The sequence below is a fragment of the Hevea brasiliensis genome, chromosome 15, assembly GCF_030052815.1.
Source record: "Hevea brasiliensis isolate MT/VB/25A 57/8 chromosome 15, ASM3005281v1, whole genome shotgun sequence".
NCBI classification, from domain to species: Eukaryota; Viridiplantae; Streptophyta; class Magnoliopsida; order Malpighiales; family Euphorbiaceae; genus Hevea; species Hevea brasiliensis.
In genome coordinates, this window is record NC_079507.1 from 4,733,356 (window position 1) to 4,877,534 (window position 144,179).

The 144,179-nt window shown below is 34.9% G+C and overlaps 2 long non-coding RNA genes and 1 pseudogene across 2 annotated transcripts; 2 read left to right on the plus strand and 1 right to left on the minus strand.

The window, feature by feature from the left end:
• Window positions 1-4,043: 4,043 nt before the first annotated feature.
• LOC110662404 (THO complex subunit 2-like) lies at window positions 4,044-83,597 on the minus strand (annotated as a pseudogene).
• Window positions 50,721-51,774, plus strand: LOC131173930 (uncharacterized). The gene is made up of 3 exons (XR_009144249.1): window positions 50,721-51,083; window positions 51,315-51,429; window positions 51,630-51,774. It is a non-coding gene; the product is annotated as an uncharacterized LOC131173930 (long non-coding RNA).
• On the plus strand, window positions 73,127-75,169 carry LOC131173929 (uncharacterized). The gene is made up of 3 exons (XR_009144248.1): window positions 73,127-73,634; window positions 74,377-74,433; window positions 75,013-75,169. It is a non-coding gene; the product is annotated as an uncharacterized LOC131173929 (long non-coding RNA).
• Window positions 83,598-144,179: the final 60,582 nt, after the last annotated feature.

Here is a 144,179-nt window from a genome sequence, read left to right on the forward strand (position 1 = left end):
TTGTTGCAATGATTTATGGGTAGATATGTGGAATTCTTATCTCTACTTTTAGATTTAATTATCAAGATTCAATTATGTGATTACGGCTTAAATTGGTTACTACATGAGATAAAGCGATGATTGGCTTAAACACTTTAATCCCGATTTATTTGATTTCTAGTATTCTAAAATCGGTTTCAAGAAGGATGGGAAGGAGATAATATAGCGAGGAGTTAGTGATATGGTGTCTCAATCCAAGCTCTTGAATTGTTTGAGTTATCGTAGCTATTACGAAGCAAGGGAAGGATTTTCAAACTCCTTTATTATGTGTGCAAGTGTCGTAATCACCTTCAACTACATTTTCAATTCTGCAGTAGGTGATGTTGTTTCAAGTACTCTAGACACTAATTCGGTTGAATTGCAGAATCTATTAAATAAGTATCAGTGTATTTTTAAGATCCAAAGACCTTGCCACCATTTAGAAGTCACAATAATTCTATTCCCTTGGTACCAATAGCAGAACTTGTGAATATTAGGCCTTATAGGTACCCTCATTTTTAGAAAGCGAGAAATAGAGAAATTGATGGATGAAATGTTACAAAATGAGGTCATACAACCCAACATCAGTCCTTATTTTTCTCCAGTACATCTTGTCAAGAAAAGAATGGTTCTTGGATGTTTATTATTATTATATTTTATTTTTACCAGCTTTGGGTTTTGTCTAGCTCAATTTGTATCTATGTGAGTGTGACATTTTGTGTTTGTGACCTCTTCAATCAATATATCTCGATTCTGTATGGTTACTTGATTAGGTGCTCGGCGAGAATTAGAAATCATGTCACTTCTCCATGATACAAATGGATTAGAAGTTCGAATAAGTGATGCTACATTCTCCTCATTGTGCGAGCGATGCTTGTTTTATTGTCGTTGAATCACTATATAGGTTCTTGACTTAGTTTAAGATCAATAGTAGTGTGAGCATCTTTTCAATTAGAGTGACTCTACTCGAAGTTGACACTTTTCATAAGTTGAATTGTAGCAGTTTTATTTTGCACTTGGGAATTGGCGTTTACATTATCACGCTCCTTTGGGTCTCCTCCTTGTGGTTTTGGATTTCTGCTACTATTCAAGATGATTACTCCGTATTGTTAAATTGTTTGTCTTTGAGGAAACCAACTACGGTCGTCTGAATTTTATCCAAAAATTGTTTATTCTGCGATTTGAGATCAAAACTTCATTCATTAATAGGGTGATATCATTAACCGTCATATCCTTAGCCAGTGAGCTTTTAATTTTGTGTTTTATTACTATAAATGATACATCTTTGATTGCTTAGAACCATCCAACTTGTTCTTGTCTTTGAAATGGCTTAACCTTATTGTAATTCTTTTACGATGGGATGATTTTTGTTTTAGCTTATATGAGGAAATTTCCTCTGTTGCATCCTTCAGTGCTTCTTTTTTATTTGTGTAGTATTTTAGCTTATATGAGGAAATTTCCTCTGTTGCATCCTTCAATGCTTCTTTTTTATTTGTGTAGTATTTTTGTTTGGCTTTTGTTGGAATTTGATAATGGTTGTGCTAGGAGAGAAGCATGAGAGCATGAAGAGGAAACAAGAAGATAACTGACAAAGTCAGATTCAATTAATGTTTGTTGATAAAGTAAGACTAGATTATTGTTTGTTTCCTTCTTGCCTTCCCCTTTGTTAGGTTTTGAATCCCTAACAAGGCAGTTATAGGTAATTGGGAAAGAAAAGAATTAGGAAGAAAAGAAATAGAGAATTTAGAGAGAGATAATAGCAGAGATAGAGAGAAGAAAGAATTAGAGAGATGAGAACTTCAGTTATCATTTCAAGTATTCTTTCTACTTATTTATACAGCTTCAGCTAGCTTCAGTTATTCTAACTGAAGTAGTCACAGCTGTTCTTGTCTAAGTGAGTCCTCTTAACTACCTCCATAGCATTTCATCCTCTTAACTATTCTCTAGACTTCTTCCTTCTGTACTTTTGCCTCTCATATGTAACAATCTTTAGCACCTTCTTGCCCCAAGAAGGGTGCAAAATCTGGAAATTGGGACATGATGAAAGAGGCATCCTCCCATGCTGCTGAATAGTGAAGCCATTTGATGAGAACTTGTGAGACTGGTAGACTGTTCCTGGTGATAACGCTTGACTGCAATACTTCTTTAGGGGCTACCTGCTATAGTTCTTCTTGCAACACTAGAAGCTTGTTAGGGTTTATGAAACCCTAAGAGAAAGAAATATGGAAATAGAGGTAAGAATAGAAAGAAGAGAGAATAGAAGAGAGATATTGTGTTCTTGCTAATTCTTGGAATGAATTACAGCAAGGTTACAGTTGAAGTATTTGTACACAATAACTACCTTGTAACTACTTCAGCTGACTATTCTAGCTAACACAACAGAATTAGTTACGCTTCCTGCCAATTACTAACTCCTCAACTCTTCTAGAATTCCTAATCACATCTTATTCTTATATTTCCTCCTATAATATGTGATAATACCCCCTCCTCTATTATTTTCTTGTCCCAAGAAAGTGGAACTTGAGGAACGGCCTTGATAAAGCACTATCCTCCCGGTGGCATCTTTTACCTCTGATTAAGCCATTTTATAAGCCCTTGTTCCACATGCTGGTCCCCTCGATGACAACTCTAGTCTACAATACCTCAGAGCCACTTGATTGTGATCATCTTCCATAATAGGCCAATCATTAACAACAACGCCAACTCCAACCTTGTTCTCAAGCATAGGCGCATGAAAAAGCAGGATGAATAGCGGATGTTGGAGGCAAATCCAGTGATGAGTCACCTTCCCAACTCTTGCCAAAATTACGTATGGCCCATAAAACTTGGCGAGCGGCTCAAGGTCTTGTCTTACATCAATTGAGGTTTGCTCAGTATAGCGACCTTGCAAGCGGAGCGACTCTGCGAATTCTATGGCTGGTGCAAGGCAAAGGGGTTGTGTGGCTCTTACAAGTACCCTTTCATAGAAAAATTCTGAGATCTGATTCGAGCTCTCGAGACTTTCCTCAATGGGATGTGGCGATTAACGAGTCTTCTTCGTGCACTCGTCTCCATCTTCTTGGGTGGAGTCTAATAAATCAAGTTCGACTGAAGATGATGAAGCAGACAATAATAAGAAAATGGTTATTGCAGCTAGCTCTAGGTGGGTGAAATCTGAAGAAAATAATGGTTTATTTGGAAGAAAGATAGAGGAAATGAGGAAGAGATGGGTCCATTGATTCAATTACAAGATGGTGGAAATGATAACTGGGAGGTCATACTTGATGCTTCACTTAATCTTCCAAGTATTCCTATCAACAACTACTCGATAAACCCTACTGGATTTAGCAATGGCTATGGATGTGAGGTTCTTGGGAAAGACTCAAACGCAGAAAAGAATAATCAATGGCAGATGCAAGTATATAATCCTAATAATGCATTCAATCCATCTTGTCAACCTTATTATTACGCGCCAAATTGCACCGAATGGAGTAGTGCGAGTAATCCTGCATATCCATGGCGATTGTAGAAGAAGACATTAATCCATAGCTTTTGAAGAATGTGATTCAGTAAAACATGTCATTGTAACCAGGAATTGGCTGGAGATTAGTTTACTATGGTTGTTTTTTTTTTATTAATTTAGATCTGTCGTATAGGAGATTAGAAGTTTATTTATAAATTATAAATGATTCCTAGTGGACAATGCCATTTTTACATAACCTTTGATTTGATGAAACATTGATATGATCAATCCGTAAGCAGCAAAACAAAAGCCCTCATACCATTGACAGTGATATCGTAATTCATTTAAAATGTTTCTCAAATTTTTTTTTTTACACTTGGTATAGAATTTAGAAGAGAAACATTTAGTAAGATAAAACTACCATATAGTCTACAGTGCTCAGAATATAATGTATCGCACAGAAATGGCATTGATCAATCTCAGTTAATAAACTTCTATACAAGAACCACCAAAATCATGTGCCATAATAGCTAGTCTGGTACAATTTAACAGGAAATGTAAGTGCTAAAAGGAACTCAAGCAATCACATAAACCCATTTTGATGCACCCAAACAGTTAGTCTTGATCTGTTTCCAACACCCTTCTTCCTGTGCCTCCACTTTTGTTCTGCTCTTTGCCTCTTGCCATCATCCCATTCTCGGTCATACATCCTATAACCGGATTAAGGACTAGAATTTCAGGTAATTAATACGCTTCAAAAATATAATCAAGCCTAACATAAATTTCATGATATATATATATATATATATATATATATATATATATATATATATATATACACACACACACATACTGTCCATTAAAGACCATAATCGGATTTGAGGCCACATGTTCAAGCCAAGTACAGCCATGCCCCAGTTTTAAGGGCAATTGTCTAAATGGGTCCAGTTCAAGACCAAGTACTACTTGGATCTCTTTGAAGAAAACAAAAACTAGATTTTCATAGGAAGATAGCCATCATAAGCACAGCTTGAGCATAGTTTAACAGAATATGCATTTGTATTCTTAAATATGGTGCATACGCATAAATCATGAATGCATTCTTAAGAATGAGATTTAAGGATACGGATCTGCATCATGACGAGTCATCTTGTTGGCTGCTTCTTTACCATGATTCCTCATTGGAGGTTCATAGAAGTAACCTGCACGCTAGATCATGGCTCCTTTTCTATCTCCCCTATCTCTCCCATCATAAGATTGTGACATACCAATAGGAAGAGGTGGAGGTGGTGGAGCAACTGGAGAATACTCACCAGCTTCCCCCAATGATAACTACTCTCTTTTAAGTTTACGTCTCTTAGAGGCGGCACTAATATCCATTTCCTCCTTCAAAAGGTTCACTTTCTCTCTCTCCCTCTCCCTTTCTCTTTCCCTCTCCTCCATCTCTATCATTGCTAAGATAAGCAAAACCTTGATCTTCTAAGTGCGTAAAAAGTGAAAAAAAAGTTAGCATCTTAGGACACTTTGTCATCTAGGCTCAAGCTCTGCTTATTTATTAAACAAGCCAAGCTATACATTGTTCAAATTCCATGCATCGTTGTCTACTTTTAGGATACTTGTGAACCAAAAACAAGAACAAAGGAGCCACAAACATCAACACACATTAATTCATTATGGGCTTAACACCAACCCAATTCAAGCCAATGCAATCCAACCAAGCAACCAAACTACGATTACCCCACCCACAAGAAGAGGGAGGAATGGAACGTTAAACTGGGTCAAATGCAGTCCATTTCTGCATGTCACCAAATCCCATCAAATAATCCTAAATGAAAATAGAATAAATAGTCAACACCTAATACATACCTTCATTAATAGTCCCTCTCGCTCTTCTCGCTTTCTCTCTCAAAAATCATCTTCTCTCCTATGATTTGTATCATGTTGTGAAACCAAAGAATTTCTTCTGAGTGTCGCCTTTCTTTCTTCTCATGCCTAGGAGAAAGCCTCTGAGTATGCTGGTAGTTCCAAAACTTCTATCAGCGTCTTCATCTCGTCTACGAATTAGCAGTTGGGAACCACATGAGGAGGCAAGGGTGGTGGAGGTGGCAAGTTTTGCCCATAAAATCGATCGTCATCATGAGATTTTACCATGGATGTATCACCATAGCGCAGCTTGCTTCGGTCATCCTTATTTCGTTCATGCTTAGCTTTGTCAGAGGGCCAGTCAAAATTCCTATCAGCACCTCTCTCCTGCCCTCTCTCTACTGAATGCTCTCTTCCATATCTTTCCATTGACCTGTCTGTTGATCTTTCCAATAAAATATCATCTCCACGAGACTTATCAGGATGCTATGATCTTTCACTATATTCCCTGTCATATCTCTCATTGCCTTTATCTTTTAATCTATCCATAACTTTATATATGCTTCTATGCATACTTTGTTCATCAGTTCCTGTCTTGTCAAGATCCACTAATCGAGCATCCATGGGCCTCTCCCTGTTAGAGAAGCGAACTTCACCCTCTAAATCTCTCAATTTGCTATCACCTTTTCAGCGTTTGCTTAATCTGTCAGGATCTTCTGCAGGACTTGTTCTCCTTTGCAGCTTATCACCAGACTTTGTTGTCACAAGAGAACTATCATGCTTGGGAGCATGAACAAGTCTAGGAGGCTGCTTTTGAATATCACCACCTTTAGTAACATCATCTTTTACCATAGATTTGGCAGCTCCATTATCTACCTTTAATTCACCACCATGACAATCAAAGGTTCTTGCAGATGATGTCAAGCCTCTTGCTGTTGTGGAAACTGCATTACCATTAGATGTGATTGTAGAAGAAACATTAATAACATTTCCTTACCTTCCTTCTAACAAATGAGAAGGGATATCTTTGTCACCGGACGAAGTGCTAGGAGTTCTGCCCACTGCTTTTCCAGATTTGGAGTCTTCTTTTGCAAGATCTTGTTTAGGTGTTTTAATTGATCCAGCAGGTATTGACTATTTTGCTGAAGCTTTCACCTGCCCAACAAATAAAGAATATAATTATAATAACAATATTAAAAAAAAATAGAACATAATAAATCCTTCCACATTTTAAACAAATAGAGTTATATTGTAGATCAAGCGTAAGTCTAACCCTTCAATAAAAGAATTTACAAAAATAAACAGATAAATGATTCATGCAGCTAAAGCCACCTAATAACTATATGATAATTGATCAAATTTTGTTTTTCTAGCCAATAACGGCATCCTTACCTCCTCCTATCTACAATGATTAATGTATGCAAAACTTCATAAGTTGAGAAATTAGGACTAAGGTCTGATATTGATTACACCCCTTAAATATTCTTTCTACTAACTGAAAGGCTGGACATAGTATGCATTATACCATTAATGCTACTTCACCAAGAAAAGATCCAACAAAATTTAAACCATGGACCCATCTTTGATAACACAGACTAATAATTTTAAGTGATCCAACGACACCAGCATAAAAATTGGTGGTGAGTCCCATTTCCTTTTTATTTTAGTCCCCAATTTATTTTCTTTGGATGTTTATTGAGTTGGCAACTCAATGATGTGCGAGATCCCGCATAAAGTGGTGACACAATGGGCAGAGACAAAATATTAGTGTGTATTTATAAGCATGTCTACTAGTTAAGAATGTAAACATGATAGTCTTTTTTTTTTTTTTATGACAATGTAAACATGATAGTTAAGACACAGAAAATTAACAAATTGATAAACAACAGAAATAAACAGGCAATTTAAGTAGGCACCTTTCACCACATGTTTAACCATGATGATTCCTCTGTTGCAGTAATCAACGGTGAATAACTTAAAATCAGATGGCTCTTATTTTCTATACATGCCAATCTAAAGGCAAGTGATTTCACCCAAAGTTATTAAGGCGAAAGGCAACACTAAGGCGATAAGGTATCCCATGGCCTTAGGCGAGAGGCGAGGCGAGGGTCTTTTTGAAGCAAGGCGTTGTAACCTAAATTGCCTAATATATATATATGCTTCTAACATAAAAATTCATTCATTTAACTGGTTTAATAAGTAAAAAAGCACATTAAATTACCATTTGCAAATGCACAATACCTTATTATCCTAAACCAAGAGGAGCATATCAAACTTCCCATTAATGGAACCTAAACCATTTTAAAATTAAATTAATTGACCATTCTAAATGAGATTTGCATTATCCATTTAATAAAAATCATATAAAAATTGACAATAACAAAATGCATATCACTGTGCCCATATAATAAACAATATGAAACAACAATTTAACAAAAAAAAGTGCTACTGCTTGATAAAAATGGCGTAACTGTTTGTAAGAGAAGAAAGCATAGAAAAGATAAAAAAAAAATAAAAAGAAAAAAAAGGGAAAATAAGTAGGAGAGAAGAGAAAAAATGGCATTCTCCAAGTTTGTTGCTAAGAAGAAAACAACAGGTGAGAGGGGAGAAGAATACAAAAGAAGAATAGAGGAGAAGGAGAGGAAAGAAGGTGAAGAAGGCAGAGAGAGAGAGAGAGAGAAAGGAAAAATACTTGGTCTGGTGCAGTTCTGCAAGTTTATTGGGGGCGTGAGTTTAGGGTTCTTTTTTTTTTTTTGTATTTTTATGCTGTTTAAAAAAAATAGAAAAAGGGAAAATAGACTTTCTTCAATCAGGCGACGCCTTGGTTGCCCAGCGCCCCTCTCCTCAGCAATCTCAGGGGCGCACCTCCTTCAAGTTGCCTCGCCTCAGCCAGGCGAGGCGCCATGGCCTCGCCTTGCCTCGCCTAGCGCCTCGCCTGGTGCCTTTTATCGCCTTTAATAACACTGATTTCACCTAAACACAGAGAAACCAATAACAATTATGAAGCACATCCATACATAACAAATAACACATTTCATAAAATAAAATACCTCAGATTCTGTAGAGTTCTGAGGCAGCTCTGCCTGTGCTTTCATCTGGTATTCTATTTGCTGATTCTTCCATTTGCTTTTGATTCTCCACTGATCTTGATGTTCTAGCTGCAGTAGCTGAGGAAGCAGCTGACTGAACATCTGACCATTCACGACAAAGATTTTAATGAATATAAGAAAATATGTACCTTCTGCAGCAATATTATATCACGGTAAAGATAAGGTCCAATAGTCGCAAGCATTTGAAAAAGCTCTTTGGTAAGATCAACGAATGACCTATGGCCAAGAGAACTAATTGTGTCCTTAGAATCAATGCCAGCCCCTGAATAAGACCCAAAATTTTGGAGATGCATTTGACGAATGATATCATATGCTGCTGAGACTAACTTTTCAACAAGCCCGAACATAAGCATGACAGAGTTATCAAAAAAGCTAATGCACACATCTAGTGGTGCTAATAATGGGTTAAAAAGAATTCTAGTCCAAAAAATCCTTTCTCAAGTCAACACGCCAATCTTGGTGTGCATTCAATTTACCTAGACAATGCATTGCATATTTGAACATGTGCCACTAGATTTGGTGAAGAGAGATGATCAAACAGTATGTGAGCATGATACCTGAGACAAGAGATGTCATATAGAGCACAATAACACATAAATAAACTATCAATCTCAATTAAATAGGGCTATAAAGTTCTGCATGAGGAAAAATATTTAAATGTAAATTTTTTTTTTTTAAAAAGCAAGCAATGATAGAATATTCAATCATTCCTTTGGGGTAAAGCGTACAACTATGCATGATAAACATAACATTCATAAAACATATATGTATAGGCTATAGACCTATATCTATAAATAAATTATAAGTAACAAAGGAAACTATTAGAGATCTAGGGAGTCTATCAGAAGAGTGTCTTCCTGCTCCATTGGGCCTACCAGGAATCACTTGACTCTTTCATCCACGTGTCAGAGCATTATGAGAATCACTGACCACCATTTTCATACCCATCCCCTGCCAAACCAAGGCTCCACTTGTTAGAGATCTAAGAAGCCCAAAGCACCTGAGGAGAATCCTTCTTGATAGGTCTTATGAAAGAATACACTCATGGGCTTGACACCACATCCAACCCAAAACCTTAAGACAATGAGTCTATGGGTCCTTCCCACTTATATGTCTCTCATTCATCCCATCTTTTTCCGATGCGGGAATTCCACACTTGTATATTCCCAACAGAAACCATTGCACAAGGCATAATGAAAAAGAACAAAACACAATGAATTATTCCAACATTCCTTAGGTGAAAAAGGGCAGAATTCCCAAGGACTATTAATGAAAAATAGAACATTTATCATGTATTTATTTATAAATCAATCACTGTCAGTCAATATCGCAAGGGTTTTGCGGTTGCCGGACGATTCTTACCAAAGTGGAGAAAGTGAGGAGTCGTCACTTTAATTTTGAGGGAAATTAAAAAAAACCTCTTACAAAAATAAATTTAAACTACTTCAAAAATAGAGATTCTAGGTTCGGGGTCCATATACAGGTGAGGAATCTGTTAGGCACTCCACCTCGTCCCTCAACGAGGGCAGGCAGACTTAATGATGTGCTCTTCATAAATTAAAATTGATAGTTTGGGGCTAGAGTTGTAATGTTAACCCTTTGTATTGACAAAAGAGATATTTAATATTTCACTATTACAGGTTGCCCAAGTACACGAGTATATAGGATGACCCCTCAGTGAACAAGTGTTGCATAATGGGTATTTTGAGGATGGGTAGTGAAGTTGTTATTTTTAGGGGGAATTTTACCTTATAAATATGAGTGCCTTGAGGAGGACTCTCCATCGGGCCTCAGCGTAATATTCGAGATACTTTGGAAGAACTCTCCCGCAGACCCGTTATTTAAAAGCATATAAAGAGTTTCATAATAAAAGCATTTGGGGTTAGAAAGGGAAGAATTTTCTCCCGATCAGAGACATTATATTAGAATTTTAGTGGAGAATTTAAAGGAGGACTCTCTCCCGATCTTTTAGTATATTTTGTTAAATCTTATGCTGAGAACTCGGGTAAGAACTCTCTCTCGATCTCTTAATATATTTTGCTAAAAATTTGAGCTGAGAACTCGGATAAGAATTCTCTCCCGATCTCTTGACATATTTTGATGAAAATTTAAGCTGAGAACTCGAGTAAGAACTCTCTCCTGATCTCTTGATATATTTTATTAAAAATTTGAGCTGAAAAATTGGGGAAGAACTCTCTCCCGATCTCTTAACATATTTTGATGAAAATTTAAGCTGAGAACTCGGGTAAGAACTCTCTCCTGATCTCTTGACATCCTTTTATGAAAATTTAAGCTGAGAACTCAGGTAAAAACTCTCTCCTGATCTCTTGACATATTTTATTAAAAATTTGAGCTGAGAGCTCGGGTAAGAGCTCTCTCCCGATCTCTAAATATTGGAAAAATTACCAGACGCAAGAAACCCTTGAGAAAGGTTTTTCCTGGTCTATGGGATTTTCATAAATGAACGGACGTTGGGCCGAATTTCTTGCCGATCTTTCGCACGATTGTTGTATCCAGACTCTCTGGCTTCAGAGTTCGTCCTCTTTGTCACTCGCCCAAGGCTCGAACTTGTTTTGGTTTCCAATCTACTGTCTTGTCGTCTGATGTTATAACTCATTTTCTCATATCGATCCTATCAGCCTATTCTAACCTTTCTATGGCTATTTCGAGTTGCGCTCATTTTTCTACTTTTTCATTTATTTGGGCTAAAAGTTATAATATCAGCACTTTTACCTGTACTCTTTGGAGTAATTATGAAACGTTGATGACCCGAACACTTGTTTTCAAGGGAAATAAAAAAATGATGCGATGATGAAAATAAAATTTGCGAAAGATAAAAAAAAAACTGGTGTGAGCTAAGGAAATCTCTTTTAAGACTCGATGTGATAGATATCTAAAGAAAGAAGACACTCATGAAAACAAACCAAAGGTATTTAATAAGCGACAGGTCAAACGCATACCTGTAGAAAGCTGGGATGACGGGTGAGCCAACACCGACCTCAGCAAATCTTAGGAGGCTTGAGACTGGAGCAGAGGAGAGACTTGAGCCGACCTAAAGTGATGAGAATCGCAATCTCAGTGATGGGAATGAGGTCAAGTATGCTAGGGAATGTGCGAGTACTAAAAGTGTGAATCAATAGGTTTATAGCCCTTTCCTTGAGATACTTTAGAAAACTGGTTTCTAAAGTTTCTGAAGAATTTAAGATAATGAGGCTATATTGAAATTCAGAGTTTTCTTCCATGATAATCACCACCCCCTCCTACAGTATCGCATGCAAGTTTTATAGGGAATGGGCGCTCAGAATAGAGGGTCAGGATTTCAAGAGGAGGAGACGAAAGGCCTAGATTCAATAGGACACAATTCGACGTTCTAGAATTAAAGAGAATCAAAATTGATTGTTGGGATTCCATTCAGAATTTCTGTCCTTTCACCCCTTAATCCAACGGTCAAGGGTCTTGCCTTACAAGATGGATCCAAAGGCTAGGAACAAAAGGCGCTGATTCTGTTATTTGCTTTTGATCTAAGAGCTTCAAATTTATCCTTACAATTGTGATCAATGATGTAAATTGGGCTATACTGGACTGCTTTAACTGCTTAGAATCCGACGACAAGGGTTAAACTTGTGAATCAAAGGTCGTGATTGGAAGCGGTTGGGCTTCTCTATCACTTCTGTTCTCTATATGTTATTCCTTGTTTTACCCGATTTCTCTCATTTTTCGAACTTTCCTCTAGATCGACCCATATTGGTCAAAGCAATAAATTCCTCAGTTTCCGATGAATCCACTTTGGGTTCTGCATACAATAAATGCCGGGGCCCTATATATACGGGAGAGGAACCCGTAATTTTCACGCTCTCCTTTGGTGAATTTCCAATGTACCGCTTTCCAATTCTTAATTTTTCCCGTGAAGTTTACTGTCATGACAACCGCTCCAATCTTTTTTCGATTATGTTTTTTGCTCGTTGCTTAAAAATGGATAATTTCGGTGATCACATAATTATTAGAGCATCGCCTGATGACAACGAGAGGACCGGACTAATTTACCGATCAGGTTCCAAAATGACTACCGTGCCAATCTCCAATCTGCTTACTGATATGATCTGCGGACTGATCTCAAACAAGTGGACTGCTAATTTCAATCTTGATGTTGGTGATCGCCTCTTGAAGTTCATTTGGCTCCCAACCATATCGGGGGCCCTGACTACAGTTTGGTTCTAGTTGATGACACCGACAATGACATCGCCCAGTGTCATGAGAGTCATAGTCACCCCATCTGAGCTGGACATCTATCCAGTACTTGTTACTGGCTTTCTGATCAAACACATCTTTTGATTCAGCCACAAGACTAGGCTTTGACATAGGCCTATTATGCGACATTTTGGGTTCTAGGAGTAGTCCGAGTTAGATAGAATGTAGTGTAGGGACATTTGTAATTGTTGATCTTGAGAGATCACCCAAATGATGTAATCTGACCTTGAGAGATCGCCCAAATGATGTAGTCTGACCTTGAGAGATCACCCAAATGATGCAGTCTGACCTTGAGAGATCGCCCAAATGATGTAATATGACCCTTTTGAAATGAAATCTATTATTTAAAATTGAGTCTGCTTATTCTGTTTTTTATTATTATTCTGATCTCTAATAACTGTTGGATCTGATCCCTAGACGGATCCCCATTCTGCCTATCTTATCTGATGATCTATCGATAACCGATCTTTTTTGTCCCATCTCTTTATTATGTTTCTGGAATTTTCTTTTGGTGTATTATTGGAATGGCTCAGTGCCATTAACCAATGTGTCACTTGGGGTTGTGTGAGCATTTAATGCCCAAGTGGGTATAAATAAGGAGGGGGGTAGCCACTTGCCCCCTTATGTCATTCTTAGACTCCTGTTGGCGATTTCAACACTCTCCCTTTTTCTAGAGTTTTTTGGCGCTGTTTTATACTCTGGTAAGGGCTTTAATCTTCTTCCGACCAATTTTATTTTTATTTTGTGAAGATGATTGGTACTGAGGGTCAGAGAGTTGCGAGTCCACCTTCCGTTCAGATTTTGTGGACGTATGAAGAAAGCGATGTGGTTGGGCCGAGCGGGCGGTCTAGCATAACCATTATTCTGGTTACTGGTCAAGCTACTAGACCGAAGCGAGCATCATCTTCGAGGAAAGAGAACCTGCCTGTTGATGAACTTCTGTTAATCCTTAAAGAGACCGATCTCCAATCTATCAGTCAAGAATACAATCTCTCGATCAATTCTTACGAACTCATCAGATGCCATAGCGATCATCGGGCCGATCATTTCTTTGAGGAAGGAGATCTCATCATGGTGTATGAGGAGCAGCTAAAAGCTGGACTCCGTTTTCCCTTGGATGGATTTTATAAAACTGTTCTAGAATTCTACCATGTGAGTGTAACTCAGGTGCATTCAAACTCCTGGCAAACTCTAGTAGCATTCAGAGGTCTTTGTCGAGCTAAGAAGCTAGAGCCTACGGTCAAAGTTTTTACCGAACTGCATAGGCTTGCCCAGAGAAGGGATGATGAATTTTGGTTTTTCTAGGCCAAGCCGAACTGCGGGCTCTTTACCGATTTCCCTTCTTCATTGAAGAACTAGAAAGATCGGTTTTTCATACTTAGAAGCAATGATAGGAATGGCTTTAAGGGGATCCCGCGTAATTGGAATTACTTGGTCCCCCAAGTGCCCAAGAAGATCGCCCTAAATAAAGATAAAGACGCCATGGTGAAGGAGTTGAAAAATCAGGCTACCGTTCACAAATATTCATGTTTGGATGCGGTCATGGCTGAACTGAAGTGGTGGATGATGTGGCTGATCGCCATGAGGATTACAAGCTACAACTCTCTGACCTCGGTCCCGTGACTGGTATAATCTAGACCCTTGGTCTCTTAGCCTTAGTGATCTCACTAACTTATTCTTTGTGCAGGTATGGTGGGAAACGAGTCTGTAAAAGAGAGCCGCAAGCGAAAAAGAGCTCAGAAAGTACAGGAGATAAAGAAAGCTGCTGCCTCTGCTACCCTGACACCAAGACGGGACCAGGTAGAAGCATCGAGCTCTCCATTCCGACCTCCAGAGCTGTAACACCCCTCACTCGTCTACAGTGTAGTCGAGTGAGGCATGCTACACAGCATGCCGGAGCACCTAATCTTATCTGATTTCATTACAGTTCTTAATTTATTTATTCAAAAACTTTATTTAAGGTTTAGGCTATTTTTACTTTTATCAAAATCTAACTAATTTAGAAATTTCAAAAATTTTAACGATAATCCGACAAAGTGTCGGCTGTAATTTGGACTAACAGTTCTTCTGAACCTACCAAAGACAATTCACAACATATTCAAATTCATAGCTCAATTTATCTCAATAATATCTCATCAGTTTTTCAAATTCAGATTCAGTCTCAAAAATTTTCAAACATAATGTATCTCAATACAGTATCCAGATTTCTCAGAAATCTCATCAGATTTTCAATATCTCAATATTCAGAAGTACAATCTCATTATAACTCAAATTCAATTCACATATTAAAAAAAAAACTTACTTTGAGTAGCTTCCATAATTCACAGGTTAATTACATGAGTTTATTTTGTACAAGATATACAAATAATTTACAATGTGTTAGGAATGAATAATATACATAACATGTATAAATGAGCCCTATCTACATGCATTGCTGAGGAGGTGACAATCTTCAACTCTTTTGACACTTCTGCAGATCTGGACTCCAAAAATCTCAGTCGACAGTCTACTGATTTTACTTTCAATACCTGCGCGAGGAAGCAATTCCATCGCGCTAAGCATTTCTGCTTAGTGGTGCAATAGTATAACAAGAAATAATATATACAAATAAAGAAAGAAATAAATCATAATTCAGATACTCAGGAATCAATTTAATTTGGTATGGTATTTCTAGCATTAACGATCTCATATACTAGTTTGTTCCTCCTTGGAAGTGCTTAGTTTATAACTTTTCAGTAATACTACCCAATATATAAATTATTCTAACTGTATTGTATTTCAAGTCTCTACGATTCTGCAAATTGTATTTTTGTGATGTTTCTTTTGCTAATCTCTTTTATTCATTCATTCAATACTTAATTTAATTATACTGAAATTTCATTATACTTAACTTAACTTAGCTGTCTGAATTGAATAATGTTTTAATTGACTGCCCATGTAGCCTATACACTGACCAGACTGGATAAACGGATATACTAGCACTGGGTACCTAGTACCTCGGGCCGTCACACCATCGGTCACAAAGTATCTCTCGGTGTGCAAACAGTGTGGCTAAAAAGCCATATAATCAATCAGGCATTAAGCCGAGTATAATAACACAAACTGTATAGCCATAGGCTATTAAAATCATAGTATGGCATAATAAGCCATACAACACAGTATGACGTAAAGTCATTTCTGTAACATTGTCGAGAATCCTATTGGCATGCCAACCTATCCAAACTAGTCAACTAGGCAAATTAGGGCATATTACAATATTACATATTTAATTCTTTATTCATAGGGTTTATACATCTTTATACTTTTTACTGGTCAATAAAATTATTGACCTTTTTATGCATCATGGATAGGTTGATTCTAGCATCAACATGTCACAATTTACAATTCAATATGTTGTTAATATAATGCAATTTACCCTTTTCACAAGTTGGCATTCATTGCCAAATCACTTCAAGCATCATTTTATGTAATTACTAATTTTTAATTTTAGTGACCTAGATTGATCTAGCATAAAGTCCTATTTCCCTTGGTTTTAAGCTTCTGGTCAAATAAGCAAAATTGTAGCTCTATGTCTTATTGCACGCGGGGCAAAATTTCAGGTCATTCCAAGTTGTATAGACCAAGATATGGTCAATTTACTAAAGCTGGACAGATTGCACCTTTAGTGCAAAATTTGGTCAATTTCTCAATTTTTGTGTGCTAGATTTGTCTAGCTTAAAGTCCTATTTCTCTTGGTACTATTCCCTTCAGTTCATTTCATTAGTCAACCTATAATGTTGACCCTTGATGCACTCTACGTGAGTCAATTCTAATGTCACCAATATGTCACATTTTATAGTCCTTTAGTGTTGGTATATGTTACCAATTTCATTTCCAAGTGTATTGCATTTTATTGCAATTTACCGGATTTCGGTGTACTATTTTGACCTAGCCGGACGACCTAGTTTCCTCGGTTTTCGGGTTTCGGTCCAAACTAAAAACTTGTAGGTCTATGTCTTATGGAACGCGGGGCAAAATTTCAGGTCATTCTGAGTTATGTAGACCAAGTTATGGTCATTTTATTATTGCTGGTCAAAATGTATCAAAATTGGTCACTTTAGGTCATTTTAGGTCATTTTAGGTTCGGCCAGTTTTTGGACCCGAACTTGTGCAAGCCATTTGACTTGGTTATGGTCATTTCTGGGCTTTAGTGTCTTCAGAAGACTTGTAGATATAGGTCTTAACTATTCATGGTCAAAATTTCAGGTCAATTGGACCTGTTTTGAGTGAGTTATGGCCTAAACACTAACTGCTACCCAAATGGTCAGTTTTCAGGCCTTAAATGCACTAATCTGGATTTGGTCACTTTTTAAGGTCAGTTTTTAGGCAGAATTTTGGCAACCTTTCTACATGAAAGTTGGCCTATTTGGTGTCTAGTTTCACCCCATATTAGCCTCATACCAATTGGGTTCATAGTTTGGCACTTATGGCCTCATTTAGGTGCTGCCTTCAATACACAACCTGCACAAAGCTCATACACTCCTAATTTAATGTTCCTTCTCCTCCTCATTACTACAATATTCAATCAACAACACTTCTATACATATATTGTACACAATTTCAGCAAAAATTCTGGGCAGAATGTTCAAGTGCTCAATGCACACAATCCATCATTAAATTCAACATTCACTTCCACCAAAATTCAATATACTTCAATGTTAATATTACACATATACTTCAACATATTCATACTTCAACATCACTTACACTTGCTGCCCACAATTTAACATTAACATATATCATTAATAACCACATGTTCACACACAAATTCATGCTATTAGGGGCTGCCAAACATGGCAGTTTGCTCAAGGCTTCAAGGTTCCATTTCACACCTTTAATCTAAACACTACATGTACATACTTATGCACAAACTTACTATAACTTTCATTTGAATTAATCAACCTTCATTTTCATTCATTAGAAGTAAAAATAACTCAAGCTCAACAAAGGTTCATGGCTGCCCAAAAATGAAGCAACAACACAAATCTCCAATAATTGTTTCAAACCATAAAGTCCTATCACTTCCCATACATATACCCATATCAAACATCATCCTTAAACTCATCTACATCATTTAAACACATCAAAATTCCATGAATTTCTTGGCTGTTGAAATGAAGGGCTCACAAAATATACATTAATTTATTCAATTTCTTCACAAATCAACTCACCCAAAGCTCAAAACAAGATCTAATGAAAGAAAATGGGGAGATTAAGCACTAACCTTAATTCAAGAACTTTCCAAGCTTGTGAAACTTCAAAAGTTTCCTTTCTTTTTGCTACCTATAGCTTTCCCATGATGTGAGGACCATTTTTCATGGAGGAAGCTTGAAGAAATAATGGCTTAAAGGTAGGGGAATGGAGCTTGAACATGGAGCGGCCATGGAGGAAGTTTAAAGCTCCAATTCGGCCATGGGAAGGGTGAGTAGAGAAGATGATGAAAAATGGGCTGATTAGTGTCCTTATGTGCCTCAAATAGTGCCACCTAACCGCACTAACTTAGATTAACATTTTAATAATCCAAAATTTCATAATTCAATTTAATCCCCCCATATTTTCCCTAATTTTCATTACACCTCTAATTTCCTTTTTCATGGGGTTCCCAAAATTTAATACTACTTAGTTTTAATGGACATTTAGGTCAAAAGGCACCTCTAGATGTCAAATGACCAAAATTCCCCTCTTTGAGTCAAATTTGAACTTTTCGGTAACACCGATTTACTCCTTGTACCGCCGATTTCTTTAATTTTCGTTTTTCTTTTATACTAATTTATTAACTTTTTCTTTGACATTTTCAATGTCAATTACACCTCATTAGACCTTTAATTATGTCCCGAAAATATTTCTCGGGGTTCCCCGCATCCAGGGTTAGTCAACGATCCTCGCCATAACTTCCCGGTGTGGTCACCCATCGCTACGGGTTTGGCTCGTTTAACTTAGTCACATTTTCTCTCTTTCATTTTTGTTTGATTTTTTTTTGTATTTTCTTTTTATTTATTTCATCATTATATGTCTGTTCACTATCACCGAAGTGTAGTTCTAGACATCCTGACTTGCCTAGACTGTTATTTGGCCACTGGAGTAATAGAACATACAGAACACGTATAGGGAGGATGTTACAAGAGCAGCCGACCCCAGAGGTAGAGGTTATTCCCTCTCTGCCTCGGCGGGTCAAAACTCCGCCTCCTCTGGTGTCTACAACTGTAGAAGGGAGGCCTTACCATCCAGCTGTTATGACGCTCTCCCGAGGTGCTTAAATCCTCATTCATTCTTTGGAAAGGAATCGCTCAGTTCTAGGCAATCCTAATCTGGCTAAGGTCCCAGGCTCTACTATCTATTTTTAGGAAGATAGAAATAGGATGGCCGAGGACAGCATTGACGATCTCTTAACTCAGACGATGAGCCTAGGTTTGGAGACTATCGCGAATCAACATGTAATCAGAGAAAAGGCTCACCTTTTGAGACAGGAGATCATGAAAGCTGTTCAAGACGCAGCGACCGCCAGAGCCCAACTCTCCACTGCTAATGATTACATCACCAAGGTGGAAGATCAGGCGAAGTCTTATGAAGAAAGGATTACCGAACTAGAGCGAGAGCTTGAAGACGGTCGGGCTAGGCGTTCTACTGACCTCGCTCAATTCACTAAAGCGCTTAAAGTGATGGATGAGGAAGTTGTGGCGAGAGAAGCTGGAGCTTATGTAAATGCTCATAGCGACCTCCTAGCCGAACTGAGGAAGCACTATCCTGAGGAGGACTTCACTTGGATAGAGAAGCTCGTCCCGATGGTCGAAGACGACAACGAGGAAGAGCATGAGGGCGAGGGGGAAGAGAGGAATGTAACTGAAGAACAAGGTGAGGAAGACCCTCTTGCCAATTGACTTGTACAATTTCCCTTGAATTTCAATAAATTTAAGTTTTTATGATCAGATTCCAATGAGATCGAAAAATGTCAAACTAAATATGAATGAATAACGACCATCAAACTTAATTGTTAAAAGAGATCGGATAGATTGAAAAAAAATGACTTAGATTTATTGGGTCCCTGAATTACTTAGAGATCGAGTAAAACACTAATCACCCCCAGTTTGGAACATCGAACATAGTGAGATTAGAAAATAAACATACCAGATCAGACGATTGAATGGCCCGAGGGTTAATCCAAACTGATCCCAGAGATCGAAAAATATTTGACTTATTGATGAGATCGGAAGAATATCGTGAAGGAGAGATCGAAAAATATTTGTCTCATTAATGAGATCGAAAAAAAATAACATGAAGGAGAGATCGGAAAATATTTGTCTTATTGATGAAATCGGAAAAATAACGTGAAGGAGAGATCGGCTGAAACGCTAACAAGAGAGATCGACTGAATCGCAATTTCTCAAGTTATGACTTTGAAGGTCGGCCGAAATATGGTGTCTACATAAATTAACTTCTTAGCATTTTCAAACTTACAAAAAGGTCCTCTAATGATGTATGAATAGCAATTGAATTGAGTGAAAGCATATATAGCTTTACAGAACCACAAGAAACTTCAACAAAAATTAAACAAAGACTCAATATTACAATCAATGAGCAACCTGAAAAGAACAAGTTAAATAAGTAACATGTGATATAAATTCCTTTCTACCATCCTTGTTGTATTTATGTATCAAAGTGATTGTACAAATCTTTTAAAAATTGAAGCCAAATAGTGACAAGAGAAATAAGACAAGTGGTTATTAATATTTAATTAGAACCTTCATAGCTAATGACTCAAATTGATCCAATTCAAATGCGCAAAGCTGATAAAGTATAACTGTGGAGAAGCAAAAAGAAATTATGTGCATACTGCATAATTATCATAAACCACAAGCAAAAGCAAAAGAGATTTTCTTAGCCATTCCAAAAAATACGAGTTTTAGCACTAAACCTACCAGTCATCTACTTAAAGAAAGCCCGCGGGCAAGCCCAAAGTTTGACTGTTTTCAAGCTCTGAGGACCTTTCAGCAACAACCTTAGTTTCCATGTCAAAAGCAGCAAAAAGCTTGATTGTCATGTTTCCTTGTTTATCATCATCCATGAGGTCCTTTCCAGTAGCAGCTAGATGTATTTTTCCAATCTTGTTGGACTGTAGAAATTAGTGTTATCAAAGGCGAGCGAGGCACCCAGGCGAGGTGCCAGGCGAGACGAGGCGCCCCTCTGTCGCCTCGACTGGAACGCTTGGCTGGACTTAGGGGAGGCGATGCCTCAAGCTGAAGAGGTGAGAGGCGACGCAGGCGAGAGGCGACGCCTCTTTACAGCAACGGTAATTTTTTTTTTTATAAATTAAAAAAATCAATAGACCTACCACTTACTTACCTGATGCAGCCACACCACTTCCTCACGAAGACAACAGAGCCGCTTTTTTCCTCAACCTCACGAAGACAGCAAAGCCGCTCTCTTCCTCGATTTCATGACGACAGGGACGGATTATCGCAGGGTCCTCTTCCTTTCAAGACAGAACAGTTACGCCCTCTCTCTCTCTCTCTCTTATCTTCTTCTTCTTCTTCTTCTTCTTCTTCCTCGCTTCGATCTCTCTCTCTCACGACTTCTTCTTCTTCTTCTTTCCTCTGTTCGATCTCTCTCTCACGTCTTTTTCTTTTTTGCTTTCTCCCTCCACTTTTCTTCTTTGCTACTGCGTACAGGCACTATTTTTTATTTTTTATTTTTTTCCCCTCTCCTCTCCTTCTTCTTTCAACAGTGCCTTTTTATTTTTTATTTTTTTTCCTTCTCCTCCTTATTATTAATTAGTTATTATTAATTAATTATTTATTTGTTAATTTAATTATTTTATTTTTGATTCTTGTTAATTAATTATTTAAATTTTATGGGTATTGGTAAATTGATTATTTAACTTTGTATTCTTGTTTAATTAGTTGATTAATTAATATGGGTATTGTTGATTTGTTGGTAATTAGTTTATTTTTTATTTGTTATTCTTGTTAATTTGATTAGTTTTACTTTTTACCTTATTAATTAGACATTATTTGTTAATTAATTAATTATTTTATATAAGTATTATTAATTTATTGTTAATTTGATTTTTTATCTTCTTATTATTGTTGATTAATTGTTTAATTTATATGGGAATTGTTAATTTGTTATTAATTAGTTTATCTTTTACTTGTTATTCTTGTTAATTAGTTTTAGTTTGATTAATTTTGCTTTTTTCTTGTTAATTAGATATTAGATGTTTATTTTATATGGGTATTATTAATTTATTGTTAATTAGATTATTTTCTTTTTGTTCTTGGTAAGTAATTGTGTAATTTATGTGGACATTATTACTTTGTTGTTAATTAGTTTACTTTTTACTTATTATTGTTAATTAGTTGTTAGATTAATTAGTTTTACTTTTGTCTTGTTAATTACACATTAGTTGTTAATTAGTTGTTTATTTTATATGGTATTATTAATTTATTATTAATTTGATGATTTTACTTTTTGTTCTTATTAATTGTATGGGCATTGTTAATTTGTTGTTCATTAGTTTACTATTTACTTTTTACTTATCATTCTTGTTAATTACTTATTTAATTTATATTGGCTATTGTTAATTTGTTATTAATTTATTTATTTTTTATTCTTGTTAATTTTTTTGTTAGATTATAAATGGGCGATAAGAATAATACATCTGGATCTTCTGCTAGTAGTCAAAGAACGGACCCAGGATGGGCACATGTAATTCAAGTTAATGAAAATAATACCAATGATCTTCAATGCATATACTGTATGAAAGTTTATAAAGGAGGAATTAATAGAATCAAGCAACATCTTGCTGGAAGTTACAAAAATGTAGTTCGGTGTCCAAAATGTCCAGAAGATGTAAGGAATCAAATGTAGGAATTCATTGCTAAAAAAAGAGAGCAAAAATCAATTATGAATATGGAAAGACCACCTGAATTTGATGATGTTGAAGTACTGGGATTAGATGAAAATGAGGAAGAGGAAGAGTTGATGCTAGAAATTGGCAGTGAAAGAAGAAGGCAAGTACTGGAGGTTACAAGTACTAGAACTTCAAAAAAACTAAAAGTTTTACCACCACAAAGTAGTAGAGGGCCTATTGACTATTATTTTTTCCCTAAACCTACTGTTATGGGAAAAAATATGAGGCAAACTACCATTGATGAAAATAGTCCAGCTAAAAAGGAGTTAAGGGAGCGTGCTTGTGTTGCCATAACACGATGGATGTATGATGTGGGAATAGCTTTTAATGCTGTGAATTATGATAGCTGTAACGCCCTCACCATAGGTAGTCCGTACAATTTACTGTTCCGACGACTCATGTCTGTTCGGACAGTCAAAATGTCTGGAACTACACCTAAACTATAGTGAGGAGGCATAAATTAATGAAATAAATATTAAAAAAATATATATATAGGAAAAATTTTGAGAAATAAAATAAAATTTAGAGAATTTATTAATTGGTATAAAAAAATAAAAAAATAACCCGATGAGCACCATGAAAGGCATTTTGGTCATTTTACCCCTAGAGGTGAAATTTGACTTAAATGTCAAATTAAAATTAGGAAATAAAATAATTAACATAAATTAAATTTATGAATTTGAATTTGGAAAATGAGAAGAGAAAGAAGAAGAAAAGAAAAGAAAAGAAAAGGAAAGGAAAGAAAAGAAAAGAAAGGAAATAGACTTATGGCATTTAAAAAAAAATAAAGCACAATAATTATAGAATATCTATATATAAGACACAAGAGATAAAAATTCACCAACCACAAGTCTTCTTCACTTCCTCTTCTCTCTCTCCTTGCCGTCTCCATGTTCTCCCCCCTCCACCATTTTTGCTCAAGCTTTGAGCTTGAGTTTCTCTTCATTTATCCACCAAAACCCATGGTCCCCTTCATTAAAAATTTAGCCCACATCATAAGGAAGTCCTAGGTGTTAGTAGTATGCCCTAGAGCATATCATTTAGTATGTATCTTGTACATAATTTTATTAATAAAAGGCATTTCCACTTTTCCGTTTACATAATATATTTATGTGTAATAGAAAAGGTCCATTGATATTTTGTTACAAATATTATTCTTAAGTTGTTAAGAATATGAGTGACAATATTTCTAGCACAGTATCATAAATAGGTTCACAATCGAGGATACTTCATAATAAGGACATGACTTATCCAGAAAGATTGTATTCATGTTTGTTCCCAAGTTATTTATATGAGATATAAATAAGATGGAATGGTGAGTCTCATGCCATATAACAAACATGATAGGCACTTATAAATGATAAGTAGGCCGAACCAGTGACACTTATGACAAGCACATGGAGTTTACTCTTGTCAATGTTTTGTCATAAATCATATCAGTGCATATAATCTTTAGACACGAGATAGCACGCTTATCTTGTATATAGGTAGTTTGAGTTTGATACTGCTTTCATACTTGTACTATGTATGGGTATATGGGCATGTGTTGGCTCCTGCTAGTTATATATGGAGGTAGGTGTTGATCAAGATGGAATCTGTTCCTCTAAGTAAATAGAGATAAAATCCTATGTTCATTTAATTGTTCTTGATGTTTCAAGTTCCTGGCCAGGACAGATAGATTTATTCAGAAAAGAGTTTCTGATGAGAAAATCTTTTTAATCAAGAACTGGAATTAAAAGAGAACATAATATTCATAGCAAATGGAGTTTGACATAAACAATGACTCCAGCTTGAGTTGGGATTTTGTAACAGAGAGATTCTAGTGCATGGTAACATATGATTATAGGTTCATTTAAGGTAAACCTTATTACTAATTGGGTGGCCATGGCATGCTATGCTAGGTGTTAACCATGGTCTATGAGGTTCATAAAATGATTTAGAGAAATCATTTATGGTAAGAAAGAGTTCTGATGATATTAAGAGTTGATATCATGTCTCATTGCCAATTAGTGATGAGCCTAGTAAGTCACACACATACACAAGTTATCACCTATTTAAATATGATTTAATTAATTAATTAAAGAGTTTAATTGATTAATTAAATATGTTTGGTTTGCAATTAAATTGCAAAGTCCCTAGCATGACTTGAAACCAAATCTAGATTATTGGATGTGTAGTATAAATTAAATTTATATTTAAAGTGTTTAAATATGAATTTAATTGATGAGAAATTAATTAATAGAGATTAATTAATTAATTTATATTTGATATAAATTAATTAGAAGAAGAAAATAATTATTTTGGGTTAAGAACTCAAAATTAAGACACAGGGGCATTTTGGTCATTTCACAGTGTGACATGTGGCACCGTGAGATGGTGACACATGGGATTACACATAAGCTTGCCAAATGTTTTTTAATCATGTAAGATGATTAAAATCAAGATTAAATATAGGTTTGACACTTGGCACAATTTGATTGGGTCACTTAAACCTAGAGCTAATCAAAGGGTGACATGTGGCAAGGGTTTAATGTGTTAACCTAGCTATTTAAGTGTGGTTATGAAAAGAAAAATAACCAGCAGCCTCTCCTCTCATTTGTCACGCCACTTTGAGCCTCTCCAGCTATTTCTCTTCATCTCTCATCAATTCAAAGAGATTAGCCATCAATCTCTTGAATTAAGAACACTAGAAATTGTTTCTAGTGTCCTGTTTACATCTCTAATCTCTTAAAAGGCAGAACTTGAATTTCTAATTAATAGAAAAAGCTTTAGAGGCTGTTCAAGGGCTGCCATAGGTGTTCTTGGTGTGGACAAGCTAGATGGACAATATTTGGTGTCCTGAAGACGAATCTCAAAGGCAGTATGCAAAGCACATCAAGAGGTTAGTGTAATCGTTCTTGATTTAATCTAGGGTTCTAAAATTAATCTGATTAATTTTAAAATCTTAAATGGCAAATACAGATCCAAAAAACATATTAAAAGAGTTTTAATATGTTGTTTATCATTGAAATCAAATAGATAAAAATAAATCTTGCATGATGCATGTGACCCTAGGTGAAAATTTTTGAATTCAATGGTATAAACTTGTGTTTTTCACGCTTCTGTTCCTTCAATTGGTATCAGAGCCACTATATTTTCCATTTAGATTGTTGATTATATGATTTAATTGTGTGATTTGATCATGAGATGATTGATTCATTGCTGGTTGGATAAAGAGGTGTGGCGGCACACATGGTGAAGCCACCATTGGTGGCGGCAACAATGGTTCCATGGGTGGTTCAAGGTTTGGCTTTTAATTCTGCAATTGTTGTATGATCTAAGGCATATTCTTTGACTAATTAAAGTGTTTAATTAGTATTTTTAATCACACAATTAAATTATGATTCAAATCAGAATTTTAAAAATTGTTTGAATGTGATTCAAATCTGAATTTTAAAAGTTGTTTGAATGTGATTCAAATCTGAATTTTTAAAGTTGTTTGAATCATATTTAAATCTGATTTTTAAAATTGATTCAATAAAATTAGATCTGATTTTTTAAAAATATTTGAATGTGATTCAAATCTGATTTTTTAAAAAATGTTTGAATGTGATTCAAATCTGAATTTTTGAAGTTGTTTGAATGTGATTCAAATCTGAATTTTTAAATTTGTTTGAATGAGATTCAAATCTGAATTTTTAAATTTATTTGAATCATATTCAAATCTGGATTTTTAAGTTGAATATGAGATATTCAATTTAATTTAAGTATGTATGTTTTATTTAATTGTTAAATAGTGATATGCATGATGGATGATCATGGACTATAAAAGACCAATGTGATTGGATTTATTTCTTTTATGTTTCTTTGGGATTGTAAATTAATTAATTTATTTTAATTTATTTTGGGCATGTATTATTAAGTTGGTAATATTTTTGGGTTGTAATTTCATTTATTTAAGTTCTTGTAAATTCGCCTTGGTATGCCAAAGATTACTATGTAATATTGGATTGCAAGAAGTTCAAGGAGGTCAAGAGCATTGGTGGGACCAGTGGGAGGAATTCAATATTAAGTGTTGATTATGTACTCCTTCAGCAACTCTTGTAAAATGAATGAATGAAATGCACCTAGGAATGCCTTGATTCAATTCTTGGTGGCTCAGAATTGAATCCCTTAGAAAGTCCATGATCATACCATATTTACTGCTTATCCATGAATGCATGAGATGTATGGGAATGTATGCAATTATATGATATATGCATGCTAAATGGATAATGTGCAAAGTGAGACCTTAATAGTAATAAGGATGGCTATAAAATCTTCCAAACAAATGATTAAGTTGGAAATGCTATAATTAAAGTAATTATAACATAAGCCCTCCATTGGGGCAATTATTTTAAGAAATTTTAAATAGTTGCATGAGATGCAATTAATTTAAGAGATTTTCTTAAGAATAATTGTTAAGCATGAGATGTTGTAAATATGTAAATGGTTTGGTGGCCAATATTGGATGTACTGGAGGAAATTAAAATTATTTGCATAATTATCGACTCAATGGGATCATCTTAACTAATGCAAGATAAGTCAATAATGGATGTACCTGAGATTTTGAGCATTAGGGGCTAGGTAAAGGATTGAACCTCACATGAGATGTGATGGGCAAGGAGTTGCTCACTTATAGTTTATTGTAATTCCAATAATGGATGTACCTGAGGATGATCAATAGAATTATAAGAATTCAATCACCCACTAGAAATCTATCCAACTAGGATTTCCGTTTTCTACTCTGGAAGTGTAGGATTCGTTAAGTTAGTGCGAGGACCAATTTGATTAAAAGACCATAATCATTTTGGTTAATTACATGATACATTTACTAATTAATCTGGTTATTTTCTCAGCTTAATTTTACGATAAAAATGAGCACAAAACAACCACCACCATCCAATATCCTTGCAAGCATACTTGATCACAACAGTTGTGGGACCTAATCATGCGATTGGCAAAGAAATTTGAAACTTGTCCTGAACCTTGAACATATAGGATATGTTCTAGATTCAAATGTTCCTGGTCCCTTACCTCCAGAGGCCACACAAGAGGAACATAAAACTTTGGACAAGTGGAAGGAGCATGATATGAGAGCTAAGTGTTACATGCTTGCTTCCATGAGTAATGAGTAACAAAAGCAACATGAGAACATGCAGAGTGCGAGTGAGATCCTCCTTCACCTACAAGAGTTGTATGGTGAGCACAGCAGGAATGCTAGGTATGAGATATCTAGACAGCTATTCCGTATGAGGATGTCTGAGGGACAGAATGTTGGGGATCATGTCCACAAGATGATTCGACTGATTGAGCAGTTGGAACATCTTGACTTCAACATGGATTTCCAACTACAAACGGATTTGATCCTTCAGTCCCTTCCTGAGTCTTTTGGGAATTTTGTGACAAATTTCCATATGACTAAACAGGAATGCACCTTAGCTGGTTTACTCAACATGCTGGTTATTGCCCAAAAGAATATGCCAGGCAATAAAGGAAAAGAGGTAGCTTTGGTTGCATCTTCTTCTGCTGGAAAGTCCAACAAGAAGAAGGGCAATAAGAAAAAGAAACCTCAGATTCCTGGTCCTTCCAAGAAAATAGCTAAACAGAAAGGGAAGACCAAAGCTGACAAAGGCAAAGGAAAGTGTTTCCACTGCCAACAGGAAAGTGTTTCCATTGGCAACAGGAAAGTGTTTCCATTGCCAGTAAGAAAGTGTTTCCACTGGCCAGAGTATAGCAATCTAAATAAATGCAATGCCATGGTGAAAACCAACTCAAGTTCAAAATATATTTGGCACTTAAGGTTATGTCATGTTGCAGAAGATAGGATTGCAAAATTGGAGAAAATGGGGATTCTATCCTCATTGGGCTCTGAGCCTACTCCAACTTGTGAATCTTGCCTTCAAGGAAAAATGACTAGATCATCCTTTGTTGGACAAGGGCTAAGAGCTGAAAATATTTTGGAATTAATACATAGTGATGTATGTGGTCCGTTTAAAGAAATGGCTAGAGGGGGCTTTCATTATTTTATTACCTTTACTGATGATAAATCAAGGTTTGGGTATTTGTATTTGATGAAATACAAACATGAATCCTTTGAAAAGTTTAAGGAATTTAAATCTGAAGTAGAAAATCAAACAGGAAAAAGTATTAAAGCTCTTCGATCAGATCGTGGAGGTGAATATTTGAGTACTGAATTTGATGAATACTTGAGAGAGCATGGCATTGTTTCTCAGCTGACTCCTCCAGGAACGCCACAACTGAATGGTGTATTTGAAAGGAGAAATCGTACCCTATTGGATATGGTACGTTGTATGATGAGCTATACTGATATGCCAATCTTCCTTTGGGGATTTGCATTAGAATCAGCTTTGTATATTCTGAATAGGATTCCATCAAAATCAGTTTCTTCTACACCTTATGAGATATGGCATGGAAGAAAACCAAGTCTTAAGCATGTTAAGATTTGGGGCTGTCCAAATTTTATATCAAAAGTCAACACTGATAAATTGGAGACCAGATCAGAAAAAGGTCGATTTGTTGGATATCCAAAAGATAGTTTTGGATATTATTTTTATTTGCCTACTTCACAAAAGGTTGTGATAAGTAGAGATGCCACATTTCTTGAACAACAGTTTGTTCAAGAAGGAGGCAAAAGAAGGCAAATAGAGTTAGAATTGGAGAATTCGACCAACCAATGCATCGATGGATATAGATCCATCTAGTCAACCAATACCCGTTGATGAAACATCTATAGCTGTTCCTCGTAGAACAACCAGGGTATCTCACCCACCAGTGAGATATGGTTTTCTTCATGAAGAAGAACAAGAGTTGTCTACTCATGAAGAAGTAGATCATGGAGATGATCCACTTACCTATGAAGAAGCTATATCAGATATAGACTCTTCAAAATGGATTGATGCTATGAAATCCGAGATTGATTCCATGTATAAGAATCAAGTTTGGGATCTTGTTGACCCTCCTGAAGGTATTGTACCTATAGGGAACAAATAGGTTTTCAAGAAGAAAATTGGTTCTGATGGAAAGGTAGAGACCTATAAGGCAAGGCTAGTAGCGAAAAGGTTTCACCAAAGGCAAGGAATAGACTATGAGGAGACTTTCTCGCCTGTTGCCATGCTTAAATCAATTAGGATTTTATTAGCAATAGCTGCATACTATGATTATGAGATTTGGCAGATGGATGTCAAAACAACTTTTCTCAATGGATACATTGAAGAAAACATTTTCATGGAACAACCTAGGGGATTTGAATCCCAAGATGGTTCCAAGGTATGCAAGCTAAAGCGATCCATTTATGGGTTGAAACAAGCTTCGAGGAGTTGGAACATCCGTTTTGATGAAGCCATTAAATCCTTTGGTTTTATCAAAAATGAGGATGAGCCATGTGTATATAAGAAGGTTAGTGACAGTGCTATCACTTTCCTTGTCTTATATGTGAATGACATACTGTTGATAGGTAATGACACAGGTATGTTGACAACTATAAAGGTATGGTTGTCAAATACATTCTCCATGAAAGACTTAGGGGAGGCAACCTATATTCTTGGGATTCGCATCTATAGAGATAGAGCGAAAAGAATAATAGGTTTATCCCAAAGTCTATACTTGGAAAAGGTGTTAAAGAGGTTTAACATGCTTGATTCCAAGAGAGGATTGTTACCAATGAGACATGGTATCCATCTTTCTAAAGAGATGTCTCCAAAGACACCCGAAGAAAGAGATAAGATGGCCAGGATTCCATATGCTTCGGCTATTGGAAGTTTAATGTATGCAATGTTGTGTACTAGGCCAGATATCGCATATCTCGTTAGTTTGACTAGCGGTATCAATCCAATCGGTTTAGAACATCTGGATAGCGATCAAGAATATCCTTAAGTACTTGAGAAGAACTAAGGATTTATTCTTGATTTATGGAGGTGGAGACTTGCAATTAGATGGTTATATCGATTCGATTTCCAATCGTAAATCGATGATAGAAAGTCTACGTGCGATATGTGTTCATTTGTAATGGAGGTGCGATCGGTTGGAAGAGTTCCAAGCAGAGCACGCATCGCAGATTCCACTACGTGTCGAGTATATTCTCGCATCGATGTCGCAAAAGAAGTCGCTTGGATAAAGAAGTTCGTGAGAACTTACATGAGTTCCTTCCATTGAGTCAGCTTCCACTACACCGTGACAATAATGGAGCGATCATACTGAGCTAAGGAACCAAGGTCTCACCAGAAATCCAAACACATAGAAAGGCGCTACCACATTATCAGAGAAATAGTTGGGCGAGGCAATGTAGCCATGTAGAAAATAGCATCAGCTGAAAATCCAGCTGATCCATTCACTAAGCCTATGTCACAGACTCAGTTAGACCGACATCTTGAGAAGATAGGTCTAAGATATTGTAATGAATGGCTCTAGTGCTAGTGGGAGATTGTTAGTAGTATGCCCTAGAGCATATCATTTAGTATGTATCTTGTACATAATTTTATTAATAAAAGGCATTTCCACTTTTCCGTTTACATAATATATTTATGTGTAATAGAAAAGGTCCATTGATATTTTGTTAGAAATATTATTCTTAAGTTGTTAAGAATATGAGTGACAATATTTCTAGCACAAAGTATCATAAATAGGTTCACAATCGAGGATACTTCATAATAAGGACATGACTTATCCAGAAAGATTGTATTCATGTTTGTTCCCAAGTTATTTATATGAGATATAAATAAGATGGAATGGTGAGTCTCATGCCATATAACAAACATGATAGGCACTTATAAATGATAAGTAGGCCGAACCAGTAACACTTATGACAAGCACATGGAGTTTACTCTTGTCAATGTTTTGTCATAAATCATATCAGTGCATATAGTCTTTAGACCTGAGATAGCACAGTTATCTTGTATATAGGTAGTTTGAGTTTGATACTGCTTTCATACTTGTACTATGTATGGGTATATGGGCATGTGTTGGCTCCTGCTAGTTATATATGAAGGTAGGTGTTGATCAAGATGGAATCCGTTCCTCTAAGTACATAGAGATAAAATCCTATGTTCATTTAATTGTTCTTGATGTTTCAAGTTCCTGGCCAAGACAGATAGATTTATTCATAAAAGAGTTTTCTGATGAGAAAAATCTTTTTAATCAAGAACTGGAATTAAAAGAGAACATAATATTCATAGCAAATGGAGTTTGACATAAACCATGACTCCAGCTTGAGTTGGGATTTTGTAACAGAGAGATTCTAGTGCATGGTAACATATGATTATAGGTTCATTTAAGGTAAACCTTATTACTAATTGGGTGGCCATGGCATGCTATGCTAGGTGTTAACCATGGTCTATGAGGTTCATAAAATGATTTAGAAAAATCATTTATGGTAAGAAAGAGTTCTGATGATATTAAGAGTTGATATCATGTCTCATTGCCAATTAGTGATGAGCCTAGTAAGTCACACACATACACAAGTTATCACCTATTTAAATATGATTTAATTAATTAATTAAAGAGTTTAATTGATTAATTAAATAGGTTTGGTTTGTAATTAAATTGCAAAGTCCCTAGCATGACTTGAAACCAAATTTAGATTATTGAATGTGTAGTATAAATTAAATTTATATTTAAAGTGTTTAAATATGAATTTAATTGATGAGAAATTAATTAATAGAGATTAATTAATTAATTTATATTTGATATAAATTAATTAGAAGAAGAAAATAATTATTTTGGGTTAAGAACTCAAAATTAAGACACAGGGGCATTTTGGTCATTTCACAGTGTGACATGTGGCACCGTGAGATGGTGACACATGGGATTACACATAAGCTTGCCAAATGTTTTTTAATCATGTAAGATGATTAAAATCAAGATTAAATATAGGTTTGACACTTGGCATAATTTGATTGGGTCACTTAAACCTAGAGCTAATCAAAGGGTGACATGTGGCAAGGGTTTAATGTGTTAACCTAGCTATTTAAGTGTGGTTATGAAAAGAAAAAATAACCAGCAGCCTCTCCTCTCATTTGTCACGCCACTTTGAGCCTCTCCAGCTATTTCTCTTCATCTCTCATCAATTCAAAGAGATTAGCCATCAATCTCTTGAATTAAGAACACTAGAAATTATTTCTAGTGTCTGTTTATCTCTAATCTCTTAAAAGGCAGAACTTGAATTTCTAATTAATAGAAAAAGCTTTAGAGGCTGTTCAAGGGCTGCCATAGGTGTTCTTGGTGTGGACAAGCTAGAGGGACAACATTTGGTGTCCTGAAGACGAATCTCAAAGGCGTAGACACGCTGCAGCACATCAAGAGGTTAGTGTAATCGTTCTTGATTTAATCTAGGGTTCTAAAATTAATCTGATTAATTTTAAAATCTTAAATGGCAAATACAGATCCAAAAAACATATTAAAAGAGTTTTAATATGTTGTTTATCATTGAAATCAAATAGATAAAAATAAATCTTGCATGATGCATGTGACCCTAGGTGAAAATTTTTGAATTCAATGGTATAAACTTGTGTTTTTCACGCTTCCGTTCCTTCACTAGGTACCCATAGGGAGAAGGAAAGTTGAAGTTTGGGGAAAATTTTCAAGTTGGGTCACAAGAGGTTAGTGCTTTTCTCCCTTCCTTCTTCTTTTAATACTTGAAAGTGACTTGAGATAAGTGGAAATTTCAAGAAATTAACAAGAAATTCATGAACCCATGATGTCCCCAAATTTTGGCAGCCATGAAATGTGTTGGGCTTTATTGTGTTCAAATAATGTAAATGAGTTTAGAGATGATGATTGATATGATTATTTGTATGAGAAGTGAAAAGGGATTGAATTGATTGAGTTTGAAACTTGGAAATTAGGGTTTGTGTACATGACTTGGAGATTTTGTGTAAATGCTTGAAATTTGACCTAATTGGGATGATATTGTTGCTTATAGAAGAGTATTGCATGCAAATTGAAGTAAGGAAGTTGGAGGAGATTAAGTTTTGGAAGTGTCAATTTTCTGCAGGTTGTGTTTGTTGAGGGCAGTGTACATTTTAGGCCATAAATAAAATTGTGTGACCCCAATTGGTATGAGGCCAATTGGAGGTGAAACTAGACCCAAAATAGCCCATTTTCCATGAAGAAACTATGCCCAAATTCTGTCCAAAACTTGAGCTAAATACTGCCCAAATTCGGATTTCCCTGCACCCAACCCAGAAAATGACCAAATGAACAGTACGTGTTCATTTGGTCATAACTCTCTCTATACTAGTCCAAATGACCTAAAAGTTTACCCACGGAAAGTTTAGACATAGGGCTACACTTTTCATGAAGACCACTTAACCCAGTTTTGCCTTTAACAAATTCAAATTGTTAGCACAATTTGGGTCAGTGAAACTGCCAACCCAGAAAATGACTAAATGAACAGTAGGTGTTCATTTAGTCATAACTCTCTCTATACTGGTCCAAATGGCCTAAAATTTTACCCATGGAAAGTTTAGACATAGGGATACACTTTTCATGAAGACCACTTAACCCAGTTTTGCCTTTAACCAATTCAAATTGTTAGCAAAAGTTGGGTCATTGAAACTGCCAACCCAGAAAATGTCCCAAAATACTGTTCCTTTGGTATGCTTTACCAGTTTTGACAAAAATGCCATAACTTGGCCTCCAAAGCTGCAAATTGAGTGAAACTAGTGCCAAAGGTTTTATAAGACATAGCACAACAATTTTTATGTTTTGACCAAGCTCTAGAAACCATTGCATCCCAGGGAAAATATTAGCCAAAGTTAGGAATTGAAATCTAGAAAATGCTAAGTTGAACCCAGAATGCCATTTGATACCTGTGTGTTCATTTGGCCATAACTCCCACTAGGAAATTCCATTTGAGATGTGCCAATATGATCTAGAAACATGATACTTAGGGCTACAATATTGATTTAGACACCTTTGCCAAATTCTAAGTGTAAGGACCCTAAAAAGAGGGTCAAACATACTGCCCTGAAGTTGGTTATTGCCCTTATAGGACTGAGAGTCCAGGTTAATACACTGACTATAACTCACTATACCAAGCTTGAAAAATTATGAAATTGTACCTGGGAGTCGCTAAGACATAGAGGAACATATCTTGTGAAGGAACCTAAGTCTAAAAATGACAATAAAATGATCAAATGACCGGTCAAAGTTTATTGACCAGGAATTGTAAATTCTGGACAGCTTAGATGCAAAGGGACCAGTTATGGTATTTTGACCATAACTTGAGTTCTATAACTCCAAATTCAGTGATTCCAAAAACTGAAATTCAAGTTTAAACGTAGAGGAGCAATTGTTATGAAGGAAGTGTGACTAAATAGACATCCTAACCTAGTCAAATTCCTAGATAAAAATAACACATCAACATGAACCTAAAGAAAGGTTCATGGGAAAAATGCTATATATGATAATTAAAATATTCATAAGGAAAATTAAATATTAAAAATGATATGAATATGTAAATTGGGACTAATGTCTTATTAATATGAAATTAATGTTACTAATGAACAGTACTAGAAAATAGTAATAGTGAATAGTGCTAAATTAATTAAAAATGTTTAATTGCCCATAGTATACCTAAACTTATTTATTTAGTTGGATAAATTGGTATACCAATTAGGGACTATAGATAGCGATCGCCTCCGAGAAAATCATTAGCGACAATATATATGCGGTATGATTGTTCTACGAGCTATATGCCTACTTCTCGCCATCGTGCCTACTTTATTTACGGCTTTACAAGCGGCGGTAGTCTCGTGCGACGGTGGCCTCGTGCACGGCGGATGTATACTGGGTAGACATATGGCTGTCTAACCCGTATACTCACGTGTATCCAGCTTTTATAATTTGTTATAGGTTTCTTGGGCATTGATAATAATTAATTAATACTGAATATACAATAAGTAAACAGGAAAGATCCCAATAATTTTAATTGTTTCCAAAGTGTAATAAAAAAATGTAAAAGACCCAGAATTTATGATTTGTAAATATTAATTCAATTGTTTAATTATTGTTATTATAAATTATGCACCACTAAGCGTTATGCTTAGCGCGTTGGTTTTCCATCGCGTAGGTACTGAAGATCAGCAGGCGCCACAGTAGTATTTGGATAGAGTTCCAACCAGATCTGCCACCGATCAGAGTCACCTCACTAGTCTTTTGTAATTTGATAGGGCCCATGTGTAGACTAGTATTTTGGTTCATTATGTCTAGTCATGATGTAATTACTAGTTTATGATGTATTTCATTTTGGACTTGAAATGAAAACTTATAATTTATTATCTATGAATTTCCATATGAATGCAATAGATGACACTTCATTTTGAGATCTCATAAATAGTTGTGAATGATATGATAAAAGAGAATATGATATGGAAATATGTGAGATGACTATGAATATGTTAACACGTGATAGTGGAACTTGCCAGATGCTAATAAAACAGAGGAGGATCTGTCCGGGTCTCCACAGAAATAAGATATAAAAAAAAAATTCTACACATAAATTACCTGATTTAAATGACATTAAAATTTATAATAGACATGACAAGATTAGATAGGGTGCTCCGGCACCGAATGTGGCACTTCTTGCTCGGTTATGCAATAGACGGGTAAGGGGCGTCACATTTAGTGGTATCAGAGCAGAGGTTTAGGTAGTCCTAGACCTAGATAGATAGAAAGAAATAGTTGCATCACATGCATGGGCCTTTAGATAGAGTCGAGGTGACACTAATGCAGATTTATTCTTTGTCTGTTTTGTAGGATCGATGACATCTAATCCTTCAGAGCACGGACCTCCAAGACCGATATAGGAGGAAGTAGAGAGTCACGCACCTTCACCTGCATCTGCGTTTAATCAGGGGCACAGTAGCAGTAGAGCAGAACCATCGTTGGGTACTTTAGTAAGGACACAACAGGCCTTCCTAGAGCAAATGACTCAATTGCTCCGTTAGGTCACTGGAGCTATGCCACCACCTCCCTAGCTAGTATATAGGACCCCAGTAGAGAGAGTTAGAAATGATGAGCAGTTTAGGAGAGACAGGCAATGCAAGAGAGGGTCTAGACAGTCGGTCAGCGTAGGCCTCTAGAGAGCAAGAGACCCGGGGTCTCGGTGTTAGATTCAGTAGAGAAACGAGGCGAGAGGTTAGGTTGCCACGAGGAGAAGAGGTCAGATGAGTGTATCAATTGACAATTCTGTGGGTCCTAAAGCACGGAGATCAATCCCGATGCCAGTTTGTACACATTATAGGAAGAACCACAGAGGAAAGTGTAGATTACTAACGGGTGGATATTTCAGATGTGGGTCCCTAGAGCATTTTTTTTTTTTTGAGAGATTGCCCATGGAGGAGTGCTCCCACAGCCCCACCACAAAATCAGAAGTCTGCCTCGACAGTACAGAGGGGTAGAAGACCGATGAGACCAGAGATAGCTGGTACATCACAGAGAGCTTCTAAGACTATAGAACACCCTAAGGCTAAAGTAGCATCTCGCGTGTACGCTATGGCTCGAGAGGAGCCAAATCTGGTAGACGTTATCAGAGGTATATTTCCTAATTTTAATACCTTTAAGTATGTATTGATAGACCCTAACTATGTTCACCCCTATATATGCATTGTACCTCCTGTTGAAAGAGGATACCGATAGATGGGTCAAAAGATGACATACTTGTCACCAACCCTTTAGGTCACCTGGTGATTGTAGATTATCAACCGAAAAGGATCGTGTTAAAGATAATAGATGGAAATGAGAAGGAGGCTATATATGAGATGAAAGAAGATGAGTACAGAATTGGTTGGAAAAAAAAAAAAGAGTTAGTCTATTGGGATATACCGTGGTAACTATGCAATGCTCTTGATGTTTATGCTGTAAGCTACAGATTACAATACCGACATGGGACTATTGTGTAGAGCTACGTATTTTCAATATTAAATCGAGATAAGGATAAGATTGTAGAATAAGGATTAATAAGACATACTAAAAAAAAAAGTAAAGTATTATAACACAAAAAGGTGAAAAAGACAAGGAGATAGCGGTCCCTCGATTAATTACACTGTGTAAATTTCGAGGACGAAATTTCTATTAGAGGGGAAGAATTGTAACGCCCTCACCATAGGTAGTCCGTACAATTTACTGTTCCGACGACTCATGTCTGTTCGGACAGTCAAAATGTTTGGAACTACACCTAAACTATAGTGAGGAGGCATAAATTAATGAAATAAATATTAAAAATATATATATATAGGAAAAATTTTGAGAAATAAAATAAAATTTAGAGAATTTATTAATTGGTATAAAAAAATAAAAAAATAACCCGATGAGCACCATGAAAGGCATTTTGGTCATTTGACCCCTAGAGGTGAATTTTGACTTAAATGTCAAATTAAAATTAGAAAATAAAATAATTAACAAAAATTAAATTTATGAATTTGAATTTGGAAAATGAGAAGAGAAAGAAGAAGAAAAGAAAAGCAAAGAGAAGGAAAGAAAAGAAAAGAAAGGAAATAGACTTATGGCATTTAAAAAAAAAATAAAGTACAATAATTATAGAATATATATATATATAAAACACAAGAGACAAAAATTCACTAACCACAAGTCTTCTTCATTTCCTCTTCTCTCTCTCCTTGCCGTCTCCATGTTCTCCCCCTTCCACCATTTTTGCTCAAGCTTTGAGCTTGAGTTTCTCTTCATTTATCCACCAAAACCCATGGTCCCCTTCATTAAAAATTTAGCCCACATCATAAGGAAGCTCTAAGTACCCATAGGGAGAAGGAAAGTTGAAGTTTTGGGAAAATTTTCAAGTTGGGTCACAAAAGGTTAGTGCTTTTCTCCCTTCCTTCTTCTTTTAATACTTGAAAGTGACTTGAGATAAGTGGAAATTTCAAGAAATTAATAAGAAATTCATGAACCCATGATGTCCCCAAATTTTGGCAGCCATGAAATGTATTGGGCTTTATTGTGTTCAAATAATGTAAATGAGTTTAGAGATGATGATTGATATGATTATATGTATGAGAAGTGAAAAGGGATTGAATTGATTGAGTTTGAAACTTGGAAATTAGGGTTTGTGTACATGACTTGGAGATTTTGTGTAAATGCTTGAAATTTGACCTAATTGGGATGAGATTGTTGCTTATAGAAGTGTATTGCATGCAAATTGAAGTAAGGAAGTTGGAGGAGATTAAGTTTTGGAAGTGTCAATTTTCTGCAGGTTGTGTTTGTTGAGGGCAGTGTACATTTTAGGCCATAAATAAAATTGTGTGACCCCAATTGGTATGAGGCTTATTGGAGGTGAAACTAGACCCAAAATAGCCCATTTTCCATGAAGAAACTATGCCCAAATTCTGTCCAAAACTTGAGCTAAATACTGCCCAAATTCGGATTTCCCTGCACCCAACCCAGAAAATGACCAAATGAACAGTACGTGTTCATTTGGTCATAACTCTCTCTATACTGGTCCAAATGACCTAAAATTTTACCCATGTAAAGTTTAGACATAGGGCTACACTTTTCATGAGGACCAATTAACCCAGTTTTGCCTTTAACAAATTCAAATTGTTAGCACAAGTTGGGTCAGTGAAACTGCCAACACAGAAAATGACCAAATGAACAGTACGTGTTCATTTGGTCATAACTCTCTCTATACTGGTCCAAATGGCCTAAAATTTTACCCATGGAAAGTTTAGACATAGGGATACACTTTTCATGAAGACCACTTAACCCAGTTTTGCCTTTAACCAATTCAAATTGTTAGCAAAAGTTGGGTCATTGAAACTGCCAACCCAGAAAATGTCCCAAAATACTGTTCCTTTGGTATGCTTGACCAGTTTTGGCAAAAATGCCATAACTTAGTCTCCAAAGCTGAAAATTGAGTGAAACTAGTGCCAAAAGTTTTATAAGACATAGCACAACAATTTTTATGTTTCGACCAAGCTCTAGAAACCATTGCATCCTAGAGAAATTATTAGCCAAATTTAGGAATTGAAATCTCGAAAATGTTAAGTTGAACCCAGAATGCCATTTGATACATGTGTGTTCATTTGGCCATAACTCCCACTAGGAAATTCCATTTGAGATGTGCCAATATGATCTAGAAACATGATACTTAGGGCTACAATATTGATTTAGACACCTTTGCCAAATTCTAAGTGTAAGGACCCTAAAAAGAGGGTCAAACATACTGCCCTGAAGTTGGTTATTGCTCTTATAGGACTGAGAGTCCAGGTTAATTCACTGACTATAACTCACTATACCAAGCTTGAAAAATTATGAAATTGTATCTGGGAGTCGCTAAGACATAGAGGAACATATCTTGTGAAGGAACCTAAGTCTAAAAATGACAATAAAATGATCAAATGACCGGTCAAAGTTTATTGACCAGGAATTGTAAATTCTGGACAGCTTAGATGCAAAGGGACCAGTTATGGTATTTTGACCATAACTTGAGTTCTATAACTCCAAATTCACTGATTCCAGAAACTGAAATTCAAGTTTAAACGTAGAGGAGCAATTGTTATGAAGGAAGTGTGACTAAATAGACATCCTAACCTAGTCAAATTCCTAGATAAAGATAACACATCAACATGAACCTAAAGAAAGGTTCATGGGAAAAATGCTATATATGATAATTAAAATATTCATAAGGAAAATTAAATATTAAAAATGATATGAATATGTAAATTGGGACTAATGTCCTATTAATATGAAATTAATGGTACTAATGAACAGTACTGGAAAATAGTTACAGTGAATAGTGCTAAATTAATTAAAAATGTTTGATTGCCCATAGTATACCTAGACTTATTTATTTAGTTGGATAAATTGGTATACCAATTAGGGACTATAGATAGCAGTACTGCCTATCGAGAAAATCATTAACTGACAATATATGTCTGGTATGATTGTTCTACAGGCTATATGCCTACTTACTGGCCATCGTGCCTACTTTATTTCTGGCTTTACAAGCCTGACAGCGGGTCTCGTGCCCGACAGCTGGCCTCGTGCCTGACAGATGTATACTGGGTAGACATATGGCTGTCTAACCCGTATACTCCCGTGTATCCAGCTTTTATAATTTGTTATAGGTTTCTTGGGCATTGATAATAATTAATTAATACTGAATATACAATAAGTAAACAGGAAAGATCCCAATAATTTTATTTGTTTCCAAAGTGTAATAAAAAAATGTAAAAGACCCAGAATTTATGATTTGTAAATATTAATTCAATTGTTTAATTATTGTTATTATAAATTATGCACCACTAAGCATTATGCTTAGCGCGTTGGTTTTCCATCGCGTAGGTACTGAAGATCAGCAGGCGCCACAGTAGTATTTGCACAGAGTTCCAACCAGATCTGCCACCGATCATAGTCACCTCACCAGTCTTTTGTATTTTGATAGGGCCCATGTGTAGACTAGTATTTTGGTTCATTATGTCTAGTCATGATGTAATTACTAGTTTATGATGTATTTCATTTTGGACTTGAAATGAAAACTTATAATTTATTATCTATGAATTTCCATATGAATGCAATAGATGACACTTCATTTTGAGATCTCATAAATAGTTGTGAATGATATGATAAAAGAGAATATGATATGGAAATATGTGAGATGACTATGAATATGTTAACACGTGATAGTGGAACTTGCCAGATGCTAATAAAACAGAGGAGGATCTGTCCGGGTCTCCACAGAAATAAGATATAAAAAAAAAATTCTACACATAAATTACCTGATTTAAATGACATTAAAATTTATAATAGACATGACAAGATTAGATAGGGTGCTCCGGCACCGAATGTAGCACTTCTTGCTCGGCTATACAATAGACGGGTAAGGGGCATTACAATAGCTTTGGGGAAATGATTCGAGCAATTGGAAATTGTGGGAGAGAAATGAAACCTCCAAGTTTTCATGAGGTTAGAGTTCAGTTACTTAACAAAGAAGTGCAAATCATAAATGATCTTCTCAAGTCTCATAAAGAAGAATGGGAAAATTATGGATGTACATTGATGTGTGATGGATGGACAGATAGAAAAGGGAGAACCTTGATTAATTTCTTGGCTAATAGTCCAAAGGGAAGTGTATTTATTAAATTAGTTGATGCAAGTGATGAATCAAAGACAGCGGCATTGTTGGCTAGTTTGATTGAGAAAGAATTGATGGAAATTGGTCCCGAAAAAGTAGTTCAAGTTATTACAGATAATGCATCAAATAATGCTGCAGCAGGTAAAATTTTTATTTAATTTTTTCAATTACTAAAAAAAAAATCATTTTATTTTTATTGTTAATGGAATGAATTTTTCTACTTGTTTATGACAGGGAGAATATTGGAAGCAAATTTTCCTCATCTATACTGGACTCCATGTGCAACGCATTATATAGATTTGATGTTGGAGGATATCATTAAGATCCGTGTTTTCAAATAAACATTCCGCAAAACTGTTGAGCTTACTGGTTTAATATATGGCTCTTTAGGAGTTCTAAATATGTTGCGGAAGTTTACTAATGGAGTAGAATTGTTAAGGCCAGGGAAAACTAGATTTGCTACTGCTTTTATTGCACTGGGAAGGATTCATCTTCAGAAAGCCAACATTAGAAAAATGTTTACTACGGAAAGTTGGACAACTGATGAATGGGCTAAAGAGGTGAAAGGAAAAAAGTGTGAAAGGACGGTTTTGAGTCCTGCCTTCTAGAATCATGTTGTTTATGCTCATAAGGTTTTCGGTCCTCTTGTTCGTGTGCTTCGACTTGTTGATAATGAAAAAAAAAACCAGCCATAGGATATATTTATGAAGCCATGGATAAGGCTAAAGAAGCCATTGCCAACTCAATGGCAATGAAGAGAAATACAAGAGCATTTTTGAGATTATTGATGCGAGATGGTCACTTCAATTGCATCGTCCTTTGCATGCTGCCGGATACTTTTTGAATCCTGAATTTTTTTATCCAAATGAGATGAGAATTGAATCTGATGAAGACGTCAATACAGGATTACTTTCGTGCATTCATAAAATAGAAAAAAAATTTAGCAAAAGTTGACATGATTCTTGATGAAATTGAGAGATACAAGGCAGCTGCAGGGACCTTTGGTTTTCCTTCTGCTATTAGAGGAAGAACAACCAAATCTCCAGGTTATTAATTTAATTCTTATTAATTTTTCATTTTGCTAATTTATTAATGTATATCATGAATTTAACAATCATAGGTTCTATATTTTAATAGCTGCTTGGTGGAAAACATATGGTTCTTTAACTCCAAACCTATAAAAGTTTGTTGTAAAGGTTCTGAGTCTCCCATATAGTGCAAGTGGTTGTGAAAGAAATTAGAGTGTATTTGAGCATGTAAGTAACATATATGTATATATATATATATAAATTTCTTAATTTGTTATTTTATCTTGAGCCTTTTGAGTTTGAAGTTTAACTTATTTGTTACTGTAAAATAAATGACAACTTCATAGAAAGAAAAGAAATCGGCTATTTCAAGAACGCTTAAACAATTTGGTATATGTGAAGTATAATAAAGCATTGCTACGCCGACACACTTTTGTGGATATCACAACACCTATTGATTTGGCAAATATTAATAAAAGTAATGAGTGGTTGCTTGGTGAATTAGAAAAAGGCAATGGGGATGATGATGATGATGATGATTCTCTTGTTTTCATGAATGACGTGCTGACCTGGGGTGATTTTGGTAGAGCAGCTAGAGTTTCTGAATCTCATTATGAATTGAGATTGTAACACCCCTATTTGTATAGCTTGGTACATTTCACTATTTCAGTGACCGGAGTTGGTCAGGATAATTAAGGGGATTAGAACCACACTTAAGACAACTAGATAAGCCCTGAACACAAATAATTAGTAATTGCCAATTAGTTAAATATAAATAAGAAAAACAGAACATAAGAAGTCAAATGAGCCGAGAGTCACAGCGATGGGTGACCTTCTCGGGAAGGATTGCAAAGTCGATTTAAACTCAAATTTCGAACCGTAAAATATAATGCCGCTGTCCTTAAGACTATTACAAACACAGTGGAAAAGAGAAAATCACGAAAAAGAACTGTTAAGCCAGTCAAATAATAAGCCAGTCCAATTGACCTGAAATTTTTACCATGAATAGTTGAGACATATATCTACAAGTCTTATGAAGACACCAAAGCCCAGAAATGACCATAAGCAAGTCAAATAGCTTGCACAAATTTGGGTCAAAAAACTGGCCGAACCAAAAGTGACCTAAAAATGACCTAAAGTGACCATTTTGGTACATTCTGACCAGCAATAGTAAAATGACCATAACTTGGTCTAGTAAACTCAGGATGACCTAAAATTTTTCCCCGCGTGCAATAAGACATAGATCTACAAGTTTGTAGTTTTGACTGAAACCCGAAAACCAAGGGAACTAGGTCATCCTGCTAGGTCAAATTAGTATACCGGAATTCGACAAATTGCAATAAAACGCAATATGCATGGAAATGAATTGGGTAAAATGTACCAACACTAAAAGGCTAAAAATGTGATATATTGGTAACATTAAAACCTAATTCACCTAGAATGCATCGAGGGTCGACATCTTAGGTTGACTAAGGAAATAATAGAATTCAATAAATTAATTATTGAACCTTATTGTTAGAGACAGTTTAAATGAGTACTGATAACATATACCAACACTAAAAGGCTATAAATGTGACATATTGGTAACATTAAAACCTAATTCACCTAGAATGCATCGAGGGTCGACATCTTAGATTGACTAAGGAAATAATAGAATTCAATAAATTAATTATTGAACCTTATTGTTAGGGACAGTTTAAATGAGTATTGAAACACTTCAAATTGTGTGTTTCAGTTAGCAACGACTCAGGGAAAGGGAAGGAAACACTGAGTTAGAGCCAAGAGGCATATATCAGAGGTTTGTGCACAATAGTTATTTCTTTTGAATTTTTCAATTAAAATAAATTATGATTATTTGTATGTTATTGTTTTAAATTGTGTTTGTGCACAATAATTTTGATTTCTTATTTTCTACTTAAAAATTTATTTGAACGTTCTAGTTTTAAATTGTGTCTGTGTACAATACTTTTTATATTCACTGCTTTTACCAAAAAATTTATTTGGAGAAATGAGTTATGAATAATTTTTTATTGTTTTGGCTTTGAAAATCTTATTTGGAAATTATTGTGTTGCCTACTTTGCAAATGGAAATTTTGAGATAAAATGTGATTTGGGAATTACATGAAATATTGTGATTTGGAATTGTTTTGATTCACACTTGGCATGACACTGTTATTATATTCCTCTCTCTTTGACTTATCAGTCTGGGGTGAGTGTGATTATGTTCCTCCCTCTTTGACTTGTCAGTCTGAGGTGAGTGTGGATGAGTACTCATTATCTAGCTAGCTTCCTCCCTCATTGATTTCGATTATTAGGGTGAGTGTGTCTTGTCGTGGAGTACAACACGGCATGTGCCGGAAAATTGTGTCATCGTCTAAATTGTGTTATCAATTGGCAACACTGTGTTATTCAGTTATTTGATCAAATTGTGTTATTGATTGGCAATACTGTATTATTCAGTTATTTGATCAAATGGTGTTATTGATTGGCAAAACTGTATTATTCAGTTATTTGATCAAATGGTATTATTGATTGGCAAAACTGTGTTATTCAATTGTTTGATCAAATTTGTGTTATATGAACTTTGTAAATTGCGAAATGGAACTGTGAACTATTTGATTTGTGAATTGTCAATAAAAGAATTATATATCGCATTTCAAATTGTTATTGTGCACCACTGAGTAAATTTTACTCAGCGATAGCTTTTCATTGCTGTCGCAGGTAGACAGACTGACAGGGCAGCAGACTAGGCTGCTAATGCTATATTGAGAGTTCATCGGGTATATTGAGTATATCATATTTTGCATTTTGTATTGTAATGTATGTTCACTGTATGTATATAGTGTTCTTGGTTTTGAGCAGTTATAAATTAAAATTGTACATTGAAGTTGTAAAATAAGTTGTAAATTATTTTGGCTTGTAAAATTTGTGATATATTTCTTTTATCCCAGCCTTTGAAATTACTGAAAAATTAATGTGGATTTGAGTTGAAAAACATATTGAGTTGATTAAATTTTGGAGTTTGAGATTGAGAAATATATTTGAAGTGCTTTTTACAGGTTTTTGAAGAACTGTTTTATTCCAAAATACAGATGGCACTTCGCCAAAATTTTTACAGAAATTACTAATAATTTAAATGTGTTAGCTGTTTCACTTCTGTTCAAAAGAAAAAATTTTTAACACCTATAAATAGTGCTCACCACTGTAAAAAGAAGTAAGAAAAGTTTTAAAATAATGGGTTATCAGTAGACGAAGTTGGTAATTCATTAGGTATACTACGGGATTATGTTATGCCTTACAGAGGAGTAGGGTGTGACAATAGACACCCAAGTGGGGAGTCCAGCACTGAAGGACATCCCTACTGTATGTGAGTTTCCAGATGTGTTTCCTGATGAATTACCAGGATTACCTCCAGAAAGAGAGGTGCAGTTTGAGATTGATGTTATGCCTGGTGTGGACCCAATCTCCATAACGTCATATAGAATGGCACCTGCAGAATTGAAGGAGTTGAAAGTGCAGTTGCAAGAACTACTTGACAAAGGCCTTATCCGCCCCAGTGTGTCACCTTGGGGAGCGTCAGTGTTGTTTGTTAAGAAGAAAGATGGCACTCTCCGCTTATGTATTGATTATAGGCAGTTGAATAAGGTGACAATAAAGAATAGATATCCATTGCCCCACATTGATGACTTGTTTGATCAGTTGAGGGGTACAGCTGTGTTCTCCAAAATTGACCTGAGATCAGGTTATTATCAGCTGAAAGTACAAGAGCAGAGTATTCCTAAAACTGCCTTCAGAACCCTCTATGGCCATTATGAGTTCTTGGTTATGCCATTCGGGTTAACTAATGCTCCAGCTGCTTTTATGGATCTGATGAATACTATCTTCAAACCATACCTAGATCAGTTTGTTGTGGTATTCATTGATGATATATTGGTCTATTCGAGGAGTGCAGAAGAGCATGATAGACATCTGTGGATTGTACTACAGACTTTGAGGGAGAAACAACTATATGCCAAATTATCGAAATGTGAATTTTGGCTGAAGGAGATATCCTTTTTGGGGCACATAGTATTAGCAGAGGGTATCAAGGTAGATCCAAGTAAGATTAAAGCTGTCCTTAATTGGAGGCCACCCAGAAATATCACGGAGATTCGCAGTTTTCTGGGTTTAGCTGGATACTACCGTAGATTTGTGAAGGGATTTTCTATGTTGGCATCTCCATTGACCAAGCTGCTGAGGAAAGATGTGAAATTTCAGTGGACGAATAAATGCCAGCAGAGTTTTGATGAATTGAAAAAATGTTTGACTGAAGCTCCAGTCCTGACTTTACCTACTCCGGGTAAAGAATACACAGTTTATAGTGATGCTTCTCACAATGGGTTAGGCTGTGTATTGATGCAAGATCGAAATGTCATTGCCTATGCATCACGCCAGCTAAAACCGCATGAGAGGAATTATCCGACACATGATTTGGAGCTTACAGCTATTGTGTTTGCTCTTAAGATCTGGAGGCACTATTTGTATGGGGAGAAATGCTACATCTACACAGATCATAAGAGTTTGAAGTATTTGGGCACCCAGAAAGAGTTGAATTTGAGACAGAGGAGATGGTTAGAGTTAATAAAAGACTATGATTGTCTGATAGACTATCAGCCAGGGAAAGCTAATGTTGTGGCTGACGCCTTAAGTCGTAAGACTATGGCAAGTCTACGGGTTACTTCTTTGTCTATAGTACATGAGTTGAGATCATTACATGCCAGCTTAGAGATTAATGATGAGGGGCAGACAGCAGTTGCATGGCATATACAACCAGTGTTGATTGATCAAATCAGAATGGCTGTTCAGAATGATGAAAGGTATCAGAAGCTGTTGGAAGAAGTCCGGCAGGGCAAGAAACCAGAATTCTCAATAAGAGATGACGGTCTACTGCTACACCAGGGCAGAATGTGTGTTCCTAATGATGTCGATTTGAGGTAAATCATTTTGAAGGAAGCACATGAGTCTCCTTTTGCCATGCACCCTGGTGGTACAAAAATGTATAGAGGGCTAAAGGAGCATTACTGGTGGATGGGTATGAAAAGAGATGTGGCAGAGTTTGTTTCTAAAGGCCTAACTTGTCAGCAAGTGAAGGCAGAGCATCAAGTACCCGTTGGGTTATTACATCCACTACCAGTACCAGAATGGAAATGGGAGAGAATAACGATGGATTTTGTGATGGGACTTCCGAGGACATAGAAGAGTCATGATGCAGTATGGGTCATTGTTGACAGACTGACCAAGTCTGCTCATTTTCTGCCAGTTCAGATGGACTACAATTTAGAAAGATTGGCCAAGTTGTACGTTGATGAGATAGTGAGACTGCATGGAGTGCCAGTATCCATCGTATCAGACAGAGATCCTAGGTTCACTTCTAGATTGTGGGGTAGTCTTCAAAGAGCCCTAGGAACTAGATTGAACTTTAGTACTGCATTCCACCCACAGACAGATGGCCAATCTGAGAGGGTAATTCAGATCTTGGAGGACATGCTACAGGCTTGTGTGATTGAATTTGAGGGCAGTTGGGACACACACTTGCCTTTGATTGAGTTTGCTTACAACAACAGCTACCAATCAAACATTGGGATGCCTCCATATGAAGCTTTGTATGGCAAAAAAAGTAGAGCCCCGTTATGTTGGGATGACGTGGGTGAAAGAAATATGATTGGACCCGAAATTGTTCAGCAAACTGAAGAGAAAATCAGGGTGATCAGAGATCAACTTAAGACTGCATCAGATCGTCAGAAGTCCTATATTGATTTAAAGAGAAGAGATATTGAGTATGCAGTGGGTGAGAAAGTATTCCTCAAGGTTTCTCCTTGGAAGAGAATTATGAGATTCGGCAAAAAGGGGAAACTGAGTCCTCGTTTCATTGGGCCATATGAGGTTCTGGAAAGAGTGGGTCCTTTGGCATATCGGTTGGCATTACCTCCAGAACTAGAGAAGATACATAACGTCTTTCATGTGTCTATGTTGAGGAGGTATCTATTAGACCCATCTCATATACTACCAGTAGAAGAAATTGAAGTGAATCCAGACATCACATACGAGGAAGAACCCATGGAGATTCTGGCTTATGAGGTGAAGCAGCTACGGAACAAGCAGATACCGTTAGTAAAAGTGCTGTGGAACCATCATTCGGGCTAAGAAACTACTTGGGAACGAGAGGAAGACATGAAAAGATAGCACCCACAGCTGTTCAGAAATTGATACTAGGTAAAAATTTCGAGACGAATTTTATTTTAAAGGGGGGAGATTTATAACACCCCTATTTGTATAGCCTGGTATATTTCACTATTCCGGTAATCGGAGTCGGTCCGGATAATTAAGGGAATTAGAACCACACTTAAGACAACTAGATAAGCCCTGAACACAAATAATTAGTAATTGCCAATTAGTTAAATATAAATAAGAAAAACAGAACATAAGAAGTTAAATAAGCCGAGAGTCACAGCGATGGGTGACCTTCTTGGGAAGGATTGCGAAGTCGATTTAAACTCAAATTTCGAACCATAAAATGTGACGCCGCGGTCCTTAAGACTATTACAAACACAGTGGAAAAGAGAAAATCAAGAAAAAGAACTGTTAAGCTAGTCAAATAATTAGGTCAGGGAGCCAGAAGAAATATTGAATTATTTGCAAATCGGGTTGAACCGGCGAGGGGCAATTTGGTCAATTAACCCTGAGAGCTGACTCCTGACCTAACTGTCAAATAAAATCAGAGAAAAGAAAATTTTGGGATCAAAAATTAAATTAAAGAGCTAATGGAAAAATATAAAAAAAAAGGAAAAGAAAAAGGTTATTACATCATGGGTGACATCAATGATGATGTCATAATTAAAATTATTTTTCCTACCAAATTTGACTAAGTTAAAAATCTATTAAGTAAGACAAAAATAACATAAAAAAAAGAAGTCACTCTCATCTTCTCTCCCAACCAAGTCGGCCACTCTTCCCTCTCCCTCAAACCACCATTGTTACACCATAAAGCTTGAATCCAAGCTTTCTTTCAACCATTTGAACCTATTTTGACCCCAACTTAACTTATTAGAACTTGATTTAGTCACTTGAGAAGAAGATTGATCACCAAAGAAAGAAGAAAAGAAGAAGGAAATTGAAGAATTAGCATCCAAGTTGAGGTTAGTGATTTAAGTTGCAAAATTTAGTTTATTAGTTGTGTTTATAGCTTAACTAACTTAGAAATAAACTTAAAATGAAATAAAAACAATTGTGAAGGACCAAGTTGAATTTCGGTCAACTAGGGTTTTGATATATGTATGCATGAATTTGGTGGATTTAAAAGTGTATGTGAGCTTGATTGTGTTGAATGATTATGATTAAATGCCTTGAATTAGTTAACTGTAATGAATTGGTAAACTAGGGTTTTGGACACTTAGGGTTGAGAAGACAAAATTTAGAGAAATGGTGAAATGATGTGTTTGACCTAGTTTGAAGTGAGAAATGGTCATTTGTGACCAAATGAAGTGTGTTGGAAGTATTTGAATTGAGGTTAAATTCGGATTGAATGTGGTCATGCTACTGGCAGTAGGACCAAGGTCCCTTTGAGGGACCCAAAAAGAAAATTTACAAGTCCAATTGGTATGAGACCAATTGGGAATGAAAACAGACACAAAATGACACAATTTTCATTTAGGAATCATGCCCAAAAAGTGACCAAAACTTAGTGAACAAATTGACCAAATCCGGATTTTCTCAGTCTGACCTGTACAAAAATGACTAAATGAACAGTGTTTGTTCATTTAGCCATAACTTGAGCTAGGCAGGTCTAAATGACCTGAAATTTTACCAGTGGACAGTTGAGATATAGACCTAAAACTTTGATGAAGAACATAAACCCAAATTATGCCATTAACCAAGTCATTTGGCCACCCAAAGTTGGTAACTGTTATGGAAAGTCAATCATTATATTATTTCTGTGTATATTCTGTATTCTGTATTCCTATTTAGAATTTCTTATTTAGGATTTCTTCCTAATTAGTATAACACAATTATAGGAATCAATTGTATATAAATACCCATGTACAGATTAATTGAAATCAATGAGAATCATCTCTTTCTACATCTCTTTCTACATGGTATCAGAGCAGGCCATCTAGGGTGACTATTTGTTCTCACCACCCACCAGAGAGACCTTGGCCGCCGACCGGCCGTTTCGATTCCGATCAACATTGCCAGCGTCGCCTCAATCCCCTCATTCCACCACTGTGTGCTGTTGCCTGATCCAGTACACCATTAAAGGACTTCTGAGGTTTGGCTCTCAGATCCTATTTCGGTATTTACTTGATTTGTGATTTTGGATTATTTTGTTGCTGTCAGCACTTTGGATTAGCGTTTCGGTTAGTTTCTTTGTCTCAACAAATGGCAGACAATAAGAATGTTATTTCTGATGTGATTCCGATGATGACTAAGATCACGGAACACAAACTTAATGATTCAAATTACCTGGAGTGGAGTAAGATCATAGGGTCTATTTGCGTAGCATTGATAAGGATGATCACCTTACTAAAGATCCACCTACTGATGATACACAACAAACTTGGCTAAGGGAGGACGCTCGGTTGTTTTTGCAGCTTCGGAACTCGATTCACAGTGAGGTAATTAGTTTAATTAATCACTGTGAATTTGTTAAAGAATTGATGGATTACTTAGATTTTCTCAGATTCGTAAAGGGAATATCTCCGTATTTATGATGTTTGTAAGGCATTCTACCGTCGAGAAGAGAATAAGCCTCTCACGGCTTATTTTATGGATTTTAAGCGGTATTTGAGGAACTTAATGTATTGTTTCCTTTTAGTTCTGATGTGAAAGTTCAGCAGGCCCAACGGGAGCAACTGGCTGTTATGAGTTTTCTTGCAGGCCTTCCTTCAGAGTATGAGACTGCTAAATCTCAGATTCTTTCCAGTTCTGAGATTTCCTCTTTGCATGAAACATTCACACGGGTCCTTACGTGCAGAGTACCCAATCTTCACGACTGCCAAGAGTGCTCTTATTAGCGTAATCCAAATGGACAACAGGGTAATAGAAGAGGAAGTAGAGGAGGAATTACAGAAATGTATAATCAGCGTAATGGAGAGGCTAGTTCTAATCAGACTCAAGAGGAGTCATTTGTTATTATTGTCATGAGCCCGCCATACAAAATATAATTGTCCGCAGACTTCAGAGGAAAAATCGATCACAGATGGCAAATATGGCAGCAGAGGATTCTACGGTATCTTCCTCCGAGAAAACTGCTTTTGGTATCTGCAGAAGATTTTGCACGATTTTCCCAAGATCGAGCATCTCTAAAGCCTACGGTTCCCCTATCATCGCGATCATTGAGTCGAGTAAATCCACTACATGCCTTGTGTCTTCCTCATCCAAATGGGTTATTGATTAGTGCAGCATCACATGAGTAATTCTAGTCTTCTATCCGCTTTTGATCTAATCCCACTTCCTCTCACATTACTTTAGTGATGGTTCTACTTCTTGTGTCATGGGTTCGAATCGCGAATCCGACTTCACAATTTCTTTGTCATCTGCTTTGTGTCTACCAAATTTCTCTTTTAATCTACTTTCTGTTAGTAAACTTACTCGTACCTTAAAGTGTTCTAATTCTATTTTTTTTTTCTGATCAGTGTTTGTTGCAGGATCTTACGACGCGCATTATTGGTAGAGGACGTGAGTCGTGGTCTCTACATTCGGAAAATCATGTACCGCGTCGCTTGTTTGCTCGATCTGTAACACCTCTTGAAGCTCATTGTAGATTGGGTCATCCTTCTTTGTCTACCATGAAGAAGTTGTGTCCTCAGTTTCAGTCTTTATCAGTACTAGAATGTGAGTCGTGTCAGTTTGCAAAACATCATCGTTTGCCTTCTGTGTCTAGAGTCAATAAACGGGCTTCATCCCCTTTTGAGTTAGTTCATTCTGATGTTTGGGGTCCTTGTTCTGTTACTTCTAAAACTGGATTTCGTTATTTTGTTACTTTTGTTGATGATTACTCGAGTTACCTGGTTATATTTAATGAAGAATCGTTCTGATTTGTTTTCTATCTTTTGTGCCTTTTGTAATGAAATCAAAACTCAATTTAATATTTAAGGCGCATATTAAGAAGTGATAATGCTAAAGAATATTTTTCAAAGACAATTTCAGTCTTACATGACACAAAATGGCATTCTTCATCGATCTTCCCGTGGATACCCCATCCCAAAATGGCGTGGCCGAAAGAAAAAATCGGCATCTTCTTGAGGTAACTCGTGCTCTTCTTTTTCAGATGAAAGTTCCTAAACACTTTTGGGCGGATGCAGTTTCTACGGCATGTTTTTTGATCAATCGTATGCCGTCTTCTGTCCTTAATGGGGATATTCCTTATACTGCTTTGTTCCCTACAAAATCTTTGTTTCCTGTTGAACCCCGTATTTTTGGTTGTACTTGTTTTGTACGTGATGTTCGTCCGCAGGTTACTAAATTGGATCCAAAGTCTCTCAAATGTGTCTTCCTTGGGTAATAAATGATTCAAAAAGGGTACCTCTGTTTCTCTCATACTCTTAATCGTTATCTTGTTTCTGCAGATGTCACATTTTTTGAGTCCACTCCATTTTTTTCTCAATCATCTGTGTATGAGAGTCAGGGGGAGGAGGATGATATCTTAATATATACTGCCCAACCAATGTCTAGTCCTCTCTCACACTGCTTTCTTACGTCTCTAGACCTACTCGGCCTCCCGTTGTTCATGTTTATTCCAGGAGATTGGAGATTACTGACTCAGATCCTCCACTAGCTACTTCGTTGGGAGATCCTGTACCTCATACTGATCATGATTCTGATCTAGATTTACCCATTGCTCTTCGTAAAGGTAAACGTTCATGTACTTACCCTATCTCTTCTTTTGTTTCTTATAATCAATTGTCTTCTTGTTCTCGGTGTTTTGTTACTTCTTTAGACTCTTCCTATCCCTAATATTGGTGAGGCAATTGTCTCATCACAGGCCGGTGTCTTTGCTATGAAAGAAGAAATGGAGGCTTTAGATGCTAATGGTACATGGGAACTGTTGCCTTTGCCCACTGGTAAGAAAGCTATTGGTTGCAAATGGGTATTTACAGTAAAGGTAAATCCTGATGGTTCTGTGGCTAGGTTAAAAGCACGCCTTGTAGCAAAAGGATATGCTCAGACATATGGGGTTGATTACTCTGACACTTTTTCTCCTGTAGCTAAACTTACTACATCGCTTGTTTATCTCTTTAGACTACATATGATTGGCCCTGCACCAATTGGATATCAAGAATGCTTTCCTTCATGGTGATCTTCGGAGGAGGTGTATATGGAGCAACCACCGGGTTTGTTGCTCGGGGAGTTGGGTAAAGTTTGTAGGCTTAAGTCTCTTTATGGCTTGAAACAAAGTCCTAGGGCCTGGTTTGGGAGATTCATGAAACAAGACAGAATTTGGTATGCAAAAGAGTAAGTGTGATCACTCAAGATTTTATAAGCAACTGAGGTGGTCTAATTCTCACGGTAGTCTATGTGGATGACATTATCATCACCGGGAGTGACTCTGCAGTATTTCATCTCTTAAAACCTTCCTCCAAACCCAGTTGGACCAAAGACTTGGGATTATTAAAGTATTTTTGTGTAATGAAGTTATGAGTAGTAAGAAGGGTAGTTTCGTGTCTCAAAGAACAGATGTCATCGTTCTATTGACAGATACAGGAAAATTAGGTGCTAAGCATTGTAGTGCACCCATTTCTCCAAATTTTCACCTGTTAGCAGGGGATAGTGAGTTGTTTGAAGATCCGAGAGATACAGAGATTGGTAGGAAAATTGAACTACCTTACTGTCACTCGTCGACATTGCTTATGCCGTTAGTGTGGTAAGTCGGTTTATGTCTTCCCCAAGCTGTTGCTCATTGGGAAGCCTTGGGACAAATCTTGTGCTATCTGAAGGAGCTCCGGGAAGAGGTTTGTTATATGGTAATCATGGGCATTTGAATGTTGAATGTTTTTCAGATGCCGACTGGGCTGGATCTAAGGTTGATAGGAGGTCAACTACTGGATATTGCGTTTTTGTTGGAGGAAATTTGGTGTCTTGGAAAAGCAAGAAGAGTGTAGTTTCTCGATCTAGTCTTTGAATCCGAATCTGAGCCATGGCACAATCAGTATGTGAGGTAATGTGGATATTTCAATTACTAGATGAGACAGGTTTTAAGACCCCCCTGCCTGCGAAATTGTGGTGTGATAATCAAGCTGCTCTCCATATTGCTTCTAATCCGGTATTTCATGAGCGGACCAAACATATTGAGATTGATTGTCACTTTGTTCGTGAAAAGATTCAACAACAGATCATCTCAACAGGACATATCAAAACTGGAGAGCAGTTAGGAGATATTTTCACAAAAGCTCTGAATGGAGCTAGGATTGACTACATTTGTAACAAGTTGGGCATGATTAACATCTATGCTCCAACTTGAGGGGGAGTGTTATGGAAAGTCAATCATTATATTATTTCTGTGTATATTCTGTATTCTGTATTCCTATTTAGAATTTCTTATTTAGGATTTCTTCTTAATTAGTATAACACAATTATAGGAATCAATTGTATATAAATACCCATGTACAGATTAATTGAAATCAATGAGAATCATCTCTTTCTACATCTCTTTCTACAGTAACCTAAAGTTGCCAAAACCAGAATTTGCCCAGAAATCTGGGTTAAGTCCAATCCGGCAGCCATGATTCAAATGGCTATAACTTGAGCTACAAAACTCCAATTGGAGTCATCCAAAAAGGAGAATAAAGTTAAGACAGTAGGGAACATTTTCTATGAAGGAAGTTCTATCAAATTCTAACAGAAAAATAACCAATGGAACAGTGCAACTTAAGACACCAAAACTGAAAATTTGCAAATTTGCCTAAAAGACTTAGAATTTGAGTAAACAACCAAAACCAACAAATTTAGTGACCAAAATGTGGTATGTGGGTGAAGTTGGAATTCCCATACCTATTAAGCCTTAGAAAGTCAACAAATTGACTTAAATAGTGTAGTGAATAGTAACCCCGAAACACAAAATTTAAAGAACATCAAGTTTAGCACATTAGAGCTAGGTAAAAGTGAATTTAAATTTATTTTTGGATTTATGCTAAGTTATGATACTGAAACACTGTGAAAATGTGTGTTTCAGTGGAAAAAAACACCGGGAAAGAACCCGAGGAATCGAGTCAAGGCCAAGAGACGACTTGCTTAAGGTTTGTGCACAACATAGAATTTCTGTAATTTTTTCTACATATTGTTTTGAATAATTTGAAATATTGAATTTTGACATCATTGTGGTGAAATATTTATTATGCTTTTGATTTAAATTGTTAAAAGTTATTTGTGTATATTTGAGATGGCATAAATGTTTAGTAAATTATTAAGATAAGTTTTGAAACCACAGTGTCATGGCCATATATTTGAACACCTCACTAGCATGACTAGTAGGGATAATCAGTTTTGAATTTTGATTCCTTCTTTGGCTAAAGTGTTGAGGTGTGTGCCAGTAGAAGAAGAAATTGAATGGATATCCATATATTTGAGCTAGCTAGCCTTGTGATGTGACTTCTCCTTAGCCTCTGGCTATTGAGATTATATTTGTTCCGAATGGCATGATATAACTATGGGTTTTATGAAATGTGTTTTGATACTTCGAAATGCAATTGTTTGGATTAAAATCTCATAATTCATGTTTTGTATTTAATTCGCATGTTCAGTCTAATTTTTGGATAAATATGATTTAAACTCAGCATAAAAATTATTTTAGTATGTTGTGCACCACTGAGTCCTAGTACTCAGCGATGGCTGTTATTGCTGTCGCAGATTTAGAGACTAAAGGAGCAGCAGAGTGAGCTGCTGAGGATTGTGGAGCGACTTACCTTGAAGTTATATCGGGTATACGTTAGACCCTGACTGTAAATATTTATTTTGATGTATATAATGCACGCAAATGTATGGACATGTAAAATTGGTCTTGAGCAGCTTGTACAAAATTTGTATAAAGTTTGTAATAAATTTTAGTTTGGATTTTCCTAATGTAGATTTTTAGTATGATGTGTGTATAAATTATTTTGTCTTCAATGAAATATGAATAGAAATATTTTATTTTAATTTGAATGAAATTGATTGATAGTATTTTGATGATTACTGAATTTTGGAAATTTGAGAAATGATGATTGTTGAATTTTGAAACTTGAGAAATTGGTTGGGATTGTTGTGGAGTTGTGGAAATTGTTGAGATAAATTATTAGAAGTGCTTTTTACAGGTATTTGAAGAACTGTTTTCTCAAAATATAGACGGCACTCTGCCGAAATTTTTATAAAATTTACGGAAAAACAACATGGGCCAAAAATTTTAACTAGTTTTCAACTTTGAATAAATGATTTTAATACCTATTAGAAAATGCTCACCACTTATAAAAGTAAAAAAATTGTTGTAAAATCCCTTGTAGGGTACTTAATGAGTTATCGGTAGGTGAAGTTCGGTAGTTCATTAGGTATTCTACGGGATCATGTTATGCCTTACAGAGGGGTAAGGTGTGACAGAGATCGGCTGCAAGATCAACACCAGTTGAAACTCCATCATCCTCGTGCAATGAGAGGTGCATCCTCTTCGCAAGTTGATGATGATGAAGAGGAGGAAGAATTTGTGATGGCCGTTGTTGAAAATAAAGATGATTTTGGAAATCTTGATGATGAGTAGTTTTAGTTATAAGTTTTTTATGTACTTCTTACATTTTGTTTATTATGACTTACAACTTATTTTTATGTATTAAAGTCTGAACTTCTATAATTTATCTATTATGTGACTTATGACTTGTTTCTAATTTTTTATTTATTATGTATAATTTTATAGCATCACTTTTATCATATACATCTGCTGAAAATTCAGGTATGAACTATTTCTTTTTTTAACATCTCTTATTATTATGTGTGTTTTTACTTATGCTATGTATTTTAATTTTACAGTCTCATACTTTCACTTGTATCTTATACTTAAGCTGGAAATACAGGTATGCACTATTTTTAATTTCTCTTATTTTAGATATAAACATAGTGTAAATAATATTTTTTTTCTTTTTAATATGTTTTTTTACTTATCAACTATTTAAAAGTATATATATATATATAATTTAAACAATTAAGGTTATGGCGCCTTGCTTCAAAAAGGCCCTCGCCTCGCCTCTCGCTTAAGGCCATAGAGTACTCTATTGTCTTAGTGTCGCCTTTCGCCTTGATAACACTGGCAGAAATGGAATAGGAAAACCCATAGAAGCAAAATCTATAAGCATAATACAGAAAGTAGACAGTAAAATCACTTCTGATAACCAGGAAAAATAAAGAAAAATTTACCTTATATATATGCACAAACTGAACTCTATCAAGGGCAACAAATAATTATAGAATTATAACATTATAAGAATATACCTCGTCCAGTTGCTTGGATGAAAACACCTTATAATGCTCAAAAGCCTCATCATCCCTAGCAAGTAGATGAGCATATCTACCACAAATATGAATTTTTGATCAGGATAAATAAAAGCGGGGAGAAAATTTTGGGGTGGGGGGGATCAACTGATCAAGTGAATAACTATGCATATATAATTCTTAAGGGTGAAGCTATTACTACAGCCACTTGGCAGTCCACACAGACCATAATAAGCATAACTTTATTGACAAAAAATGCCCTTAAATTTCTACTCTGTACTTTAAATCCTAAACTATAATTCTCAGCCAGCTCCTCTTATGTTATTCCAGTATTAGCAATCACCATTGGTAGCAATTAGGTCAATGCACAGAGTGGAGTTCTGCTTTAAGAGTTTTCAGTAAGTTATTCCTTGGTACCTAACTAGATTTGTAGAGCTTTATGATGTTGACCTTTTCTTTTCATCTATTTATCAATATTTTATTCAGAAAAGGATATTTCGTTCCCGTAACTGTACCTAGCACTTCTTAGTCTTCCATCAACAAATTATTCTTTTATCAATATAACTTGTTAAAAAAAGGCAGGAGCAGCTTTTAGTAAAGACTCTCTCTACACTCACGGATGCAGTTTCAGCCTTTAAGATTTTGAATTATTGGTTATCACTTTTTTCATATTCAAACTGTCCTTGACTTCTTTGATACTTTCACCATTTTAAATGCAAGAACAAGGTAATAGGGTCACAATAACACCATTGCCAACACCTATTGGCAAGTAATAGGCATATAAATATTTCAAATTAATATTAGATGGTAGCATTCATGAACACATATGGCACATTTTGTCTGGAACAGATAGTATTAGTAACTACAGAAGTCCCTTTAATTAAAACAATAAGATAGCATCAATATTAATACAAGCCAATATAATACCATGTCAATCAAGTTAACATTGCAAATCTTCATATTACAATGCAATAATAGAATATTTTGTCACCATATGAAACTGAATTCTAATTTCAAAGTCTGATGCAGTCCGTTAAAACAGATAACTTACATATGAGTTCTTAATTCACAACCACGACAAATTAAGAATTTCACAACTTCAATCCGGCCTAAACTGCATGTTCACATCATGAAGCTATCAGCTCAGTTAAAGCATTGCTAACAAATAAAAGTTCCTGAAACCTCAAATGAAAAAAATATAAAAGAAATTGAAGCATGTAAATCGAAGCAATAAAAATAATCACTATGCAACAAGACAAAATAGCTTGAGAAGACCACTCACATGTTATCAAGATCAATGAATTCCTCCTTCACCAACAAAGCAGTAAGCTTATAGAGGCCAAATGGTATAGGACTATTTACTTCAATTCTCTAATTTTGTGATGCATGAAACTGAAAATAAAATACAAGTGTCAGCAAACGAATGGTTTGTTATAATTTGAATATAAACCAAATATAGATGCCAATGTCCTTAACTATAATTTAGCACACCTTAGGAAAGATAGGAATCAACCCCAAAAAGATAGTGTTGTCAGGCTAAAGTTCAAAAAACTCTAAAACCTGATTGTTAGAACAATGGGAACCGGGAATTAACCATGGATAATCAAAGCTCTGAAACTGTAAATAATAATAATAATAATAATAATAATAATAATAATAATAATAATAATAATAATAATAATAATAATAATAATAATAATAATAATAATAATAATAATATAATTATTATTATTATTATTATTATTATTATTATTATTATTATTATTATTATTATAAAAGAATAAAAAGACAACTTACGATATCAAAAACACGGTTGGGGTCGAGATCAAAATGCCCAATTAATGACTGCAGAGGTTGCATTAATCAGAAGAGAGAGTGAAAGGAATAAGATAGAAGACATGCTGGGCAAAAAATGAAGCTCAACTCAAAACCTCAAAGATGCCTATTGTTGCTGCTGATGCATTTTCAGTTGTATCTTCATAACCTCAACATAAAAGGGTAACCTGCAGAAAAACTAAATTCTGTTGGTTACATGCAATTTTATGTTTTATTTATGGCTAATGAAAACATCTATTACAATTTTCTGTCATGTCAATGTGCTGTTCAAAATAAAATTACATAAGAATCTTAATAAAGAAAGTTTCAGAACTATAAATGCCTTGTAAACTATATAACATTTTTGGAAAAATGCAATAATAGAGTTCACAATTGCAGCACAATATTAAAAATGAAAAGCAGTGATATTTAGCATGTTGCAACATGTTACTTCCAAGATAGGGAAAATAATAATAATAATAATAATAATAATAATAATAATAATAATAATAATAATAATAATAATAATAATAATAATAATAATAAATTAACTAAAAAACCTTGCACCATAACAGTAATAGTCAGCAATCTAATAACTAATTCAGTTAGAGAAAAAAAAAATCTAATAACTAATTCAGACACCAAAAAGATACATTTAAAGCAAGTATATGTCTTGAAAAGATACAAAAGAGATGAGAGAAAGAGGGAAGGGAGAGAGAGATTTCTGATCAGAGATCTCCATAATAATTAGAGACCATAATATAGGAATCCTTTCAGATATAATTCTAAGTCAGGTAGAATGGAAGAAAATGATCCATACAGCCTAGCTAGGCTAGGATTAAGGTTTACTCAGGTTTTTGGAAACTAAAGGAATTAAAAAACTTGGCCAAATTTCTCAAAACTTTTGTGTTCTTATTTTCTAGATTTATAGTCATATATAGGCTGCTACAAGTCAGAAACAAAGCCTTTAGTTAACAATGCTTTTATTTTACATTATAATATTATGTATAAAGCCAGCCCCAACTAGTTTGGAATTAAGGCTTAATTGTTGTTGCTTTATAATATTAGATCTATGGCTAAAAATGTGAAGAAAAGTAAGCTTCTGCCTCAAGCACCCAATTTTTATATGGGAAAAGAGAAAATTAAATAATCTCCAGCAAGAAAACAAATTCTGATGTTAAAAAGATAAGCACACAGCCACACACATATTAAAATAAATCTATTATAAGTAACTAGGAAAATTTTCAAATAGAAAAAATTATCATACCAGTTTGGCATAACCCTCACTTTCTTCTCGGAGAAGGTTAAATTTTGTTTACTGATAAAGAAGACGAGTGTTTACACGAACATGAAACCAACATCGAAGTATGTCAATTGCATGAAGGGATTGGATTTTAATCCAATTTGATAGTAAGCCATATGCATCGCTGTGTGTATCATCAAACTCAAAAAAAAAAAAAAAAAAGAGGTGATCTTGTTACATCAGCTCCTCCTTAATATAATGAACAACTCCAGCACTCACTTGTAGAACCAGGCTTTCTTTTTAAAGATTGTGCACTCAATTTATATTGAGCTACAAGAATCACCATAAATATTAACTTCATCAAATTACAATTGTAACAGTATAACATTCACTAGAAGAGACAGCTTTAGCACCACAAGATGAATATGAAACAATATCAAGGTACCAACCATAACAAAGTTCAATCACTCAGGAACATGATACAAGATTCCATCATCCATATCTCAAAACTCATATTTCCTCAGTGACACACTATCACCACTTGCTATTAACTAGCTTTGGAGTGCTTTACAAAGACTTCAAATAAAAACCTAAAGCCCATAATCATAGTTAGCTAGAGACGCTGGCAAAAGACTCAAAACCTTCAAGAATGTGGGGCTCAATCTACAGAGGTAGTGTTAGTTCATCTAGTGATTTATTCTAAAATTCATGCATTTCTCATTCTATCAACAGACCAATATGCCATACTTAGGAGGGATTTAATTCACAAATTCCAACTTACTTTTTGGTATCCTAGCAATGTGAAGCATAGCTATAAGATTCCTACGAATGATTTATTAACAATTTTTGGTTGAAAATAAAATATTATTAGGGATGCATCATTTGAATCACAAAGGTATTAAAGAAAGATTACTATTATAACCTTAAGTACAAAGTGGTCAAATGTTTTTTAAAGTAATATTTGCATTGCTTTTGATTATTATGGAAAATAAAAATACACATTCTTCTAATATCATGAACTTTTCTATATTCACTTTCTTTTTGTCAAAGCCAAACAAGTATTCTTCAATAGGTCACACAGGAATCTAGTTAGATTTTGACAGTACAAATTTTGGGAGATATTACACTTCAATAGGGGAAAAACTTGCATTACACATGAACATTAGTGATTATTCTTCTTGAAATGATATTTTTTTCCAGAGAATATAATATAAAGGAGTGTTTGTCCTACCACAATATTCAATTGCTAAGCATCCAGATATTTGAGATTACACTCATTAAACTCCATGCTCATTCCTTTTGGGGAGAATGGAGGCTTCATGGAAGTTGGACTGTGATGTAATATTCTGGGTAATTTTATATTACTATGTAAACCAAACATGGTAATATCATATTATAATCCATATCACCCCCACACTGTGAATCTTAGTTGGACATCAGAGATAAATAGGGGTATCAAATAAATAAAGACCACAAGAGGGAGTTTTCAAACTTTTGAAATCAGCACAAGAATTCGGTAAGAATGACACTCAAAAGTTAACATTAGTTATAAATCTAAAATCAAAATACCTCCTTGCCTTTTAAATCATGAGCCTTTTATCTTTATCATTTCAGCCTCCCAAAGAAATTCCTCCTACAAAGTGAGAAAGGTTCATTGTAAACATTCTTTCTTTTCCCTTTCATTCAGCATAATGGCAAAGCATCAAGCATATAAAGATCAAGAGGTCAAGCAAGCATGACCAGAACCCCAATAGCAAAATTCTCTCAAACAACTGAGTACTCACCTCACAACGCTCTTGGAAAAGCCTCATGGGACCAACATAGATTCCACCAGCCACTTTGCCTCCAAAGAATGAAAAGGGGCTCAATTTTAAACAATAATCACACATCAATATTCAAAAGGAAAAAATTATCTGCGAATCAAAAATAAAATAAAGGAGTAGCTACATAAAATCTTATTCCAATCATTTAGCATTAAACAAGCTATCCACACTTCATACATATTTTCTACAAAGATGCATGTCTGATATACGGATATAGAAAGACTACAAGAACAAAAATGTCATGTTGACACTGACATAATAAAAAGACTATAAAAACAAAAAGTACCACCATCCAAGCCACCAAGCTTCACACTTCTTAAAGACATAGGATAGGAAAAAGTGAGGAGTAAAGAGGTTTTCTCCTTAAAGAACATCATTTAATAATATGAATATCCAATTAAGAAGAAATATATGTAAACAACAGACATCCTTAGATACTAAGATCAATATCAACTACATGGTGTCATATAACGGCCATTACTTTTATAGGTTTTGGAAGAGCCTGTCATGCGGTACAGCATTATTTATAGGCAAATCTAGAGTTGCAGGTATAACAACCTTTACGACCATTACGTAATGGTAACGGCCGTTATTTATCGTTACGTAATCATAATAGCCATTACTTTAATTATTCCTCTGCTACATTTCTTTTTTTTTTTTTTTTGTCTGCATATTCTCTCTTCCAAAGTTGTCATATCACTCATATTCTGTAACACCCCTATTTACATAGCCTGGTATATTTCACTGTTCCGGTGAGCGGTGTCGGTCTGGATAATTGAGGGGATTAGAAACACACTTAAGACAACTAGATAAGCCATAAACACAAATAATTAGTAATTGCCAATTAGTTAAGTATAAATAAGAAAAACAGAATATAAGAAGTTAAACGAGCCGAGAGTCACAGTGATGGGTGACCTTATCGGGAAGGATTGCAAAGTCGATTTAAACTCGAATTTCGAATCGTAAAATGTAACGTCGCAGTCCTTAGGACTATTACGAACACATTGAAAAATAGAAAATCATGAAAAAGAATTGTTAAGCCAGTCAAATAATTAGGTCAGGGATCCGGAAGAAATATTGAATTATTTGCAAACCGGGTTGAACCGGCGAGGGGCAATTTGGTCAATTGACCCCGAGACTAACTTCTGACCTAACTGTCAAATAAAATCAGAGAAAAGAAAATTTCAGAATCGAGAATTAAATTACAGAACTAATGGAAAAAAAAAAAAAGAAAAACGAAAGGTAAAAAGTGATGACATCATGCATGACCTCATGCATGATGCAATAAATATATAATTAATAAATTTAATTAATTTAATTTTATGGTCTTCCATAAGACTAAAAACAAAGAAAAGAAAAAAAAATAAAATCATTTCATTTCTTCTTCTTCTTTGGACGTCACATATCTCTCTCTCCCTCTCCAATACAAAACCACCATGGAAGCTTACCCAAGCTTTCAAAAACCCTAAAAGTAACCATCAATTGTAGACTTTCCTTAACAAAAAATTATCCTTGAGTCTTGATTTGAAGATTGGAAGGGAAAAGGAAAGGGGAAAATTTAAGAATTGGAGAAGATAGAAAAGCTTCATTGAGGTAAACTTTCTTTTAAGTTAAATTAGTTATGTATGCATGGAAGTGGACTTGAAGATGAGGATTTAAATTTAGAAATCTCAAAAATTATGCATGTCTTGTTAAACATGAATTTTGGTCAACTAGGGTTTAGGTTTTGAATGAGTAAATTTGATGTATTTAAATGGTTGTTTAGGTTGAATATTGAATATAAAACTATGGATTGGTGTTTGGAATGTTTATAAGTTGAATTGTATGAAAGTTAGGGTTTGGCACCTAGGGTTTGGGAGGCAAAAATGTGAGAATTGGTCAAATGGTGTGTTTGACCTTGTTTGAGATGAAAAATGGTCATTTGTGACCAATTGAGATGTGTTGGAAGTGTTAGAAGTGAGTTTAAATTTGGATTGAAAATGGCCATGCTGCAGGCAGCAGGACCAAGGTCCCTTTCAGGGACCAAAACTGAAAATTTACAAGTCCAATTAGTATGAGACAAATTGGGAATGAAAATAGACACAAAATGACACAATTTTCATTTAGGAATCATGCCCAAAAAGTGACCAAAACCTAGTGAACAAATTGACCAAATCCGGATTTATGCAGTCTGACCTGTACAAAAATGACCAAATGAACAGTATTTGTTCATTTAGCCATAACTTGGGCTAGGTAGGTCTAAATGACCTGAAATTTTATCAGTTGACAGCTGAGATATAGACCTAAAACTTTCATGAAGAACACAAACCCAAATTATGCCCTTAACCAAGTCATTTAGCCACCCAAAGTTGGTGACTTAAAACTGCCAGAACCAGAATTTGCCCAGAAAATCTGGGTTAAGTCCAATCCGGCAACAATGATTCAAATGGCTATAACTTGAGCTAAAAAACTCCAAATGGAGTGATTCAAAAAGGAGAATAAAGTTAAGACAATAAGGAACATTTTCTATGAAGAAAGTTTTGCCAAATTTGTAACATCCAGGAAAAAAAAAAAATTTGAATAATGGGATTTGGCGTGTGACAGTGGGTTTCCCACTGTCACAGCAGCCTTTTAAAAAAAAAAAAAAAATATATATATATATATATATATATATATATATATATATATATATATATATATATATATATATATATATTCAAAAACTGGAGGAGGAAACCCCCCCCCCCCATTTCTCTTCTTTCCCTCTCCTTCCCTCTCTTCTTCTTCTTCTTCCTTTCTCCGGCAACCGGCCGGTGACGTCCCAAGCAGCCCCCACTTGGCCGGCGACCCTCCGGCGACGGCCAGACCACCAGAAACGGCGGCAAGAGAGGGAGAAGAGAGAGAAAACGCGCGCACAGTGGGCAACGGCTTTCTGGCGCGATTTCGGCTTCGTCCGACGTCCGATCGAGGCGATTCCAGTGGCGTTGGAAAGCTTGTTCCGAGAGCTTTCTTTTGACACCAATTTTGAAGCAAATGGAGGTCGGATGAGTGAGATATGGAAGAGAGAAGTTTCGGGTTTTTCAAGCTTTTTCGTCAGATCTACGACGATCCGACCGTTGGATCGACGATCCGAGACCACATATGGACTGAGGAAGAGGAGAGGAACATGGTGGTATGATCAGATCCGGCAAATGTCGCCATGACGGCGTGCCGGCCACCGTCTTGCGGTGGTTCCAAGAAGGGTCCGGTGGGCTATGGAGATAATTCAACTTCCAGAGGCTTCCTCATAAATTTTTGGAATTTTTGAGACACAGATAAACTTTGGGTAAGACTATTTACATTATTTCGCTGTCTGTGGAGCATAAATACAGTGTTTCTTAAACAGGAAAAACTGGAGAAAAATTCTAAGAAAAATATATGATGAAAGTAAAATTATTTGGAGATATTCTATGGTGTTAGTTGAATTTTTGAGTGATTGTAGAATATTTTTGAGAAATATGGATAGATTTTAGTTAGATTTTTAGCATATGGGCATATAAGATTATTTGAAATTAAGATGTTTAAATTTTATATGATTGGTTGAAGCTTGAGGATGGAGGTTTAAATATGTGAATATTAAATTGGGTTGAATTAAGGATATGTTAGTTATTGAAAACTTAGGAAATTGAATAAAATTCTTGAATAAAATATTCATAGGTCATTAGAAAATTACAAATCATTTTGCAATAGCCTTATAATATTATTAAGGACCGCGGGGCAAAATTTTAGAATTTTTAGAGCTTGTTTGAGTGGATTTTTGAAAAATATCAATTATAGGGACTAAAACGTAATTTTTAAGATTTTGAGTATTGTCTGATTTGGAGGGCCCAGGAGGGGCCATGTGATATTTATGAGATGTGATTGTGGAAATTGAGAATTTAGAAGTGTTATTTGAGCTTTTTGCAGGTTGGGTAGGTCCCAGGTATAGGGGAAATTCTGCCGGATTTTCGGCATGAATTAGGCTGTCTATTGCCTCTTTAGAGTTTTGTCTTAACTTAGTACTAATAAATTTATAATTTAATTATTAGGTGATCGAGGTCAGCTATTTTCCTGCATTCAGCAGCCACAATAGTCATCGGTGTACTGTGAGTAAAATATTAATTTTAATTGTAATTTCACTATTATTATTATATGTTCAAGCATGCCCATGCATCACTTATATGCATATATCTATGTAGATAAACTTTAGGCATGATTTATGTTGCATTCATAACTGTGAAAGTGCCATGTATGTTGCTGTGGTAATTTGGAGCAGTGTGCGTGCGTTGGCGTGCGTGTGATGTGGTGTGGACTATGGATAGGACGGGTAGTCACGGCTTGAGATCTTCGCTAGGACCCGATCCTTCGGGGGGTAGTCACGGCTTGAGTTCTTCGCTGGGACCCCCGATTTGGTTTATTAAGCGAAAGTCCGGCTTGAGTTCTTCGTTGGCACCAGGTTGGATTTAAGAGAGCTGTATAGGGGATCAGCTCCCATATATTATGATTGATATCACTGGGGGTGTGAGTGCTCCAAATTACCTTTTTGATGTTATGATGTGAAATGATTGCTGGTGTTGCATTTCACTCCATAGGATGCATTAGTTTTAGATAGTTATAGAGATTATGGTTAAAATTGATATTTTACTCTCTGAGTCGAACGCTCACTCCTGTTCAATATTTTTCCAGGCCACAGGAGGAGTTATTTTATAGAGTAACCTGTTTTCTTCCTCGCAGGTTTAACGTCGATTATTTAATTGTTTTATTATCTTTTCTAAATTTAAAATCTAGAACTCTGCATGTGTTAGTAATAGTGTGGACCTTGATAGAAATTGTGTTAATTTAAATTTTTGAAATTAATAAATAAAGATTTGTATGGCATTTAAACAGTTTGTAAATGAGGTAACAGGGTTGAGCTGGGCTCCCCTAATTTTAGTTTTTCTAAAAATTTCTGGGCTAAGTCGGCTTGAAATGAAATTATGACAGTTTGATTTAAATTATTTTATATGCATATTGGGTCTAAATTATAGGCCTGGTTATGGATTTGAGGAATAGTTAGGCTTACTACGGGCCTCGGGGGCTTTAGGCTGGCCCAGGTCCTAGTACCGGTCCGGCCCATAGGTTGGGTCGTGACAAAGTTGGTATCAGAGCTTAGGCTCTAGATTCATGGGAAATAAAGTACTTGGGAGTGTAAAAGGAGTCTTGTTAGGATGTTACATGCGGAGTATAGGATTCTGTTTCGTCTTTTTCTGTAATTCCTTGTTTCTAGATTCTGCGATATACCTCGGGAACTATAAAAGTGCCTCAGTTAGTGTCTTGATTTTCGTGGAGTACATAGAAAGGTGAAATAGAGTTAGCAGACATGTTGAGGTCTATCATGAGGATATGTACTCCAATAAATACTATATTTTTGTCAGTATGGGTTTAAATGGTGTGCCCATTTCGTGCAAGGCACGAGTACATAAAAGTGAGTCTTGAAAGTATAGTTGGCCTAGATAAGGATGAGGATACCACTGCTGGCAATCATCAGTAGATGACCCAATCAGAATAAGTTTTTGATAATAGAAGATTCAAGAGAGATAAGAAATTGGGAGACCTAGTCTGTCGGGACGTATCGTAGTAACTATACAATGTTCTCAATGTCTGCTCTGTAAGCTGCAGATTATAGTACCAACATGAGATTATTGTGTAGAGCTGCGTGCATCCCCGTGGTGCTCCATAATGAAGGTGTTTGCGGATGGCTTCTGTTTTGGTACAGTTATGCTAGAACAGAGTTTTATATCTGTAGAGGAGTTGGGAACTCCTGGTTAGGAGTCTAGAGTTAGAATATTGAAAGGTCACAGTTGGGTGGTAACTAGAGTCAGTGACTCAGTTATCCTAGCATGAGCTAGAGTTACAGTAAGAGTTGCCATCAGACCAGAGGTTTTGGACTAGTTGCAAAGTAAAGGTGATACCTATAGAGTGAGACCATCTAGTCTTAGGTATGGAATTTTGGATGGCTTTTGCAGAACGATAGACGTTTTGCTTAGAACTTAGTGAGAATAGAATACCTTGTGTGTATCAGTATGGAATAAAGTACAACTCTACTACCTAGAGAAGGTCAAAACTATGAATTAATGATTTATAGAGCTATGATATGATAAAAGAGACATTAATTTGACATGGTTTTGGGCAAGGTGGTAAATGTAGTACCTTTGTTGCAGCAAGTTAGGGTATAGTCCTATCTTTTCAGAAGGGATCGAAAGTTATTACTAATAATGGTGATCAACAAAATAGTGCCCCAGATGGGACTGTAGAGTGTGGTAGAGAGTAGTTAGCTCGAGTATTCTGGAGAGGATACAAGTTCCATTATAGAAATCATATATAATCAAATCACGATGGATGTAAATCCTTTGAATTGGATGACGGGTTTGGGTACCCGGAATCTTAAGTTTTGGCTAATTGAGTAAACATGAAAAATAATAATAATAATAATAATAATAATAATAATAATAATAATAATAATAATAATAATAATAATAATAACAAATAAATAAAATTACTGCAGAATCAGTTCTCGAGGTAGTAAGGGGTATTATGTAAGCTAAAGGATAAGAATAGAAATCATACAATAAAAGTATGACTATAATTTCCTAAATTCCTTTTTAACTTAATATTGTTCAAAACAATAGTATAATTTAATTATAACAGTATTAAGAGTAATAAATTAGCAAAGATAAATCATAGAAGGCCAATGGATAAAGAAAGTGCAGAATGAAAGTCTGGACAATTGATTGCAGATGCAATATAATCTAAATGCCAGTGGGAGTACTAGCTAGAGTGGTCAAAGGACCAAATCTAAGTGGCACAGACATATGATAACGCGATAGAGACCTTGAAAGATACAGTTAGCAAGTACAGCTGTCATGTTAGGAAGAAGAATGGAACCGGGAATAGAATAGTCAAGTTCTATTTTGGGTAAGACAAAGGAAATAAATGAAATGACAACCTGAAGGGCGCATAATAAAAGGAACAAAGTTAAGATATAAGGTAGGCTAAGTGCTATTTTTGTCAAGGTAAATGACAAGGATGGAGAACCCGAAATGGGACCATATTAGTGAGAATAGTGATGGAGGTATGGAATCTAGAAATGTGATACTCATAGCATAATGTAGCTGAGATTGTGACAGGGGTTAAAACATAGAGCTTGGAGTTACATGATTGGATCATACTTTGTTTATTCCCTATTTTCTAAAGTGAAGTGGATAGCAATGGAGCAAGATTCTTTTAATTTGTTAACAGTATCAAGAAGATTAGGCGAGGAATACAATAATAATGAGCAAAAGCTAGAATGTGTGCAGTGGTATTGCGGATTATCTAATTAGGCAGAGAAAAAGAAGTTAGTAAGTAGTAAGTTGAATAAAAGTTAATCTAAGGGATCGAATAGGTATGATGAGTGGAAAGAATTATAGATAATGGCACATAGGCTTTAGGTTAGACTTTTGAGATAGTGAGAAGGTAGTTAGAGGTTCGTTATGAATGTCAGGCAAACGTCTTTAGTGTGATCAACAGAATCACTTTGTAGTGAAGTAATAACGACAGAACAACAGTAGGGGTAGAACAAAAAGTGACAAGTCTGGGTGGTTATAAATCACTAGAAAGTTCAAGGATCAAATTAATGACCATAGATAAGGGTGGAATTAGTGTTGGAAGAATCTATTAGTAAGAGAAATCTTTCAGGATTCAACAAAAGTTAAGGGCACAATATAAACGATGATAGATATGAATTACAGGTTGAGTATAAGTAAAGTTAATAAATTATAAAATATTATGTCAGGAAGGACGATGGTATGGTAAAGGGTTTATGCAGATGATACCTTATAGGTAGAGCACAATTGTGCTAAGAGATGATGAAATTTTAAGAGAAATACCAAAAAACATAGGTTAAACGTTATTATATGGACAATCGGCGTAGTTGAATATAAGAGGATATTTTTCTTTCTTTTCAAGTTTAGCTTGTGCTTTTGGTTCTAGAAGGTTATATAAGGAACAGAGACTGAGTCAAGGAGACCTAGTTATTTGAGAGTTTGGTAGGCACCAATTCATACATAATTTCCTGATATGAGAATGACAGTAAGTACGTACCTAGTGTTAAGTATGAAAGGACGATCATAATAGTGACAGGAGTTAAATAGAGTTAGCTACCAAGGTTTGCAACCGTTTTAAATTATGAGCTAGAGGAAGTACTATTTATGGATGAGTTTCAATAGATGAAATTATTTCTAATGAGAAAAGTTGAGGTTGAAGTTTAGAAAGCTATGGGCAGTATATGTGATTATATTAAGGAGAATGAACACGTGAAGTATCTTGTTTGGAATTAAGGCATGACACATATTTCCCACAGCCGTGTTAGTTCAGATGGAACTTATAGTTTATGGGGCTCCTATTCATCCAGGATAAGCAATTTCCTACTAAGGCTGGTAGGGAATAATAATGTTCTGATAGTTAAGTTGGAAAAAGGGGATACAAGAAAAATTTTCTATGGTTAACTACAAGTGTTACATAAGGTGAAGAATGTGCTGGTAGGAGTAAATCGTAAGGTTAGAATTCTCGGAGTAATAGAACTAGTAATCAAGATAAGACTCAGAAATAAGATGAAAGTTAAAGTTGATGATGGGATGGACATCCTTGAAGGATAAAGTATAAGAATGAGAGAAAACAAAGGTTAAAGAATAAGTACAGTAGGTTGAAAAGATATCAACAATAGTAGAAACAGGAAAAGGAAGTAGATAAGATCCAAAGGACAGGAAGAAAGCTCGGTGAAGCTAGTTATAATAATGAGGATAAGAAGGAATAGGTATGCTAGGAACACACCAAGAGATGTTTAAAACAAGTTATTATGAAGTGATAGATTAAAAGAGTAGTAGAGCCTCGATCTAGGTGCCAATGTGTCAGAAGTAGGCCACATACTAAGAAGTTTTAGGAAGAAGTCCAGATATTCTCATTCCAGAGGAGGAGTGAGAATTGATAAAGTCGCATGGATTGAGTTGTTAGGGAATATGAACACTTTTGTTACCTAGAAGGAGAGACCCAGTTTACTTTCCAATGTTGATAAATGATACACTTGGCCCTTGGAGGAGACTCTACCTGACTAGTTACATAAGATGGATAGAGGTTGGTCTAAGTACCTTAGTAATGACACAAAAGAGATTAGAAATTTGAAGTATCATGGGAGTGAGAAGATTTATAGGTATTGACCACTGAGGTCATAAGAAGAGTAAAGATCTCAAACAAGATGCCTAGATTAGGTGCTACAGGAAAGCTACTCATAGGATGCCTTAAGATAAGGAACATAAGTCATGTTTTGGGGAAACAGAGATTATTGAAACAAAGGGATCAGGACTGAAGTCACTAAGAGACACGATAGAGCGTAATAAAAGTGAGTTAAGCGCCAAAGTTAATTAAAGTTATCAGAGATTAAGTCGAGAGTAATAGAGTTATAATGAATACCTGAGATGTTAGAAGAGTGAACAGTGAATAGCCAAGAGATAAGAGCATCTCTAGAAAGAGATGATGACAAATAGAACGCTATAGTAGAATCAGAGAGCGGTAGAATGTCATATGTAATATACGAAGAGTTTGAAGAATAAATATTTTACCAATCTCTGCATAGCTGGAGGAGTAATGATTGCACTTGTTCTAATAATCTTCTTTTCCTTATTTCTTTGTTTATTCGAAAATTCGAGGACGAATTTTTCTTAAGGGGGGAAGAATGTAACATCCAGGAAAATAAAAAAAAAAAAAAAATTTGAATGATGGGATTTGGCATGTGACAGTGGGTTTCCCACTGTCACAGCAGCCTTTTAAAAAAAAAAAAATATATATATATATATATATATATATATATTCAAAAACTGGAGGAGGAAACCCCCCCCCCCATTTCTCTTCTTTCCCTCTCCTTCCCTCTCTTCTTCTTCTTCTTTCTTTCTCTAGCGACCGGCTGGCGACGTCCCAAGCAGCCCCCACCTGGCCGGCGACCCTCCGGCGACGGCCAGACCACCAGAAACGGCGGCAAGAGAGGGAGAAGAGAGAGAAAACCTGCGCACAGTGGGCAGCGCCTTTCCGGCGCGATTCCGGCTTCGTCCGACGTCCGATCGAGGCGATTCTAGTGGCGTTGGAAAGCTTGTTCCGAGAGCTTTCTTTTGACACCAATTTTGAAGCAAATGGAGGTCGGATGAGTGAGATATGGAGGAAAGAAGTTTCGGGTTTTTCAAGCTTTTTCGTCAGATCTACGACGATCCGACCATTGGATCGACGATCCGAGACCACATATGGACTGAGGAAGAGGAGAGGAACATGGTGGTATGATCAGATCCGGCAAATGTCGCCAGCGGCCGGCGACCGGCCACCGTACGCGGTGGTTCCGGCAGTGGCTCCGGTGGACTATGGAGATAATTCAACTTCCAGAGGCTTCCTCGTAAATTTTTGGAATTTTTGAGACACAGATAAACTTCGGGTAAGACTATTTACATTATTTTGCTGTCTGTGGAGCATAAATACAGTATTTCTTAAACATGAAAAATTGGAGAAAAATTCTAAGAAAAATATATGATGAAAGTAAAATTATTTGGAGATATTCTATGGTGTTAGTTGAATTTTTGAGTGATTGTAGAATATTTTTGAGAAATATGGATAGATTTTAGTTAGATTTTTAGTATATGGGCATATAAGATTATTTGAAATTAAGATGTTTAAATTTTATATGATTGGTTGAAGCTTGAGGATGGAGGTTTAAATATGTGAATATTAAATTCGGTTGAATTAAGGATATGTTAGTTATTGAAAACTTAGGAAATTGAGTAAAATTCTTGAATAAAATATTCATGGGTGATTAGAAAATTACAATTCATTTTGCAATAGCCTTATAATATTATTAAGGACCGCGGGGCAAAATTTTAGAATTTTTAGAGCTTGTTTGAGTGGATTTTTGAAAAATATCAATTATAGGGACTAAAACGTAATTTTTAAGATTTTGAGTATTGTCTGATTTGGAGGGCCCAGGAGGGGCCATGTGATATTTATGAGATGTGATTGTGGAAATTGAGAATTTAGAAGTGTTATTTGAGCTTTTTGCAGGTTGGGTAGGTCCCAGGTATAGGGGAAATTTTGCCGGATTTTCGGCATGAATTAGGCTTTCTATTGCCTCTTTAGAGTTTTGTCTTAACTTAGTACTAATAAATTTATAATTTAATTATTAGGTGATCGAGGTCAGCTATTTTCCTGCATCCAGCAGCCACAATAGTCATCGGTGTACTGTGAGTAAAATATTAATTTTAATTGTAATTTCACTATTATTATTATATGTTCAAGCATGCCCATGCATCACTTATATGCATATATTTATGTAGATAAACTTTAGGCACGATTTATGTTGCATTCATAACTGTGAAAGTGCCATGTATGTTGTTGTGGTAATTTGGAGCAGTGTGCGTGCGTTGGCGTGCGTGTGATGTGGTGTGGACTATGGATAGGACGGGTAGTCACGGCTTGAGATCTTCGCTGGGACCCGATCCTTCGGGGGGTAGTCACGGCTTGAGTTCTTCGCTGGGACCCCGATTTGGTTTATTAAGCGAAAGTCCGGCTTGAGTTCTTCGCTGGCACCAGGTTGGATTTAAGAGAGCTGTATAGGGGATCAGCTCCCATATATTATGATTGATATCACTGGGGGTGTGAGTGCTCCGAATTACCTTTTTGATGTTATGATGTGAAATTATTGCTGGTGTTGCATTTCACTCCATAGGGTGTATTAGTTTTAGATAGTTATAGAGATTATGGTTAAAATTGATATTTTACTCTCTGAGTCGAACGCTCACTCCTGTTCAATATTTTTCCAGGCCACAGGAGGAGTTATTTTACAGAGCAACCTGTTTTCTTCCTCGCAGGTTTAACGTCGATTATTTAATTATTTTATTATCTTTTCTAAATTTAAAATCTAGAACTCCGCATGTGTTAGTAATAGTGTGGACCTTGATAGAAATTGTGTTAATTTAAATTTTTGAAATTAATAAATAAAGATTTGTTTGGCATTTAAACAGTTTGTAAATGAGGTAACAGGGTTGAGCTGGGCTCCCCTAATTTTAGTTTTTCTGAAAATTTCTGGGCTAAGTCGGCCTAAAATGAAATTATGACAGTTTGATTTAAATTATTTTATATGCATATTGGGTCTAAATTATGGGCCTGGTTATGGATTTGAGGAATAGTTAGGCTTACTACGGGCCTTGGGGGCTTTAGGCTGGCCCAGGTCCTAGTGCCGGTCCGTCCCATAGGTTGGGTCGTGACAAAATTCTAACAGAAAAATAACCAATGGAACAGTGCAACTTAAGACACCAAAACTGAAAATTTGCAAATTTGCCTAAAAGACTTAGAATTTGAGTAAACAACCAAAACCAACAAATTTAGTAATCAAAATATGGTATGCGGGTGAAGTTGGAATTCCCATACCTATTAAGCCTTATAAAGTCAACAAATTGACTTTAATAGTATCGTGAATAGTAACTCGAAACACAAATTTTAAAGAATGTCAAGTTTAGCACATTAGAGTTAGGTAAAAGTGAATTTAAATTTATTTTTGGATTTATGCTAAGTTATGGTACTGAAACACTGTGAAACTATGTGTTTCAGTGGAAAGGAACACCGGAAAAGAACCCGAGGAATCGAGTCAAGGCCAAGAGGCGACTCGCTTAAGGTTTGTGCACAAAGTAGAATTTCTATAAATTTTCTTCCGCATATTGTTTTGAATAATTTGAAATATTGAATTATGACATCATTGTGATGAAATATTTATTATGCTTTTGATTTAAATTGTTGAAAGTTATTGCGTATATTTGAGATGGCATAAATGTTTAGTAAATTGTTAACATAAGTTTTGAAACCACAGTGTCATGACCATATATTTGAACACCTCACTAGCATGACGAGTGGGGGTAATCAGTTTCGAATTTTGATTCCTTCTCTGGCTGAAGTGTTGAGGTGTGTGCTAGTAGAAGAAGAAATTGAATGGATATCCATATATTTGAGCTAGCTAGCCTTGTGATGTGACTTCTCCTTAGCCTCTGGCTATTGAGATTATATTTGTTTCGAATGGCATGATATAACTGTGGGTTTTATGAAATGTGTTTTGATACTTCAAAATGAAATTGTTTGGATTAAAATCTCATAATTCATGTTTTGTATTTAATTCTCATGTTCAGTCCAATTTTTGAATAAATATGATTTAAATTCTGCATAAAGATTATTTTAGTATGTTGTGCACCACTGAGTCCTAGTACTCAGCGATGGCTATTATTGCTGTCGTAGATAAAGAGACTAGAGGAGCAGCAGATTGAGCTGCTGAGGATTGAGGAGCTACTTGCCTTGAAGCTATCGGGTATAATTTATACCCTGATTGTAAAAATTTATTTTGATGTATGTAATGTACGTAAATGTATGGATATCTAAAATTGGTCTTGAGCAGCTTGTATAAAGTTTGTAATAAATTTTAGTTGGATTTTTCTTAATGTAAATTTTTAGTATGATGTACATAAGTTGTTTTACATTTAATTACATATGAATGGAAGTATTTTATTTTTAATTTGAATGAAAGTAATTAGTAATATTTTGGATGGTATTTGAATTGGAAATTGTGGATTTGAATTTTTGGAGATTGATAAATGATGTTGAAATTGATTGTGAATTTGAAGAAGTGGTTGAAATAAATAATTGGAAGTGCTTTTTACAGGAATTTGAAGAACTGTTTTCTCAAAATACAGACGGCACTCTGCCGAAATTTTTATAAAATTTGCGGAAAAATAAAATGGGCCAAAAATTTTAACTAGTTTTCAACTTTAATTAAATGTTTTAATACCTATTAGAAAATGCTCACCACTTATAAAAAGTAAGAAAATTATTTTAAAATCCCTTGTAGGGTACTTAATGAGTTATCGGTAGGTGAAGTTCGGTAGTTCATTAGGTATTCTACGGGATCATGTTATGCCTTACAGAGGGGTAAGGTGTGACATGTTTTAGTGGTATCAGAGTTGCGTAGTGGAAGCGTGGTGGGCCCATAACCCACAGGTCCCAAGATCGAAACCTGGCTCTGATACCACTAAAACATGTCACACCTTACCCCTCTGTAAGGCATAACATGATCCCGTAGAATACCTAATGAACTACCGCACTTCACCTACCGATAACTCATTAAGTACCCTACAAGGGATTTTAAAACAATTTTCTTATTTTTGATAAGTGGTGAGCATTTTCTAATAAGTATTTAAAACATTTAGTTAAAATTAAAACTAGTTAATATTTTTGTTCCATTTTAGTTTTCCGCAAATTTTATAAAAATTTTGACAGAGTTTCCTCTGTATTTTGAGAAAACCGTTCTTCGAATACCTGTAAAAAGCACTTCTAAAATTTTTTCTCAACAATTGCTTCAATTTAATACTCAATCTCAATCAATTTCTCAACACATTTATCAACTTTCAAATTTCAAATCCACTATCCAATGATTATCAAAATACTCGCAATCCATTTCATTCATATTTCATTAGAAACAAAACAATTTAGATACATCATTACAACATTTACATTAAGAGAATTTCAAACTATAATATATATTACAACTTTATACAAATTTTATACAAACTGCTCAAGACCCATTTTTACATGTCCATACATTTATGTGCAATATATACATCAAAAGAAATATTTACAGTTAGGGTATAAATTATACTCGAAGACTTTAAGCTGAATGATCCTCAATGTTTAGCAGCTCAGTCTGCTGCTCCTCTAGTCTCCAAATCTGCGATAGCAATAAAAGCTATCGCTGAGTACTAGGACTCTGTGGTGCACAACATACTAAAATAATCTTTATGCAAAACTTAAATCACATTTATTCAAAAATTTGGCTGAACATGAGAATTAAGTACAAATCATGCATTATGAGATTTTAAATGCAAACCAAGTTCATTTCAAAGTATCAAAACACATTTCATAAAACCCACAGTTAAATCATGCCATTCGAAAAAAATAGAATCTCAATAGCCATAGGCTAAAGAGAAATCACATCACAAGGCTAGCTCAAATATATGGATATCCATTCACATCCTCTTCTACTGGCACACCTCAACACTTCTCCAGAGAAGGAATTAAAATTCGAAACTAATTACCCCCACTAGTCGTGCTAGTGAGGTGTTCAAATATATGGTCATGATACTGTGGTTTCAAAATTTATCTTAACAATTTGCTAAACATTGTCATTTCAAATATACATAATAAATTTCAACAATTTAGATCAAACATCATAAGAATGCCATAATCCAATATTTCACATTATTCAAAACAGTATGCAAAAGATGATTATAAAAAGTATACGTTGTGCACAAACCTCAAACGAGTCGCCTGTTGGCCTTGACTCGACTCCTCGGGTTCCTTCCCGGTATTCTTTTCAACTGAAACACACAATTTCACAGTGTTTCAGTACCATAACTTAGCATAAATCCAATAATAAATTTAACTTCACTTTTACCTAGCTCTAACGTGCTAAATTCGATGTTCTTGAAATTTTGTGTTTAGAGTTACTATTCACTATACTATTCAAGTCAAATTGTTGACTTTTTAAGGCTTAATAGGTATGGGAACTCTAACTTCACCCACATACCACATTTTGGTCATTAAATTTGTTGGTTTTGGTCATTTTCTCAAAGCTTAGGTCTTTTAGGCAAAATTGTCAATTTTCGGTTTTGGAGTTCTAAGTTGCACTGTTTCATTGGTCCTTTTACTGTTGGAATTTGGAAAACCTTCCTTCATAGAAAATGTTCCTTATTGTCTTAAGTGTATTTTCATTTTGGATCACCCCAATTGGAGTTTTGTAGCTCAAGTTATAGCCAAAATACAGCTACTGTTCACGTGTACTGTTTATGCTGCAATTTTGGTTCTGGCAGATTTTTGATCCAACTTCGTTCAGTAATTTGATCAAGTTAAGTCCATAATTTGGTCTAATTTCCTTCATACGAAATGTTCTACTATGTCTTAGGTTTCCATTGGTTCAAGAATCGCCTAAATCAGAGTTTTCTAGAGAGAGTTATAGCCATTGGAACTTTACTGTTCAAATGGAAATCTGCAGTTTTGCAAGTTCAGTAATTCAACTTTGCTCAATAATTTGATTAGGTTAATGGCATAATTTGGGTTGGTGTTCTTCATGAAAGTTTTAGATCTATATCTTATCTAATTACTGGTAAAATTTCAGGTCATTTTGACCTTCCTAGCTCGAGTTATGAAAATGAACAAATACTATTCATTTGGTCAGTTTGTGCAGTGGCAGCCTGCACTTATCCAACTTTGGTCAGTTTGTTCACTAGGTTTTGGTCACTTTTTGAGCATGGTTCCTAAATGAAAATTGTGTCATTTTATGTCTATTTTCATTCCCAATTGGTTCCATATCAATTGGACTTGTAAAATTTCAGTTTTGATCCTTCAAAGTTGACTTGGTCATGCTGCATATACCCTCCGAATTTGACTTCCATTCCAATAATTCAAACACAACTCATTTGGTCACAATTGACCATTTTTCAATTCACAATAGGTCAAACACACAATTTACTAACTTCTTCAAATTTTTGTTTCAAAACCCTAAGTCCCAAAACCCTAACTCACCTAATTTATTGCATTTTACTAATTCCAACCATGCAAACACAATTCCTCAACTTATTTAAGCTTTCTAACATATTTCATTCAATCAAACTCATGCAATACTCACCCCTACATAGGCTGGACGAAAATTCAGTTTGGTCCTTCCCCATATTTTTATTCATTTTAAGCATATTACAAGCTAATTCAAGCTAAAAACATAACAAGTAAACTAATCTTGCACCTTAAATCACTCACCTTTGTGTAGCAACTTCTAACTCCCCTTTTCTCCAATTTTCTTTCTTTTTCTTGCTCCTTTATACTCTTCAAGATGCAAGGATGAGGTTTAGTGAAGAATTTTAAGGGAACTTATGGTTGATTTAGAGTGTATAAAGCTTGAGCTAAGAGCTCTAATGGAGGTTTGAGAGTGAGCTTTGGGAGAGGGAAAGTGGAGGGTTGGTTTTGGGGAAGAAGATGAGAATAATTTCTTTTTTTTTTATGTTGTTTTTATCTTATTTAAAAGATATTTAACTTAGTCAAACAATTTCATTTTGAAGTATCAAATCACATGAGTCTCCTTTTGCCATGCACCCTGGTGGCACAAAAATGTATAGAGGGCTAAAGGAGCATTACTGGTGGATGGGTATGAAAAGAGATGTGGCAGAGTTTTTTTTTAAATGCCTAACTTGTCAACAAGTGAAGGCAGAGCATCAACTACCCACTAGGTTGTTACATCCACTACCAGTACCAGAATGGAAATGGGAAAGAATAACGATGGATTTTGTGATGGGACTTCCGAGGACACAGAAGAGTCATGATGCAGTATGGGTCATTGTTGACAGACTGACCAAGTTTGCTCATTTTCTGCCAGTTCGGATGGACTACAGTTTAGAAAGATTGGCCAAGTTATACATCGATGAGATTGTGAGACTGCATGGAGTGCCAGTATCCATTATTTTAGATAGAGATCCTAGGTTCATTTCTAGATTCTGGGGTAGTCTTCAGAGAGCCCTAGGAACTAGATTAAACTTCAGTAAGGCATTCCACCCACAGAAAGATGGCCAGTCTGAGAGGGTAATTCAGATCTTGGAGGACTTGCTACGGGTTTGTGTGATTGAGTTTGAGGGCAGTTGGGATATACACTTGCCTTTGATTGAGTTTGCTTATAACAATAGCTACCAATCAAGCATTGGAATGCCTCCATATGAAGCTTTGTATGGCAGAAAATGTAGAACCCCGTTGTGTTGGGATGACGTGGGTGAAAGAAAGATGATTGGACCCGAAATTATTCAACAAACTGAAGAGAAAATCAGGGTGATTCGAGATCGACTTAAGATCGCATCGACGCCGTCGAAGTCCTACATTGATCTGAAGAGAAGGGATATTGAGTATGCAGTGGGTGAGAAAGTTTTCCTCAAAGTTTCTCCTTGGAAGAGAATTATGAGATTCGGCAGAAAGGGGAAACTGAGTCCTCATTTCATTGGGCCATATGAGGTTCTGGAAAGAGTGGGTCCTTTGGCATATCGTTTGGCACTACCTCCAGAGTTGGAGAAGATACATAATGTCTTCCATGTGTCTATGTTGAGGAGGTATCGATCAGACTCATCTCATGTACTACTAGTATAAGAAATTTAAGTGAATCCAAACCTCACCTATGAAGAAGAACCCATAGAAATTCTGGCTTATGAGGTGAAGCAGCTACGAAATAAGCAGATACCGTTGGTAAAAGTGTTGTGGAACCATCATTCGGGCCAGGAGGCTACTTAGGAATGAGAAGAGGACATGAGGAGATAGCACCCACAGCTATTCAGAGATTAGTACCAGGTAAAATTTCGAGACGAAATTTATTTTAAGGGGGGGGAGAATTGTAACACCCCCGTTTGCATAGCCTGGTAGATTTCACTGTTCTGGTGACCGGTGTCGGTCCGGACAATCAAGAGCATAGAAATAAACTAAAATGGACCAAAAATATTAACTAGTTTTAATTTTAACTAAATGTTTTAAATACTTATTAGAAAATGCTCACCACTTATCAAAAATAAGAAAATTGTTTTAAAATAACTTGTTGGGTACTTAATGAGTTATCGGTAGGTGAAGTTCGGTAGTTCATTAGGTATTCTACGGGATCATGTTATGCCTTACAGAGGGGTAAGGTGTGACAGTTTTACATTTAATTACATATGAATGGAAGTATTTTATTTTTAATTTGAATGAAAGTAATTAGTAATATTTTGGATGGTATTTGAATTGGAAATTGTGGATTTGAATTTTTGGAGATTGATAAATGATGTTGAAATTGATTGTGAATTTGAAGAAGTGGTTGAAATAAATAATTGGAAGTGCTTTTTACAGGAATTTGAAGAACTGTTTTCTCAAAATACAGACGGCACTCTGCCGAAATTTTTATAAAATTTGCGGAAAAATAAAATGGGCCAAAAATTTTAACTAGTTTTCAACTTTAATTAAATGTTTTAATACCTATTAGAAAATGCTCACCACTTATAAAAAGTAAGAAAATTATTTTAAAATCCCTTGTAGGGTACTTAATGAGTTATCGGTAAGTGAAGTTCGGTAGTTCATTAGGTATTCTACGGGATCATGTTATGCCTTACAGAGGGGTAAGGTGTGACATATTCTCTCAAATTTTCACATAAATTTCTCATTTCTTTTGCAAAATCTCTTCCTCATTTTTTGCTAAGCTAAGATCATATTATAAATTGTTTATTGCTAATGATGTCGAAACATGATAGATTTAATGTTTTTATTTGACGTATTTGTGCTTATTATATAGTTGTGTATTTTAGTTTTACTTATATCTACCAATATATACTCATTTTATGAACTTTGCAAGTTTTTCAAAAAAATTTGCATGGTGCCAAGTCGTTATCAGTACGTTGTGGCCGTTACAAGTTTATTTCCATTACCCATGACCGCGATTTGAAACCATGATTGGCCGTACTAAAAAAAAAAACCTAAGGAGAGAAAAGAATGGTAAGGAAGGGAAGGGACCCAGCCTGAATTACTGATACAACCCAAACAAAAAATTGAATTTGATGAAACTGATATATTCACATAATAACTTCCTAGCAATTCCAAATTTTAGAAAGACTTAATTTAGAAGACTTGTGAACAAGAGATACTACGTTCTTGCTAATATAATCTTCACAACTTGAAGTGCTGAACCTCCATTAAGTGAAACAATATTCGTACATATTGTGCGAATCATTACTAATATTTGAAATAGATAATTAAACCACCAATACCATATAGCACCACATAAAACAGAAATCTATAAAAATCAATGCTTTATTCTAAATAACAATACTAACCAACTTTGTGAGGCTAGCCTGGTACTCTCGGGGCATTGTAAGCTGCAAAATCAATCAACACAATGTAATATAAAAACTTATTTTCAACATCTTAATCTATAGAAGAGTTACTCTTTTTGCTATCAAGACACACTATCCAATAACTCACATCCTAAGCCATTTGGATAATGATATCAGCAAAATTCGAGGCTAACTCTTCACTAGACACTCTATCCGAAAACTCTACAGAATCGAGTGCCACTCTGCACCTCTGAAACGGCAATTCTCCCCTAACCTAAACAATTTCACACACCAATAAAACGTCAATGCCAAAAAGAAAAACAAAAACATATATTTAAAGAGGTATCTACCATGATCCAGCAGAGCTCTTAAAGGAAGCGAAGCATAGACACAGGAATAGGGACGTGGAAGCTTTGGTTTCTGCTTTTCCATTCGTGCATATATTCTTCTGTAACGTATATGCAGTCAATGGGAAGGAGAGACATTTTGTTTTCAATAACTAACTGAGCATTGATATGGAAGAACTACGAAGGTATCCATAGCCCATAGGTTCCAAACGAAAGAGAAAGGCGTCTTTCACTCGAGCTCTGTTTGCAAGGAGGGAAGCCGATGAAAAATAAAATACTTGGGACAATTAGAAAAATCAAATCTCAAAATTTATTTTACTCTAATTTTGAGTGAAAAGAAAAAAAAAATTATATAGGCTATAATTATAAATATTCATTTGTGGCATGTTTATGTTCACACAACGTAATCAAAATTATTATGTTATATTATATATTTAATTATATTGTTTGATAATATAAATTACAAAAAAATACTAAATATTTAGGTCAATTCACATTTATATCCATAATTTATAAATTAGCTGAACTTTTTAAGATTTTTTACAATCCTATTCAGATGAGTGAAATTGAATTTGAAAAGTTAATGGCAAATTATAATACAGTATTTAAAATTTTATTTGATTAATAAATAAAAGTTTTGGATATAATCATGATTTAATATAAATATTTAACATTTTAGTCGATTGATTAAATTTTATATTAAAAAGAAAATATGTTTTATATTTATTTTTAATTGAAATTTTATACTAAAAAATATTTTTATTAATTGAAATTAACATGATTATTTTTGAATTAAGCCAAATAAATTTATGTATCTAAATATAAAAATGTAAAAATAAATGCATACGTTCTTACAAAGTGTTTTCACCTGAATTTAAAGCAATTTTAAAAATAATATATAATTGAGAAGAATGTATTTCACATAAATTATAGCATCCATTAAATAAAATATATAATTTACTGTAATTGATATGTGTATTTTATTTAATAGATGCTACAATTAATGATAAATTGGGTCTAAACATAAATTTTTTCACTAATTTTTTACTAAATTTTGGAAAACCCATCAATGAGTTTAAATTTTAATAGAAGAAGATAAAAAAATAAAAAAAAATAAATGCAATAATATGCATAGTTCTACAATTCTAATTTTCTCTTAACAATGAAAAAGAAAGAAAAGAAAAAAAATAGTGAAAACAAAATTATTTAAATCTAATTTATCATGAATTATAATCCATTAAATAAAATATATATGTTAATTAGAATAAACTATATAGAAAATACACATTTTATTTAACGAACGTTGTAATCCATGTGAGATATATATTTTTTAATTATATATTCTTTTTAAAATTGCTTTGAAAAAAATATATGAATTTATATTACAGTTTATATTTGAATACATGGATTTGTTTGACTTAATTTAAAAGATAATTACATTAATTTTAATTAATAAAAGTATTTTTTAAATATAAAATTTCAATTAAACATAAATATAAAAATGCATATTTTTTAAAAATATAAACCTTAATTAATGAACTAAAAATATTAAATGTTTACGTTAAATCATGAATATATCTAAAACTTTTATTTGCTAGTCAAATAAAATTTCAAATACCATATTTTAATTTACCGTTAATTTTTCAAATTTAATTTCACCCATTGGATACAATTGTCAAAAATCTTAAATATTTGACTAATTTACATATAGACTAAAGTTATGGATATAAATATGAATTGATCCAAATATTGTGTATATTTTATACAATTGGCTTATAAAAAAATATGTGCAAGCATAATTACTTTTGACTTATTTTCATTTATCCTCAACATTATTATTAGTATTATTACTATCATTATTACTCTTATCACCACTACCCTGTTATTATCATTACTATCATCACGACCTTCACTTGACCACCGTAGTAATTACATAACCACCACCGCCACTTAGCTACTACCACTACTATTTAATCACTATTGTCACCACCACCATCACTTAACTACCATTAGTACTCGACTATTAATCAATATAACTATTATCATTTATTATTAACACCGAAAATAAATTAAATATTAAAATTAAAATCATCATTACATTATAATAATATTTTTATTTTATAATTAAACATGGAAATGTAATAATAAGTATATTATAATTTTAATTGTATTACATAATTAATTATATTACATTAAGCTTTACCAAATCAAACATAGTATTATATAAATAGTAAAATGCTAAAATAAATTTTATAAACCCGTTATTTATATCCACTTATACAAGATAACCAAACAATATAAATAAAAATAGTGTTTTTCTTTTTTTTATTTAATTTTTTTTTATTTTCATTTTCATTATATATATATATATATATATTATTTATTTATTGATTGTGTTATAAAATTTTAATATATTAAATTTTATTTTTTATTTACTTAAATAAATTTACTATTTTGAAATTTTAATTCTAAATATTTATTTTAGTATAAAAATAGTTTAAAAACTAAAATTTCAATTTAAAATTATAAATTGTAAATTATTTTTAGAACATAATTTGAATATTGAAATTTATTAAATTTAAATATACAAACTAATAATTGTGGTAACACAATATTTTTAATATTTTCATTAAATTATAATAAAATTTATACAATATGTTCATTAATTTATAGTTTTATTTTTATACTTGATTTTATCATATAATAAATTTAATCATTTAATTAAGTTTAATAAATCATTTAATAATGAGAGTTTGTAATAGATGTTTTGAAATATTAGATATCTTGTCATAATATAATAATTAAAATTTTAATTAAAATATATACTTTTTGTAATTTAATTAAATTGTAATTAAAATATATACATTTTAATTGTTTTGACAAATTTATAATTATTGATTATTAAAAATAAAAATATATATAATCTTTAAGTATTTATTGTAAATTATAAGGAAGAGTAATCTATCTATCTATCTATTTATCTATATATATAAATCAGGTCAAATTTTTTTTATAAGCTGTCACATGACACTTTCTAAAGAGAGCTTGATTTGTTAATTATTTTTTTTCTTTTAATGTTATTATATTAATATTTTAATTTATTTTTAATTAATTATATTAAAAATAATAAATTGTATTTAGTGGCTATTGATTTGTAACTTATGGCCATCGTTTTATAACTTAAAATCATTAAATGAAAAAATTTTATTGCCAAAGTAAAGGGTATAACTTTTTCCAAATTAAAATTGTATAATGATTGAATTAAATTTATTTTTAATTTTTCTTTATAATTTTGCCAATAAATAATAAATATTTTATAAAAAAATAAATTTAATTTCTCTAAATTCACTAATTTACAGATAAAGGAGAAATTTGAAAATAAAAGAAAAAGACACTTTTTCCTACATGTAACTATTAAAAGTGCGAAATCAAAAGACACTTTTTTTTTATATATACTTTTCTTGAATTATATATGTATATAAATAAAAATGTAAAAATGTGTGTATAAATAACTAATAATTATAATGATAAAATTATGATAAAATTTATAGAACACGTTTATTAAATTTATATTTTATTTTTATCATTTAATTTTATCACATAAATATTTAACCATTTAATTAATTTTAACAAATCATTTAGTCATGAGAGTTAATATGTGTTGAAATTATGTAATGATTGTTTTATAATATTAGATATCTTATCATTATATATATATATAAACATGAAATTATAAATAAATATGATTAAAATAATTATAATTTAATATGATAAACTCCCATATGTGACTATTCATTTTCTTTTTAGTGATTTTTCATTTTCAGAAAAGTTATTGAATTATTTTTCTTTAAGAAAAAAAAAGCTTGCATTTAAAAAACTAATAGAGTAACATATCAATCGTTACAAGCCTAGTAACGAATGAAGTCGCCTATCTCATCTGAATAGTTTTAATCCTGTTTATATGAGAACGCATGTGAAATCTATTATTAATGGTTATAATACACTGTTGTACGTATAATAGAAATTAATTAAAATTAAAATTAAAATTGAGAGACAACTAATTTAGCTAATGCATGAGCAATAGAATTAAACTCTCTTTATTATGTGGATGATGAAATTTGTATAACTGTAATACAAACACTATATAATATCTATAAATTAATAAGTATTATAATACATATGATAAATTATTGAATGTTTTGGATATATGTGTGTATTCACTCCCAATGAAATGATATGTGACACTTTTTTTGAAAAACTTGCCACGTCTCACATTTCATAAATACTCTCTTTTATACTAATTATTATTTAATTTTTTTATTTTTCTTTTAATTATCATTATTATTTATAATATTACCTTGACATTTATGATTTAAATTATTATTTTTTTAAAATTTAATTTTAATTTAAAAATTAATTAAAAATTTATAATTTAAATTTATAATTAAATTTTTAAATAAAATAATAATTTAAATTATAAATGTTAAGGTAGTGTTGTAAATAATAATAATAATTAAAAGAGAAATAAAAAAATAAATAATAATTAATATAAAATAGAGTATTTATGCAAGGTAACACATGGCAAGTTTGCAAGGAAAGTGCTACGTGTCATTTTCTTGGAAATACCTCTCTGCTTCATATATATATATATATATATATATATATATATATATATATATATATATATATTAATGATGAAATGTGAAATGCTCCATTCAATGTACCTTACATCAATTAATACTTTCATGGTTGCACTATTGTTGGAGTTATATTGGTTCTCTCTCTCTCTCCCCTCTCCCCCCCCCCCCTTCTATGTTTCCTCTTATCGTCTTAATTTCTTTTCTTTTTTAAGAACCATAATGCATAGTGGGCTTTTATTTAATTTACCTTTAAATTTCAGTCCTAATTAAATTTTGAGGTAAAATAAATTCGGGCAAAATTTTTCTTGGTACATATTTTTCCTCGACTTTTATTAGTTAAACTTAAATGAATATTAGTATTTGCAAATTTTTTGAATAGCATAACTATTAATATACTAATAGTTGGTAGAAATGGTGAAGAGGAGGAGTCATGGGTCGAAATTCGAACAAAGATCATTGTCACACCCTACCCCTCTGTAAGGCATAACATGATCCCGTAGTATACCTAATGAATTACCAACTCCGTCTACTGATAATCCATTAAATACACTACAAGGGATTTTAAAAACTTTTCTTACTTCTTTTACAGTGGTGAGCACTATTTACAGGTGTTAAAAACCTTTTTGAACTGAAGTGATAGAACTAACACATTTGAATTATTTGGAGTTTCTGTAAAAATTTTGGCAGAGTGCCATCTGTATTTTGGATAAAACAGTTCTTCAGAAAACCTGTAAAAAGCACTTCAGTTCAAAAAGGTTTTTAACACCTGTAAATAGTGCTCACCACTATAAAAGAAGTAAGAAAAGTTTTTAAAATCCCTTGTAGTGTATTTAATGGATTATCAGTAGACGGAGTTGGTAATTCATTAGGTATACTACGGGATCATGTTATGCCTTACAGAGGGGTAGGGTGTGACATGTTTTAGTGGTATCAGAGCAAAATCAGTTGAAAACTAGTTGTGCATAAACCTCTGATAACTGTCTCTTGGTCTTGACTCAGTGTTTCCTTCCCTTTTCCTGAGTCTTTGCTAACTGAGAAACACAATTTGAAGTGTTTCAGTACTAAATTAAACTGTCTCTATCGATAATGTTTGGCAAATAATTCACTGAAAGCTATTATTTGCTTAATCACCTAACATACCGACCCTCGATGCGTTCTAGGTAAATTAGGTTTTAACGTTACTAATATGTCACATTCGATAGGGTTTTAGGGTTGGTACGTTTTACCAAACTCATTTCCTTGTTTAGTGCATTTTAATGCAACTTGCTGGATTCCGGGATACTAGTTTGACCTAGCCGGACGACCTAGTTCCCTCGGTTTTCAGGTTTCGGTTAAAACTACAAACTTGTAGATCTATGTCTTATGGAATGCGGGGAAAAATTTTAGGTCATTCTGAGTTAAGTAGACCAAGTTATGGTCATTATACTATTGCTGGTCAAATGGCATCAAATTAGGTCAATTTTAGGTCAATTTGGTCAACTTTGGTTCGGCCAGTTTTTGGACCTGAACTTGTGCAAGCTGTTTGACTTGCTTCTGGTCATTTCTGGGCTTTGGTGTCTTCATAAGACTTGTAGGTATGGGTCTTAACTATTCATGGTTAAAATTTCAGGTCAATTGGACCTGTTTTGAGTGAGTTATGGCCTAAACACTAACTGCTGCCCAAATGGTCAATTTTCAGGCCTCACTTGCACTTAATCCGAATTGGTCATTTTTCATATCACCTTGCAAGCAGAATTTTGGTATGCTTTCTCAATAAAAGTTGGCACATTTTGTGCCTAGTTTCACCTCCAATTGGTCTCATACCAATTGAGGTTACACATTTAAAGTTATAGGCTAAAATGCATACTGCCCTTAATTACCTTGCTTAAACATACATCAATGACACATTCACCTTACTATATGTCCACTTCCCTTACCAATTCTGTTTTGGTACATTACCAAAACCATATACCACTTCACTTTAAAGTCGCTTTGGGCAGATTACACACATCCTCAATACACCAAATAAACTCAAATTTACAAAGTCTAAGTACAATCACATATACACCTAAACATTACTCATTCTTACATACACTTTACACAACCAATCTATATACATATCCATCAATCCTCAATGTCAATATTCTGCCAATACCTTCATGAACTCATACATTTATCAAAGTGTCCCAAGGCTGCCGAAATGTTCTACAATGCCAAAGTGTCCCACAATTCGTCAATCTCCAATTTAAGTGCACAATCACCACATTTTCATGGAAATAATTTACTAGGATATTAAATCCCTCTACTCAACATGAATTTACATCAAATATATGTAATAATAAATCATTAAATACATAACTCCATGGCTGTCCAAAATGGACATATCAATAACTCCTCAAACTTGAAAATTTTCTTCACAAATCCAACACCCATAACATGTACACAAAGTTTAACAAAGCAATATTCAAAAATGTAAACTTACCTATGGTTGGAACTTGCTAAACCTTGATTAAACTTCTTGATTTTGGTATCAAGCTCTTCCTTATGATGTGTAGACAATCTTTAATGAAGAGCCCTAAATGATTGGAAGTGAAATGAGGAGGTTAGGTGAGCTTGAGAAAAAACGGCAATGGAGGTCTTTTAATTCTTCATTTCGACAAGGTTTGGTGATTTGGAGAAGATAAAGTTTCTGATGGTGTAATGGAATTACAGCTGCCCCATTTTGCTTTTAGTTTATTCATTAGTGGCCCACTCACACAATTTAATCATTTAATAAGTTAAATTCCCACTTATTCCACATTAAACCCTTAATTCTTGCTATTCACTTTAGGTACCACCAAATTAATTTTTCATTTTATTTTCTAAGTGTAATATTATTTATTTTTAATGGAAATTTAGGTCAAAAGACAATTCGGGATGTCGATTGACCATAATGCCCCTGTTCAGGTTGCATTCTCGATTTTTCGGTAACACCGGGTTTTGTCTGTTTTTCGATTTCTCACTTTTCTTTGTACTAATTATTTAATTTTTCTTTGATCTTCCTAATGATATTTATTCTTCAATAAGGGTCTATTTAAGTCCTAAAAATGTTTTCCAGGGTTCCCCGTAGTCCAGGGCTAGTCAACGGTCCACGCCGTGACTTCCTGGTGCGGTCACCCATCGCTAGGGTTCTCGACTCGCTTAACTTGGTTACATTTCTTTGCTATTATTTTTCCTTTGTTTTTCTTGTGTTTTCTTTTCTTGTATTTCATTATTTTATGTCTCCTCGCTCATATCGAAGTGTAGTTCTAGGCATCCTAGCTGTCCGGACAACACTGGTCACCGGAACAGTAGAACGCACTACTGAACATAGGGGTGTTACAATTCTCCCCCCTTTAAATAAATTTCATCTCGAAATTTTACCTGGTATTAGTCTCTGAACAGCTGTGGGTACTGTCTCCTCATATCCTCTTCACGTTCCCAAGTAGCTTCTTGGCTTGAATGATGGTTCCACAGCACTTTAACCAGGTGTATCTGTTATTCTCACCGCTTCACCTCATATGCCAGAATTTTTATGGGTTCTTCCTCATATGAGAGGTCTGGTTTTACCTCAATCTCTTCAACTGATAGTACATGAGATGGGTCAGATCTGTACCTCCTTAACATGGATACATGGAAGACACTGTGTATCCTTGCTAGCTCTGAAGGTAATGCCAACCGATATGCCAAATGACCCACTCTTTCCAGAACCTCATATGGTCCGATGAAACGAGGACTCAGTTTCCCCTTTCTGCCAAATCTCATAATCCTCTTCCAAAGAGAAACTTTGAGGAATACCTTATCACCCACTGCATATTCAATATCTCTTCTTTTCAAATCAACATAGGACTTCTGATGGTCTGATGCAGCCTTGAGTCTATCTCTGATCAATCTAATCTTTTCCTCTGTTTGCTGAACAATTTCTGGCCCAATCATCTTCCTTTCACCTACCTCATCCCAACATAGGGGAGTTCTGCACTTTCTGCCATACAAAGCTTCATATGGAGGCATCCCAATGCTTAATTGGTAGCTGTTGTTATAAGCAAACTCAATCAAAGGCAAGTGTGTATCCCAACTACCTTCAAATTCAATCACACAAGCCCGTAGCATATCCTCCAATATCTGGATAACCCTTTCAGACTGGCCATCTGTCTGTGGGTGGAATGCTGTGCTGAAGTTCAATCTAGTTCCTAGGGCTCTTTGAAGACTACCCCAGAATCTAGAAGTGAACCTAGGATCTCTCGGATACAATTGATCTTGGCACTCCATGCAATTTTACAATCTCATATATGTACAATCCGCCAATCTTTTCGTGCTATAGTCCATCCGAATCGGCAAAAAGTGAGCAGACTTGGTCAATCATCAACTATAACCCATACCGCATCATGACTACTCTGTGTCCTTGGAAGTCTGTAACAAAATCCATCGTTATTCGTTCCCATTTCCACTGCAGTCGACAAAGGATGTAACAAACCACTGGAACTTGATGTTCGCCTTTACTTGTCGACAAGTTAGGCATTTGGAAACAAATTCGTAAATATCTCTCTTCATACCCATCCACCAAGAATGCTCTTTCACCCTCTGTACATTTTAGTTCCACCAGTGGTGCATAGCAAATGGAGACTCATGTGCTTCCTTCATAATGATCTGTCTCAATTCAAAGATCATTAGGAACGCACATTCGCCTCGATGTAGCAATAAACCATCATCTCTCACAGAGAATTCGGTTTCTTGCCTGCTGACTTCTTTCAAGAGCTTCCGATACTTTTCATCACTCGAGCACCATTCGACCGATCAATCAACACCGGTTGTATATGCCATGCAACTACCGTCTGTCCTCATCATCAATCTCTAAACCGCATTTTGTCAGGCTTTCAACTCATATACCATGGACAAAGGCGAAACTCTGAGACTTGCCATAGTCTTGCGACTTAAGGCGTCAGCCACCACATTTGCTTTCCCTGGCTGATAGTCTATTAAGCAATCATAATCTTTGATGAGTTCTAACCATCTCCTCTGCCTCAAATTCAATTCCTTCTGGGTGCCCAAATACTTCAAGCTCTTGTGATCTATGTAAACGTAGCATTTCTCCCCATACAAATAGTGTCTCCAGATCTTCAGAGCAAAAACAATAGCTGTTAGCTCCAGATCATGTGTTGGGTAGTTCCTCTCATGCGGTTTCAGCTGGCGTGATGCATAAGCAATGACATTCCGATCTTGCATCAGTACACAGCCTAACCCATTATGAGAAGCATCACTATAAACTGTGTATTCTTTACCCGGAGTAGGTAAAGTGAGGACTGGAGCTTCAGTCAAACATCTCTTCAACTCATCAAAACTCACTGCATTTATCACCCACCGAAATTTTACATCTTTTCAAGCGGTTTGGTGATGGAGAAGATAACATAGAAAACCCTTCACAAACCGCGGTAATATCCAGCTAGACCTAAAATCGTGAATTTACGTGATGTTCTGGGGCTTCCAATTAAGGATAGCTTCTACCTTGCTGGAATCTACCTTGATCCCTTCAGCTGACACAACATGTCCCAAAAAGGAGATTTCTTTCAGCCAAAATTCACATTTCGACAATTTGGCGTATAGCTGTTTCTCCCTTAAAGTCTGCAGTACAATCCGCAGATGTCTGTCATGCTCCTCTACATTCCTCGAGTATATCAAAATGTCATCAATAAACACCACCACAAATTGATCAAGATATGGTCTGAAGATAGTGTTCATCAGATCCATAAAAGCAGCTGGAGCATTTGTCAACCCGAATGGCATTACTATAAACTCATAGTGGCCATACCGAGTTCTGAAAGCAGTTTTTGGAATACTCTGCTCTTGCACCTTCAACTGATAATAACCAGATCGCAAATCAATTTTGGAGAATACAGCTGCACCCTTCAACTGATCAAACAGATCATCAATGTGAGGCAATGGATATCTATTCTTTATTGTCACCTTATTCAACTGTCGGTAGTCAATGCATAAGCGGAGAGTACCATCCTTCCTCTTAGCAAACAACACTGGTGCTCCCCAAGGTGACACACTAGGGCGGATGAAGCCCTTTTCAAGTAGTTCTTGCAGCTGTATCTTCAACTCCTTCAACTCTGCTGGTGCCATTCTGTATGGCATTATGGAGATTGGTTCCACACCAGGCATAACATTAATTTCAAACTGCACTTATCTTTCCGGAGGTAATCCTGGTAATTCATCAGGAAACACATCTGGAAAGTCATGTACTGTAGGGATGTCCTTCAATGCTGGACTCCCCACTTGGGTGTCTACCACATGTGCCAAGTAGGCTTCACACCCCTTTCTGATAACTTTTCTGGCTAGTGCAGCCGAAATGATGTTTGATGGTAATAGCTGCCTCTCCCCATGTATTACTACATCACTGTACTGAGGGAGACCAAAAGTGACTGTCTTCAGCCTACAGTCAATCATGGCATGATGTCTAGCTAACCAATCCATGCCCAAGATGATATCATAGTCTCTGAAGGGCATTTCAATGAAATTAGACAGAAAAGTGTGTCCTTGGATCACCAAAGGACAATCTCTATATATTCTATTAACCCTGACCTCCTGTCCTAGCGGACTTATTACTAGCACCTCAAAGTCCATTTTTGTACATGGAACAGCAATGCAATCAATGATGCTAGCACTCACATAAGAATGGGTAGAGCCCGGATCAAATAACACAAACACATTTTGGTTAAAAGTTGAGAAGGTACTAGCCACAACATCAGATGTCTCAGCCTCTTCCCTCTGTCTCATTGCATACATTCTGATTGGAGCACTGTCTTGCTTCGATTGTTTCATTGTGTCTTGGCTGCCTGCTGGGCTACCTCTACCCCTGCCTCTACCTCTGCTGGGTGGTTGTGAACTTCTGGTGACAGGGCTTTGAACTGACCCTTCTGCAGTAGTAGGAGGTAGTCCAACTCTGCGACTACTGGTGCAATCCTTGGCAAAGTGTCCTATGCCTCCACAGTTATAACAGGCTCCAATAGCCTTATAGCATATCCCACCATGATTTCTTCCTCTTTCCAGTAGGACTACTGGAACTCTGTTCTACAGATTTTCCCTCTTTCTCTCTCTTCTCTGATTTCTTTCTCTCAGGAGCAGTTTCAGACTCAATTCTTTCTAACTCTAGAGCTTGAGAAATAAGTTCAGAGAAGTTAGTGTGTTTGAAGCCGACTACTTGTAGTCTGACATCGGGCTTCAAGCCTGGTTTCAAACCTCTTGCATCTCTCCTGCTGGTAGAGAGTAGACTCACCGCATAATGGCTAAGGCGGAAAATTCCCATTCATACTCACCACCGATCCGCCTGCTTTGGACTTAGGAACTCTTGCACTTCCGGTCTACATAAGCATCGGGGACATATTTCTGTCTGAATTCTCGAGAAAGTCATTCCATGTTAGCTGCAGTTCTACTGCATCGTGGGGAATGGTTTTCCACCAATCATAAGCATCCCCTTATAACAAAGACACCGAGTATTCAAATCGAGCTCCTCTGCAATGCAGCTTTCTTGAATACCCTATCCATCCTCTCTAACCACTATTCACTTCTAGAGGATCTATCCCCCTTGAACTCAGAGCCCCATATTTCATCAATTTATCATCTCGCCTAGTAGGAGATTGTGGTTGTACCATCGTGTCTGTATTGGTACTTGAGTAGGCACATTACGACCATTTGTTGGAACATTGCGATCCATCGAGCGAATCGAGCAGAAATCTGTGATCGCAGGGTGGTCCGTTGAACCACTGACATTGTGTAGGCCTGGGGCATCCCCTTGCACCTCAGCCTCTATAGATTGATCGACTGAACGATCACCCTCTTCCATAGTCAATGTGAGGATTTTAGATCTCCTGAACCAATAACACAAGGAGATTTCCTCCCGTTAGTGCATATTTATAATGCAATGTACTGTATGTATCAAACAATGATATTGAGCAGTTGTACTATGAAGAAAGAATATTCAAGTAACATGTGAAAACAGAATTTAAAAACTTTGCTCTGATACCACTAAAACACATTTTATCTCAAAATTTCCAAAGTCATAATTTCATTCACAAGATGGCAACACAATTCATAATTAACTTCAACTTTCACAAATCACACTAAATCAATTTTTTCACAGTTTCAAACCATTTATAATGCTTTTCAAGCAATAAGTATCCATCAATATCATTCAAACAATTTCTCACAATTTCAAACCATTTACAGTGCTTTTCAAGCGATAAATATCCATTCAAACACATTTCCACAATTTAAAACAATAATGTACAAATAGTCATAATTCATTTCAATTGAAAAATTCAAAAGAAATAGTTTTTGTGCACAACTAGTTTTCAACTGATTTTGCTCTGAATAATATTTCATATGATTAATTGTATGTTAGTGTTTTTTACAGGTTTTCTGAAGAACTATTTTATCCAAAATACAGATGGCACTCTGCCAAAATTTTTACAGAAACTCCAAATAATTCAAATGTGTTAGTTCTATCACTTCAGTTCAAAAAGGTTTTTAACACCTGTAAATAGTGCTCACCACTGTAAAAGAAGTAAGAAAAGTTTTTAAAATCCCTTTTAGTGTATTTAATGGATTATCAGTAGACGGAGTTGCTAATTCATTAGGTATACTACGGGATCATGTTATGCCTTACAGAGGGGTAGAGTGTGACATGTTTTAGGTGTATCAGAGCAAAATTAGTTGAAAACTAGTTGTGCACAAACCTCTGATAACTATCTCTTGGTCTTGACTCAGTGTTTCCTTCCCTTTTCCTAAGTCTTTGCTAACTGAGAAACACAATTTGAAGTGTTTAAGTACTAAATTAAACTGTCTCTATCGATAATGTTTGACAAATAATTCACTGAAAGCTATTATTTGCTTAATCACCTAACATACCGACCCTCGATGCATTCTAGGTAAATTAGGTTTTAACGTTACTAATATGTCACATTCGATAGGGTTTTAGGGTTGGTACGTTTTACCAAACTCATTTCCTTGTTTAGTGCATTTTAATGCAACTTGCTGGATTCCGGGATACTAGTTTGACCTAGCCGGACGACCTAGTTCCCTCGGTTGTTGAGTTTCGGTTAAAACTAAAAACTTGTAGATCTATGTCTTATGGAACGAGGGGCAAAATTTTAGGTCATTCTGAGTTAAGTAGACCAAGTTATGGTCATTATACTATTGCTGGTCAAATGGCATCAAATTAGGTCAATTTTAGGTCAATTTGGTCAACTTTGGTTCGGCCAGTTTTTGGACCCGAACTTGTGTAAGCTGTTTGACTTGCTTCTGGTCATTTCTAGGCTTTGGTGTCTTCAATAAGACTTGTAGGTATGGGTCTTAACTATTCATGGTTAAAATTTCAGGTCAATTGGACCTGTTTTGAGTGAGTTATGGCCTAAACACTAACTGCTGCCCAAATGGTCAATTTTCAGGCCTCACTTGCACTTAATCCGAATTGGTCATTTTTCATATCACCTTGCAAGCAGAATTTTGGTATGCTTTCTCAATGAAAGTTGGCACATTTTGTGCCTAGTTTCACCTCCAATTGGTCTCATACCAATTGAGGTTACACATTTAAAGTTATAGGCTAAAATGCATACTGCCCTTAATTACCTTGCTTAAACATACATCAATGACACATTCACCTTACTATATGTCCACTTCCCTTACCAATTCTGTTTTGGTACATTACCAAAACCATATACCACTTCACTTTAAAGTCGCTTTGGGCAGATTACACACATCCTCAATACACCAAATAAACTCAAATTTACAAAGTCTAAGTACAATCACATATACACCTAAACATTACTCATTCTTACATACACTTTACACAACCAATCTATATACATATCCATCAATCCTCAATGTCAATATTCTGCCAATACCTTCATGAACTCATACATTTATCAAAGTGTCCCAAGGCTGCCGAAATGTTCTACAATGCCAAAGTGTCCCACAATTCGTCAATCTCCAATTTAAGTGCACAATCACCACATTTTCATGGAAATAACTTACTAGGATATTAAATCCCTCTACTCAACATGAATTTACATCAAATATATGTAATAATAAATCATTAAATACATAACTCCATGGCTGTCCAAAATGGACATATCAATAACTCCTCAAACTTGAAAATTTTCTTCACAAATCCAACACCCATAACATGTACACAAAGTTTAACAAAGCAATATTCAAAAATGTAAACTTACCTATGGTTGGAACTTGCTAAACCTTGATTAAACTTCTTGATTTTGGTATCAAGCTCTTCCTTATGATGTGTAGACAATCTTTAATGAAGAGCCCTAAATGATTGGAAGTGAAATGAGGAGGTTAGGTGAGCTTGAGAAAAAACAGCAATGGAGGTCTTTTAATTCTTCATTTCGACAAGGTTTGGTGATTTGGAGAAGATGAAGTTTCTGATGGTGTAATGGAATTACAGCTGCCCCATTTTGCTTTTAGTTTATTCATTAGTGGCCCACTCACACAATTTAATCATTTAATAAGTTAAATTCTCACTTATTCCACATTAAACCCTTAATTCTTGCTATTCACTTTAGGTACCACCAAATTAATTTTTCATTTTATTTTCTAAGTGTAATATTATTTATTTTTAATGGAAATTTAGGTCAAAAGACAATTCGGGATGTCGATTGACCATAATGCCCCTGTTCAGGTTGCATTCTCGATTTTTCGGTAACACCGGGTTTTGTCTGTTTTTCGATTTCTCACTTTTCTTTGTACTAATTATTTAATTTTTCTTTGATCTTCCTAATGATATTTATTCTTCAATAAAGGTCTATTTAAGTCCTAAAAATGTTTTCCAGGGTTCCATGATCAGGGCTAGTCAACGGTCCACGCCGTGACTTCCCGGTGCGGTCACCCATCGCTAGGGTTCTCGACTCGCTTAACTTGGTTACATTTCTTTGCTATTATTTTTCCTTTGTTTTTATTGTGTTTTCTTTTCTTGTATTTCATTATTTTATGTCTCCTCGCTCATATCGAAGTGTAGTTCTAGGCATCCTAGCTGTCCGGACAACACTGGTCACCGGAACAGTAGAACGCACTACCGAACATAGGGGTGTTATAATCATGACATCTGTATCTAATTTTAGAAAAAAAAAGAAAGGAATTGCATGGTGAGTTTTACTCAAAGTGTTAGACAATTACAATTGATAATTTGTGTAGTTTTTAGGTAACTTCTAGTTGTTTCTTTTCTGTCTTATTTTTTGAATATCTTTTCGATAGTGATTTATGTTGCATATCTATATTTAGGAACTATTTTTATGCCCCAGTGGGCCTTAGGTTATGAAAAATGCCATTGGAGCTATGATTATGATATGAGGGTTCGTGAGGTACGGTGTTGATGCATGTCAGTATGTTGACCACTAAGGGATCTTAAGCTAGATTGTTTTTATTTAGTTATAACTATGGAAAGTCAAGTTTTAATAGTTCCTTTTTGCAAAGTTTTGTTTATAGTTTTTACTATGGGCCTTTGATAGTTAGACATCATATATCATTTTTTCTTGTTGTTGAGCCTTTTGCACTTGCAAATTGCCAGAACATTTAGGAAGAAGGGCATTCTTTGTGATGTCATATGCATGGATATTGACTACATGGATGGTTTTCACTGTTTCACATTTGATCAGGTATGTTTCTCTTATATCCTTTGGATGATAAAATCATTCCTAATTAAATTGAAATGTTAGGTTACTACATGGCTAAATGCTTCTCAATTTTTTTTTTCGTTGAATAAGCTCAATGTGATCATATTTTCCTCGCCTCATTGCTAGGGGTGAGTATTCAGTTCAAACCGAACCGAACCGAATTAAATTATAAAAACCAAATTATATATTTTAGAAACCGAACCGAACCGAAATGGATAAAAAATCGAACCGAACCGAACAGTTTTATTTCGGTTTGGCTCGGTTAAAACTGATCAGTTTTGATTTTTGATTATTTTTTAATTTAGACTTAATTTTCAAGTTATTTGATCTAATTTTGACTTTGGTTTGAACCTAATAACCATTAATCAATGAAATTAAACAATTTATATATATATAATTAAATATAATTCATAAATTTTCCATAAAAATAAATCAATTCAAAAATTGATTTGGTTCAATTTGAATATATAAAATTTTATTGATTTTTTTCTCTTCAAAATAGAACCGAACCGAAATAACTGAAATTTTTATAATATAAAATCGAATCGATTAAATTTTAAAACCAAACCGATTGAATCGAATTGATTCGGTTCAGTTCAATTTTTTGATTTGAATCGAAATCTACTCACCCCTATTCATTGCTTCTTGCCCCATATCTTCTATTAGACAATATTGAAAATTGCCACTTATGGATGAATCAATAATGATATTTTTCCGTGGAACATATTTAGTGGGTTGTATTACCCAAACAAAGGACACGCTAACCTCCTAAGACAATAACAATTTACAATTTACAATTACAATCAAGAATGACCAATCTTCTATAGTCGATAGAATAGCAAAATACACTTTCCTTGCAATCAATCTCTACATATGACAACCTTAATTACATATAGATATATATAATTTTATTAAAATTATATATATATATATATATATATATATATATAAATAGTCCTTTTTTATTAAATTCTAATTCAATATCATTTTAATACGGTTATAATTCGATTATAGATAATCAAAACTGAACCAAAACAATAAATATAAATTCAGTTTAATATAGTTCGATTCTTACAATAATAGTTTTTTCGATTCTAATATAATTTGGTGTGATTTTTTGAAACCCTAAGACCATGCAGTGCCTTTATATCAAATGATTTATAGGTTATAATAAAATTTGTGTTAAATTTAATTACTTAAATTAAAATTAATTTAATTAATCTCAAAAAATTAATATTCAATAAAAATAATTCTAACTTAATAAAATGTTTTATATATTTTAATATTTAAGTAGTTTTTTTATTGCTTAATTTAAATATATTATAAATATAATACAAAATTTCAATCCTTTAAGGCCTTTATATTAAATATAATACAAAAAAAAATGCATAATATGAAAATGAAATTATAGAAATGCCTATTTAAAATGTTAAAAGTAAGAATCGCTCCTCCTATCTCTGCCCCATGGAAGATTGAAGATGGGGTATATTCATGGATTTATTTCATTTTTTTTTTGTTTTAGTTTATCATTATGTAATATAAATTTATTTATTAAAAAATAAATTAAAATATAAATTTTACACATAATCTTAATAATATATTAACATTTTTCTATTAAAATCAAAATATTTAAATACACAAATGCATAAAAATAAATTAATTTTTGTTATTTAAATATAAGAATTTCCTTTGACTCTATAAGCCGTACAAGCCATAGCCACTTGTAAAATATTTAAAGTTTGTTATTTAAATAGATCATCTAAATTCTACTCATAAATAGCTTCACCATCATATTTAACTTGAGTAATTTAACTTCTTTCTTAAAATTGTACATAAAGAGAAGTAGGTCTTGAATAATAATTTCTAGTCTTAAATAAATTATATTATAATATTAGTTTATTAATAATGCACTCCTTGTAGTTTTTTACTATTATTTTTATTTTTTAATTATTAATTTTTTTATTTGAGTTAATTACTTCTTATAAAATTTTATATTTAATTGAAATTAAGTATAAATAGAATTAAGAATTTTAAATTTATATGCACTCTAAAATTAAAATTTTAAATTTATATAAATTTTACAAATTAATTTAAATAATAAAAATATAATTATACTGAATTTGAAGGATGAAGAGCATTATTGACAATCCCAATGTCTCTAAAGTTAGATGTATAAATTATAATTTAATATTATAAATTAACTAAAAGAATAATTTATCAATAAAAATTAAATTATAAATTCAATGATTAATCAATTTTAAAAAATGATCTTAAAGGAAAAATACATAAAAAATAAAGTTAAACATTTGAATTTCGATTGGAAATACACAAGCTTTTATAAAATATAAATGTTACAAAAAAAGGTGAATTTCTGTGTAGTTAGTTAATTATTAAAAAAATAGATCATTTTTTTAAAATCAAGTAATGATTTTGGAAAAAAATTAATTGTACAACTATAATTATTATTTTATAAAATTTTATTTTAAATTATATTAAAAATTTTAATTAAATAAAATTTAAATATGGAAAGGATTAAAAATTTTTAAATAAAATAAAATAAAATTTAAATTTAAGTAGAAAATCAATCTAATCAATTAAGTTTAAAATTTTTAAAATAAAAATAATTATTAAATTATTTTTTAATTAATCAAAATAGAGATTTCAAATCCAACTAATTAAGTTTATTTAAATGTTTTTAAATTTTTTTTAATATCATTAATAATATAAAGAAAATTCTACTTATTTTAAAATTAATTTTAATTTTTATTAATCAACTAAATTTAATTATTTATTATTATAATTAATTTTAAATTGCATATTTCATTTTTACGGTATTTTTACCCAATGTTCTCCTCCTTCGTCTCGATACCCAAATTGTGAGCCTAAGCCCTCCATCCGAAAATTCTTCAAACACTTCGAATTGAAGATTAGCTCCAAACCTATCATTCCTTTATCAAAATCGAATTCGCCGAGGAAATGAGTACAACAATTTACATGTTGTTGTGTCATTGATGTGGAGAAATGGTTCTCTCTATGTTTGAAATCAAGATCCCAAAAGATGAAACAGCGGAACCTCATCATCTCTCTGTGATTCTTGAATTTTCGGAACGAGAATATCCCAGAGGAATGTGCTCTGTCCAGTTGGGGTCTGAATTCTACTTTCTTGGTGGGGAACAAGACTTGGAGGATCCCAAGGCTCCTTTTGATTAGTGGTTCCCAAAAGATGTGTATATCTTTGACCCTATTGGCGGTAAAGGTTCGATGAAAAGGGGTGTGTCTATGAACACCGGAAAAAGTGATCCATGTGCAGTTGTGGCTGATGGCAAGATTTTTGTTCTTAGTGGCAGCATTACTGCTGACTTCACTCTACCTTGTTATAACAAGAAAGGGATGCCTGTCAATAATTCTATCAGATTCTTTGAATGCTTTGATCCTGAGAGCCATAAATGGATGGTTCTTGATGATCTACTAATAGATATTCCGATCTGGTGGCACTTCTCCTTTGTTGGCGGAAGGTTTATTTTCTTTGTTGGCCGTGATGCAGACCATTTCAGGGTACTTTCAGTCTTTAATCTAGACACCTTAGAATGGACATCCTCGACGAAGTTGGAGAAAGAGAAGAGTACCACTGACGATTTTCTCACTTTTACTACAGTGACAAATACCTTTATGGTTTGTATGGACTTCTCCACAACCGTATCTTAAGGTTAGGGCCCTTGTCTAATATAGAACTGTCACAACTCAACCAATGGGCCGAACCGGCACTAGGACCTGGGCTAGCCTAAAGCCCCCGAGGCCCGTAGTAAGCTTAACTATTCCTTAATCCAATCCTAAGGCCCATTTGGGCCCAATTTCAAGAATTCAACCGGACAGAGTCCAGCCATAAAATGGACCATACAATGGAGAGTTTTTGACTCACCTGACCTGTAAACATAATATATAATCATCTGGGGAGCTCAGCTCACTCTCCACATAATCATAAAGCCATAAAAATAGATGGGAGCTCTGCTCCCTCATCTAGTCCAACTATACATGTATTTAATAAGTTTACAGGTCCAGCATGACTTTTATAATACAGGCCCAAAATAAAATAAATGTTTCTAACACATGCAGAGTCTAGAGATTTAACTCAATTATACAAAATATATTAAATACTATCAATGGACCTGCGAAGAAGAAGAGTAGGTTAGCCATAATAAATAATCCTCCTGTAGCCTGGAAAAATAGATGAATGGGAGTGAGCGTTCGACTCAGAGAGTAAAATATTAATTTTAACTACAATCTCTATAACTATCTAAAGCTAATGCACCTTATAGAGTGATATGCCACATCATCATAAATTTTCATACAATTCACATCATAACAGCAAAAAGGTAATTTGGAACACTCACACACCCGATAATATCAAACAATACATATATGGGAGCTGATCCCCTATTCAGCCCTCTTAATCCAACCTCTGCCAGCGAAGAACTCAAGCCGGACTTTCGCTTAATAAACCAAATACGGGGTCCCAGCGAAGAACTCAAGTCGTGTCTAACCCGAAGGACCGAGTCCCAGCGAAGATCTCAAGACGTGTCTACCCGTCCTGTCCATAGCCAACACCATACCACATGCACGCCAACGCACGCACACTGCTCCAAATCACCATAACAACATCCATGGCACTTTAACAATTATAAATGCAATATAAAATGTGCCTAGTGTTTAACTACATAGATACATATTTATAAGTGATGCATGGGCATGCTTGAACATATAATAATATCAAAATTATAATTAAAATTAATATTTTACTCACAGACTCAACCGAAGTTACTGTGGCGGCTGAGCGGAGGAAGAAGACTGTCCCGGTTTACCTGACAATTTTATTATAATTATTTAATACATTTGACTCAATACAAACAAAGAAAAGACCAAAGATGTCCTAAGTTGTGTCGAAAATCCGGCAAAGTCTCCCCTATACCTAGGACCTACCCAACCTGTAAAAGGGTTTAAAACGCACTTCTATATCCGCCAATCATGCAATCACAACTCAATCACATCACAAGGGCCCTCCTGGGCTCATCCAAATAGTCAATAGTTACAATGTGAAAAATTACAATTTAGTCTTTATAATTAATCATTTTACAAAAACTACCCAAATGAACTCTAAAAATTCTAAAACTTTGCTCCGCGGTCCTTAACAATATTACTAAGCCAATGCAAAAGGAATTATAATTTTTTAAGCTACTACGAATATTTTATAGATTTTTAATCCAATTTAAGCACTAGATAATTAAGAAAAAGTAAGGTTCGGGTTTACCTATGCCGATTTCGACCCCGAGAATGCGCTCGGGATGTCTGACAACAGTGGGGTGGCCAAAATCTTGATCCAATTTCAAGACTTTTTCAGTAGCCGGTCTGTCTAACCCCGAAATTGCAAATCCAAGCAACTGTGGAATTTCCGCAAATTGAAGGTATCTACGTGAAGCCCACAACACGGGGGTTAGTATATAATTTTTACGAAATTTTCTAAGCTCATTTAGTACTAAAAAAAAATACTACGAAGTTTTGTGGGACCCACCGAAAAATAGTGTCGAAAAATTTTGAAATTTATATTGCCGCGAAGCTCTCGACGAGTGGAGCACTTCGGTACTCTCGGTTTTCTCGTGAGGTTCATGGTTTGCAAGAAATCTTGCCCAAAAGTCGAAATGGGCTAAAACTTCCAGGATAAAAATTGGGCAAACCGCTTAATAGATTTTTGTGTTCTTGGTGTCTATGAAAAGCTCTCGAGGTGTGGATGACGTTTGACACAAGACCCGATCCAATCAGTGGCCATATCGGCCGAAATTGGCATGGGAAGCCAAAGCTGCGTGTTGGGTGGTCTTCGCGCGGGCTTTCCCGGCGTTCCAGGCGGCGGCCGGTGAGGAGGGAAGGTTGGGGTGGCGCACCGGCGAGGGGAGGAGGACTGGGTGGTGACTGGCCGGAGTGGGGAGGAGGGAGGAGAGAGAAAACGAGAGAGAGAGGAAGAGGGACGAGACGCGCGGGAAGAAAGAAAAAGGAAGAAGGAGGCCAGTTCGATTCGACCAGTCCGATCCGGTCTGGTTCGATCAATGTACCCGAAATTGAATTTTTACTTTGCCTTGGGACCAAAAACGAGGTCCAAAAATTCTGAAAAATTTCAGAAAACTCAGAAAAATTCATAGGGTTTAAATATATTTTTATTTTTACCATGTGGTCTTTAAATAGATTTTTAAAAATCACCAAAGTTTTATATTTTCGGGAAATCAAACCCGATTTCTAAAATTCAAAAAATTTCAAATAATTTTCCAAAATTTAAATAAAATAAAATATTAATATTTACCCACAAAATAATAAATTTAAAAATTAGGGGTGTTACATTCTTCCCCCCTTATAGAAAATTCGTCCTCGAATTTTACACAAGGCAGAATAAAGTACAGAATTACACATTGAACAAGTAAGGGTACTTGCTACGCATGTCCTGCTCTGACTCCCAGGTGCACTCTTCCATTGACTGACTCCTCCACAAAACCTTAACCATAGGGATATGTTTTGATCTTAGTTGCCTCACTTGGTAATCCACTATGGCTACAGGTTGCTCCTCAAACATCAAATCTTTTTTCAGCTCTAGTACATCCAGCTGTAGCACATGAGAAAGATCAGGTATGTATTTCCTGAGTATGGAGATGTGAAATACAGGATGAACATGAGAAAGGTTGGGCAGTAACTCCAACCGATAGGCAACTGCCCCAACTCTATCCGTAACCTCAAAAGGTCCAATATACCGTGGTGCTAACTTGCCCTTCTTCCCAAATCTCATGACTCCCTTCATCGGAGAAACCTTCAGGAATACATAATCGCCTACTACAAACTCTACATCCTTCCATCTGGGATCTGCATAACTCTTCTGCCTACTGAAAGCTGTTTTCAATCGTTCCCTGATTAAAGGAACCATCTCTGAAGTGTACTGCACTAGGTCTACATCATGCACCTTCGCTTCTCCCATTTCCGTCCAGCATAATGGAGATCTATACTTTTTGCCATATAGTGCCTCATAGGGTGCCATCCCTACGCTGGAATGGTAACTGTTGTTGTAGGCAAACTCCACCAAGGGTAGCTGATCATCTCACTGACCTCCAAAATCTAAGACACATATAAAAAGCATATCTTCCAAAGTCTGAATTATCCTTTTAGATTGCCCATCTTTCTGAGGGTGAAAAGCAGTACTGAAGTTTAACTGTGTGCCAAGTGCCTCTTGCAGCTTTCTCCAAAACCTAAAAGTGAACTGGGGCCCTCTATCAGATATTATGGAAGCAAGAATTCCATGCAATCTGACTATTTCTCGAACATAGAGCCGAGCATACTGTGCAACAGAATATGTGGTCTTCACAGGCAAGAAATGAGCCGATTTAGTCAGACGGTCTATGATTACCCATATCGAATCATATTTTCGTGTGGTATGAGGCAACCTAGTCACAAATCCATGGTGATCATTTCCCATTTCCATTCTAGGATAGGGAGCTCTTGCAGCTTCCCTGACGGCCTCTAGTGTTCAAACTTCACCTTTTGACAAGTCAAGCACTTGGACACAAAGTCTGCTATGTCTCTCTTCATGCCATTCCACCAGTAGCTATCTTTCACATTGTGGTACATTTTGGTGGAGCCTGGGTGGACACTGTAGGGTGTATAGTGTGCCTCTTACATGATCTCATTTCTGAGGTTATCCACGTCGGGCACACATATCCTGGAACCTTGCATAAGAGCGTCATCATTGGCAAACCAAAAATTCACAACCTTCACCCTGTTGTACTCTTTCTACAATCTTTATTAATTGTGGGTCCCTGTGCTGGGAAACTCTAATTTTGTCTTGCAGGTCTAGTCGTACTGAAAATGTAACACCCCCATTTGCATAGCCTGGTATATTTCACTATTCCGGTGACCGGTGTCGGTCCGGACAATTAAGGAGATTAGAACCATACTTAAGACAACTAAATAAGCCATAAACCCAAATAATTAGTAATTTCCAATTAGTTAAGTATAAATAAGAAAAACAGAACATAAGAAGTTAAACGAGCCGAGAGTCACAACGATGGGTGATTGTCTCGGGAACGACTGCGAAGTCGTTTTAAACTCAAATTTCGAACCATAAAAAGTGACGCTGCGGTCCTTAGGACCCTCATGAACACAGTGGAAAAGAGAAAATCACGAAAAAGAACTGTTAAGCCAGTCAAATAATTAGGCCAGGGAGCCAGAAGAAATATTGGATTATTTGCAAACCGGGATGAACCGGCGAGGGGCAATTTGGTCAATTGACCCCGAGAGCTGACTCTTGACCTAACTGTCAAATAAAATCGGGGAAAAGAAAATTTCAGAATCAAGAATTAAATTGAAGAACTAATAGAAAAATATGAAAAAAAAGAAGAGAAAAATGAGAAAAGTAAATGGGTGATGACATCATGCATGACCTCATGCATGATGTCATAAAAGAATTAATTAAATTATTTATTAAATTACATTTTGTGGTCTTTCATAAGCCAAGTTTATAAAATAAAAGAAAAGAAAAAAATAATTAAAAGTCATATTTTTCATAAAAAAAAATGTGACTCTCTCTTTCCCTCTCCCAAAGCTCACTCTCAAACCTCCATTAGAGCTCTTAGCTCAAGCTTTATACACCCTAAATTAACCATAAGTTCCCCTAAAATTCTCCACTAAACCTCATCCTTGCATCTTGAAGAGTATAGAGGAGCAAGAAAAAGAAAGAAAATTGGTGAAAAGGGGAGTTAGAAATTGCTACACAAAGGTTGGTATTCTAACTCTTAATTTTCTGTTTTAAGTGCATGTTTAGTGACTTAAATGAACTTAGAAACTAAGGAAATGAAGAGAAATCAATTGTTGAAGGACTAAACTGAATTTCGGCCTGTTGAAGGGGAGTATGATTTGTATGGTTTGATGGAGTTAAATGAGTTTAGAAGCTTTATTTAGTTGATTGATTAGGATTAAAACCATTAAATGTAGTTAAATATAATAATTTAGTAAGTTAGGGTTTTGAGACTTAGGGTTTGTGAACCAAAAATGTAAGAAATGAGTAAATGGCATGTTTGACCTATTGTGAAGTGAAAAATAGTCAATTGTGACCAAATGAGTTGTGTTTGAATTATTAGAAGTGAAGTCAAATTCGTAGGGTAAAGCATGACCAAGCCAACTTTGAAGGATCAAAACGGAAATTTTACAAGTCCAATTGATATGCCACCAATTGGGGATGAAAATATATATAAAATGACACAATTTTCATTAAGGAACCATGCTCAAACACTGACCAAAACCTAGTGAACAAATTGACCAAAGTTGAGTAAGAACAGTCTGCCACTGCACAAACTGACCAAATGAACAGTAACTGTTCATTTGGTCATAACTCGAGCTAGGCAGGTCAAAATGACCTGAAATTTTACCAGTAATTAGATAAGATATAGATCTAAAACTTTCATGAAGAACACCAACTCAAATTATGCCATTAACCTAATCAAATTATTGAGCAAAGTTGAGTTACTGAACCTGCAAAACTGCAGATTTCCATTTGAACAGTAAAGTTCCAATGGCTATAACTCTCTCTAGAAAACTCCGATTTAGGCGATTCTTGAACCGATGGAAACCTAAGACATAGTAGAACATTTCGTATGAAGGAAATTAGACCAAATTATGGACTTAACTTGATCGAATTACTGAACGAAGTTGGATAAAAAAATCTGCCAGAACCAAAATAGCAGTATGAACAGTGCACGTGAACAGTAACTGTATTTTCGCCATAACTTGAGCTACAAAACTCCAATTAGGGTGATCCAAAAATGAGAATACACTTAAGATAATAAGGAACATTTTCTATGACGGAAGGTTTGCCAAACTCTAACAGTAAAAGGACCAATGAAACAGTGCAACTTAGGACTCCAAAACTGAAAATTGGCAATTTTGCCTAAAAGACCTAAGCTTTGAGAAAATGAGCAAAACCAACAAAGTTAATGACCAAAATATGGTATGTGGGTGAAGTTGGAGTTCCCATACCTATTAAGCCTTAAAAAGTCAATAATTTGACTTGAATAGTATAGTGAATAGTAACCCAAAACACAAAATTTCAAGAACATCGAATTTAGCACGTTAGAGCTAGGTAAAAGTGAAGTTAAATTTATTATTGGATTTATGCTAAGTTATGGTACTGAAACACTGTGAAATTGTGTGTTTCAGTGGAAAAGAATACCGGGACAGAACACGAGGAGTCGAGTCAAGGCCAACAGGCGACTCGTTTGAGGTTTGTGCACAACTAACACTTTTGTTACTTTTCAATTCCAAATTGATTTGAAATAAATTTATTGTATGATTTATGATTTTGTTGTGTTGAGAATTTTAACTTATTGAATGAAATTGTATAATTTGAATAAAAATTTTCTTATGCATTTAAGGATTTATTGCATTGTTTTGAGGATTGTAAATTTTAAGTTTGATGTGTTGCCAACCTTGAGCATGAATTTATGATGATTAAATATATTGATTTGTAAATAATTTGTAAATAGAAATTGTTTTGAATATGATTTGAAACCACAGTTGACATGACAAAATATGTTGTGAATTCTCATTAGCTTGTCTAGTGAGATAACTCCTCCACTTGATGGGGCGAGTTTCTTCCTCTTTGGCTTGCCAGTTGGGGAATGATGTGAATGAGTACTCATATATACTAGCTAGTCTTTGTTTCTCCCTTTTAGCCTCGATTATTGGGAGTATGTGAAATGTCGTGGTGTACAACACGGCATCTATTCGAATTTTGGGTCATGGGTTCGACTGTGTGTATTGTTGGCAACGCCCTTTAAACTATGCTTAATTTGATAAATTGTGATTGAAATAAATAATTTGTTAATGATTCAAAAATTTTTGCATTGTCTTGGAATTTAAAAGAAATGTAAATAAATAGTTACTATTTGATCAAAATGTTATTCGAATGAATAATTTGCATGAATGAAAATGTTGATTTCTGAAGGTCATGGATTTTGAAGAATTTAGAAATTTTAAAATTCTATTTGTTATGAATTGTCAAGCATAAATTGTATTAAGTTTTAAATTATTAGTTTGTGCACCATTGAGTTCACCACTCAGCGATAGCTTGTTATGCTGTCGCAGATATAGAGACTAGAGGAACAGCAGATTGAGCTACTGAGGACAGGGGAGCTACCTGCTAGAAGTTATCGGGTATAATTTATACCCTAACTGTAAATATTCATTTTGATGTATGTATTGCACGTAATTGTATGGACATGTAAAATCGGTCTTGAGCAGCTTGTACAAAGTTTGTATAAAGTTGTAATATTTATTGTAGTTTGAAATTCTCTTAATGTAAATTTTGTAATGATGTATCTAAATTGTTTTATTTCTAGTGAAATATTAATGATATTGATTGACAGTATTTTAAGAATTATTGAACTTGTGAATTTGAGAAATTGATTGAGATTGAGTATGAAATTGAAGCAGTTGTTGAGAAAAATTTTTAGAAGTGCTTTTTATAGGTATTTGAAGAACTGTTTTCTCAAAATACAGAGGGAACTCTGTCAAAATTTTTATAAAATTTGCGTAAAAATAAAATGGGCAAAAAATATTAACTAGTTTTAATTTTAACTAAATGTTTTAAGTACTTATTAGAAAATGCTCACCACTTATCAAAAGTAAGAAAATTGTTTTAAAATCCCTTGTAGGGTACTTAATGAGTTATCGGTAGGTGAAGTTCGGTAGTTCATTAGGTATTCTATGGAATCATGTTATGCCTTACAGAGGGGTAAGGTGTGACATGTTTTAGTGGTATCAGAGCAAAATTTTTGAGGTATGTTTTAACCTATGAATTTGTGTCTTTTCTTTGTTAAGTACAACTGCTCAATGTCCTTATTTGTTACATACAATGCATTTACATCATAAATATGAACTAACGGGGAGAAATCTCCTTGTGTTGGGTGTACAGGAAAAAAAAATCCTGTGAATAGATATGGACAAGAGCGATAAAATGGTAGAGCAATCTGATATAGCTAACGTACAAAGAGAAGCCCTAGTTTCACAGAGCGTTGGAGGTCCAACTGTACCAATATCTCCTATACAAATTACTACACAAATGGCCCAGCAGATGGCCATGTTTTTTCAGCAAATGGCTGATAATCTGTCAGCCCAGGCCCAAGTACAAGCCCAACCCCCTCAAGAGCAGAATTAAAAAGAGAAAAGTGGGAAACCCATCGATCAAAGTTCGAGTAGTAATTTGGGAAAGAGAAAAGATTTTGAGGGACCCCGAGCTCCTAAGTATGATAGAGGTGGATCTTCAGGGCGGAAACAATCAAGAACCATTCGTCAAAGAACCAGAAGTTCCTACCCTACCCGTTTCTGTGATGTTTGTGGGAAATTACACGGAGGTATATGCCATAGGGTCACTGGAGCCTGCTTCAATTGTGGTGGAATTGGACATTTCGCCCGAGATTGTACTAGCGCACGTCGAGTTATGCCACATACTACACCAAAGGAATCAGTCCAAGGTTCTGATTTCAGAGGCTCATTAATAGTCAGTAGGGGCAGAGGCAGAAGTAGAGACAACACTTCAGGTAATCCTCGCACAATGGACCAACCCGAGTAGAGGAATACACTAGAAAGAGGGAACGCCATGTATCAAGGGGAAGAAGCAGAGACTTCAGATGTAGTTGTCGGTATGTTCTTAACTTGTGAAAGGAATAATTATGTACTACTTGATTCCGGCTCTACTTGTTTATAGGCTAATGCTAAAATTATATGTTCTACTGCTATTCCCTTGCATGGAGATAAATTTTAATGTGTTAGTAATTAGTCTTTTAGGATAAGAATTACGATAATAAGCATGATTGGAATTGATTTTGGAAAAGCTTCTAGTGAGGGACATCTCCTAGACTATGATAAATTATAAAGTTAATTAGTAAGCCTAATTAGGTAAGGCAAGAGGACCTAAAAGTAAATTGTAGTAATATATCTGCCCTAGATGGAAGTAAAGGTATTACTGTTGATAGATGTTAGTAAGTACCATAATCAAAATAAATTTAAGATATTAGTGGATTTGAAAGAAATAAGACATAGGGAAGTTTGCTCTATTGGGATGTATTGTAGTAACTATGCAATATTCTTGATGTTTGTGCTGTAAGCTGCAGATTACAGTATTGACTTGAGATTTATTGTGTAGAGCTACGTACTACCCAATAGTACATAAGGATAAGAATAGTTATAAATGATTTTCGCTCTGGTACAAATATACGAGAATAGAGTTTTATTACTAGAACTAAGTTTGAAAATCCTAATTCGGGATTTAAAACTCTACAATTAGAATATCAAAATATCATGGTTGCAAGGTAGTGAGAGTTAAAGACTCCGTTACCCTAGCACGAATTACAGTACATCAAAAATTGTTATGGGACTAGAGATTTTAGCATGGTAAAAATTTAAAAATAACACCTATAGGACTAAGTCATCCAGTCTCCGATATGGGGTTTATAGTTGTTCTGGTATTGCAATGGATCTTTTGCTCAAAGTTTAGTAAGGAACAGTATTCTATTTGTGTAACGATAAGACACAAAATATCATTTTGTTTCCCTAGAAGAGACATGATGCTATGGATGAAAATTATAACTTATAAACAGTTAAGAAATGATATTCTACTGATAACAGTAATTCGATAGGAACTAGTTGGTCAGGTATTCTTTAGGAAGAGCACAATTTTATTGTGTGGATTATAAGGATTAGATTAGAATTCAAGTGGAACTTTTGAATAGCATGGGAAACAGGAGAGTCCGGTAGACTTCCTTTTTAATATTAAAGAATTGTTTATGGTTAAAAAGTAAAAAGTAATGATCACAGACCAGTGGAAAATAAGCTATAGAATATTGATAGATAAAAGAGTTGTGGAAGTAAAAATTAGAATAGTTAGTGCGAATGTAATAAAGAAACATTATGAATATTAGTTAAAGTGTTAACTAGAATGGTCAGAGGACCAAATTAAGTAATATTGAAGTATAGTGGATTTATTAGGGACGATAAGAGGTACTAAATTATGACTCGACAGCCAAGTTAAGGAAGAAGATAAGATTGAGGAATAAAATAATTAAAGTTAAGTTGTGGAATGAAAAGAAACAAATAAAACAGTAAGAAATGAGAAAAACACTAGATGAGAATTTGCCACCAGGGCAAACAACTTACTTAAGACGCATAATGATATCCCGAACTATTTTATCAAGGAGGAAATAAGTTAAACAAAAGCAAACAAGATAGTGCAAAATGACACATAGGCCGTGGTCATAAATGAAGATGGTAAGATAATGGTTATGGACCTATGGCTAAGAAAGAGATAAGCAGTTCATATATGACTAACAAGGTCATTTAAAAAAAAAAAAAAAAAAAGACTACAAGGGAAAATAATTGCTAAAACAACAGCAAGAAAAGACTAAAATATTCTAAACTAAACGGAAGGTTGCATCAAATGACCAAGAGATTTGATAAGAAAAGAGTAAAACTAAGTTCTCACCCATAGGATCATACGAGGTCCTAGAAAGAGTGAATCCACTAGCACACAGATTTGCTTACCTCTAAAATTGAAATGAATTTGAATCTAACTTATGACAGAAGCTCATAAGAAACTTGGCACATGAGGTGAGCAATCGATGAGTAAATAGTATTGGTTAAAGTGCTAAGGAACCATCATTCAGGCCAGTAAGCTATTTGAAAGCATGAATAGGATATGACGAGACAAAGACCAAGAATCGTCGTAGAGATCGATACTGTGTAAAATTTCGAGGACAAAATTATTTTAAGGGGGGGAGAATTGTAACACCCCCATTTGCATAGCCTGGTATATTTCACTATTCCGGTGACCGATGTCAGTCCAGACAATTAAGGGGATTAGAACCATACTTAAGACAACTAAATAAGCCATAAACACAAATAATTAGTAATTGCCAATTAGTTAAGTATAAATAAGAAAAACAGAACATAAGAAGTTAAATGAGCCGAGAGTCACAACGATGGGTGACTGTCTCGGGAATGACTGCGAAGTCATTTTAAACTCAAATTTCAAACCGTAAAAAGTGACACTACGATCCTGAGGACCCTCATGAACACAGTGGAAAAGAGAAAATCATGAAAAAGAACTGTTAAGCCAGACAAATAATTAGGTCAGGGAGCCGGAAGAAATATTGGATTATTTGCAAATCGGGATGAACCGGCGAGGGGCAATTTGGTCAATTGACCCCGAGAGCTGACTCTTGACCTAACTGTCAAATAAAATCGAGGAAAAGAAAATTTCAGAATCGAGAATTAAATTGAAGAACTAATAGAAAAATATGAAAAAAAAAGAAGAGAAAAATGAGAAAAGTAAATGGGTGATGATATCATGCATGACCTCATGCATGATGTCATAAAAGAATTAATTAAATTATTTATTAAATTACATTTTGTGGTCTTCCATAAGCCAAGTTTATAAAATAAAAGAAAAGAAAAAAATAATTAAAAGTCATCTTTTTCATAAAAAAAAAAACGTGACTCTCTCTTTCCCTCTCCCAAAGCTCACTCTCAAACCTCCATTAGAGCTCTTAGCTCAAGCTTTATACACCCTAAATTAACCATAAGTTCCCCTAAAATTCTCCACTAAACCTCATCCTTGCATCTTGAAGAGTATAGAGGAGTAAGAAAAAGAAAGAAAATTGGTGAAAAGGGGAGTTAGAAATTGCTACACAAAGGTTGGTATTCTAACTCTTAATTTTCTGTTTTAAGTGCATGTTTAGCGACTTAAATGAACTTAGAAACTAAGGAAATGAAGAGAAATCAATTGTTGAAGGACTAAACTGAATTTCGGCCTGTTGAAGGAGAGTATGATTTGTATGGTTTGATGGAGTTAAATGAGTTTAGAAGCTTTATTTAGTTGATTGATTAGGATTAAAACCATTAAATGTAGTTAAATACAATAATTTAGTAAGTTAGGGTTTTGAGACTTAGGGTTTGTGAACCAAAAATGTAAGAAATGAGTAAATGGCATGTTTGACCTATTGTGAAGTGAAAAATAGTCAATTGTGACCAAATGAGTTGTGTTTGAATTATTAGAAGTGAAGTCAAATTCATAGGGTAAAGCATGACCAAGCCAACTTTGAAGGATCAAAACGGAAATTTTACAAGTCCAATTGATATGCCACCAATTGGGGATGAAAATATATATAAAATGACACAATTTTCATTAAGGAACCATGCCCAAAAACTGACCAAAACCTAGTGAACAAATTGACCAAAGTTGAGTAAGAGCGATGCACATCAAGATAAACCGACCAAATGAACAGTAACTATTCATTTGGTCATAACTCGAGCTAGGCAGGTCAAAATGACCTGACATTTTACCAGTCATTAGATAAGATATAGATCTAAAACTTTCATGAAGAACACCAACTCAAATTATGCCATTAACCTAATCAAATTATTGAGCAAAGTTGAGTTACTGAACCTGCAAAATTGCAGATTTCCATTTGAACAGTAAAGTTCCAATGGCTATAACTCTCTCTAGAAAACTCCAATTTAGGCGATTCTTGAACCGATGGAAACCTAAGACATAGTAGAACATTTCGTATGAAGGAAATTAGACCAAATTATGGACTTAACTTGATCGAATTACTGAACGAAGTTGGATAAAAAATCTGCCAGAACCAAAATTTCAGTATGAGCGATTGCGTGAGCGATGGCGTATTTTCGCCATAACTTGAGCTACAAAACTCCAATTGGGGTGATCCAAAAATGAGAATACACTTAAGACAATAAGGAAGGAAGGTTTGCCAAATTCTAACAGTAAGAGGACCAATGAAACAGTGCAACTTAGGACTCCAAAACTGAAAATTGGCAATTTTGCCTAAAAGACTTCAGCTTTGAGAAAATGACCAAAACCAACAAAGTTAATGACCAAAATATGGTATGTGGGTGAAGTTGGAGTTCCCATACCTATTAAGCCTTAAAAAGTCAACAATTTGACTTGAATAGTATAGTGAATAGTAACCCGAAACACAAAATTTCAAGAACATCGAATTTAGCACGTTAGAGCTAGGTAAAAGTGAAGTTAAATTTATTAATGGATTTATGCTAAGTTATGGTACTGAAACACTACGAAATTGTGTGTTTCAGTAGAAAAGAATACCGGGACAGAACCCGAGGAGTCGAGTCAAGGCCAACAGGCGACTCGTTTGAGGTTTGTGCACAACTAACACTTTTGTTACTTTTCAATTCCAAATTGATTTGAAATAAATTTATTATATGATTTATGATTTTGTTGTGTTGAGAATTTTAACTTATTGAATGAAATTGTATAATTTGAATATAAATTTTCTTATGCATTTAAGGATTTATTGCATTGTTTTGAGGATTGTAAATTTTAAGTTTGATGTGTTGCCAACCTTGAGCATGAATTTATGATGATTAAATATGTTGATTTGTAAATACTTTGTAAATAGAAATTGTTTTGAATATGATTTGAAACCACAGTTGACATGACAAAATATGTTGTGAATTCTCATTAGCTTGTCTAGTGAGATAACTCCTCCACTTGATGGGGCGAGTTTCTTCCTCTCTGGCTTGCCAGTTGGGGAATGATGTGAATGAGTACTCATATATACTAGCTAGTCTTTATTTCTCCCTTTTAGCCTCGGTTATTGGGAGTATGTGAAATGTCGTGGTGTACAACACGGCATCTATTCGAATTTTGGGTCATGGGTTCGACTGTGTGTATTATTGGCAACGCCCTTTAAATTATGCATAATTTGATAAATTGTGATTGAAATAAATAATTTGTTAATGATTCAAAAATTTTTTCATTGTCTCGGAATTTAAAAGAAATGTAAATAAATAGTTACTATTTGATCAAAATGTTATTCGAATGAATAATTTGCATGAATGAAAATGTTGATTTCTGAAGGTCATGGATTTTAAAGAATTTAGAAATTTTAAAATTCTATTTGTTATGAATTGTCAAGCATAAATTGTATTAAGTTTTAAATTAATAGTTTGTGCACCACTGAGTTCACCACTCAGCGATAGCTTGTTATGCTGTCGCAGATATAGAGACTAGAGGAACAATGATTGAGTCACTGAGGACAGGGGAGCTACCTGCTAGAAGTTATCAGGTATAATTTATACCCTGACTGTAAATATTCATTTTGATGTATGTATTGCACGTAATTGTATGGACATGTAAAATCGGTCTTGAGCAGCTTGTACAAAGTTTGTATAAAGTTGTAATGTTTATTGTAGTTTGAAATTCTCTTAATGTAAATTTTGTAATGATGTATCTAAATTGTTTTGTTTCTAATGAAATAGGAATGATATTGATTGACAGTATTTTAAGAATTATTGAACTTGTGAATTTGTGAAATTGATTGAGATTGAGTATAAAATTGAAGCAGTTGTTGAGAAAAATTTTTAGAAGTGCTTTTTACAGGTATTTGAAGAACTGTTTTCTCAAAATACAGAGGGAACTCTGTCAAAATTTTTATAAAATTTGCGTAAAAATAAAATGGGCCAAAAATATTAACTGGTTTTAATTTTAACTAAATGTTTTAAGTACTTATTAGAAAATGCTCACCACTTATCAAAAGTAAGAAAATTGTTTTAAAATCCCTTGTAGGGTACTTAATGACTTATCAGTAGGTGAAGTTCGGTAGTTCATTAGGTATTCTACGGGATCATGTTATGCCTTACAAAGGGGTAAGGTGTGACAGAAAAATGGGCCATCAATACCCCCTCATCTGAAATATCCAAGATCAGACCTTGATCCATCAACTCATGTACTTCCTGAATCAACGGTTTCCTCTCTGCTGATATGTGTGCTAAGCTGCCAGAAGATTTCCTGCTCAATGCATCTGCTACTACATTAGCCTTTCCAAGATGATACTGGATGGTACAATCATAGTCCTTCAGAAGCTCCATCCACCTCCTTTGTCTTAGGTTTAAATCCCTTTGTTGGAAGTTGTACTTCAAACTCTTATGATCAGTGTATATCTCGGATAATTCACCATACAGGTAATGTCTCTAGATCTTTAGTGCAAAGACTATAGCCGCCATTTCCAAATCATGGGTGGGGTAGTTCTACTCATCCCTCTTTAGCTGCCTTGAAGCATAAGCCACTATTTTTCCATTCTACATTAAAACACACCCTAAGCCAACTCTGGAGGCATCACAATACATGGTATATCCTTCACCACTCATCGATAATGTCAACACAGGGGCGGTAGTTAGACACTCCTTAAGCTTTTGGAAACTCTCCTCACAATTATCTGTCCAAATGAAGGGAACATTCTTCCAAGTTAACTTTGTTAGGGGAGCTGCTATCCTGGAAAAATCTTGCACAAAATGCCTATAGTAGCCAGCTAGGCTTAGAAAACTTCGCACCTCAGTGACTGTTGTGGGCCTAAGCCAATCAGTTACTGCTTCAATCTTCTTGGGATCCACTTGAATACCTTCACTAGAAACCATGTGTCCCAAGAATGAGATGCTCTCTAGCTAAAATTCACACTTTGAAAATTTGGCATATAGCTGGTGCTCCCTCATAGCCTGTAACACCATCCTCAAATGCCACACATGTTCTTTCTCGGTCCGAGAGTATACCAAAATGTCATCTATGAATATGATGACAAAATGGTCTAGGAACAGCCTGAACACCCTATTCATCAAGCCCATGAAGGCCACTGGTGCATTAGTGAGTCCAAACAACATCACCAGGAACTCATAAGTCCATATCTAGTCCTGAACGTTGTCTTTGGTACATCCTCATTCCTGATTCTCAACTGACGGTAGCCTGATCATAGGTCTATTTTGGAAAAAAATCTAGCCCTTTGGAGCTGATCAAATAGATCGTCGATCCGAGGAAGTGGGTATTTGTTCTTCACAGTCACCTTATTCAGTTGTCTATAATCAATACACAACCTTAAGGCCTCATCTTTCTTCCTCACAAATAGAACAGGAGCGCCCCAGGGTGAAGTGCTCGAACTTATGAAACCCTTGTCCAAAAGCTCCTGTAGTTGCTCCTTTAGCTCTTTCAACTTTGCTAGCGCCATCCTATAAGGTGGCATTGATATGGGGTTTGTACCCTGCACAACATCAATGCAGAACTCTATTTCCCTTCCTTGTGGTAACCCTGGAAGCTCCTCAGGGAAAACATCCATAAATTCTCTGATAACGGGCACATTCTCGATGTCAACACCTTCCACAGATGTCTCTCTTATCAACGCCAAATACCCCTGACGTCTATGCCTTAACATCATTCTAGCACTAATCACTGACACCAAGTTATATGGAGCCACGCTCCTATCACCATCCAAGCTAAACTCTTCCACACCAGGTATGTGGAAATACACCTTTTTGTTCTTGCAGTCTAAAGTGGCATAATGAGTTGCCAGCCAATCCATCCCCAATATCACATCAAAATATATTACTGGTAGAGGAACCAAATTTGCAGGGAGGACTCTTCCATCCACTACCGCTGGGCTACTCGGAAAAACCATATCTACATCTATATTGTCGCTAAGTGGGGTAGCTACAGACAAAGGGCATTCTAAAGTTGTAGGGTTCCTACCCAATCTCATGGCAAAAATAGGGGAGACAAGTGAATGCGTAGCACTCGAATCTATCAAAACACGAGCCTCATAGGAATAGACTAGAAGAATACCTGCCACAACTGCATTAGAAGCCTGAACATCCTGGAGGGTCAAGGTGAAAACCCGAGCTTGACCCCTACCCTGCATTGTAGAACCCTGATATTGACTTTTACCTCCTGACCTGCCTCCAAATCCACGTCCTCCTTGTCCTCGACCCTGTTGGCCACTAAATTGACTACCTGCCGTGCTGGAAGCACCATGATATAGTTGACGAGGAACATTTGCAACAGAACCCTGTGACCCCATCTGTGGCTCGCTGAACATGGGGCATTCCTTAGCAAAGTGACCTTGTTGGCCACACCTGAAACATACTCCTGAACCCATTAGACAAGGTCCTAAATGTCCTCTTCCACGCTGTGCGCAGGGTGCTAAGAAGGATCCTGAACCAGACCCAGAACTACTGTATCCCGAACTGTGACCACTGCTGGATCCATACCCTTGTCTGAATCCTTGAGATTTGTGTCTAAAACCACTCCTCTTTTTCCTATTTTTTCCTCTGTAATTACTTTGGCCACCACTATCCGTAGTACCCATGTGGGGAACACCTGAAGAACCCTCTGCTCTATTTTTCTTTACCTTTCTGCTGTCATTTACAGTATAGCTAATCTCAATCTGTCTAGCTCGATCAACTACCACATCAAAAGACTGATCATACATCATGGCCAGGTTTGCATACCTCCTATCCAGCCCCTTTAGGAACCTCTTCACCTTCATAGTTTCTGTAGCTACTGCTGTAGGGGCATATTTGCTCAGTTTCAGAAATTCTGTAGCATATTCATCTACAGATATGCCATTCTACCTTAAGGCCTCAAAGGCCCACTGTTTTTGATCTCTGAAACTTTCTGGCACAAACCTGTTGATAAACAGTTCCATAAACTAGGCCCATGACAAACCTTCCATCTAAGGTAATATGTAGTCATTCATCCATTGTCTAGGCATAGGCCCCATGACATGCTACACACACTCTATAAGTCACCTATCAGTCAACTGCAACTCTGTCCCTGCTTGTCTGCAGGACTCCAAAAATCGATAGGCTTCGTCTGACACATCATAAGTACCAGGCAATAACTTCTTAAAATTAATTATCTGTTTGTAAGGTTCCCCTCTTGGTGCGGTGGGCTGCTGCTGCTGTGGGGGGTGAATCATATACTGTGCCATCATATCGATGGTTCTCTGCAATCCAGCTAGAGTAGCTGCCATTGGGTCCATGGGATATGGGGCCACAAAAGACTGTTCCTGAACTGGTGGCAGCTGCTGTAGGCCTCCTACCCTGTAACACCCCTATGTTTGGTAGTGCGTTTTACTGCTCCAGTGACCAGTGTCTGTCCGGATAGCTAGAATTCCTAGAACTATATTTAAATATTAGTGAGGAGACATAGAATAATGAAATACAAGAAAAGAGAAGACAAGAAAAACAAAGGAAAAATAATAGCAATGAAATGTAACCAAGTTAAACGAGCCGAGAACCATAGCGATGGGTGACTGCACCGGAAAGTTGTGGCGTGGACCGTTGACTAGCCCTGGACAGCGGGGAACCCTGGAAAATATTTTTAAGACTTAAATAAATGTCTATTGAAGTATAAATATCATTAGAAAGATCAAAGAAAAATTAATTAATTAGTACAAAGAAAAATGAGAAATCGAGAAAACGACAAAACTCGGTGTTACCGAAAAATCGGGAATGCAACCCAAACAGGGGCATTATGGTCATTTGACACCCCGAGTTGTCTTTTGACCTAAATATCCATTAAAAATAAATGATATTACACTTGAAAATGTCATGAAAAATTAAAATAGTGGTACAAAATCTAAATAGCAAAAGATAGGAGGAAAATGTGCAAATTATTGAAGTTTAACATAAAAAAAATGCTTTTAATTCTATTAGTGCTCCACTAACTCCACTAAAGTGGACCATTAAACATATTGTGGAAAGCAGATCACTCATCTTCTTCAACCTCACTCACCTTGCTAAATTGAAGGAAAAACTCTCAAAACCTCCATGGATAGCCAACCATGCAAGCTTCACTCTCCCATCTTCAAGCCATGATCCTTGCATTTTCCTTTACTAAAGTTGTTCTACACAACTTGGGTAGTAGATAGGCAGCAAGAAAATTAAGTTTTGGTGAGGTTTTGAAGAATTTCAAAAGTGGTAAGTATGTATTTTTAATTCTTGTTTCATTAAACTTTGAATGGGTGTTGTGGGTAGTTGATTTGTGGAAGGATTTTTGAAGTTTGATGAGTTAATGAAGAGGTACATTTTGGCAGCCATGGAACTTCAATAAGAACAATTTATTCTTGCATGTAAATAGTGGTTTGTATGATGATTGAAATGTTTAATTGTATTGAAGTTGAATCCCATGTGTAAGGTTTGAATAGTAAGCTTGAAAAGTGAAAGTGGAAATTGATGGGTATGTGTAAACTTATGGCAGCCTTATGAAGAAGATCAAAATGTGTTGTTTCATGGTTTGGTTTATGGAATTATATTGTTGAATTATGTTGTTATGGATGGCAGCATGTATGTGTGTATTAAGGTTTGAATTTGGACATGTAAATGAGGTGCATTCATGTGTTTAATTGTTGTAATTGGACTTGGAAAATTCTGGGTTATAGTGTGCATATTGAGAATGGTTATAAGCTGCCAAAATGACCAAAAATGTGTTGTGAAATGTGTTAATAGTAGGGTACAAAACAGAAATGACATGGAAGAGTTAACTTGGTAAGCATAGGATGTGTAATTGATGAGTGATGAACAATGTGTAATAGGGCAGTGTATGTTTTAGCTTAGAACCTTAAGTGTGTGGCTCCAACTGGTATGAGACCAATTGGAGGTGAAACTAGGAACAAAATGTGCCAACTTTCATGAAGGAAGCTTACCAAAATTTTGCTTAGAAGGTGACTTGAAAAATGACAAAATCCGGATTAGTGCTTTGAAAACTTGAAAATTGACCATTTGGGCAGCAGTTAGTATTTTGGCCATAACTCACTCAAAGCAGGTCCAATTGACCTGAAATTTTTATCATGAATAGTTGAGACATATATCTACAATTCTTGTGAAGACACCAAAGCCCAAAAATGGCCAGAACCAAGCCAATAGCTTGCACAAGTTCAAGTCCAAAAACTGGCCGAACCAAAAGTGACCTAAAAATGACATAAAGCTACCATTTTGGTCATTCTGTCTAGCATTGGTAGATTGACCATAATTTGGTCTACATAACTCAGAATGACCTGAAATTTTTCCCCGCGTGCAATAAGACATAGACCTACAAGTTTTTAGTTTGGACCAAAACCCGAAAATCGAGGAAACTAGGTCATCCGGCTAGGTCAAATTAGTATACCGAAATCCGGAAAATTGCAATAAAATGCAATATACTTGAAAATGAATTTGGTAACATGTACCAACACTAAAAGGCTATTAAATGTGAATATTGGTAACATTAGAATTGACTCACTTAGAGTGCATCAAGGGTCAATATTATAGCTTGACTAATGAAATGAATTGAAGGGAATAGTACTAAGAAAATTTAAATATTGGATTTTATTGTTAGAAACAAATTCATTGAGTACTGAAACACTTTAAATTGTGTGTTTCAGTTGAAAAGGATATTGAGAAGCATAAGGAACACTGAGTCAGGGCCAAGAGGCATATATCAGAGGTTTGTGCACAATAGTTATTTCTTTTGAATTTTTCAATTGAAATAAATTATGATTATTTGTATGTTATTGTTTTCAATTGTGTTTGTGCATAATAATTTTGATTTCTTATTTTCTACTTAAAAATTTATTTGAACATTATAGTTTTAAATTGTGTCTGTGCACAATACTTTTTATATTAACTGCTTTTACTAGAAAATTTATTTGGAGAAATGAGTTATGAATAATTTTTTATTATTTTGGCTTTGAGAATCTCATTTAGAAATTATTGTGTTGCCTACTTTGCAAATGGAAATTTTGAGATAAAATGTGATTTGGAATTGTTTTGATTCACACTTGGCATGACACTGTTATTATATTCCTTCCTCTTTGACTTATCAGTCTGGGGTGAGTGTGATTATGTTCCTCCCTCTTTGACTTGCCAGTCTGAGGTGAGTATGGATGAGTACTCATTATTTAGCTAGCTTCCTACCTCATTGCTTTCGATTATTGGGGTGAGTGTGTCTTGTCGTGGTGTACAACACGGCATGTGCGGAAAAATTGTATCATGGCCTAAATTGTGTTATTGATTGACAACACTGTATTATTCAGTTATTTGATCAAATGGTGTTATTGATTGGCAAAACTGTGTTATTTAGTTATTTGATCAAATGGTGTTATTGATTGACAAAGCTGTATTATTCAGTTATTTGATCAAATGGTGTTATTGATTGACAAAACTGTATTATTCAGTTATTTGATCAAATGGTGTTATTGATTGGCAAAACTGTGTTATTCAATTGTTTGATCAAATTTGTGTTATATGAACTTTGTAAATTGTGAAATGGAATTGTGAATTATTTGATTTGTGAATTGTCAATAAAAGATTTATATATCGCATTTCAAATTGTTATTGTGCACCACTAAGTAAATTTTGCTCAGCGATAGCTTTCATTCTTGTCGCAGTAGATCGACAGAGGCGTGACTAGTTGCTAATGCTATATTGAGAGTTCATCGGGTATATTGAGTATACCATATTTTGCATTTTGTATTGTAATATATGTTCACTGTATGTATATAGTGTTCTTGGCTTTGAGCAGTTATAAATTAAAATTGTACATTAAAGTTGTAAACTAAATTTGTAAATTATTTTGGTTTGTAAATATTGTGATATAATTCTTTTATCTTAGCTTTTGAAAACACTGGAAAATTATTGTGGATTGAGTAGACAAATGTTGAGAAACTTATTGTGTTGATTTGGATGTTGGAGTTTGAGATTGAGAAATATATTTGAAGTGCTTTTTACAGGTTTTTGAAGAACTATTTTATTCAAATTATAAAGGGCACTCTACCAAAATTTTTATAGAAATTGTTAATTATTCAAATGTGTTAGCTGTTTCACTTCAGTTCAAAAAAATTTTTAACACCTGTAAATAGTGCTCACCACTGTAAAAAGAAGTAAGAAAAGTTTTAAAATCCCTTATAGTGTATTTAATGGGTTATCAGGAGACGAAGTTGGTAATTCATTAGGTATACTATGGGATCATGTTATGCCTTACGGAGGGGTAGGGTGTGACATACCCTGCCTCCTCGGGGCAGGCGTCTCATCCTGTGCTGACACCTCGTTGGGCACATCTGGTTCGGGTGCAGTGGCAGCTCTTCTGCTTCTATGCATTTTCCTGAAATTCAGCAGCATTAGCCCACAAAATTTAAAACAGCATGTTACAAAGCTCTATAGACTCATATTTCACACAATTATATAAAGCAAAAACTAGAAGCAAAGAGGACAATGCAAGGATGAATGTAGACCCTATTCTCCGTAAGTGACTCCTATTAGACTCTTCCCAACACTTTAGACAAATATTGCCTATGAATCTGAAGCCTAAGCTCTGATACGACATTTGTCACGACCCAACCTATGGGCTAGACCGGCATAGGACCTGGTCTAGTCTAAAGCCCCCGAGGCCCGTAGTAAGCCTAACTATTCCTTAACCCAATCCTAAGGCCCATTTGGGCCCAATATCTCATCAGTTTCTCAAATTCAGATTCAGTCTCAAAAAATTTCAAACATAATGTATCTCAATACAGTATCCAGATTTCTTAGAAATCTCATCAGATTTTCAACATCTCAATATTCACAAGTACAATCTCATTATAACTCAAATTCAATTCACATATAAAAAAAAAAAACTTACTTTGAGTAGCTTCCATAATTCACAGGTTAATTACATGAGTTTATTTTGTACAAGATATATAAATAATTTACAATGTGCTAGGAATGAACAATATACATAACATGTATAAAATGAGCCCTATCTACATTCATTGCTGAGGAGGTGACAACCTTAAACTCTTCTGACACTTCTGCAGATCTGGACTTCAAAAATCTCAGTCGACAGTCTACTGGTTTTACCTTCAGTACCTGCGCGAGGAAGCAATTCCATCGCGCTAAGCATTTCTGCTTAGTGGTGCAATAGTAAAACAAGAAATAATATATACAATTAAAGAAAGAAATAATTCACAATTCAGATACTCAAGAATCAATTTAATTTGGTATGGTATTTCTAGTATCAACGATCTTATATACTAGTTTGTTCCTCTTTGGAAGTGCTTAGTTTATAACTTTTCAGTAATACTACCCAGTATACAAATTATTCTAACTGTATTGTATTTCAAGTCTCTACGGTTCTGCAATTTATATTTTTGTTATGTTTCTTTTGCTAATTTCTTTTACTCATTCATTCTATACTTAATTTAATTGTATTGAAATTTCATTATACTTAACTTAACTTAGCTTCCTGAATTGAATAATGTTTTAAATGACTGCCCATATAGCCCATACACTGACCAGACTGGATAAACGGATATACTGGCACTGGGTACCTAGTACCTCGGGCCGTCACACCATCGGTCACAAAGTGTCCCCCGGTGTGCAAATAGTGTGGCTAAAAACCATATAATCAATCAGGCATTAAGCCGAGAATAATAACATAATCTGTATAGCCATAGGCTATTAAAATCATAGTATGGCATAATAAACCATAAACCACAATATGACGTAAAGTCATTTACAGAACAGCTGTCAGAATCCTATTGGCATGCCAACCTATCCAAACTAGTCAACTAGGCAAATTAGGGCATATTACAATATTACGTATTTAATTCTTTATTCATAGGGTTTATACATCTTTATGCTTTTCACTGGTCAATAAAAATTATTGACCTTTTTATGCATCATGGATAGGTTGATTCTAGCATCAACATGTCACAATTTACAACTCAATATGTTGTCAATATAATGCAATTTACCCTTTTCACAAGTTGGCATTCATTGCCAAATCACTTCAAGCATCACTTTATGTAATTACCAATTTTCAATTTTAGTGAGCTAGATTGATCTAGCATAAAGTCCTATTTCCCCTGGTTTTTAGCTTCTAGTCAAAGAAGCAAAATTGTAGCTCTATGTCTTATTGCACGTGGGGCAAAATTTCAGGTCATTCCGAGTTGTATAGACCAAGATATGGTCAATTTACTAAAGCTGGACAGATTGCACCTTTAGTGTAAAATTTGGTCAATTTCTCAATTTTTGTGTGCTAATGTCTAGTTTAAAGTCCTATTTCTCTTGGTTTTTAGCTTCTGGTCAAAGAAGCAAAATTGTAGCTCTATGTCTTATTGCACGCGGGACAAAATTTCAGGTCATTCCGAGTTGTATAGACCAAGATATGGTCAATTTACTAAAGCTGGACAGATTGCACCTTTAGTGCAAAATTTGGTCAATTTCTCAATTTTTGTGTGCTAGATTTATCTAGCTTAAAGTCCTATTTCTCTTGGTACTATTCCCTTCAGTTCATTTCATTAGTCAACCTATAATGTTGACCCTTGATGCACTCTACATGAGTCAATTTTGATGTCACCAATATGTCACATTTTATAGCCCTTTAGTGTTGGTATATGTTACCAATTTCATTTCCAAGTGTGTTGAATTTTATTGCAATTTATCGGATTTCGGTGTACTATTTTGACCTAGCTGGACGACCTAGTTTCCTCAGTTTTTGGGTTTCGGTCCAAACTACAAACTTGTAGGTCTATGTCTTATGGAATGCGGGGCAAAATTTCAGGCCATTCTGAGTTATGTAGACCAAGTTGTGGTCATTTTACTATTGCTGGTCAAAATGTATCAAAATTGGTCACTTTAGGTCATTTTAAGTCATTTTAGGTTCGGCCAGTTTTTGGACCCGAACTTGTGCAAGCTTTTTGACTTGCTTATGGTCATTTCTGGGCTTGGGTGTCTTCATAAGACTTGTAGATATAGGTCTTAACTATTCATGGTCAAAATTTCAGGTCAATTGGACCTGTTTTGAGTGAGTTATGGCCTAAACACTAACTGCTGCCCAAATGGTCAGTTTTCAGGCCTTAAATGCACTAATCCGGATTTGGTCACTTTTTAAGGTCAGTTTCTAGGCAGAATTTTGGCAACATTTCTACATGAAAGTTGGCCTATTTGGTGTCTAGTTTCACCCCATATTGGCCTCATACCAATTGGGTTCATAGTTTGGCACTTATGGCCTCATTTAGGTGCTGCCTTCAATACACAACCTGCACAAAGCACATACACTCCCAATTTGATGTTCCTTCTCCTCCTCATTACTACAATATTCAATCAACAACACTTCCATACATATATTGTACACCATTCCAGCAACAATTCTGGGCAGAATATTCAAGTGGTCAATGCACACAATTCATCATTAAGTTCAACATTCACTTCCACCAAAATTCAACATATCTCAATGTCAATATTACACATACACTTCAACATAATCATACTTCGATATCACTTACACTTGCTGCCCACAATTTATCATTAGCTTATATCATTAATAACTACATGTTCACACACAATTTCATGCTATTAGGGGCTGCCAAACTTGGCAGTTTGCTCAAGGCATCAAAGTTCCATTTCACACCCTTAATTCAAACACTACATGCATATACTTAGATACAAACTTACTACAGCTTTCATTTAAATTAATCAACCTTCATTTCCATTCATTAGAAGTAAAAATAACTCAAGCTCAACAAAGGTTCATGGCTGCCCAAAAATAAAGCAACAACACAAATCTCCAATAATTGTTTCAAACCATAATTTAAATTTCTCAATTTCAATCAATTCAAGTCCTATCACTTCCCATACATATACCCATATCAAACATCATCTTCAAACTCATCTACATCATTTAAACACATCAAAATCCCATGAATTTCTTGGCTGCCGAAATGAAGTGCTCACAAAATATACATTAATTTATTCAATTTCTTCACAAATCAACTCACCCAAAGCTCAAAACAAGATCTAATGAAAGAAAATGGGGAGATTAAGCACTAACCTTAATTCAAGAACTTTCCAAGCTTGTGAAACTTCAAAAGTTTCCTTTCTTTTTGCTACCTATAGCTTTCCCATGATGTGAGGACCAATTTTAATGAAGGGAGTCTTGAGTTTTAAGTTGAAAATGATAAGTTTGGTGAGCTTGTATGAAACTCATCCATGGAGGAAAGGAAGAGCTCCATTTTGGCATTTTAGAGAATTGAAGAAGATGAAGTGAGTTAGTGGATTGTTCCTTGTCATCTTATGTGTTTTATATGCCCACTAACTTAGGTTTATTATTATTATAGTTCAAAGTTTCAATCTTTGCAAATTCATCCCCCACTTTTCCTTTAATTGCATTTCATATTTAATTTCTTTTTTTATTAAATTTTCAAAATATAATACCACTTATTTTTCATGGACATTTAAGTCAAAAGTCAACTCTAGGTGTCAATTGACCAAAATGCCCCTCTTCGGGTCAAGTTCGGACTTTTTCGATAACACCGATTTACTCCTTGTACCGCCGATTTCTTTAATTTTTTTATTTTTCGTTTATACTAACTTTCTAATTTTTCTTTGACATTTTCAATGTCAATTACACCTCAGTAAACCTTTAATTATGTCCCGAAAATATTTCTCGGGGTTCCCAGCGTCCAGGGTTAGTCAACGATCCTCGCCGTAACTTCCCGGTGCGGTCACCCATCGCTATGGGTTTGGCTCGTTTAACTTAGTCACATTTTCTCTCTTTCATTTTTGTTTGATTTTTCTTGTATTTTCTTTTTATTTATTTCATCATTATATGTCTGTTCATTATCACCAAAGTGTAGTTCCAGACATCCTGACTTGCCTGGACTGTTATTTGACTACTGGAGTAATAGAACGTACAGAACACGTATAGGGAGGATGTTACAACTCTTCCCCTCTAAATAAAAATTTCGTCCTCGAAATTTACCTGATGTGAAGAGCTGAGGGAACTGTTGTCTCATTGTCTCCTCGCTCTCCCATGTTGCCTCTTCCGTGTTGTGGTGTCTCCATAGGATTTTCACTAGTGGAATTGTCTTATTTTTTAGCTCTTTTACCTCTCATGCCAAGATTTTAATTGGTTCTTCTTCATATGTCAGGTCAGGTTGTACCACAATTTCTTCTGCTGAGATGACATGTGAAGGATCTGATCTATATCTTCTAGCATCGAGACATGGAACACATTATGTATCTTGTCTAGCTCAGGTGGTAAGGCTAATCTGTAGGCTACTGGTCCCACACGTTCAATAACTTCATATGGGCCAATAAACCTAGGGCTTAATTTTCCCTTTTTCCCGAATCTCAACACTTTCTTCCACAGTGATACTTTGAGAAATACCTTCTTGCCAACTTCATACTCAATGTATTTTCTCCTCAAGTCAGCATAAGATTTCTGTCAGTCTGAGGCAACTTTCAAATTGGGCTTTATCAGTTTCACCTTTTCCTCTGTCTGTTTTATCAAGTCTGGCCCCACTAGCTTATCTTCACCCAATTCAGTCTAACATACAGGTGTTCTGCATTTTCTCCCATATAGTGCTTCATAGGGTGCCATCTGTATGCTAGCTTGATAGCTATTGTCGTATGCAAATTCTGCCAGTGGAAGATATCTGTCCCAACTTCCCTCAAACTCAATAACACAACTTCTCAGCATATCCTCGAGGACCTATCACATATATTCAGTTATTACTATCATTATCATCAGTTTATTGTTTGCAATAACTGAATTAGTTTCAAAATTTACCTGGATTATTCTTTCTGACTGTCCATCCGTCTGAGGATGAAAAGCCATACTAAAATGGAGTTGTGTGCCCAAGGATTCTTGTAATTTCTTCCAAAATCTAGATGTAAACCTCGGGTCTCTATCAGATATAATGGAAAGTGGAATTCCATGTAGTCTAACTATCTCACTGATGTACAATTCTGCTAGCTTTTCCAGTGAGTAGTCAGTTCTAACTAGCAGAAAATGTGCTGATTTGGTCAACCTATCCACAATCACCCATACTGCATCATGCTTCTTCTGAGTGAGAGGTAGACCACTGACAAAGTCCATAGTGACTTGGTCCCATTTCCATTTAGGTATGTTTATGGGCTGTAACAAACCTGATGGAACTTGATGTTCTGCTTTGACTTGCTGACATGTCAAGCATCTAGTTACATAGTCAACTATGTCCTTCTTCATACCTGGCCACCAGTATCGGAGTTTCAGGTCATGGTACATTTTTGTGCTTCCTGGGTGCATAGCATACACACTGTTATGTGCTTCTTTTAGAATACTGGTTTTCAACTCTTTATCATCTGGAACACATACTTTTTCTTTATAGTACAGGCACCCATTTTCTTTCACTTCATATTCAGTTTCCTTCCCCTCAGTGATTTTGCCCAAAACAACCATTAATTTCCCATCTGTCTTCTGCCCATCCTGTATCTATTGTAACATATTCGGCTTCACTTGCAACTCAGCCAAAATAACTCCATCAATGGAAGGTATCTATTCTTGCTTCCGGAGAGAGCATCAATACAATTTCTAAATGTATTCTCAAATACCTACATCATTCCTTCCTGTCAAAAATATTAAACTACTGATAAGACTCCATATCAATGTCCAGATATCTTCATCCTCAAGGTGTTCTTTCTAATTTATAGCCATACTGGATTCTCTAAGCTCATAGCAATTTTTTGTGGTAATGGTAGTCCACATTAGTGTAATCGAGTTACTTACTCTAACTACCTTAGAAGTGTAGTATTTCGATAGGCTAGTTCTGAAATTTTAAATTTTTGACTAGAATTTTCACATTTATTTTCCGTAATAGTACTCTATTCGGGCATAACTGTATCAAATTATAAATTACTTACAAATATTCTTAGTTTGTTGTACCACGAGGAAGCACGTAGCTCTACACAATAATCTCATGTCGGTACTGTAATCTGCAGCTTACAATACAAACATTGAGAACATTATGTAGTTATTACGTTATAACCTCATGAACTGGGTTTTCTACTTTTTTTTCTAATGCCCTCTGCGACTCTGAGTCCATATCTTAACTTTGAATAATCAAAAGTAAACAGATCTGCATAGTGTCACCTCGACTCATGCGAATGCAATGCATGTATGCACACTATCTTTCAACTTATTTTTGCCTAGGAAAGCCTAAACCGTGCTCTGATACCACTAAATGTAACACCCCTCACCCATCTACAGTGTAGCCGAGTGAGGCATGCTACATAGCGTGCCGGAGCACCTAATCTTATCTGATTTCATTACGGTTCTTGATTTATTTATTCAAAAACTTTATTTAAGGTTTAGGTTATTTCTTTACTTTTATCAAAATCTAACTAATTTGGAAATTTCAAAAATTTTTAATGATAATCCGACAAAGTGTCGCTGTAATTTGGACTAACAGTTCTTCCGAACCTGCCAAAGACAATTCACAACATATTCCAATTCATAGCTCAATTTATCTCAATAATATCTCATCAGTTTCTCAAATTCAGATTCAGTCTCAAAAATTTTCAAACATAATGTATCTCAATACAGTATTCAGATTTCTCAGAAATCTCATCAGATTTTCAACATCTCAATATTCACAAGTACAATCTCATTATAACTCAAATTCAATTCACATATAAAAAAAAAAAACTTACTTTGAGTAGCTTCCATAATTCACAGGTTAATTACATGAGTTTATTTTGTACAAGATATACAAATAATTTACAATGTGCTAGGAATGAACAATATACATAACATGTATAAAAAGAGCCCAATCTACATGCATTGCTGAGGAGGTGACAACCTTGAACTCTTCTGACACTTCTGCAGATCTGGACTTCAAAAATCTCAGTCAACAGTCTACTAGCTTTACCTTCAGTACCTGCGCGAGGAAGCAATTCCATCGCGCTAAGCATTTCTGCTTAGTGGTGCAATAGTATAACAAGAAATAATATATACAATTAAAGAAAGAAATAAATCATAATTTAGATACTCAAGAATCAATTTAATTTGGTATGGTATTTCTAGTATCAACGATCTTATATACTAGTTTGTTCCTCTTTGGAAGTGCTTAGTTTATAACTTTTCAGTAATACTACCCAGTATACAAATTATTCTAACTGTATTATATTTCAAGTCTCTACGGTTCTGCAATTTATATTTTTGTTATGTTTCTTTTGCTAATTTCTTTTACTCATTCATTCTATACTTAATTTAATTGTACTGAAATTTCATTATACTTAACTTAACTTAGCTTCCTGAATTGAATAATGTTTTAAATGACTGCCCATATAGCCCATACACTGACCAGACTGGATAAACAGATATACTAGCACTGGGTACCTAGTACCTCGGGCCGTTACACCATCGGTCACAAAGTGTCTCCCGGTGTGCAAATAGTGTGGCTAAAAAGCCATATAATCAATCAGGCATTAAGCCAAGTATAATAACACAATCTGTATAGCCGTAGGCTATTAAAATCATAGTAGGGCATAATAAGCCATAAACCACAGTATGACGTAAAGTCATTTACAGAACAGCTGTCAGAATCCTATTGGCACGCCAACCTATCCAAACTAGTCAACTAGGCAAATTAGGGCATATTACAATATTACGTATTTAATTCTTTATTCATAGGGTTTATACATCTTTATGCTTTTCACTGGTCAATAAAAATTATTGACCTTTTTATGCATCATGGATAGGTTGATTCTAGCATCAACATGTCACAATTTACAATTCAATATGTTGTCAATATAATGCAATTTACCCTTTTCACAAGTTGGCATTCATTGCCAAATCACTTCAAGCATCATTTTATGTAATTACTTATAACACCCCTATGTTCGGTAATGCGTTCTACTGTTCCGGTGACCAGTGTTGTCCGGACAGCTAGGATTCCTAGAACTACACTTCGATATGAGTGAGGAGACATTAAATAATGAAATACAAGAAAAGAAAATACAAGAATAAAGAAATGCAACCAAGTTAAGCGAGCCGGGAACCCTAGCGATGGGTGACCGCACGGGGAAGTCACGGCGTGGACCGTTGACTAGCCCTGGACCACGGGAAACCTTGGAAATTAATTTTAAGACTTAAAGAGACATCAATTGAAGTATAAATATCATTAGAAATATCAAAGAAAAATTAAATAATTATTACAAAGAAAAGTGAGAAATCGAAAAACGGACAAAACCCGGTGTTACCGAAAAATCGGGAATGCAACCCGAACAGGGGCATTGTGATCATTTGACACCCCGAGTTGTCTTTTGACCTAAATTTCCATTAAGAATAAATAATATTATAGTTGAAAAATATAATGAAAAACTAATTTAGGGGTACCTAATATAAATAGCAAAAATGGAGTTCAAATTAGGTAATTAACATATTTAAACATATAAAATAATTGATTTTATGTAAGTGGAGCACTATAGGGATTAAATAAATATTATGTGGGACACTTAAGAGCTAAAATGGGCAGAATATTTCATCTTCTTCAACCTTTCAAAAGGACAGCCGAAACCAAGAATGGAGTTCCTCCATGGATGCATGGGTTAAAGCTTCATGCAAGCTTGATCTAAGCCACTTTCCATGCACCTTCCTTCATTAAAGTTAATCCTCACACCATGGGCAGTAGATAGGCAACAAGAAAACCAAGTTTTGGAGAGGTTTTGAAGAATTTCCAAAGTGGTAAGTTTGTATTTTTTGGATTGTTGCTTTGTTAAAGTTTGTAAGGGTGTTATGGGTGTTTGATTTATGAAGAAAATTTTGAGGTTTGATGTTGAATGGGAATGTGTACTTTTGGCAGCCATGGAAACACCTTGAAGATAGTTTACTCTTGCTTGTAAATGGTGGATTAGAAGGTTGATTAATTATTTATGTGTATGGGTAATCATTTGGGTAATGTATATTTAGAATATGTAAATGTAAAATGAAATTTAAAGCTTGGAAATTAATGGAATGTAAATGTACCATTGTGGCAGTTTGTTAGCTCTTGAAGAATGCTGGAATTCATGCTTGGTTTATGGAATAATGATGTTAAAATGTGTTGGTTGTTATGGTAGTTTGAGTGTATGTATGGTGGTGTGAAGTTGGATATGTAAATGAGCATGAATTGGTGATTGAATTGTTGTAAATTGAATTTGACAAATTCTGCACTTGTTGGTGTACATTGAATGTAATTGTAAGCTTCCAAAATGACCTATAATATGTTGTAAATTATGTTTAGGTTGTGGTACAACCAGAATTAGTTTGAATGTTAAGTTTGGTGACTGTTAAAAGTGATGTTTGATATGTATGCAAGAATCACAATAAGGCAGTTTGAGTTTTAGGCCTAGAACTTTAAGTGTGTGGCTCCAATTGGTATGAGACCAATTGGAGGTGAAACTAGGCACAAAATGTGCCAACTTTCATGAAGAAAGCTTACCAAAATTCTGCTTGCAAGGTAGCTTGAAAAATGACCAAATCCGGATTAAGTGCAAATGAGGCCTGAAAATTGACCATTTGGGCAGCAGTTAGTTTTTAGGCCATAACTCACTCAAAACAGGTCCAATTGACCTGAAATTTTGACCATGAATAGTTAAGACCCATATCTACAAGTCTTATGAAGACACCAAAGCCCAGAAATGACCATAAGCAAGCCAAAAAGCTTACACAAGTTCGGGTCCAAAAACTGGCCGAACCAAATTTGACCTAAAATGACCTAAAGTGATCAATTTTGATGCATTTTGATCAGCAATAGTAAAATGACCATAACTTGGTCTACATAACTCAGAATGACCTGAAATTTTGCCCTGCGTTCCATAAGACATAGATCTACAAGTTTGTAGTTTTGATCGAAACCCAAAAACCGAGGGAACTAGGTCTTCCGGCTAGGTCAAACTAGTATCCCGGAATCCAGCAAATTGCAAGAAAATGCAGTATACACGAAAATGAACTTGGTAACATGTACCAACCCTAAAAGACTATCGAATGTGACATATTAGTAACGTTAAAACCTAAATTACCTAAAACGCATCGAGGGTCAATATATTAAGTTGATTAAGCAATTAATAGCATTCAGTGAATTATTTATCAAACATTATCATTGGAGACAGTTTAATTAAGTACTGAAACACTTCAAATTGTGTTTCTCAGTTAGCAAAGACTCAGGGAAGGGGAAGGAAACACTGAGTCAGAGCCAAGAGACAGTTATCAGAGGTTTGTGCACAACTAGTTTTTAACTGATTTTGTTTGAATATTTCATATGATTAAATGACATATTTTTCTTATGTATTATGTTTAACAAGCATTGGATTTAATTCAATGATTATTGAAAATTGTTATAGTATGTAAGAATTTAGCTTTGTGAAATGGTATTTCCACAAGTATTAAGCATTGTTATGGATTGAATAAATTATGTTTTGAAAAATTGTGATAGAACATGTTTTGAATTGTGATGGTAATTTTCATGGAAAATGCAAATTTATGATTTGAATTGTGATGAGCATAAAAATTATTGGATATTGGAATTGAATTTGAATCGAATTATATTGTGATTTAAGCTCACTAAAATGATTGTGATATTGTTTTATATCTCACTATAGATGCTTGACTAGGTTATTACCCGTCTCTCTCATTTGTTGAGAAGACAATGGAGTTAGTTGTGTTTTGATTACCATGGTACGTGCACAGGCTTAGATTTTCCTCTGATTTGAGATTAGATCTAAGTTTTTTATCGTTATGGCCCTTGCGGAAGATTCATTATTGTGATGGTACTGTGCACGATGATTCGACCTCCCCGACCATAGGGAGTTAGAATCTGATTCGACCTCCCCGACCATAGGGAGTTAGAATCACATCGAATATGGCCCTTTCAGATTAGTCTTGCATAGTTAGTGAGATAAAGAATGGATTTTGAGATAAAGAATGATTTTTGAGATACAGCATATTTTTGAGATACAGCATGATTTTTGAGATACAGCATGGTTTTTGAGATACAACATGGTTTTTGAGACACAAAATGTTTTTGAGCAGTAAGGAATTGTGATTACAGTTATGATTTATGTATAATTGATTTTGTTGGAACTACCTTAAATGGTTAGTCATGATTTGATAAATTGAATTTCGTGATCAAAGTCATTTTATACGAATGATTTACATCATTGGCAATGAATATTTTGAGTTTTGAGATTTGATGAGTATTCAGATTTCTAACTTATTTACTGTAAATTTTGTCAATGTATATTGTACTATGTTTTAAATTATAGTTGTGCACCACTGAGTTCACCACTCAGCGATAGCTTTGTATGTTGTCACAGGTAAGAAGAGCATAGAGCAGTGAGTAAGTTTCTTTGAAGACACTTTCAGATAAGCTCTAGGTATATTATAGGTATACCCATGTACATAGGTTTTGATGTATGCATGTAATAATATGTATGTAAATTATTTGAGCAGTTGTATAAAAACTCTTGTAAAATATTTTGGTATGTAATTAAAAGTAAATTATTGTAAATGTAAATTTAAGATTTCATTTACTTGAATAGTTTTGTAATATAAATTTTGAGTCTTATAATCAATGAAATATTTCTTCATGATGAGATTAGTTTGAAAATGAATTGATTGTTTATTGAGAATTGAATTGTGAATTGAATTAAAGTTTATTGGAGTTGTATTTGAGAAAACATATTGGGAGCATTTTCTTTTGCAGGATTGAAGAATTGTTTTCTCAAAATACAGCCGGCACTTTGCCGAAATTTTGAAAAAAAAAATTTATAACATCAGATTTTAACCGATGATTTAAATTTCATGAAAATTGTTTTAAAATCCCTTGTAGTATATCTAATGGGTTATCGGTAGACGAAGTATGGTAATTCATTAGGTGTACTACGGGATCATGTTGCATCTTACAGGGGAGTAGGGTGTGACATATTTTTGTGGTATCAGAGCAATGGTTTTAAAGTGAATTTCGAACTGTGAATTTGAAATCTTTTTGTCGGTAACTACAACTGCTCAAATGTTTGATGCATATAGTACATTTACATCATAAATATGAGCTAATGGAGAGGAATCTCCTTATGTTGGTTGTCCAGGAATAGAAAATCTTGTGAAAAGATGTGGAAGAGAAGAATGAGACAATAGAACAGTCTGTGATGGCAGAAGAACAAGTTGAGGCCCCAGCTTCACAAAATGTTGAAGGTCTGACTGTACCAGTTTTACCGGTACAAATTACTGCACAAATGGCTCAGCAAATGGCCACTTTCTTTCAACAAATGGCTGATAATCTGTCAGCCCAAGCCCAAGTACAGACCCAACCCCCACAAGGGCAACATGAAATAGAGAAGAGGGATAAACCTATGGGTCAGAGCTCAAGCAGTAATTTGAGAAAGAGAAAAGAAATTGAGGAGCCCCGAGCTCAGGGATATAACAGAGGTGGATCATCAAGGCAGAGACCACCAAGCTCTAGTCGTCGAACAAGTAGAAGTTCCTACCCTTCTCGTCGATGTGAAGCTTGTGGAAGATATTATGGTGGGATATGCTATAAGGCTATTGGAGCTTGTTATAACTGTGGAGGCACAGGACACTTTGCCAAGGACTGCACCAGTAGTCGCAGAGTTGGACCACCTCCTACTACTGCAGAAGGATCAGTTCAGAGCCCTGTCACTAGAAGTTCACAACCACATAGGAGAGGTAGAGGCAAGGGTAGAGGTAGCCTAGCAGGCAGGCAAGGCACAGTGAAACATTCAGAGCAAGACAGTGCTCCAGCCAGAATCTATGCAATAAGACAGAGGGAAGAGGTCGAGACATCTGATGTTGTGGCTGGTACCTTCTCAACTTTTAATCAAGATGTGTTTGTGTTATTTGATCTGGGTTCTACTCATTCTTATGTGAGTGCTAGCATCATTGATTGTATTGTTGTTCTATGTACAAAAATGGACTTTGAGGTGCTAGTAACAAGTCCGCTAGGATAGGAGGTCAGGGTTAATAAAATGTATAAGGATTGTGATAATAAGTGAAATTAGTTTTGGAAGAGTTTATCGGCGAAAAGTATTTTCTAACACACCATAAATTATAAGCTAAATGGCAAGCCTACTTAATGTAAGGCAAGAGGACGTAAAAGTAAGATGCGGTAATAGAATTGTTATAGATGAAGGTAGAGATGTTCCAGTTGTTAATTGTTAATGGATATTGTAATCAGAATAAGTTTTAGGTATCGGTGAATTCGAAAAGGATAAAAGATAGGAAAGTTTGATCTATTGGGATGTATCGTAGTAACTATGCAATGTTCTTGATGTTTATCTTTGTAATTGCAGTTCTGATCGACTTGAGATTACTGTGTAGAGCTACGTACTACCCGATAGTATACATAGATAAGAATAGTTACCAACGACATCTGTTTTGGTATAGTTATGCCAGGACAGAATTTAATTGTTAGAAATAAGTTTGAAAATCCTACTTAGGGATCTAAAAATCAAAGGTTAGAATATCGAAAGGTTATAGTTCAGTACAAAAGGAAGTAAGTTATAGAATATTGTGAGATAAGCGAGTTATGAAAGTAAAAAAATTCGAACAATTGGTTCAAATATAACAAAGAAATGTTACGAATGTGAGAAAGACTATGGACTAGAATGGTCAGAGGACCAATGACTAGATAAATAATTCTAACATGACCTCAAGGTTCATTCAAGAAGGAACATGAATCGAAATATTAGACAGGACAATAGTAAGAGAAGATTGGTGATATACAAACAAATTAAACGTTGTATTAGATTGTTAAAAGTCTTATACAAATTTGAGGAAAAGAAGATTATACGATCGTATAAAAAGGAAAAAAATAAACGTATGACTATTGTAAGATGACTATTGGGTAAAATTTCGTGGACGAAATTTATTTTAAGGGGGGGGAGAATTGTAACACCCCTATGTTCGGTAATGCATTCTACTGTTCCGGTGACCAGTGTTGTCCGGACAGCTAGGATGCCTAGAACTACACTTCGATATGAGTGAGGAGACATTAAATAATGAAATACAAGAAAAGAAAATACAAGAAAAACAAAGGAAAAATAATAGTAAAGAAATGCAACCAAGTTAAGCGAGCCGGGAACCCTAGGTGGGTGACCGCACGGGGAAGTCACGGTGTGGACCGTTGACTAGCCCTGGACCACGGGAAACCCTGGAAATTAATTTTAAGACTTAAAGAGACATCAATTGAAGTATAAATATCATTAGAAATATCAAAGAAAAATTAAATAATTAGTACAAAGAAAAGTGAGAAATCGAAAAACGGACAAAACCCGGTGTTACCGAAAAATCGGGAATGCAACCCGAACAGGGGCATTGTGGTCATTTGACACCCCGAGTTGTCTTTTGACCTAAATGTCCATTAAAAATAAATAATATTACACTTGGAAAATATAATAAAAAATTAATTTAGGGGTACCTAATATACATAGCAAAAATGGAGTTCAAATTAGGTAATTAACATATTTAAACATATAAAATAATTGATTTTATGTAAGTGGAGCACTATGGGGATTAAATAAATATTATGTGGGACACTTAAGAGCTAAAATGGGCAGAATATTTCATCTTCTTCAACCTTTCAAAAGGGCAGCTGAAACCAAGAATGGAGTTCCTCCATGGATGCATGGGTTAAAGCTTCATGCAAGCTTGATCTAAGCCACTTTCCATGCACCTTCCTTCATTAAAGTTAATCCTCACACCATGGGCAGTAGATAGGCAACAAGAAAACCAAGTTTTGGATGGTTTTGAAGAATTTCCAAAGTGGTAAGTTTGTATTTTTTGGATTGTTGCTTGGATAAAGTTTGTAAGGGTGTTATGAGTGTTTGATTTATGAAGAAAATTTTGAGGTTTGATGTTGAATGGGAATGTGTACTTTTGGCAGCCATGGAAACACCTTGAAGATAGTTTACTCTTGCTTGTAAATGGTGGATTAGAAGGTTGATTAATTATTTATGTGTATGGGTAATCATTTGGGTAATGTATATTTAGAATATGTAAATGTGAAATGAAATTTAAAGCTTGGAAATTAATGGAATGTAAATGTACCATTGTGGCAGTTTGTTAGCTCTTGAAGAATGCTGGAATTCATGCTTGGTTTATGGAATAATGATGTTAAAATGTGTTGGTTGTTATGGCAGTTTGAGTGTATGTATGGTGGTGTGAAGTTGGATATGTAAATGAGCATGAATTGGTGATTGAATTGTTGTAAATTGAATTGGACAAATTCTGCACTTGTTGGTGTACATTGAATGTAATTGTAAGCTGCCAAAATGACCTATAATATGTTGTAAATTATGTTTAGGTTGTGGTACAACTAGAATTAGTTTGAATGTTAAGTTTGGTGAGTGTTAAAAGTGATGTTTGATATGTATGCAAGAATCGCAATAAGGCAGTTTGAGTTTTAGGCCTAGAACTTTAAGTGTGTGGCTCCAATTGGTATGAGACCAATTGGAGGTGAAACTAGGCACAAAATTTGCCAACTTTCATGAAGAAAGCTTACCAAAATTCTGCTTGCAAGGTAGCTTGAAAAATGACCAAATCCGGATTAAGTGCAAATGAGGCCTGAAAATTGACCATTTGGGCAGCAGTTAGTGTTTAGGCCATAACTCACTCAAAACAGGTCCAATTGACCTGAAATTTTGACCATGAATAGTTAAGACCCATATCTACAAGTCTTATGAAGACACCAAAGCCCAGAAATGACCATAAGCAAGCCAAATAGCTTGCACAAGTTCGGGTCCAAAAACTGGCCGAACCAAAATTGACCTAAAATGACCTAAAGTGATCATTTTTGATGCATTTTGACCAGCAATAGTAAAATGACCATAACTTGGTCTACATAACTCAGAATGACCTGAAATTTTGCCCCGCGTTCCATAAGACATAGATCTACAAGTTTGTAGTTTTGATCGAAACCCGAAAACTGAGGGAACTAGGTCGTCCGGCTAGGTCAAACTAGTATCCTGGAATCCAGCAAATTACAAGAAAATGCAGTATACACGAAAATGAACTTGGTAACATGTACCAACCCTAAAAGACTATCGAATGTGACATATTAGTAACGTTAAAACCTAAATTACCTAAAATGCATCGATGGTCAATATATTAAGTTGATTAAGCAATTAATAGCATTCAGTGAATTATTTATCAAACATTATCGTTGGAGACAGTTTAATTAAGTACTGAAACACTTCAAATTGTGTTTCTCAGTTAGCAAAGACTCAGGGAAGGGGAAGGAAACACTGAGTCAGAGCCAAGAGACAGTTATCAGAGGTTTGTGCACAACTAGTTTTTAACTGATTTTGTTTGAATATTTCATATGATTAAATGACATATTTTTCTTATGTATTATGTTTAACAAGCATTGGATTTAATTCAATGATTATTGAAAATTGTTATAGTATGTATGAATTTAGCTTTGTGAAATGGTATTTCCACAAGTATTAAGCATTGTTATGGATTGAATAAACTATGTTTTGAAAAATTGTGATAGAACATGTTTTGAATTGTGATGGTAATTTTCATGGAAAATGCAAATTTATGATTTGAATTGTGATGAGCATAAAAATTATTGGATATTGGAATTGAATTTGAATCGAATTATATTGTGATTTATGCTCACTAAAAGGATTGTGATATTGTTTTATATCTCACTATAGATGCTTGACTAGGTTATTACCCGTCTCTCTCATTTGTTGAGAAGATAATGGAGTTAGTTGTGTTTTGATTACCATGGTACGTGCACAGGCTTAGATTTTCCTCTGATTTGAGGTTAGATCTAAGTTTTTTATCATTATGGCCCTTGCGGAAGATTCATTATTGTGATGGTACTGTGCACGATGATTCGACCTCCCGACCATAGGGAGTTAAAATCTGATTCGACCTCCCCGACAATAGGGAGTTAGAATCACATCGAATATGGCCCTTTCGGATTAGTCTTGCATAGTTAGTGAGATAAAGAATGGCTTTTGAGATAAAGAATGATTTTTGAGATACAGCATATTTTTGAGATCTGACATGATTTTTGAGATCTGACATGGTTTTTGAGATACAACATGGTTTTTGAGACACAGAATGTTTTTGAGCAGTAAGGAATTGTGATTACAATTATGATTTATGTATAATTGATTTTGTTGGAACTACCTTAAATTGTTAGTCATGATTTGATAAATTGAATTTTGTGATCAAAGTCATTTTATACGAATGATTTACATCATTAGCAATAAATATTTTGAGTTTTGGGATTTGATGAGTATTCAGATTTCCAACTTATTTACTGTAAATTTTATCAATGTATATTGTACTATGTTTTAAATTATAGTTGTGCACCACTGAGTTCACCACTCAGCGATAGCTTTGTATGCTGTCGCAGGTAAGAAGAGCATAGAGCAGTGAGTAAGTTTCTTTGAAGACACTTTCAGATAAGCTCTAGGTATATTATAGGTATACCCATGTACATAGGTTTTGATGTATGCATGTAATAATATGTATGTAAATTATTTGAGCAGTTGTATAAAAACTCTTGTAAAATATTTTGGTATGTAATTAAAAGTAAATTATTGTAAATGTAAATTTAAGATTTCATTTACTTGAATAGTTTTGTAATATAAATTTTGAGTCTTATAATCAATGAAATATTTCTTCATGATGAGATTAGTTTGAAAATGAATTGCTTGTTTAT